Consider the following 144,179-nt stretch of genomic DNA (forward strand, 5'->3'; position numbering starts at 1 on the left):
GATACTACCAAGTGAGTTCGATATCGTCTATGTAACTCAAAGGCAATCAAGGGACAAGCATTAGCAGATCACCTTGTTGAAAATCCGGTGGGAGGAGAATACGAACCCTTGAAAACGTATTTTCCTGATGAAGAAGTATCATTCATAGGAGCAGACATTACTGAAGCATATGATAGTTGGAGGATGTTCTTTGATGGAACCGCAAATTTCAAATGAATGGGTATTGGAGCAGTCTTGGTATCAGAAATGGGTCAGCATTATCCGGTATCTGTTAAACTCAGATTTCCCTGCACTAACAACATGGCAGAATATGAAGCCTGCATACTAGGGCTCAATATGGCAGTCGACATGAACATTCAGGAGCTGTTGGTAATCGGTGAACCAAATTTGCTTGTGCACTAGGTAAAAGGAGAGTGGGCCACTAAGAATTTCAAGATATTGTCGTATCTGCACCATGTCCAGGAGTTGAGAAAGAGGTTTACAAAGATAGAATTCTGACATGTGCCCAAAATTCAAAATGAGTTTGCCGACTTATTGGCCACTTTGTCGTCCATGATACAACATCCAGATAAGAACTACATTGATCCCATTCCGGGAGGATCCACAATCAACCATCTTACTGTGCTTATGTTGAGGAGGAAGTAGATGGAAAGCCTTGGTTCCATGACATCAAAGAATACTTATCAAAAGGAGAATACCTGGAGCATACAGATCACACTCATAAACGCACGCTCCAGAGATTGTCAAATCACTTCTTCCACAGTGGAGGAAACTTGTACAGAAGAACTCCTAATTTGGGGTTACTAAGGTATGTCGACGTGAAGGAAGTTTCTAAGTTACTTGAAGAGATACATGTCGGGACCTGTGGTCCACACATGAATGGTTTCATCTTGGCTAAGACGATACTCAGAGCCGGTTATTTTTTGAATGACCATGGAGATGGATTGCATTCAGTATGTCCGCAAATGCTTTCAATGTCAAGTGCATGCCTATATGATAAAAGTGCCACCAAATGAGCTCAATGCAACAAGCTCACCTTAGTTATTCGACGCCTGGGGAATAGATGTTATTGGTCCGATTGAGCCCACTGCTTCAAACGGACATAGGTTTGTTCTGGTAGTCATTGATTACTTCACAAAATGGGTAGAAGTTGCATCTTACAAAGATGTAACCAAGAAAGTCATTGCAAATTTTGTCAAGTATCGAATTGTCTGCCGATTTAGAGTTCCCGAGTCCATTATTACTGATAATGCCGCCAATCTCAATAGCGATCTGATGAAGGCTATGTGTGAAACTTTCAAAATCAAGCATAAGAATTCCACAGCCTACAGACCTCAGATGAATGGAGCCGTAGAAGCCGCCAACAAAAACATCAAGAAGATACTAAGGAAAATGGTAGAGAACCATAAACAGTGGCATGAGAAGTTACCCTTTGCTTTATTAGGGTACCGCACTACGGTTCACACATCAACTGGGGCAACTCCCTACATGTTGGTTTATGGCACCGAGGCAGTTATCCCAGTCGATATGGAGATTCCTTCTTTAAGAATCATACAGGAAGCCGAACTTAGCGATGCAGAGTGGATAAAGAGTCACTATGAACAGTTGGTCCTTATCGATGGAAAGAGGATGAATGCAGTATGTCACGGCCAACTTTATCAGAACAGAATGTCCAAAGCTTTCAACAAAAGGGTCAAACCAAGACAGTTCGCACTAGGGCAACTGGTATTGAAGAAGATCTTCCCACATCAAGATGAAGCCAAAGGAAAATTCTCTCCTAACTGGAAAGGTCCATACATGGTCCATAGGGTGCTAATAGGAGGAGCACTCATACTTGCAAAAATGGACGGAGAAGCTGGCCAAAACCGCTCGACTCAAACGCAATCAAGAGATCCATGCTTAGATTATGTACATTTCCTCACTTGATGTAATTGAACTACGCTTGACCTGATTACCGTTTAAGAGTGGATACATAGGCAGCCTTATGGGTTCGGTCATATCATAATAAAGTTTTCATGTCCTCAAGAGCAGAAACTGGGGTTGAATTTTGAGGAGCAAGTCCAACCAGAGCCATCGCATGCCAGGAAGATAGTAATCAGTTATGAACTGGGGCAGAATTTTGAGAAGGATTCAGTAGGGTCTATCATCCGCAAATGGTCAAAGATCATCTATCAAACTGGGGCAGAATTTTGAGGAGGACCCTCAAAATTCCAATATAAGAGAGTTGCAATGCCTTCGAGATGTGTTACAGTCACTGGTTCATTAAAAATTACTTTATATATTAATACGTTTCTAAAACAACTCTATTTTTTCAAATATTGCATATTATCGAAAACTCTACTACCATAATAGTCAGGTGTCACCCGGGGAAACTCAAAGGGCTTTCAGAACGGAGTAGGGCAAGGCCGGCAGATGAAGCAAGAACCAACCTCTCCTCACAGAACTTAAAATTTTTGTTTAAACGTAGGCACATTTGACATAACGATAGAACTCGCAAAACATGTATACACAAAGATGATTCACTATCAATCAGGCCATCAGACATCGAAAACATCTCCACCTAAGACATACACTACTCTTATTTGCTACTCGCTCTTTGAATGGGACTAATCCATGTCCCCCTATTTGTATAGGACTAATCCCTATCCCTCATACCTTCATGAGGCTAATATATGCGTCCCTACTTGCATGAGTCTAACCCCTGACTCCATGTTTGCATGAGGCTAATCCATGCCTCCATACTTGCATGAGGCTAATCCCTGACTCCATAAGGCTAATCCTTGCATCCATATTTGCATGAGGCTAATCCTTGCCTCCATACTTGTATGAGGATAATCCATGCCTCCCTACTTGCATGAGTCTGACTCCCTACGTGCATGAGGCTAATCCCTGCCTCCCCATTTGCATGAGGCTAATCCCTGCCTCCATACTTGTATGAGGCTAATCCTTGCCTCTTTACTTGCATGAGTCTAATCCTTGACTCCCTATTTGCATGAGGCTAATACTTGCCTACCTACTTGCATGAGTCTAATCCCGGACTCCACATTTGTATGAGGCTAGTCCTTGGCTTCATACCTACATGAGGCTAAAACCTGCCTCTGCATGAGTCTAATCCTTGACTCTCTACGTGCATAAGGCTAATCCCTGCCTCCCTATTTGCATGAGGCTAATCCTTGCCTCTTTATTTGCATAAGTCTAATCCCTGACTCCATGTTTGCATGAGTCTAATCCCTGACTCCTTATTTGCATGAGGCTAATCCTTGCCTCCCCATACTTGCATGAGGCTAATCCTTGCCTCCCTATTTGCATGAGTCTAATCCTTGAATCCCTATTTGCATGAGTCTAATCCTTGGCTCCCTATTTGCATGAGGCTAATCCTTGCCTCCCTACTTGCATGAGTTTAATCCCTAACTCCATATTTACATGAGGCTAATCATTGCCTCCATACTTGCATAGGGCTAATCCTTGCCTCCCCACTTGCATGAGTCTAATCCTTGACTACACACCTGCATGAGTCTAATCCTTGACTCCATGAGGTTAATCCTTGCATCCACACTTTCATGAGGCTAATTCTTGCCTCCACATACGCATGGGACTAAGCATTATCCCTTTTGCACAAATATTGCTCTATTTTACTATCTATCTGCTTTCCTATCGGGCTAAGCTCTGCCCTCCATTTTACTAAACCTTGCCTCTTAACATCATATTATTGCATATCATGGGCTGAAATATCTCCAATCTATCCGAAGGCGTCATAGTCTAAAGGCACCATCCTTATAGCCGGAAGACACCATGCTATGGCCTGAGGATCTCTCGAACTTGCATATTATTATTCAAAGGCTTCATGGTTCGGAGGCACCATTTTCATGGCCCGAGAACACCATTTCATGGCATGTAAATCCCTCATTAAAAAATTCATGGCCAGGACATCATGGTCCAAGGACGACATTTTTAACCGTCCAAAGACAACCTTCATGGTCCAAAGGGAATCTGTATCATATTTATATTTTCGCAAATACGTTTGTAGCATCTTTTATCTACAGGTAACCAGTAAGAAACCGCTATCCTAGCAGGAGCAATCTCGCTCTGATTCCCTCAACTGTCCCGATATTTAACCGCTCATCGCAACCGCTTGCGCATCTTATGTCCGTTTTTGCAATAATTGCATCGGCATACTTCGCGGATGGATCCAGAACTACACATGGCCTGATTTCTATAAATCCAAGGATATGTAGGCAACTTGAAAAATGGAGTCCGGCCTTCATCTTTCAAAATATCCCATCTGGTCAAAATTGGCCATCATTTCTTTACCCAAAAACTATTCCATTCTTCCCGGGTAAAGAGGGGCAGCTGTTGATACCCAATTTTTTCTTATATATTTTAAACATGCATAAATACCTTCAAAATAGCATATACATGCATATATAAGCATGCACAAGGCTTTTATAATTTTTCCCATAATTTTAACGATTTAAATTGATTTATTTCCTTCTCTTTTATTCATAAAATCCCCAATAATTATATCCTAAATTATTGTTATGAGGATTTAGTCATTGTATTCCGATATTTATGCCAAAATATGGTTAATATATTTTTCATGCATTTTTATAATTGCATTTCGTATTTTTTAAGATAAATTACATATAATGGCAATATTAGCCCATTTAATGTATAATTACGTTTTGTACGCGTAAAATTGGTCCTTATATTTTTAAAATGATAAATATATATTTTAAATTATTTTGGTACATAAAATTATTTTTCAAAATTGTTTATTATTTATCATAAATTAATATAGGGAAAGGAAATTAATATAGGAAAAATTGTCTATTTAAACCATAGCCAGATTTGGCTTCCAATTGTAGCCTAAATCGAACCCAATACCTAGCCCAATTTTAAGCTAAATTACCCGGCCCAGACCCTATACACACTTACCCGACCCAGAACCCGTTAGATCATGGTCGTTGATCTAAAAGATCAACGGCCCGTATTGTTTCTTTCCTTTTTTAATCCTAAACGACCCATAACCCTAATCATTCTCTACACACTGCCGCCCTCAAATCCTCTCATCTCCTCTTTTCTCTCAACCTAACCCTAGCCTCCTTTCAATCGCATCCCTTCTCCGGTCTTCTCCGGTGACCACCCTTCGACCCCTAAGCCTCTAATAGCTCCTCCATTGCCATGCTCATCTTCTCTGACGCCTTTAAGGGCCTTGGGCCACGCCGACTAGGTTTTGCTGTTTTGGCTGTTCATGGCTACTCCGGTGTGATTTCGAGCAAAATCATACCATATTTGTTACGATCTTTGAGTTTCTAAACAGGTTCTTCCATCTCTACTTGGGTTTCTTCTGAAACCCTAATTTTGTTTACATCTCCTAGATCTGTGCTATTTTTAAATGATTCGAGTCTGTTCCTTTTATGTTTTACACTGTTCTTGAACCCCTTTTGCAAAAATCGTTGATTTAAAGTTGTTTTCACTTTCTTCTAAAGTTAGGGTTTTTTGGAACTCCTTCTACACTTTGTTTAAACCAATTTTTTATGTTTAAACTTCTATCCTTTGCATATCTCGACTGATTCTATGTTCTTACTGCTTTATCAACTCGCTTATGTTAAAATCCCTAATTTTTCTAGATCTTCTTTGTTTGGTTCTTTGTGTTAGCATGACTACTCGATTCTTGTTAAGTTTCTGTGGTTACCTTGCTTCTAATATGTTCTTATTGAGTTCCTAGCCTAACTTATACCACCTTTATGTGATTATGTTCATCTTGATTGTTCAAGACTTTCCTCTTTCTATCGATATTATAGACCATGCCTATTTACTACGTCTATTTGTTTTTACTCTATTTATATGTTGAGTATGGAATCATAACTTCCTCTTGATTGATTCTGAATTTCTTATTTTACGGTTTGATTGAAAGATCTTCTTTTAAACCCTAAATTTCTACCTCGTCTGTTTAAATTAGCTGATTCTCCTACCTTATTTGCTATGGTACTTTATTCTTACTGACATATTTCCTTAATAAGAGCCTTCTAAACTTGGCCCTAATTGTCTATCCTATACTCACTGAATTTGAATCTTTCTTTATTAGTTGTATAATAATCTCTTTCCTTATTTATCACTTGTTCTTACCGTTTGAGTAAATTCCCTTTACTTAAGGGGAGTACTTACCTTGATTTCCTGACTGACTGATTCTAAGTTCCTTAATTACTAATGGACTTGGATTTTTTACCTTATTTGTTACATGCTTTCGAGCTATAAATACCTCAGTCTTTCATTAACACAGCACACGAACACTCTTGGTTCAAAAACTATCTCTCACACTTAAAAACTTTCTACTCTCTTTTGTGCTACTTGGTACTGCTCTATGTTAGCCGGCTGCAAGCCAAGGCTAACTATTGTGTCCGACTATTCTTTCACTTTGCTTACTGTCCTCTTTACTGGTATGTTTAAATTTCAATTCAAAGTTCCAAAAACATTATGATTTTCTTATTGCTTTAGTTTATCATGTTTCTAGTTTGCTTCTATTTGTGGTTTTGTTTTGAAACTTGTAATTAATGTTTACATTATTATGTACTCCCCTTCCTTTAGATCAGCATGTTACCCCTCTGTGTTGTTTCTGAATATGTCTGCACCAATTATCTCTATGTGTTTACCACCATGTGTTCCATGTATTCCCAAACCCCTTGACCCATGTTTGTGATTACTTAACCTGCCTTGGTGTTGTGACTCCTGGTTGTGTATGAACCTGTCCTAAGGTGTTACGTTTGGACTTCTGTTCATTTCTTCAATATCTTTTCAAACAGTCTCTGAGTTTTACTAAATTACTTTCAAACATACCTTCTTTTATGTAGTTTTTCACTAAAATCACTTTTACTCTACTCTTAGTCAATAAGTTCTGCCCCCTCCAGTATGTGCACTGCCTTGGGATCCTCTTGAGAACCCTCTGAACTCTGGCATACTGACGCTAGCCTTTCCACACTGCACTTGTTCAATCTTTGATTACTAAGTCAAGGTGTAAGAACTTCCCAGGATCCTTGAGATCCTTAAAGAACTCTGATGCACCTAGATTCTGACATTGTCTATGGAATTGAGGCATTTGAGGCCATTGGAGGCTTTGGACATCTGGGCCTAATCGAAGGTTCCCTATAAAATAGCTTCTTATTTTCTTATTTACTTATGTAATTCATTCATTGGTCTGTAATAACTTGTAAACAAATATTGGGGTATTTAGTGAAAGGGATGGGGTAGATACATGTTTTATGGGGTAATGCGGGTAGAAATCGTGTTCATAGGACTTTACATTTAATCTGATTACTTTATCAAGTAGAAATCATGCTTATAGGGCTTTACATTTTGTCATCTCACCATGCTAGAAACCATGCCTATATGTTCCAAATAATCAAGCCTTCAATGTCTTAAAGTAGGCTTAACTAATAGATGTCATGCCTATAGGACCTAGTCCAGATTCTGTTATGGCAAGTGTTTATGTATGTTTTCATGTCTGCATGTCTTAAAATCAAATTAACGAAGTTAGATATCATGCCTATAGGGAACCCTATTTGAAATTCTGCATGTCAATCTAAACTAGTCTGAATAATTTAACCTGGTCCGCGCCTAGTTCACTTCTGAACATGTTTAATTAAGTAACTCTTCCTGAAACAAGTTCTTTAAAACTGTCTTAATCTACCAATAGACAGCATGCCCATAGGATTTTCAAAAGTCTGTTTTAAAATTTTCCCTGTCTTAATATACAATGCAGTCATTAGTATTCCGCGTATAGGCAAGCTTGTAAGGCATTTTCAAAACTGCATTTTCTGAAAATTGTTTTTGTGACTTAATGTCTTTCTAATCTTAATAGGCTTTTTAAAGACTAATAGGCAATTGTCAGTGTCCTTACTTCTGGGTCTAAAAATAAAATGCTTTTCTTCCGCATATTCACCTAGACATCATGTATAATAAAAGCCCTTAATTGTGCTTGAGTCGTGTTGTTTATGTGCCTTGTTTGAGGAGGAAACTTTGAGCCTTTAATTGCTCCCTTTTATGTGCTGGAAGTCCTATGTGTTTTGCTTGTCACCTTAGAATTTTCACCTTTAAAGCCTTATGGGTCCATTTAGAACCACCTATAGGTAGAGGTCCTAACTCCCTCCAGGAGCATTAAGAAGGGATGGGTAGCAGCACACAATAAAAATCGCTGACCAAACACTCGCTTTGCATGACCACTAAGGGGATGGGAAGGGTAGATATGGGATATGATGACTACGTGCTAATGTCACACGTAGCCCCTCATTGAGGAGTGTATACAGGACATTGTGTGGGGTGATCCTATAGGCTAACCAACCTAGGATCCCTCCTTTACCAAAATTCCCTTTTTATCCAAATCTTTATCGTATTACTTGAGTTATCCAACGTGCTTTACTTGCAACCTATTTGATTCAACTCTTTACTTGTAATGGACTAATTTGTGAATATAAGTTCAGCTGAGACCCACAGTTATGGACCAAGAGGGGTGCCTAACACCTTCCCCTCGAGGTTACTTCGAGACTTTACCCTAATCTTTGGTAATGCAGACCAACCCAAGAGTTAATCACTCTAAGTGACCTAACGCACCATAACTCGTTAGGTGGCGACTCACCAAACACCTAATTCCCAAAAGGAAATGAGTTATCATACCCCATAGAATGCCGAAACCCGGACCTCGCTCCACGAAGAGGGAAAAAAGGGGGCGCGACAGACATAAGGCTGGAAGTTGCCCTGCTAAAATGATAATGCAACAAAAGGATAGGAAAGCACCTCAAAAGAAAGGCCCTATCAGGGGGAAACAAAGCAGACAGGAATGGCAAGTTAAAGCAGCAGTATCTACAGAGGTCGTTACTCCACCTATCATCTAGCATACAGAGGCAACTACACCACCAATGATTCCACAACAGAAGGAGATCCATACGGCACCCTCACATGTGCAACTAAGAGGGAAGCAAGTGGTAGTGTACCAAAATGTTGACACTATTCCAATACAATGTGAAGACTCAGATGAGGAGTATGATTGCAATCCTTATACCAATCTAAGTCTTAAAATTGGTGAGCCTTCAAGTAGAAGAGTACAAGGAATGAGGAAAGTTAATAAAAGGAGGTTTCAGAGGGATGTTCCCATTGCAAAATCTCCAACATGATCTTCAACTCTTGGAATATCAGAGGGCTAAACAAGCCCTTCAAGCAAAAGGAACTAAAAATCTTTTCTCTTGAAAATAAAGTTGATATGATAGGTTGTCTAGAAACAAAAGTTAAACCAAATAATGTTAAGAAAGTTATCAGCAGACTTGGTACTGAATGGCAGTTCTGTACAGATTATTCTCAAGCCCTAAATGGTAGAATATGGGTATGATGGAAACAGAGGGAGGTATCAGTCACTATCCTGGAGTCCATAGCACAACTAGTCCACTGCCAAGTTGAAGATAGAAGTTCTCAGTCTAAATGCACGATCTCATTTGTCTATGGTTTCAATTCAATTGCTTCCAGAAAGACTTTATGGGACACTCTGAGGCTCATTGGTAGAAATATGGATAATCCGTGGGTTGTTCTTAGTGATTTCAATACTGTATTGTATGTCGATGATAGAATTAATGGGATACCTATGCACCTCACTAAAACTGTTGATTTTCAGAGTTGTGTTACAGATGTTAGGCTGGGTCAAATAACTAGAAGAGGATGGCAATATTCCTGGAGTAACAAAAGAGATGTACCTGACAGGATCTATAGTCATATAGATTGGGCCTTTGGAAATGACAAATGGTTTCAATATTATGGGAGCCTGGAAGCAATTTACCACAATCCTAGATGCTCTGATCATACCATATTACAATAAAAACTGGGGTCTCTAGACATAAGTTTAAAAAGTTATTTAGATTACTAAATGTTCTACTTAGCAAAGATGTATTTAAAGAGGTTGTGAAGGAGTGTTGGCTACAACGAATCACTGGCTGTAGCATGTATGTTATCTGGAGGAAGCTAAAATCATTAGAGCCTATAGCTAACAACATGAATAAAGAGTTGTCTACTATAGAAGAGAAGATTATGGTATTGCAACAAAGAACTTATAGTATCCAGGAGGACCTATCTCAAGATCTATTCAATGATCAATGAGGAAAGAGAGGTAGCCGTACAATTGGAAAAATAGGAGCTGATACAAGAGAAGATTCTAAGGTAGAAATCTAGAGCTACATGGATTGCTTATGGAGACTCAAACACTAAATATTTCCATGCCTACCTCAAATCAAGACAAGTGAGAAATAGGATATCATCAATATACAATGAACAAGGCATACAGTTATCTGAACCAACTATGGTGCAATAGGAATTTATATATTTCTTCAAGCACTTACTTGGAGAGACAGACCAGGTCATACCTATTATTAATCTGAATATTGTCAGAGATGGACCTTGTCGTCACTGGCACAACAGTAGGAATTGTTACAACCAGTTACTAGGGAAGAAGTCCTATAAGCACTCAAAGAACTTCCAAATGACAAAGCTCCAGGTATAGATGGCTACCCTACAGAATTCTTCAAAGAGTACTGGGAGATTGTAGGTGAGGATATTATAAATGCAATACTGTAGTTCTTTGAAAATGGCAAGCTCCTAAAAGAAGTAAATTGTACCACCATCACCCTAGTTCCTAAGGTTGCTAATCCTACTTATGTAAAGGATTACAGTCATATTGCATGTTGCTCCACTATATACAAACTGATAGCGAAGGTGCTGACTGGTAGATTGAAAAAGGTAGTTGATTATTTGGTGGGACCAACCCAATCTACATTTATTGAGGGGAGGAATATACTTGATAATGTTATTGTGGCTCATGAATTAGTGAAGGGATATTCACATAAAGGTATGTGCCCAGATGTATGGTTAAAGTAGATATAAGGAAAGCCTATGACTCAGTGAATTGGGGCTTTTTGAAGATGGTGTTACTGGAGTATGGCATTCCATTGAGAGTGGTGGAACTTATTATGACATGTGTCTCTACAGTTAGTTACTCCTTGTTGATAAATGGTGGTCTGACTCCAATAGTCCAAGCTAAGAAGGGCTTAAGGCAATGAGACTCTATGTCTCCATACTTGTTTGTTTTAGTTATGGAGTACTTAAACAAGTTTCTTAAATAACTCACACATAATCCAGATTTCAATTACCATCCCAGGTGTGCACGCAAAGAGTTAGTACACATATATTTTGTTGATGACTTGCTAATGTGTTGTAGAGGAGACAGAGTCTCCATATAATTGATGTTGCTAGCTTTCCAGCACTTCTCTACTGTTTCTGGGCTAAGAGCAAATTAGGAGAAAAGTTCCTTCAATATTGTTGGTGTATCCCCGGAATTCAAAACTCAGATCATACAAGACATGCACTTTTCCATAGGGGAGATCCCATTCAAGTATCTAGGATTTCCATTGTCATCTAGAAAACTGTCAATGGCTCAATGTCTTCCATTGGTTGAAAAGATCATTGATAGAATAAAGTGTTGGACTACAAAGTTCCTATCCTACAGTGGAAGAGTCCAACTTATAAAAAGTGTTCTTTTCGAAATGCAGACTTATTGGGCACAAGTATTCCTGCTTCCAAAAAAGATTCTCACAATGGTAACAACTGTGCTTAGGAATGTTCTTTGGACATGAAGCAATGAATTTTCTAGAAAAGAATTAGTAGCCTGGAGTACTCTATGTATGCCTAAAGCTGCAGGAGGATTGAGTATCTTAGATTTCTTTACATGGAACAAAGCTGAAATATGCAAGCTCCTTTGGGCAATCGATAAAAAGAAGTACAAACTCTAGGTGCAATGGATTCATGCAATCTATATAAAGGGCAAAAACTTGAAAAGTACGGCCACACAAGCACAAACATGGTGGGTAGTCAGGAAAATATTTGGATCAAGAGATTGGCTGACAAATGCTGGAAATAATATGGTGGTTATTGAGGAGTTTGAAGACAAGGGGAAGTTCAGCATAAAAAAGGTCTACCAGTTCTCTATCCCTTAGTTCCAGAAGGTATCTTGGCGAGGTTTGGTGCTGAACAAACACATCCTACCTAGGCACCATTTTATCCTTTGGCTAGCTGTCCATAAGAGGTTATCAACAGTTGACAGATTGATGAAATGGGATATAAGAGTTCCGCAAGAATGTGTCTTATGTAATTCTAATAAAGTGGAATCACTAGATCATCTCTTCTTTGCTTGCCCCTACTCTAGCTCAATATGGAGAACACCACTGCGTTGGATAGGAGAACATAGACAAGTCAAAAGTTTACCTACATCTGGGAGGAGAGCGACAGAAAGAGGTGCTTGTTCCCCTATCTACAGTGCAGGTTCTAAGACTAGGCGAAGATCGGAGACAAAACATGAATCATCAATTCCTTTGGCCATTCGTTTTGAGCCTCCAATTCTTTTCGAAATGCTAACGAGGTTCAATGCCGCCGACGACCTCTGCCTGCTCTACTATGGTGAATTGTGTGAACCGTCTCATCTAAAAAACTTAGATATCAGAGAGGGAACACTTTGATTTAGTTAGCTATGTATTAACAGCTAGTACGTCATTGTTGAGTTAGAATACAGGGAGGATGAAGTTGCATGGACAACAAAGAAAACCAGCAGTAAGAGACCAAGAGCAGGCATCATTGGGTTCCTGTTTACAGCAATGGTTTATCATATATTGTCATAAAGAAATGGGAAAAGGTTCAGACAACAAAAAAAGGGGCGGAGAGAAGATGATTCGAGAAATCATGCAGCAATTGCACATATATGGTCAAAATATTTGTAGATGGAAGAGACAATTAGATTGTTTGAATAGTTACCCTACATAGATTCGAGTTGTTATAGTGTTGTATAGGTTTAGTGATCTAAAATTAGTTCAATAGTTGTCATAGTCCTGATTCACTTGAGAATTGACTCATGAGTCAAACTGAGTCATATGTACATACTGATACTTAGTTAAGTGAAAATTTTCCTTTTAACTAAAACAAATTGTCCCATCTGCCTTTTTAAATTTTAAAAATTAGTCCTCAGTTGTTGGTTGTCAACTAACAAATTTTTCAACATATCATTGATGCTTTCTACCTGTTGTGGTGGCCTTTGGGGCTGATTGTAGTTTTCTTGGGGTCTGTATTGATTTTGACTAGCATGGTTTCCACCCCATGAGAAATCTGGGTTATTCCTCCTGTTATGATTATAAGTATTCCCATATTGTGTACTTTGGTTCATTGGACCTCTACTCTGATGCCCCACATAATAAATAGATTTTGGATTCACCGGACATTGATCACTCTTATGACTGTCTCCACAAATTTCACAACATATGGCCCTCCTCTGAACATGTTGCATCTGATGCCCATGACTCATTGCCATCTAAGCCACTTGGTTGGTAAGGTTAGAAATTTCTGCATGCATGGCTGACATCTTATCTTGCTTAAGTGTACCTGCTACTTTCTATTTTATCATCCTTCTTGGTTCACCCTCACCTTGATAGTTATGATCGTTTGTAGTAAAGTTGTTCAACAAAGTTTGAATTTCACTGTATGGCTTTTGCATGCAACTTCCCCCACAAGCTGAGTCTAGATTCAATTTGGAGGTCTCATCGAACCAATCAACAAAAGTATGTCCCAACACCTCATCTGTCTGACAATAGTGTGGGCAGTCTCTAAGTAGTTTCTTATATCTTTCCCAACCCTAACGAAGAGTCTCACCATCTCGTTGTTGAAACCCAAAAAACTACCTCCTCAACGACTTTGTCTTCTTAGTGGGAAAACGTGATTAAGAATATTCGTGCGAGATCATCCCAAGTGTGGATCGAGTTTGCGGGCTCCTTCTACATCCATTCTTTGGCTTCCCCCAGCAGTGAAAAGGGAAATAATGTTAGTCTGATGTAGTCCTTGGAAACATTCGAATAATTATAAGTATCCCGTAAGTTCTAGAAAGTTCTAAATGTGTCGTTGTGGATCCCTATGGACTAAATCAGCTGCACCATCTACTTTTTGAGCTCAAAGTGACCCTTGATATTAGGCTCCACAATACCCTAAGTCATATTAGCAAGATTAGGTCTTGCGACCTCTATCACTAATCGCTCTTCATTTTCTGCCATCTCGATATCTTATGATTGGACTACGATGCCCAACTCTGCAATTCTTTCTCTTGCTTTCGCCTCCCTACTAAACCTGTGGAAGAGTCTATCGGGTTTAGGATCAAAAGGCGGAAGATTATTTAAATTGTTACTTCTTCTTAGCATTCAGTTTAATACCAGTAGAGTCAGAAACTGCAAAACAAATCAAATCTCGAACAAAAACAAACAAAAGCTTATTTCAGACAAGTAGCTAATTTCTAAATCCCCGAAAATGGCGCCAAAAACTTGTTGGGTCCAAATGCACACGCAAGTATATGCGTTCGATTAGTAGTAAAGTGAATAAAAAGTATCTTTTCCACGAGGATTTATATCAACTATTGTCCAATCTAAACTATTAATAAATTTATTGCTCAAGTGGTGGTGGAGATAATGATGGTGATTTTTGTTAACTAAATTACTACAAAACTAATAAGAAAATAAGATCGCAAGTATAGCAAACAAATACTTAGCAAGAGTTCAATGAGATGGGAATATTCCGGGATTATGGAATTAATGTCTCTCCTATTGAGTTCTTCCGGTTAATTTAATCACTTAATTTATCTAACTTATTGATTAACAGGGTTTATTATGCTCGCGAAGTTCTTTCAATGCTTAGCTCGCCTATTCGAGCCAACCTAATATGTCTATAGAGTTAGAATTAACAATAATGCATGTAGATTTCCTGTGAAAATTGAATAACCAAGTAAGGCAACTAGAATATGTCTATCCTAATCGCAAATCTATTCTCTGATGTGTCACGCCCCAACCTCGGGAAGAGCAACCGGCGCTCAATCGAGTAAACCTCAACTAAGCAAGCCTTATTCATTCATTTCTACCCAACTCAATACGGTTAAGGGGACCATGCTTTCGTTTATTTAGATAATAGTAAAATCGAATATTCGCATTATTAATCCATTTTCATGTCACAAACCTAAAACCATGATTAATTTTCAAGATTTCATATAGTTATAGTTTAGGATAACTAGAGTACAAAGTTACAACATAGTTCATTGACCTATCCAACACCCGTACATTACCCACACAAACGTCTACGGAGCCTCTAAGGATACAAAGGATAATAATGACAATGCCAGCGACAAAGCCCCAGCTATACCTCAAAAGTGGATATCTATAACAAAAGATGTACAACATAACCCCTTGAAGGAGAAAGGGGCTAACCAAGGCTTTGGGAGGAGGATGATCCACTACGCGCGATCGGCATTATCCGCTACGGATCCACCTACATTTATTTAAAAATGTAGCGCCCCCAGCAAAAGGGACGTTAGTACCATGGAATAGTACTAGTATGTATAACTAAACACCATCCAGTTAGAAAGAACAACCATACAAGAGTACAAAGAAATCATAAGAAACACAAAGCTTCAAATAAGCACCACGTCAACAATATAAGAGGTTCACATAGTTTTAACATGATTTATAAAATTTGTAGATTGGGGCATTCCATATCGTTGCATCATCATCCACATTACCACCGCTTCCTTGAGTAGAGTCTGATCACGGCCCGATCGGCTAAGCCGTCTTACCAAGACGTTACCCTTATTTCATTCTCACTTTCCAGTTTCAATTATCAACACATTACCACCATGTGTGTATAACATGGCATCCGATCACGACCCGATCGGCTAAGCCATCTTACCAAGACGTTACCATTTTCCGTTAATCATCTCACTTCAATCTTTGGTTTCACATGTATTCGTTCCTCGGCACTTGGGACCACAATTACCACATTCTGTAACCCACATTTTACATTATTCCCATTTTCAATATTGACCTTGCCATTTAAGATCATAGGCACATACAAAAGCAATTTAAGTTATAAGCATAGAGAGGAATTCATCTAGTTCGTCATATTAATCACAATGTAACCTTGACTTAACATTTAGGCATCTAGCACATAGCTCATGTTTTCCACACATCCTCAATTTATAAAGAATAACACATTAAACACATGGAGAAGCACCTTCCACATACATTTTCACAACATCAATTCATTTGACATAACAAATAACACATCAATCAAATTTCAGACATGCAACATATGCACGGGCACCATGGAGGCTCAATTTCTAAAAGGAGGGGGTTTTAGCCATACATACCTCAATAGACTTTTCTTTAAATCCTTATAATAGATTCCGAAATTCCTAGAAACTTCGATCTATTTTATGAAAATTACAAGTTGAACCAAGAATTAGAGGCATGAATAAGATTCTAACTCATTTAAGTAAATTATCAAGCACCAAGTGTGAACAATGATTTTAGGACCCTTTTGTGAGAAATTTTCATCATCCTATACCACAATTGTTATCTCTTTTGGTTCACAACCACCCATACCCCATTATCTTTTATGCATGCAAGATTATTAGCCCTTATACCCATGAACCCCCTTATTAATCACTTATTTTAATGGAAATTTCGAAATTTTAGATGAGGGTACAAGCTCTTACCACTTAGGGTGAAGACCTAGCAATTTCACTTAACAATCTTCAAGGACTTGGGGCAAGGATGGAGTGGGGACTTGATGAAGATCACTTCCTCTCTCTCTAGAACTTCCTCTCTCACTCTATATGCCATGAAATAACAGAAAAATGGTCTAATGGGGTGTTTTTAATGGTATGGGGTCGGGTTATAAAAGTTAGAAAATAGGAGCCCCGACACGATTTGTGATCACATATGCGATCGCATAATGGACATGCGGCCCACAAAATGGACCGCAAAAATGGTCCCAAAATCTGGACAAACTGTCTGGGTATGCGATAGAAATGCGGTCCGCATACTTGTTCTATGGTAGCATAATGCTCCGCAGAACTGCCCTTCACAAAAATTCCAAGGGGATTATGCGATGACTATGTAGCCCGCATATTGATTATGCGATCGCATAATTGGCAGCATAGTTGACATCAAATTAACAAACACACTGACTGGCTCTACGGTGACTATGTGGTCTGCATACCTATTATGCGACCGCATAATGGACCGCAGAAAAGAACTTTCCTGGCAAATATAATTCTTAATTTTTTAATGCACCGATCAATCCAAAAGGTCCGAATCGCAGCTCACAAGCTCGCCGCAAAGAATTTTTATGAATTTCTAATACATGATCCTATCTCAGCATCACGAGATTCGGGTTTTTGAGTAGAAATTTCCATGGGGCCTTACATCCGCCCCCACTTAAGATCATTCATCCTTGAATGAGGATCAAGGTTCACTTATTAGCAATCTCTATGCAACCTCAACTTTTCACAACATGAAACATATCCACAGCCCTAAAAAAATATGGCTAACTCCCTAAATTTCTAAAACTTTCATCAGAGTTTCCTTTATATCTAGGCCTATCCACCTGTCAGAGAGCCCCAGAAACATATCCTAACAGCAGGTACACATTCCACAGACATAACATAACTTGTACAACACTAACCATGGCCGCATAGGCAACATATAACCAAAATAAAATAGTTTTACATAGATCAAATCAAAAGATAAGAGTTCATAGGGACCAAATGCATAAAAGCTGTTACATGGCTATATAAACAAATGTGGGTACTTCTTTATCATTCCTTCCTCTGCTTCCCAAGTGGCTTCCTAAACCTGCTGGTTCTGCCATAACACTTTTACGGAGGCAATTTCCTTATTTCTCAATTTCCGGACTTGCCTGTCAAGAATGGCAACTAGAATTTCTTCATATGATAGTTCTTCATTAACCTCGATAGTTTCAACTGGCACAATAGTGGACAGATCTCCCACTACCTTCTTCAACATAGAAACATGGAAGACCGAATGTACCAATGACATCTCGGGTGGCAGCTCGAGCTTGTATGCCACCTGACCAATCCTCTGAATAATTCTGTACGGTCCGACATACCTTGGACTTAATTTCCCTTTCTTTCCAAATCGCATGATACCCTTCATTGGGGAAACCTTCAGAAATATCTAATCATCTTCTTTGAACTCCAAATCTCTGCGACGAACATCCCAGTAAGACTTTTGGCGACTTCGAGCAGTTTTTAACCTCTTTTTAACAATCTTGACTTTCTCCATAGCCTGATGCATGAGGTTCGGCCCTATCAATTTAGCTTCTCCAACCTCAAACCACCCAATGGGAAATCTACATCTCCTACTATACAACGCCTCAAATGGTGCCATCTGGATACTAGCATGGAAGTTGTTGTTGTAAGAAAATTCTATGAGTGGCAAATGGTCATCCCAACTACCTTTGAAATCAAGAGTACAAGCACGCAACATGTCCTCAAGCGTTTGAATAGTCCGCTTTGCTTGCCTGTCTGTCTGAGGATGGAAAGCTGTGCTAGGATTTACCTACGTACCCAAACCTTGCTGAAATTTCTTCCAAAAGTTGGCAGTAAACTGAGTCCCTCGATCTGAAATGATTGAGATTAGAGTGCCATGCAACCTGACTATTTCTTTGATATACAACTGAGCATACTGTTCCACTGTGTCGGTAGATTTAACTGGCAAGAAGTGCGCTGATTTCGTGAGTCGATCCATAATCACCTAAATTTAGTCGAACTTACGTGGAGTGCGTGGTAACCCTACCACAAAATCCATGTTAATCCTCTCCTATTTCCACATTGGAATTTCTATGCTTTGGGTCAATCCACCGGGCCTTTGATGTTCGGCCTTCACTTGCTGATAGTTTGGACATTTTGCCACGAAGTCCGCCACATCCTTTATCATGTTACTCCACCAATAAACTTCCTTGAGATCATGATAGATTTTTGTAGAACCTGGGTGCACGGAATACCGAGAAGTGTGAGCTTCTGCCATGATCCTTTTCCGAAGACCGTCAATATCCGGAACACATAGGCGGCCTTGGTACCGTATGGTACCATCATCCATGACAAGGGGAAAAATTGTGGTCTTGTGTTTATGAATCCCCTCTTTCAGTTGTGCTAACAATGGACCGTTTAATGGCTTCTCTTTCACTTCCGCCACAAGCGATGATTCAGCCCTATTCTGCACAATTACTCCTCCTTCATTAGAGTCTGCAAGGCGAACTCCCAAACTAACCAACTGGTGACCTCCCTGGCCAACGGCCTCTGATATGCCTCCAAATAAGCCAAGCTCCCCATAGATTTTTGACTAAGAGCATCCGCTACAACATTACCCTTTCCTGGGTGATAGAGAATATCAATGTCATAGTCCTTGAGTAATTCTAGCCATCTTCTTTGTCTCAGATTCAACTCATTCTGTTTGGAAATATATTGAAAGCTCTTGTGGCCCGTAAATACATCCACATGCACCCCATACAAATAATATTGCCAAATATTTAGTGCAAACACAACTGCCGCAAGCTCTAAGTCATGGGTTGGATAGTTCCTTTCATGATTCTTGAGTTGCCTAGAAGCATAGGCTATAACCTTGTCGCGTTGCATTAACACACACCCAAACCCGATCGTTGAAGCATCGCAATACACCACAAATCCTTTGGTACCCTCTGGCAGCTGCTGGGCTAGCTGGCTGAGCTGTGCCCCTACCCACTCCCTAGCAGGATGTATGACAATGCCTCTGAATGTGGCCCATCATCCGGCATCCATAGCATACGGGTAACTCCAAGTAGCAAATCCCTGAGTGCATCTTCCCGCACTTGGGGCACGGGGACCTCTTCTGCTGCTGGGATCTCTCTCCTAACTGACCCCACTGATGGGATCCTCTATTGCCCTAATTGGGCCTGAAACGACTCCACTGATGTTGTTGGATGGGTCCTGATGGCGGCGCGCTAGCTGAAGACTGTGCAACAGACTGGGATAGCCCTGATGATCCTCCCCTGAAAGTTGATCTTCCCCCACCGAGTGACTCACACATGTTGCCCGTAGACCAGGTCTTTCTGTTACCCTCTCTCTCCATTATGTTATTCAGTTTACGGCTCTTTGTGGCCTGAGAAAATGCTACCATCTTCCCATAATTCATGTCAGAATTCCATGTAGTCGTAGAAGCCTCATTTATAGTCAAAGGATTTAGGGCCTGAACAAACCGACGCACCCTGGTCTCCACTATGGGCAATATATGAATGGCATACTTGGACAAGCGAGCAAACTCCATGTGGTACTCCCACACACTTCTGCTACCTTGCTTCAGATTCTCATACTCTACCGCACGGGCTGCCCTTGTCTCAGCATGCAGGAAATGATCTATAAAGGCATTAGTAAACTCGCTCCACCTCGTCGGAGGGCTCCCCTCTTCGCGGGAATCTTCCCATAACTCAAACCATGCATAGGCCACCCCTTTCAGACGATAGGCAACCAACTCTACTCCCTCTGTCTCAGTTGCACGCATAACCCTGAGGGTCTTGTGCATCTCATTAATGAAATCCTGAGGGTCTTCTTCTGGATTGGCACCCGTAAACACTTGAGGGTCTAACTAAAGAAATCTATTCACCCTGGAACTGGTGGAATCCCCTTGCTGGCTAGATAAACTGGGTGCAATATTTGACCTATGGGCCTGAGAGGCCACTAGCTAAGTCAACATCTGAATAGCTCCCCTCAGATCCCCATCAGAAATACCGGACCCGGAAGCTAGGGCTGAAGGCGGAATAGGAGTATCAATGAGAGGGATAGTAGTACCCTTCAGAGGTTTAGGAACTCGAGTAGTCTGCTCTGGAATAGAAGATCCAGGCAGGGTGATAGCAGGGTGACTACCCTCACCCGCAGTATCAAGCAATGAATTATCAGCCACTCCTAAGGTGGAATTGGCTTCTTGGCCAATTTTCGCTTTCTTCTTAGGTGTCATTTACTAAAAGATAGAACAATGCACTAATTAGAGAGGGTATAGTTTCAGAACAAGTGGTCGCACAATCCAGAATATCAAAGAAGGGTGTTATTCTTAAATGTCCAAGTAGCCTCCAACTTATAGATGTGGTCGACTACACACCCATAAGAAGGACTCTACTAGACACGGCTCCGACACATTTTAGGACATTTCAAAACCTTAGAATCTGATACCAAGTTTGTCACGCCCCAACCTCGGGAGCCGCGACCGGTGCTCAATCGAGTAAACCCCAACTGAGCAAGCCTTATTCATGCATTTCTACCCAACTCAATACGGTTAAAGGGACCATGCTTTTGTTTATTTAGATAATAGTAAAATCGAACATTCGCATTATTAATCCATTTTCATGTCACAAACATAAAACCATGATTAAGTTTTAAGATTTCATACAGTTATAGTTTAGCAGAAATAGAGTACAAAGTTACAACATAGTTCATTGACCCATCCAACACCCGTACATTACCCACACAAACGTCTATGGGGCCTCTAAGGATACAAAGGACAATAATGACAATGCCAGCAACAAGGCCCCGGCTATACCTTAAAAGTGGATATCTATAACAAAAGATGTACAAAATAACCCTTTGAAGGAGAAAGGGGCTTACCAAGGCTTTGGGAGGAGGATACTCCACTATGTGCGATCGGCACTATCCGCTACGGATCCACTTACATTCATTTAAAAAAGTAGCGCCCCCGGCAAAAGGGACGTTAGTATGAGAATTCGAACACTAGATGTCTTGACCCTTCCTTCGTAGTATGCTTCACATTGCTGCCTCATTAAAATGAGAGCTTTGGGAGATGAGATATGCTATCCAGCGAAAGATTATTTAGCCATCCACAAGTTGCTTTTCGCACAAACTAATCTATACAGAACTATTGATACTCATGTTAAAGTGAAGGCAATAGAGCTTATAGTTGTTGATTCACCAGTGAAGGCAAATGATTATCTATAAATAGCATCTCATATAGAGCATCATTACTGATGATTGTTCCTTCGTAGTATGTTTTACATTGCTTCATCATTAAAAACCTTGCTAGAAAACCCAATTGGGACAAAAACTGGACGAAGGAAAAAAGAGTGCAGCGCATACTTTCAATACCAGCAAGGATCTTTAGCAATAATACCTTTTGAGGTGAGTCATGTTCCAATTGCTTGGCCATTTAACTCCATCTTGATTTTCCAATTCATACAAAACTTTGGCGATTGAAACTCGGTAAGGTTCTTCCCATGTTGATCCTAGCTTCTCGGCATTAAGTTCCCGAGTAGTTTGAGTTACCTTTTCAAAATCAAATCCCCAACTTTGAAATATCATAGATTTGCTCTGCGTTTGTAATATCTTTCCATCCTTTGCTTTTGTGACACCATCCTCACATATGCCATAGCACGGTGCTCTTCAACCAAATCTAGTTTAACCATCAACGCTTCATAGTTTGTATCTTCGTTTGCTTGGGAAAACCTTATGGTCAGTTCCCCCACTTCCACCGGCATCAAAGCCTTTGAAACGTATACCAGTGAAAAAGGTGTTTCACATGTGCTCGACTTCGTCGTGGTTCGATATGCCCATAACACACCTGGTAGCTCATCTGGTCACTTGCCTTTAGCATCTTCTAACTTAATCTCAAGGTTTTGACTAATTACCATATTGGTTGACTCCGCATGTCCATTAGCACTCGGGTGGTATGGAATGTAATTCGTTTGATCTTCCATTCTTCCAAAAACTTTATGACTTTGGACCCTATGAACTGTGGCTCGTTGTAACAAACAATTTCTTTTTATATTCCAAATCGGCAGGCGATGTGGTCCCACATAAAATCGATCACTTCTCATTATCCGATATTTTGGTAAGCACCTGCTTCAACACATTTAGTAAAATAATTAGTTAACCAAAAAAATTTTACCTTACCGGGTCCTTGTGGCAAGGGACCAACTATATCCTTTTCCCATTTCATGAATGGCCACAGTGACACCACTGAATGCGAAATCTCTATCGATTTATGCACTAACTGTGCATGGTGTTGACATTTATCGCACTTTTGTACAAATGTCTTTGCATCTTAATCTATTCGGGGCTAATAGTAGCCAGCTTTAACTAACTTGAGAACCAACGAGTCTGCACTGGAATAGTTCCCGTTGATTCCTTCATGACTCTGCACCAAAATAGTTCTCGTAGACTCCTTTATAAACTTCCATCATTACATAGTCAGCCTCTGATGTCCCTAAATACCGAGCAAATGGTCCTTGGAACGATCTCCTGTATAACTATCTGTCAACAAGACAGTAACGAGTCGTCTGGTTCATAGTGCCCGGATGCTTTTGGGTCTTCAACCAATTTGCCATGCCTTAGGTATTCAATGAACTCATTCCTATAATTCTAGATTAAATTAGTTGAATTAACTTCACAGTAGTCGTCCACATCTAACACTAAATGCAGCAATTGAACTATTGCATTGGAATCAGATCCTTTCATTTCTGTGGACAAACCCAAATTGGCTAATGTGTCTGCCTCCACATATTCCTCCCATGGAATGGATGATTGACCACTCTTTGAACCAGAAAAGTAATACTTGAACCTTATTCAAGTATTGTTGCATGTGCTCCTCCTTGGTGTCGAAAATTTCGGATACTTAGTTCACCACCAAATGGGAATTGCACTTTATTTCGATGACCTCAAAACCTAGTCCTTGAGCTAGTTCAAGTCCTTCAACCAAATCCTCATACTTAGGGTTTTTCCCAAAGGAGTGATTAAAACTACCCCGAGACCGGACCATTTTACATTGAAAGCTCCATCCATAAATAAGGTCTAAACTCCCGATATAGTTCCTGATACTAGCACTAATTCTTTAGCAGCTAAAGGCATTAATCCTTAACTAAAATCGACCACACAATCGACCAAAACTTGTGACTTGATTGCAGTCATGGGCTTGTATTCAATATCGAATTCACTAACTTCGACTGCCCATTTAGTCAAACGACCCGATAACTCAGGCTTATGAAGGACATTCCTTAAGGGAAAGGTTGTCACAATGGCTAATGGATGACATTGAAAATAAGGCCTAAGCTTTCGAGGGGAAACTACGAGAGCTAAGGCCAACTTTTCAAGGTGTGGATACGTGTCTCCGCTCTCGACAATATTTTACTAACATAATAAATGGAAAATTGCGTGCCTTCTTCTTCCAAAACCAAAAAAACGGTTACCGCTACTTCTGAGACTACTAGATAAATCATCAGTTGCTAACGTTTTTCTGGTTTTGACAATAATGGAGGGGTAGACAAGTACCTTTTTAGATCTTTCGGTGCATGTTGACATTCCATAGTCCACACGAAGTCATTTTTATTTTTCAAAAGTGAAAAGAAATGATGACACTTTTTAGAAAACCTCGAGATGAACTTGCTTAGAGCCACTAATCTGCTGGTCAATCTCTATACTTCCTTCACACTTGTTAACTAGTCTGGTATATCCTCGATGGCTTTGATTTTTCGAGGCTTATTCTATCCCTCTTTAAGATACCAGAAACCCTAAGAACTTACCGGAACCAACTCTGAAGGCGCACTTCTCTGGGTTGAGATTCATATTGTATTTTCTCAAATGTCGAATGTCTCTTGGAGATGTTTCAGATGATCTTCTGCATTAAGAGACTTAACTAACATGTTCAATAGAAACTTCCATTGTTTTACCTATCTATTTTTCAAACATTTACAAGCCTCTAGTAAGTGGTGTCACACCTCCTTTTTGCGCGCCCGCCCCGAAGGGTTAAATGCGCGAGAGGAGTTTTCCCAATTTAAGTGACAATATTCGAAATGGGATTATTTATTTAATTCAGAGTCACCACTTGGGAAAGGTTTGGCTTTTGGTGTCCCAAGTCACCGGTTTATCTTGAATCCCAAATCGAGGAAGTTTTCAACTTTTCCAAATGAAGTCTGCGAACCAGAAATTCTAAGTAAGGAATTCTGTTGACCCGAGGGAAGGCGTTAGGCACCCTCGAATCCCGTGGTTCTAGCACGGTCGCTTAAATTGTTATAATGGCTAAATATCTGATTTAAATACATATTGTGACTTATGTGCTTTTATTAAGTTTAAACTGCTTTTATTATTGTCATTTTTATTTTTATAGAATTGCAACGTCGTAAAAATGCATCTCGAACCACGTCACAATCAATGCACCCGTGGTCGTCGACACATTTAGACTCCGTTGAGATTTGGATTTGGGTCACATCAATGTGCACCCGAATTTAAGAATGTAATTTAATTAAGTCGCGCCTAAAGTAACTAACGTACTGTTATTTTGGGAAGGCCGTAAAATTCGCTAAACGGCCTGTCCCAAATTCTAAGTATTTTAGTATATACATTTAGAGGGCCCCGCAGCTTGTTTATTTTTGTTTGTCGAGGCTCGTCTCAATTTTATTTAAAGGATAAACCTATAGTGACTATATTTTCTATTACGTTTGTCTCTAAAAAATAAAAGAAAGAAGATACCCAAATTTACTTGTTTAAGCAACTACATACTAAATCTTTAATATGTTTGCCGAATCCGAATTTTTGTTTTATTACGTGATTGGTTGTTTATGAGAGTTACCTCATGACTTGTCTTCAACGAGTGAATACGCTTGTTAATTTGCTAAGGGAGATGGCAAACAAACTAATAACATATACTAAACTTACATTAAACGGCCTTCAAATTTGAATTTTAAAACTAGCTTATTTGTGCTTTGATTAATGGAATCGACTGTTTTATTAGGAAAACTACTACTAATTAAACTCAAAAATGCCTATTAGTTTTCCTCAAAAGTCGTCGCATTATTTCGAAATAGTGAATCTATATCGAAGCCCATATCGAGCCTATATCGGAACAAGTAATCTAACAAGAGAGTTGGCATACATGGCCGAACTGTTAACGTAACCACATGAGAATTTGTTTGGGATACATTCGTCCTGAAGTCAAACGGAATCAAATACAACAGATTTGACAGTTCAGAGGTCTAGACAAAACACATACAGATGCTTGCCATGATTCTATGTTATAATGTCATAACTAAATCAAGACCCAATGGTTATATGCATTAAAATACGTCTGATCTAACAAACAATGCTATCTAATAGTTCATCTCAATCAGAATGTATGTTAATTCATACAGAGCAATTGCAGTTTGAAGTTAAACAAATGCAGGCCAACTTATCATTCAAACTATGGCTATATTTTGAACACAAGCATTGTGAAGTAAACAACATTCATTTCTTTATTTCTGCTTCAAAACTTCAAGCTTTCAACAACACATGGTTTCAGAAGTGTGTACCTGGAAGTGTTTACAGTTGAAGAAGAAGGGAAGTCAGCAGAGTAACAATGGCAACAAATGCAGCAGCAGTAACAGCAGATAACAACAGGACAAATCCCAGAACGCGGTGCAGCTATAGACGATAGAACAAGTAGTAACAACACAACAGCAACACACAGTGCAGTTGAAACAATGCCTCAAGACAAAACCAAGTCCAGGAGAACAAACAATGCAACCCAAACAATAGACTTAGTCGAGACTTTGAAGAAATCAGGATTGATTGAATAGGTTGAACAAATGAAACCCAAACAACAGTAGGAAGAAACAGTTTCTGATTTTTTTTGTATGTTTTTCTCTGTTGTGTATGTATCTGTATATACCTATTCTGTGTTATCTCTCTATATCTATGCCTTCTAAAAAAAATCAATCTCCTGATACAGTCTAAATTTTTAGTCTAGAATCTGTCTGTCCTTTTCTTTTCCAAAAATTTCTCCTCCTCTTTTTAATGGAACTTCTGCCTGTTCTTATAGCCTAACATCAGCTTTCACAGCTTGTTAAACAACTCAGAACCTATTCCTTTTCAGCTGTTTTTCCCACTCAAACATTTAAAATTAGGAAACCCCCCATGATATTCCCTGATAGTTCTTTTAATTGGTTTATTAAACTAAAAGCAGACATGGGCAGCAAGAATATAATCTGACAGCATATGCTGTCAAACTATTTTAATCTTAACAAAGGCCTTTATGCACATGTTGTGCACAAGTGCACATGCCCCCCAATTCAGACTGCAGTTACAGACCAGACCCTTAAATTTCTGATTCAAATACAATAATTATAAGTAGTTATACTCAATTCCTAATTTGATTTAAGTAGGACTTCAGCAGAAAAACCAATCAAATTATTATCATTCAAAGCTTTGAACTTATTGACGATGTGTATCGACTCGACTATACTAATGGTAACACATACAGTCGAAGCTAATGATCAGAAATCTAACAGTATCAGCAAAGGGTTCAGATTGCACTGTTAATACAAAAATGAACCTGGGAACTAATTAATCGACTCATTCCAAATTCGGCTGATTGTACAGCTTACACATACACATATTATCAGTAAATGAAAGAAAGACTCGATCAAACAGAGAGGTCCAGGCAAGGTGAACAGGACACAGTCGACCAACAATTCAGAAATAAAATCAACTAACATTTTGCGGCAATAAACAAACATTCAATTATAACAAGACTCATGAACTGATAGAAAAGAAAAACAAAAATACCTGAAATCTTGAAAAATCAGCAAACCCTAGCTCGGATTCGAATTGATCTTTCTTAGGGTTGAACGGACTTTAATCGAAGTGTTCTCAAACTGAGAACACTTCGATTAAGGTCCACGAGACCCTAATCACTTTGGCTCAAACGGACACAGACCAGGCCTGGGGTTTCTGGGTTCCTAGATGGTAGATTTGGGATTTGGGTTTCCATGGTTAGATTCGGACCAAACCAAGCATGGTTTGGTCACGAGAAAGGTTCGGGGACTGTCTGGTGTGAAGCTGGGGTACATCGGTGTAAGTCGAGGTTCTGCTCGAATCTTCAAATGAAGATTCGAGACGATGGGGGAAGGTTCGAGATCAATGGTTTGCAGATCCATGTTCAGGGTGTCAAGGTGGTCCTAGGGTGTTAAGGTGGGGGTCACCGGCGTTCATGCCGCCGGGATTAATGGTGAGGGAAAAGGGGGCGGCTAGGGTTCAAAGGGGTTGGTCTGTGAAGGGGACGACCTAAGGCAGGGGGGTTTTGGTTTAGGCGCGGGGTGAAGGGGGAAGGGTTTATATATACGGGGTAGATGGTTGGGTCTTGGCCGTTAGATCACTCGAGATCAACTGCATGGATCTAAAGATTAATCCAAACGGTGTTGTTTGGTTTAGTACTAGGGTCGGGTTGGTCCGGATGGAGTGGGTCGGTTTTGTTTGTGGATATGGGGGATGTAATCTCGGCCGTTGATCATTCTGAGATCAACGGCCCAGATCAAGCATGACCCAAACGATGTCGTTGGGATACCCCTGGGCCGAACTGATCTGGACCGGATGATTTGGGTTTGGGCTCGTTGTTTTGCTTTGGGCCTGGACCAATCCGAAAAATCCTTCTTCTTTTATTTTCCTAATTTTAAAATACAAAACCTAATTAAATAAAATTAAACACCAATAATTAACACTTAATGTAATTATTACACACATATTAAAATATTTAAAGTAGGTAAAATCAACCAAGGCAACAATCAGGATAAAAAATGCATATTTTATGATTTTCCATTTAATAACCGGATCACGGTTCAAACTACACATGACACACACATTTTTTTGTATTTTGTTTTTTAAAAAAAATAAAATGGGAAAATCAATAGATAATTAACAAAATGCCACGTAAAAATCCAAAAATTGTACAGCAAGACCAATTGCTATTTTGTTTCTTTTGGAGTGAATGTGGCGAAAACAAAAATCACGTGCTCACAAGTGGTGCTGGTATTTTTAAGCCCAAACGGCATCACATTATAGCAATATGTGCCAAAATTTGTGATGAAAGAAGTCTTCTCTTGATCTTCCGAGTCCATCTTAATTTGATTATACCCTGAATAAGCATCATGAAAACTCATTAACTCATGTCCGGATGTAGCATCAATCATTTGATCAATATTTGGTAATGAGAAAGGGTCCTTAGGGCATGCCTTATTAAAATCTTTATCATCTACACATATTCTAAATTTGTTATTATTGTTAGGCACTACTACTATATTAGCTAGCCAATCCGCATAATTTATCTCTCGAATTGAACCTATATTAAGTAATCGGGTTACTTCTTCCTTAACAAACCTATTTCCGACATTTGCTATCGGACTTTTCTTCTATCTTACCGGAGGAAAGTTAGGATCCAGACTCAGTTTGTGGACCTCCACCTCCAATACAATTACTGTCATATCTGAATGCGACCATGCAAAATAATCAATGTTAGATTTAAGAAAATCCATACTTTTTAAGTTGAGCTCGGCCTCAACCCTGTTCCTAAATGGAATATTCTTTCCAAAAATTCTTCGAACAAGGCCACTTGTTCGAGCTCTTCTACGGTCGACTTGGTCACATCTATCTCCTCCTATACCAGAACAGACCTTAGTACTTGTTCTGATGACTCATAATCTTTATCATCTTCAATTAAGATGGAAAAGGGCATCGGTTCCTGTAATTACTATTTGCTCGTTTCTTTGCCCTTGCTATTGGAAATAGTTACTACATTCATCTCCCTTGTAGTCGGTTGATTTCCTTTGATCTACGTGATCCCTTCTGGTGTTGGAAATTTTAACAATTGATGTTAGGTTGAGGGCACAACCTTCATTTCATGTATCCATGGCCTTCCAAGGATTAAATTATATCCCATATTGCCATCTACCACTTTGAACCAAGTAGTCTTCGTTACTCCTTCAACATGTGTGGGCAGCAAAATTTCTCCTGAGGTTGTGATACTTGTAAAGTTGAACCCAGCCAAAAGTTTTATTGCTGGAACTATGTTTCTGGTCAGCTTTTCTTACTCCAAAACTCTCCATTGTATGATGTTGGCTGAGCTTCCTAGATATACCAACACATTTAATTTTAAAATCTAGAATATTAAGAGAAATTACCAAATCATCATTGTGTGGTAGAAGAAGTCCATCAACATCCTCTTCTGTGAAGATGATGTCATTTTCTAAGATCTCTTGAATTCTCTTACCATGAGTCACTGATATTTTCGTCTTCTTTGTTGCTGAAAATGTCACCCCATTTACTTCATCTCCTCCGAAGATCATGTTGATTGTCATCTGAGGTGACTTTGCTGCCGGCTTTGATGGTTCTGCATTATCCCAATTTTTCCTATAGTTGTTCTTGGCGGGGTTGCTTAAAAACTCTCTGAGGTGACCATTCTTCAATAATGTTTCCATCTTTTCTAGAAGATATCAACAGTTCCTAGTCCTACGGCCGTGAGTTTCAGGGAATTCACACTATAGATTAGGATCCCTTTGGCTAGAATCCGATCGAATATGTTTCAGGAACCTAGCTTCTTTAGTATTTCTCATGGGCAACACTAATTCCACCAGGCTGATATTAAAATTATAATCGGATAACCTAGGATATGTTAAATCTCGGGACCCCGACGTCTCTTTCTCCTGCAACAATCTGCTACCCCGACCACGATCTGCCCTTCTACCGAAAGCTAACCTATTCGATGATTGGAATCCTTTATTACCATGCCCAGCGTCCCTCTCGTAAAGTTGAAAACGACTTTTAGAGGACCTCCGATCTGCATCAAACCCATTTTAAATTTCTCTTGATTCTGGTCACGATTTCGTCCTTTGGAAGACACCAAGGAGCCAAGTTGATCATCTTCTATTCTAATCTTTGACTCGTAGAGGTTGTGAACATCTGTCCATATGGTTGCCTAAAATTCTAGCAAGCTTTCCTTCAGCTTTCGGGAGGCATTAGAACTCAACGGGTTGAGACCCTTTGTAAATCCCTCCGTTGCCCACTCATCCAGTACAGCTGGTAACAACATCTTTTCCTTCTGAAACTGGCCTACGAACTCTCGTAAGAGTTTGGATTCCTAGCCCTCGGGATATTCTGAATATATCCACCTTCCTTTCCTAGACCTTTCTTGCTCCAGCATTAGCTTTCATAAATGAATCTGCAAGTATTTCAAAAGAATCAATGGAATGTTCAAGTAAGACAGAATACCAATTTATGGCACCCTTCATCAGGGTTTCGCCAAACTTTTTCAATAAAACATATTCGATCTCTTGTTGGGCCAGGTCGTTTCCCTTTATTGACATAGTGTAGGTTGTGATGTGTTCCTGTGGATCCGAAGTCCCATCATATTTTGGTATAGATGGCATCTTAAACCTCTTTGGGATCAACTCCGGAGCCGCATTTGATTTAAACGGCAATTGCATATACTTCTTTGAATCTGATCACTTTAATACCGACGGTGCTCCCGTGATCTGTTCCATCCGAGCATGGAACTCCTTAGCATTTTGGTCCATTCGTTCATTCATTTCTCTCATAAATCTCATAAGCTCAATTTAGAAAGGGTCATTTTATTGTTTTTCCCAGATCCACTACTGGTACCTCCTTCCTCGTCAAAACTGATCTCATCACTTAAAGCATCATTATCGGTTCTTTGAATCATTTGATTTGCGAGAATGCTGGGAGGAATCGTAGCCCTTCCATTAGCATTATTGAAAGCACCCGATAATGCCTGCTTTAATTCTGTCATTACCTGATCTTGTCTTGAGAGGTGATCCATAATCATTTTTGTTGTTCTCTCAAGATTTTAACCGTTTCAACAACGCATTCATCATCCACATCATCAGGAGTTGGGTCCCTCATACGTCGAGGATACTAGCCTTCGCGAACTAGGGTTGCTTCATCTCTTTTGTTGCGGGTTTCGCTGGTTGAATCATCACGCTGGAACACATCTTCCCATTCATTGTGCGATCCAACATTGTAGACATCGTTGACATTATTAGCTACCATATCTGATTTTTCTTTTACTAAGGAAGGAATCAAAATTTGTTAGTTACAAATGAATGGATCAAAGTAATTACACAATTGACTATGCCCCACAGTGGGCACCAAACATTTACCCGTAAAACAATATAGTTGAATTTACAATGTATTTTACAGAAAAGTGAATCGATTTGATCCAAAAAATTAAATAAATAAGAATAAAAATAAGATTATGAAATGAACTTAAAGGAAATACAAGTCTAGCTATGAACTTAGCCTCTCCGTTGGTAGAAGTGAGAATAATATTCAAGAATTAAAATTGAGAATAGTGTTATAAATAAGAGCAGAATGTGGCTTTTGTGTACATAACGTTTTGTGTATACAATAGATGTTAATTCTCATTTTTATAGCTTTATTTAGGGAGACATGATCCCCAAATTAAGCTCCTCTTGAATGAGAATAAAACTGTCATTGATGACTGCATAACAGTTGGCTATAAATGCGGATATTCTCTGTAACGTTCACTAATTGAATGCCACCTGATATCAATACTTTGAACCTTTGTCGTCGGTTGTTGGGATTTAAGCTTGGTGTAGCTTAATTTTAAGCTTGGTGTAGCTTAATTTTAAGCTTTGTGTAGCTTAAAGAGGGTGAATGGGAAATTGAAGGAATAAAATATTTGAGTTTTCCTCCTTGGTAAAGGGACATTGTCCCATATTGGAGGAAGAAAAGACTTTTGATGGGTATATATACAATTTCTCTTCTTCTAGCTCTTAAAGAGATAAGAAGAAGGCAAGTCTCGTGCCATCGTTGTCGTCGCTCGCTCTACTCGGCTTCGGCTTCGGATTTGGATTTGGATTTGGTCAAAGTTCGATTGATTGATTAATCTTTTTGGACAAAATTCCTTTTAATTATTTAATTAATTAACAAAAACTCAATCTGAAATAACCCATGACCCGCGACTCGGTCCGGTACGGTCCGTTTTCTTTCCCGGATTATTTTAAATCTGTTTTATAATTTTCCTGCAATATTCCCACCTGTTACAGCTATGGCTGTTCTGAAAGGTTGCAAACCTTTTCAGAAATAGTGCCAAATGGGCTATAAATATGCCTTGAATCCCAGAATGTTTACTCACTAAATTTTCTGGTTAACTTCTTCTTCTTCTGCACAATATTTTTCAGTGTGTTTTACGACCATTGAGTGGTTCATCGTTCACCAAAGTTTTTGGTACCAATACGCTGGTGAGTTAAATCGTTCTATCCTAGAAGGATATATTCCAGCACCTCGGGTACTTGAGGGGAATAATTTCCTTAAGGACACACTATGTATTCAGTGGGCTCGATTTGTTCCTATATTATTTTTCAGGATTTATTTTGTCGTTCTTGTTCTACTAACTTTCTATTTCTATTTTTCCAGAAAGTTTACTATTTTATTGTTTATTACAGCAATACAGATTGGATAACAATCTTAAGAAAATTATTTTATTATATTCTGTATTCTGTTTGTGGAGATTAAAACCCGTATGGTTTTCTACTCCTTTTGAATTTTACTATTATTATTTTAAGATATAAAAACTTCATTAGAGTATTGAAATTTAGAAAACGATTTGAAGAACATAAAAACTTCATCGTTTTCTATGAAACAGTAAATAAAAACTTCAGTTTTTATTTATTATACGTATTGTTTATTGTTAATTACAGTATTATTGATTGTTCTGGTTGTGCCATTAATTGAACTCTTCTGTTGATGACAGTGAGAAATGGAAATTGATAACGGAAATCCTTCTACGACTGTTGCTGCAACGATGATAGCCTCGTCAAGCCGCACTACTATTCCACCGGCCGAGAAATCGGGGAAAGTTTTGGGAGCCAACTTCAAAGGGTGTTCTTCTGGCTTACCACACTTGGTATGCGAAAATTCACCTGTGAAGAACCTCAAGTGCCTGTTGCGGACATGCTGGACAATGAGAAATTCATGATTGTTGAGGCGTGGAAACAGGCAGATTTTCTTTGCAAAGGCTATATCTTAAGCGCTTTAGAAGATAACTTGTACAATATGTGCAGTGCGATGAATACTTTGAAAGAATTATAGGATGCACTTGAGAAGAAGTACAAGACTGAAGATGCATGCTTGAAGAAGTTCGTAGTTGCCAAGTTTCTAGACTATAAAATGATAGACAGCAAAACTATTAGAACCCAAATTTAGGAGCTTCAACTTATTTTTCAGGACCTTATTGCTGAAGGTATGGTCGTGAATGAAGCATTTCAAGTGGCTGCAATGATTGAAAAATTGTCTCCTTCGTGGAGAGATTTCAAGAACTATCTTAAGCACAAGCACAAAGAAATGAAGTTGGAAGATCTTGTGATTCGTCTCAAGATTGAGGAAGACAACAAAACAGCCGAGAAGAAGTCTCGTGGAAATTCAACAATCATGGGAGCTAATATCGTTGAGGAGACTGCTCCAAAAAGTAAGAAGAGGAAGAGGTCTTATGGACAGACTAAGGAGCAGAACAAAAAGAAATTCAAGGGCAGCTGCTACAATTGTGGAAAAGTTGGTCACAAAGCCCCTGATTGTCGTCTCCCAAAAAAGGATAAGAAGAAGGGACAGGCCAACATAGTAGAGAAGAATGATGACATTGATGATCTGTGTGCAATGTTTTCAGAATGCAACCTAGTTTGAAATCCGAATGAGTGGTGGATTGACTCTGCAGCCACTCGACATTTTTATGCTATCAGAGAATCATTTGCGACTTACTCTACTGTTGGTCCCGAAGAAGAGCTTTCCAAGGGAAATAATGCAACAGCCAAGATTGAAAGTTATGGGAAGATATTCCTGAAGATGACTTCCGGCAAGATGTTAATGCTCCACAATGTTCTTCATGTTCCTACAATTAACAAGAATTTAGTTTCTACTTCTTTACTTGTGAAGAATAGATTCAAATGTGTATTTGTTTCTGATGAAGTTGGTGTAAGTAAGAATGAAGTGTATGTTGGAAAAGGATACCTCACGGAGGCCTTTTCAAACTCAATGTAATGGTTGTTGACAGTATGAATAAAATTTTAGCTTCTTCTTATTTATTGGAGTCAAATGATTTATGGCATATTCATTTAGGATATGTCAATTATAAAACCTTGTGGAAGTTAATTAATTTAGAAGTATTACCTAAATTCGAGTGTAATAAATCGAAATGTCAAATATGTGTTGAATCCAAGTTTGTAAAACATTCTTATAAGTCTGTTGAAAGTAATTCAAATCATTTAGACTTAATTCATACTAACATTTGCGATATGAAGTTGACACCATCTCGAGGTGGGAAAAAGTATTTTATTACTTTTATTGAAAATTGCACTCGATATTGTTATGTTTATTTGCTTAAAAGTAAGGATGAAGCAATTGAAGCATATAAGCAATACAAGAATGAAGTGGAGAATCAATTGAATAAAAAGGTCAAAATGATTAGAAGTAATATGGGTGGAGAGTATGAATCTCCGTTTGCAGAAATATGTCCAGAATATGGAATTATCCATCAAACTACTGCACCTTACATACCTCAATCCAATGGAATTGTGGAAAGGAAAAATCGGACATTAAAGGAAATGACGAATTCGTTATTAATAAGTTCTGCATTACCGCAGAGTTTGTGGGGGGAAGCTATCCTTACAGCTAACCGAATACTTAATAGAGTACCCCACAGAAAAACGTAATTTATTCCATATGAAAAATGGAAAGGAAGAAAACTCAACTTGAAATATTTCAAAGTGTGGGGGTGTCTAGCAAATGTACAAGTTCTTTTACCTAAAAGGGTTAAAATCGGACCAAAAATGGTAGACTGCGTATTTATTGGATATGCTACAAACAGTAAAGCTTGTCGGTTTTTGGTTCATAAATTCGATAATCCCAATATTCATGTTAATACGATAATGGAATCAGATAATGCTGAATTCTTTGAAAGCATTTATCCATATAAAACTGAATGTGAGTCGTTAAGTGAAAGACCTAAATGACTTCGGGAAGAACCAAAGGAAAATACTCCAAGTGTAGAAGATCCTAGCCATAGCAAATGTCAAAGAACATCTACTTCCTTTGGACCAGATTTTGTGACATTCTTGCTTGAAAATGAGCCTCATACTTTTAAAGCAGCTATGTCATCTTCTGATTCAACGTTTTGGAAAGAAGTAGTCAATAGTGAGATTCAATCAATTTTGGATAATCATACATGGGAATTGGTTGATCTTCCTCCAGGAAATAAGCCTTTAGGTTCGAAATGGATCTTTAAACGAAAAATGAAAGCTGATGGCACTATTGACAAATATAAGGCAAGACTTGTTGTCAAAGGCTTTAGACAAAAGGAAGGCCTTAATTACTTTGACACTTACTCGCTAGTAATGAGGATAACATCTATTACGACGTTAGTGGCACTAGTGGTCGTGTATGGTCTTGAAATCCATCAAATGGATTTTAAAACAGCTTTCTTAAATGGAGAATTGGAGGAAGAGATTTACATAGAAAAACCTGAGGGTTTTGTGGTTTCTGGTAAAGAAAAGAAAGTGTGCAAACTTGCTAAGTCGCTTTAGGATTTAAACAAGCACCCAGACAATAGCATGCCAAATTTGACCAAACAATGTTGGAAAGTGGGTTTAAAATCAACGAGTGTGACAAATGTGTTTATATTAAAAACACTCCAGGTCATGAAGTCATTATTTGTTTACAAGTTGATGACATGTTGATAATGAGCAAAAGTATGGCAGATATAAATGCTACGAAGCGCATGTTGACTAGCAAATTCGACATGAAAGACTTAGAAGCTGATGACGTGATCTTAGGAATCAGAATTCATAAGACTCCACAAGGTCTAGCATTATCATAGTCTCACTACGTTGAAAAAGTACTTGACAAGTTCAAGTATTTGGATTTCAAGATTGCCAAGACTCCAATTGACGTGAGTTATACACTTCAAAAGAATGAAGGTGAAAGTGACTCACAATTGGACAATGCAAGAGTATTGGGAAGTTTGATATATATTATGAATTTTATGCGACCAGATATAGCATATGTACCCGATAATTAATCAATTACCCGCATAATTTAAAAATTAACACAAATTACTTAAAATATTACACATTTTCCACATACCGTATACACTTTACTAGCATGGTCATGTAGTATCTTGTATGACACTAGTCCATAAATACCGGGTATTTTAGCTCGGGCCGTATTTTACTCCAAAATGCCAAACTTTGACAAAATTCGTTTTCTTCGATATTACTTACCCTCTTACCTTCACGAATTTACTCATGACTTATAATCCTTATAATCCCCAAATAATTTTTTCCTTGGACTGATGTCAATTACCTTACGACAAATTCAACGTATAATACTGTAGGGTGCAACATCGTCGTAACTTATTACTACGAAGCGTAATATCACCGTAATGTAATACTACAGGGTGCAACACTGTCATAACTTATTACTGCGAAGCGTAACATCACCGTAATGTAATACTGTTGGGTACAACACTGTCATAACTTAATACTGCAGGACGTAACATCAATCGTAATATATTACTGCAAAGGGTAACATCATCGTAATATATTGCTACAGAGCATAACATCGATGTAATACTGTAGGGCGTAACAATGTGCTATTAGCAAACTGAGTCGATTTACAAGTAATCCCAATCAAATACATTGGATGGCAATAAAATGAGTTTTGGGGTATCTGAAACATACCCAAAATTATGCTTTGCATTATAACAAATATCCCTCCATGATTGAGGGATATAGTGATGCAAATTGTATCACTGAAGTTAAATCCATGAGTGGATATATTTTCACAATTGGGGGCGGAGCAGTGTCTTGGAAATCATCCAAACAAACGTGCATCGCCAATTCTACAATGGAATCTAAATTCATAGCTTTAGATAAGGCCGGTGAAGAAGCTGAATGGCTCCGAAATTTCTTGAAAGATATTCCATTTTGGCCCAAACTATTGGCACCTATTTGTATGTATTGTGATAGTCAAGCGGCAATAGGCAGGGCAGGGAGCATTATGTATAAGGAAAAATCTCGTCATATACGACGGAGACACAATACCGTTAGACAACTACTCTCTAGTGGTGTTATCATGATTGACTATGTAAAGTCAAGAGATAATGTGTCGGATCCACTTACAAAAGGCTTATCTAGAGAGGCAGTTGAAAGATCATCAAATGGAATGGGGTTAAGGTCTAGGACAAGTCATCATGGCAGTAACTCTACCTAGTAGACTGGAGATCCTGCGAGTTAGGTTCAAAGAGATCAAACAAAGTTATGAATGATGGTTCAACATTGTCAAATAACTCAACCCATTCTCGTGATGATGACAATGTTCAGAAATCGAGGTAAAGCATTAAGGCTTTTTGATGGGTCAATAAAACTTAAAGCTTTTTAATGATTTGCTAAGTCTGGCGGGATATCACCAGATAGTGTGTCTATAGGATTACACATTTAGAAATCACCTATGTGAGTGTGAAGTGCAAGCCGCTTCAAGGGGAATGAAAGTAAAGGCTCATTCTCTAAGCACTCATGAAACCAGACGGTGTTCATTGATTGTGTGACTTATGTTGTCTAGGTATACAACAAAGCTCGACGGTTCAAAGATATCAAATCTACTGATTGACCAAGTATATCTGATATAAGTTCACTACGAAAATTTCAAAGGGAAACCTACTTATTCAGATGCAATTAATTCTTGCATGTAAAATGCGCACGTGTCCGTGCATTCCTTTATTTTATAGCCATTTCTCATTCATGTGGGAGATTGTTGGGCTTTAAGTTTGGTGTAGCTTAATTTTAAGCTTAGTGTAGCTTAAAGAGGGTGAATGAGAAATGGAGGGAAAATGAAATATTTGAGTTTCCCTCCTTGGCAAACGGACATTATCCAATATTGGAGGAAGAAAAGAATTTCGATGGGTATATATACAATTGCTCTCTTCTATCTCTTAAAGAGTTAAGAAGAAGGCAAGCCTCGCGTCGTAGTCGTCGTCGCTCGCTCAGCTCGGGTTCGGCTTCGGCTTCGGATTCGGTTTCGGATTCGGATTCGGATTTGGTCAAAGATCAATTAATTGATTGATTAATCTTTTTGGACAAAATTCCTTTCAATTATTTAATTAATTAACGAAAATTCAATCTGAAATAACACATGCCTTCTTCGGAGTAAAGAACCTAGGAGTACTTGTTGTATTTTCAATAAACAAATTGAGGTTAATATGATCAATCTCATTATTAATAAATATTAAAAGGTGAGTTTCTTAATATATATATATAATCAAAAAAAAATCAATTAAAGTGGATCAGGGGTATAAATCATTCTCAAAGAAACTGTGCGTAAAAACAATTTTTATGCCAATTGAGAAACAGACATCTTTAAATTAAAGTTTAAAGTGACTCAGAAAATTGGTTAAACTAAATTAATAACAATACTAAATATAATTCTAGTAATTTGTTATTCATTAATTATGACTCTATCAACTACTATAATAGCAAGTGCCTGATTCTAACAATCTCACAATATGTAGATAAATCATATCTGTATTTGAATAATTGCTGAGTTAGATTCCTCATCACTACTAATTAAAACATTTAAATTCTTTTTTTTTCTCACCTATATAAACACATCAAGAAATCAGTAGTATACCAAGCATAAACCATTTTCTTCCTTTTCCTCTATTATTATTCCTTCAAATTATTTTAATAATGTTGATGAATAACTCATTCATCATTTTGATAGCTATAATTTTGACACTATTTTTAGATAAATTTCACAAGCCAATTAAAGCTTTTTCAAACCCTAGTTATGTTTATACAGATGGAACTCATTTTGCATTAGAAGGAAAGCCATTTTATTTAAATGGTTTTAATTCTTATTGGCTAATGTATATGGCTTCTGATCCATCAACAAGAAATAAGGTTACAACAACATTTCAACAAGCTTCTAAATATGGTATGAATGTTGCTAGAACTTGGGCTTTTACTGATGGCGGTTCTAGACCCTTACAGTCTTCGCCTGGTGTTTACAACGAGCAAATGTTTGAGGTTAGTATTTGATTTTCGGAAAATGACACTGTATAGCCGCTATTAACTCACTCTCTATCTCTCTCTATACATACATACATATATATATATATATATATATATATGAAAATACCTCGACAAAGAGGGATCTCCGAGATCCGAGGGAGATATGTCTTTTGTAGGTGATGGAAAAGTGTAGTTAATTCACTATAAATAGACTGAACACCGTAGTAGGAGCTACATCTCTCAAGGATTGACTCAAAGGTAGCCATACTTATCTTACGATATAAGTGGACTACCTGCGATATCGAAAACCATGAGAGATAAAGTAGAACCGGTCAGCCTTGGCATCATGACGTCGAATCATCTTTCGATGAAACGAAGGTATGATGCGAGGAAATGTGTGTGTACATATATATATATGATGCGGCTACCGAATATAAATAGTTTCGGCCACGTGCTAAAATTGATTTTTGCCATTTGATTTTCTTTTTGTTCTTTTGCTTTCTTTTCAATTGCGCTAAGTATTTGATTTTGGGGAATGATACTGTGTAGTCGCTCTCAACATAGTAATCGAATAATATGTATTTTTTTGTGTGTGTGCGTATGTGTGTGCATATATATATATATGTGCGCGCGCGCGTTATACAAAAAAATATATAATTTTTATATACTTTTATTGTTACTGGTGTAAATAGTTTCGGCGGCGTACTTTTTGTCCTTTGATTTTCTCTTCGTTTTTTGGCTTTCTTTTCACGTGCGCTAAGTTTAAAACCAAATCCGACGAAAAAGAATGGAAAGAAATTATTTGAGATTTTTATTTTATATTTTTTAACCAAGAGAAATTCATGAATCGTGAATTCGTGATATATAAAAATTGAATCTGAAAAAGAATCAGAAGAGATTCGCTTGAAGGATTTTTATGCTCAAAATTGAATTTAATATGCAGGCAGACCTTCTTTCGGGATTTTTTTTCCTTATAGAATTGGTTTTTAAAGATTTAGAACTTTTTTTTTAATCCTTTGCCATATTCAACTTTTTTTTAATTCATTTATCTTTAAAAAATGAGTGATTTAACGGTGAAAAAGAAGTGTGTAATTATATCATTAGATAATGCTTTCCTGATTTTGATTATTGTTATATGCTTTTAATCGCATATTTTAATTTTATTCTGAAAACTCATATCTAATAGAATCTCATTTATTCAGCAGAAATTAGAAACTCTCTCCTAAATCTGATTCTACTTCTATCATTTTATTCATTATGATAATCAAAATTAAAGGAATCAAAGCAATTTATTAATTTTATTCTCATCCCAATTATTTCCTTTATGAGCTTCATTATTACTAGAATTACTACGCGCTTCTATTGAAAATTAAATAAATAATAAAGTAGAGATCTCAAGTTAAGTATTGGATATAATCCTACACTAAAAGTAAAAAAGTCTTTTAAGATGAAATGTGAAGTTGCTCTCTCGACAAAATTGGAATAAGTTGAACCAAAAAATCTCGATTCAAGATAAATTCACGATTAAGTGGTATTTCTATAGAAGATATTTCTAGTGTTTCGAAATTAATTAATCGGTAAAAATATATGCATTTGATGTTGCGCTTTCTTTTACTCGATTTTTGTGTTATATTTCCTTTTTTGATATATTTTTTTTATTTATTTTATTTATTTTTGTTTATCAGGGATTGGATTTTGTGATATCAGAAGCCCAAAAATATGGAATTCACTTGATTCTTGGATTAGTTAACAACTACACCCTTGCACGCACACTCACTATATCTATATACGTATAAGGATGTGGTCTCACACATTAATAAAACTATTGAAGTCTCGTAAAAGCAGGTCGGCTCCAATGATAGATTTGTCTTCAAAAAAATCTCGATCTCGGTAGAAACGAACGTATGATATTATTGTACTTCTGACATATTCAGAAAATCAAATTTTTATTAAATATTAAGAGAAACTTTCAAATTATTATTATTATTATTTGGTAAATAAGAATTTTATTACCAAGTAACGATATTTACAACTCATCTAACTATTACAAAATTTGTCTAGCATATCACCAACTGGACATGAAGCCCCAGTAAGGTAATATCTAGCATTCACTTCTCCTAAAACTCCATCAACTTCCACTACTGTTCTGTTCTAGCTAATTTCCGGATACCAGTTCAAAGTAGTTATCACCTTATCTAGATAAGGGAACCTTGCTGCCCTTATGTGCACTTCCTGGATAATAAGCTTGATTAACGATATTATTATTATTATTATTATTATTATTATTATTATTATTATTATTATTATTATTATTATTATTATTATTATTATTAGCATAACCCCTATGCAAAAATGACATGTATAAACCGAGAAATGGTCCCATTTTTAATTATGATCTCAATATCTATCTTTTATGGAATAAAATGTAGTAATTAATATGGTTCTTATTGCTATTTACTATGATTTATTTTTATACTTTTTTTTCTTAATGATATATCTATATATTTTTACTTATATTGTTTTTGCAGGTTGTGCTTACAAGAGTGAACACAATAACCAAAGTGGCATATAAAGATGATCCAACAATTCTTGCATGGGAACTAATGAATGAGGCTCGTTGCCCATCTGACCTCTCTGGAAAAACTATTCAGGTCTTTTCTCCTTCTTAACATGGCAAAAAATTTGAACTAAAATATAAATAGATATTAATATTGATCAGAAGTGGAATCAAGATTTGAAGTGTATGAGTTCGAGATTCCGTTTAAGTTATTGGGTCCTAAATTAAAATTTCGGCCCGTGATGGTTAATTAAGTTGGTTGGTTGATTGATTTCCCATATGAGGGACATAGAATCGATTTTCCTCACCAGTTGCCTACTCAGTCAGAGCTCGTTGCATCGGGCTTGTCCAGAGCGGTTACATCTTGTGTGTGATTTGCGAGCTATTACACAGTGAGCAGGGTACCCTGTGTGCACCCGAAGGATAACAACTGCAGATTTCCCTGGGAATTTTCCAAAAACTAAAATGAATGCACCTTTGATCACCGGTAATTGTACGTCATTACTTATTTGAGATGTTTTTTTCCTTCCAAAGTGAAATAATCACTCTTCTAGCTTATTGCGCTCAATCTACATCCTACATAACTCGATGTTGCTTTTCTTCTTAGACACAGAAGATTTTTGCTCTCGTTTTGCGGGTTTTCCACTTCGTATTGTCTATTAATTTTACTATTTTCTATGAAGTATTAAATAACATTCTTTTTTTCTCGGAATTATATTTTTGCAGAACTGGATCACAGAAATGGCAGCATATCTTAAATCAATAGATAAAAATCATCTCTTAGAGATTGGTCTTGAAGGATTTTATGGGGATAACAAGAAGCAGTACAACCCTAATAATCTGGAACCTGGGACTAATTTCATCTCCAACAATCAAATTTGGGAAATTGATTTTACCACAATCCATATCTATCCTGATCAATGGTAATCTCTAATCCCCTTTTTTCATGCATATATATTATAAATTACAATATATGACCGGTGTAAATTCATATAATCGAGGTTGAAATGTAATTATTATTGTCAATTTTTAAAAAATATTATTTTTGCTTTTGTCAATCGAACATATTAACAATTTGGCTAAGGTTATTTATATATGGATTTAACGAATATTTACGCTATCAGTATGATTTAACTTATTGTAGCAAGGACATGATTTATATTTCTAGGTTATTATTGATCCTCTATTTGTGGATTGTATCCTTTAGTTTTCTTTTATTGTATAAAGTCAATTTATAAAAGTTAAACTCTTTAAATTTTTGTATCTTATTTAAACGGAGAAGGCTCCTGAGTTGTACTCCATTTTTCTCAAACATTTTTATTTTATCTCCTTTTTTTTTGGGGAAACTCAATGAGATCAATTTAAATTTTAAAAGTCAAATCATGAATAAAAAATATGATTCATTTTTAAATTCAACATCCATTGATTTTGACTTTCGAGACTACATAAAAGACCAGTTGTTGAGCAATTTATCTTTTCAAAGGTATAACTACACACTATCAATGCGTCCACTATTATTTTGTTAGAAATACATACTCATCCTATCAGTGTGTTAAATTCGAAAAATGTATATTTTTAGCTGCTCGAAAAAATATTAGCTAATAATATATATATTTTTTGTAAACAATTTTAGCTAGCGAATTTAATTAGTTTCAGTCGACTTACCAACTTTTTATTCGCTTAAATTCTTGTTATCATAGGACATGTCCAAACTCGAAAAAAACAAAAATTAGCTGGTGAATTTATAATGTATGTATAATTCATGTATAATATATGTATAATTATTTAAAGTTAGTGTATAATTAGCTATAAAAAAATAAACAATAAATTCGACCAGCTATTTGAATAAAAATCCCTAACCTTTTGGATTGTTGGCTACCTGGGGCATTTGCATCTAACCCGCTTTTTGTGTCGCGTTTTAACTTGTGCCCGCTTTGCAAAAAAAAATTGCAAACGTACCCGTTTTTTCGCATAACTTCAGCATGCGGGGCTGAAATAGCAAAGGTAATCACGCAAAACTTCAGCATTCTAGTAGTCGGGCCTGAAGTTCAGCTCTAAAGCTGAAGTTTTTATTTGTAACTGGCAAACTTCAGCTCTAGATCTGAAGTTTTTGTTTTTGTAACTGGCGAGCTGAAGTTTTTGTTTTGTAACTGGCGAACTTCAGCTCTAGAGCTGAAGTTTTTATTTTTGTAATGATAATGCAATGTGGAGAGAAAATCAAGAATGTGAAAAATAAATCATTTATCTACTTGCACCCGTATTTAGGGATTTGTAAGTTTCTGCAGCAGCCATGTTCCTCTCAAGGCAGATCAAAATGTTGTATTAACTATTTTATTATTTTCTTATAATATTAAATTACAGAATATATATTTGCTTGCACTTGCTCATCAGGATTAGACACAGTAGAAACAAAGCTAGAAGTACCCAACACTTTCGTCGATATAAAGTTGTCAAACTGTCACACTGCATTAATAATGGTATTGTTATCGGTAGAAGGAAAGTCAAAATCTTGAAAAAAACTAAAGAAATTTGAAGGATAATCCTTCGGAGTGGGAAATGGGAACGGAATTTAAAAAGAAGAAAAAGAAGGAGAAGAAGAAGAAGAAGAAGAAAAGGAAGGAGGAGAAAGGGGCTGAAGTTATTTAAAAAATGGGTACAAGTTAAAAGTTTTAAAAAATATATATAGATTAAATGGGAGCGACCAAATAGGGAGCCCCGTGCAATTTTTACTGTCATTTCCACTTCATCCAACCTGTCAGTTTTGTATTTTGCTCGAGTTTGTACCCTTAACCGGGCTTTGTCAATTTTGGACCGGTTCAGTTACTAACCTTTTGGACTGCAGGCTACAACCAGGTACAAGCCCAGAGGACCAAGATAAATGGGCTTCACAATGGATCCAAGCCCATATAGATGATTCCAAATTATTAAAAAAGCCTCTACTTATTGCAGAATTTGGCAAATCTTCAAGTACCCCAGGGTATAATGTTACAATGAGAGACAATTATTTTGGGAAAATATATGGAACAATTTTTAATTGTGCCAAATATGGAGGCCCATGTGGTGGTGGGCTTTTTTGGCAACTTTTGGCCCAAGATATGGATAATTTTGGTGATAGTTATGCTGTGGTCTTGCAACTCAGCCCATCAACTGATAGAGTTATAGCTTTACAATCTCTAAGGCTCTCTAAACTATTAGAATATAAAAATAGATTTTAATTGTAATAATGTTTTTATTTCATTTCAAGTATTATTGTAATTTATATAGCTTTGACCATCTTGATCAAAGATAGCTTTATAATCTCTATATTATTTTAGACTTAAAAAAAATTATCTCGTGCTAATATGTGACTTTTAGATGTGTGAATGACATGTTATGTTTGACATATATTCTTTCTGTTTTATTTTATATGATAGTATTTGAACGAGGAAAATGTTTAAAAAAGATAGAATTATGGTACAAACAAAAGTAACTTTAGAATTTTAGTCTTGAACAAGTTATAAGAAGCAAGGTATCAAGGGTAAAGTGAGAAGTTTAAAATTAAAAAAAAACTCACAGAAAGGTTTCAAGTTTTATAGAACAGACTAAAAGAAAAAAAAATACTATATGAAAAGAAATATAAGTACAGTAGTATGTCTTTTTTTTTGTTTACAGAAGTAGTATCAAAGTATGTGACTAACATACAATGTTGAGTTGAAACAATGGCGACACACACACACATGTAACATATACGATTAAATGGTGTGGTTGGGTGGTTGAAATTCATCCACCTTTAATCAGGTGTCTCGAGTTCAGATTCTGGGAATAAAGAATTTCTTGCTAGGGAGCAATTTCACCCTATAATAACCTATTCGATGCGAATCTGAATTAGTTGACTAGTGAATATTGGCACCAGTGTTTTGGGGTCCAATCATATACATATATGTGCACAAAAGGCCAGTATAGACAAAGTTGGATATAGCTAACACTGTAGTGAGCAGGGACGGAAGTAGGCTTTAAGCTTACCAGTTCGGCAGAATCTAATAGTTGTGGCAAAAATATTGCTATGTTTGAGAAATTCGTTAAATATGTATAAAATTTTGATTCAGGATCCTATTACTATTACTTAGAGGTCTCTGTCGTAAAATCCAGAATTCATAAAATTTAAATTCTTGATCCGTTTCTAGTAATGAGCCTCCTCACATCTTCCTTGCTTGATGTCAAAAGTTTGTTGCTTTTCTTTCGTATCACTATTCTACAGTTGCTCCGTGAACTCTTGTCAGTCTTAAAATGTCGAGTAAATAAAGATTATCTTTACTTATATTCATTTTGAGTTTGTCTGAATTGATGTTAATTAATTTAGTATTTAAGAATATCAATTACTTCCTCCGGTCTACTTTAATTATTTTTTTTTTTTTTGTGCTTCACAATATTTAGTTTTTCAGATGTCAAGCAGTAATTAATTTTGTTTTCCAAAGTTACCCTTGGAGTAAAGAGCCTAGGAGTATTTATTATATTTCCAATGAACAAATTAACGTTAATATGGTCAATTTTATTATTAGTTAATGTTAAAAGATAGATTTCTTAATATGTGTGAAAACAGCCAAAAAAATCAATTAAAGTGGACCGAAGGAAGGATAAATTATGAACTAAACTTTAATAGTCGAATAAAGGGTCAAGCTGCATAAACTTAAATAGGTGTCTAGACTATATATAGTTTCTTAACCATAAATCAAGGCAGTTCCTATAGAATTGCACTTTGACATGATTACCACCTTGTTAATTAATGATTCAACCTAATGCTTGATAAATTACTTATTCTGCAAACTTGGATAAAAATTACGTAAAAAGTTTACTTATATATAATAGCATGTGACTTGTTATTGAGCACATGTGACAAATATTGGAAAAAGCAATATAGTAAATCGAACTTTTCAATAACTCCTATTAAATTAATTAGTTCGCATAATTTGATCATTTATTCTCGGAAGATGCATGTGAGAATTGACATGAACTATATCCACATTATTTTGCAAATTATATATGGTTAAAAAGTTTTTATATCAAAATTACAAAATATAGACATCTTTCTCACTCTTTTTTTTTTTTCTTTCCTTCTGCTTCTAACAAATCGAACTGTGGTGATGAAGAAAGTGATAAGAAGATCCAGAAGAGTAATTAGGGTGACAAAAGTAGGGAAAACAAGGATTGTGGTGGAGTGGTAAGTAATCCTTCATCATTAACTAGAGGTCTCGGCTTCGAGTCTGGGTATGGAATCGTCTTTGTTGGGGGCTTTACCCTCCTAAGGGTAATCGATGTGAACCATAGGGTTTAGAAGCAGCTGCTTTTAGTCATTCCCAACGTTTAGATTGAGTAGACATCAATCGATGTGAACCATAGGGTTTAGAAGCAACTGCTTTTAGTCATTCCCAACGTTTAGATTGAGTAGACATCAAAGGGGAGAGAAGACGATAGTCTGCACCAGCCAAGCGTTGTATAACATACATTGAAATGCTGTATTTACCCACTAACCGATACAAGACAAGAGTCGATCGACAGTATTTTTGTACTTGATTTTTTCATTTGCTTTTCACTAGTAGGACAATGTGATACTTAGGTACCTCATCAGGAGGGCAAATAAAACTTTCAAAGGTTACCAATATTAGCAGCAACTTGTGACTAGAAGGGTCAGTTGCTTCCCTTGTGACTAGAAGGGTCTTTCTCACTGGGCGAGTAGATCCTCATCATTCTATGCAAATGTGACCTTAACGGCCTCATTTCAAGCAATTATTCGCTTCAAGATGTACGACAAGACCTTCATTCTCTCTCTCTCTCAGAGCACAACTGTATAACATAGACTTGAACACGAGTCTAAAATATATGCATATCTATCCCTCACATGTATGCACCCACGTCCGGGGGGGGGGGGGGTTGATGAACAATGATCCATAGAGACAAAAAATACATGACCAAAACAACAGAGATTGGAGAGTCAGTCGGCCACTGTCTATTTCCTTTAACTGTGAAATATGCTAAGATACATTACACCTAATTGATCTCATTTACATCTATCCAAATTATTATGAAAACTGATACAAGCTTGAAGAACTCTAGAAATGAAGTTACCATTACAACAAACGAACATGGACTGGAAATAGTGCAACAAAATCTAAGCTGGGATTGGTAACGGCCCGCCACCGCGGAAATCCTTTGAAGCCAGCAGCTTTTCAGGAAGAAGTTCTCATTTACAAATGTCACCAAGAATTTTCAGAACGGTACTAGAAGAAAGTTGGTGTTACTTGTTACTCCCGGGGACGGGCAAGCCAGAGAGAGCTAAGTGCTCGAAGTCGAGAGAAATAATCACTAATGGCAAGAAGAGCACGAGCTGATTGGCGAGTTGTCAATACGCGATGCATTTGCTGCAGTGTCTGTTGTCGTAGGTTATCAGCCTGACATTTAAAACTTTACAGGTCAGTCTTTTGTATGCGAGGGAAAACTTCCAACATGTACTCAAAACAACAACTACGGATCAATACCAACCAAGTTGGGGCAGCTATATGAATTTTCACCGATCAAGTCGCTCCATTTAAGCTCATCTCAAACCAATACTTTACAAAAATAAAAATAAAAATAAAAAGCAATAGAATTTCAGTATATTTTCTAACGGCACCAACATGTACTCAAACATGCAGATAAACATTTGCATAAATGGCAGCTTATGCATGCAATTTACCATCCAACCCAACTAAACTGCTGCATTTCAAAACATAAATGTTATGGAGAGCATCTCTAAGGCAATGCAAGGTTATACAACATAAAACAGATCTTCTTTTCTTTCTGGAATTTGTCACCTACCTAGCAAAGTTTGCAAACCTCACTTGGTCTTAACCTTTTCAACCATAACTATTAGCACCATGCTAATAATAGTGCAGTTTTCCAATTGGTATGCCCAGTGCTGAGTTGTCTCTGATTTGTCACTATAAAATCAAGAGTAGAAAAGGGCGAGAAGTTCTGAAACTTTATACTAAGGAAAACACGGTCGATCAAATATGATGCCCGAAAACCCCTCATACATCCTCTCTATCTTCGGCACATGCAAAAAAAAAACACAAGGACCAAAAATCTTCAGCAACTTGGGAGCATCTTTTAGGTAAGAAACACAGCCAAGCAACTATAAGAGAGAGAGAACTACAGTTGCTTTAACTCCATTCTTTGTTTCCTACTTATTCTCATCAGGAAAACAATATCAAAACATAGAAGAAAAAAAGGAAAAAAAAAATGATGGAAACGAATAAGTAGATCAATATTGTTTTTACACAAAACGAAGCTAGGATGAAAGTTTTACCCTCAATAAAGTCCCAAGGCACTATGTGCCATTCAGTAAGCTATTAATGATCTCAAAGAAGTGCAAATAACAAGGTCTGACGGCAAATACTTCAGACCACTACTTTAAAATACCAACACAAGACACCTCTACCTCAACTAGGTACCTATTTTGAACTCATCCACGAGTATACTTATGCAACCTCTAAAGATTATTTGTTGCATAAATGATACAAGAGAAGTCACAAGGCATGAAATGGAGATAATTGACATCGCCATGAGAAGAACTGAAGAAAGACACGCTAAAAAGGAGAACTTTCCACCAGATAGAGCATGTATCTCTCAAATAATACATGTAATCCTGAATCTTGTATCCCCATATCTGGCATACAACTATATCACTTGATTTTTAGTAACTCGTATGATGACTGGGAAATAAAGGTCCTAACAAGCACCTAGAAATTTCCTCCATTAACACAAGGTAGTGATAGGTGGATAACGAGGCATGACAAAAAGGTCTCAAGTTGTTATTATCATGATAAGGTCCAGATGGTTCTATATGCTAATGGAACTACACCGAATCTTCTCGACTGAGAGAAGATAATTAATGCAATTAAAAGGTACAATAAATGCAACCATCATCTCTACAAGGTAGAGTTAAGGTCTGCATACACACTACCATGTTATGTTGTTGTTGTTGCTGTTAATAAATGCAACCATCATCAAAGTTAAGATCGTCACAATATAATACAAAATAATACCCATGCTCGGCTATGATAATTAATGTACTATCTAAATCAAGCGGTGCAATAAATGCACCACACTCAATCCTTTATTACCTTCACATATATTGTCGTATTTTTGTATTCCACATCTAAGAATAGGTGTATCTTGCAACTCAATTATATCAAGTTAGTTACCAATTTAAAAACACAAATCCTCCCTCCGTTCCCTTTTACTAGCTCCTTATACCAAAAATAAATCTTCCTTTTACTTGTCCGTTTTAGCAAATCAAGAGAGTTTTTCTTACAATATTACCCTTGTTTTTAAGAACCCTCACTTCCTAAGTTTATTGAAGTTACAACTTTAATAACCATTTTACAAGGATAATTTAGTAAAACAAATCCCTAATAAATGATTTCTTAAGAGAAGTGCCAAGTAAATAGAGAACTAGTAAAAGGGAACGAAGGGAGTAATTTACTCGTTTCTTTCTCCTCCCTCAAGATTTACACATAGTATCAAAGACTCTACGGCCTTATTTGAGATGTATCAGAGCCTCTATAAAGACATAAATTGCTTCTGCGCTCCAAGGGCAGCCTTACGTCACCTTTTGGTCTACGTTGTTCATTTTGTAAATATACGGTGATAGCTCAGACAACAACACAACCGTTTTTTGAAATGGTTATTTTGGTGGGCATCTCTCTTCCTTGTTTTGGCCACCATTCAGGCAACTTCGGTCCCTCAATTTTTGTCGTCCAGCAACACATTTTCTATCAGCATTTTGTCAGCTACTACACTAGGCAGGCTCATGTCACCATCTAGTGAGATGTCTTCAGTCATTGCCACCTAAACATCCAGCGACATGTTGCCGTCTGATAGCACATTTTTAATCAGCAATTCAACAGCGCCATGTAGAGATCAAACAACAAGTCTTCAGTCAGCACCTCGTCGTTGTCCAATAACATTTTTCCAAGCAGCACGCGTCAGTGCCACGTCACCATCAGTAACATGTTTTCAGTTAATAGTCAGTTATCACCACTTCACCATCCAGCAACATATTTCCAGTCAGCGTTTCATTAGCGCAGTATTGTTTTCTAGTGACAAGTGTCTCTAATTAATATCATGTCAATGCCACATCTCCCTCTACCAACAGTTTTCGATTAGGGTCAGGTCATTGTACATTGACACATTTGCAGTTAGAGCGACGTCGTTGTCCACGGACACATTACTCTCCACTCAGCACCCAATCTATGCTACATGTTTCAAATTCAGCTCCTTGTCGCATCCAACGACCATGTTTCAAATTCAGCTCCTTGTCGCATCCGGCAACCTGTTATTATTCAACCAAAACCAGGTCGTCGTTGAGCAACATTTCATAATACATTCAGCACCAGGTGCCATACCGTGAGACGCTGTCATCCATTCATCAGTGCCATGTCATCAAACAATATCTTTACTGCATGCCCAACATGAATTCCCAGTTTTTGATTTGCAAAGTGTCCTCACCATCTTGAGTTTAACAGGGCATGTTAAAGGACAAGAATTCCCAGTTTTTATTTGCAAGTAATGGTTGGTGTCGTAATGATAAATACGGTCATGTCAGGCAATACATGCACTACTATCATAACAAATGTAGTCAACTAGTCTATGCTACATGTTTCAAATTCAGCTCCTTGTCGCATCCAACGACCATGTTTCAAATTCAGCTCCTTGTCGCATCCGACAACCTGTTATTATTCAACCAAAACCAGGTCGTCGTCAAGCAACATTCATAATACATTCAGCACCAGGTGCCATCCAATGAGACGCTGTCATCCATTCATCAGTGCCATCTCATCAAACAATAATCTTTCCTGCATGCCCAACATGAATTCCCAGTTTTTGATTTGCAAAGTGTCCTCACCATCTTGAGTTTAACAGGGCATGTTAAAGGACAAGAATTCCCAGTTTTTATTTGCAAGTAATGGTTGGTGTCGTAATGATAAATACGGTCATGTGATGTCAGGCAATACATGCACTACTATCATAATAAATGTAGTCAACTAGTATAATAAATGCACGATACTTAATCCTTTAATAATTTCACATATATTTCTGTATTTTCTAAAGTATTTTTATACATACAAAGTTGTATCGTGTAACGCATTTATATTACCCCATATATCCCATTTCATATGGCTCTCTTTCTTTTGTTAATGTATTCCAAAAGAATGACAGGTTTAAATTTAAAAACTTTTTTAACTTTAAATTTATCATTTTATCCTTAATTGGCATGCTATGATTGGAAGGTAGTAGGTGCATCATTCATTAAATGTAAATCCGCTCTGGTCATAAAGACCGATAATCGGGGGTATACTCAGTCAGTTGTCATTAATATCATTTTGGTATAAAAGCTTTTTTATTTAAGAAAACAGCCAAACCGATAATCAGACCGAAATTACTTCAGTTCATTAATTAAGTTTTCCTCTCTCATTTGATTCTATTGAATAAAATTAGAAAATAAATAGGAAAGGAAATGTCAAATGATTTAGCAAGTGTGCCTATCAATTAGATAAGTTAGTGAAAACACATAGCTCATTTTGATATATTTTTTCTAGATTAAATAGTTTGCCTTTATAATATTTTCATTTTTATGCGTGTAATCTTTATCTGTGTATTATATTTCAGAAACTCCCTGAAGACAGTTAACCAGTGCGAGGCTATTGTTTGTTCATGCATTTGCTGCTGCTAGTATATGTGTACATCTTGAAGATATTTACGGGTATATATCAAGTTTTTCTCGAAGTCTCCAGGTGCTCGTGCACCCTCGCCGGACAACGTAGGTCCGCCTTAGAGTTTTGGTATGTGCCAAACGCCTCGTTTTTCTTAAACTCCGTGCCCAATCAAACACCGCCATATAAAATGAAATGGTGAGAGTAAGTTAGTTACTAAATTATGAAAAACATAACTAGTTCTCACCATCTCCTCCCAAGATTACAAAAAAATGAATTCTCTTTGTTACAATGTCAACAAGCAGAGATGTCAAATTTATGCTTTTTCCCGCATTCAACAACAATGACAAAACAGAATACGACACTTTGGTGATAGATCATGTCCAAGAGGGATGTTGGTTGGCAGGAATCCTTTGGGGTGGAATAGACAAGTATGATGCAGTAAAAGGTTTATTTTAATGGACTTCAAATATGAATCTCTCTTGAGGAACCCGGAAATTCTCCCCGTCTCATTTTATAATACACGAGTCATCTTATGTGACACGCTTTCCTTTTTATTATGTCCCAAAAAGAATGGTACCTTTCTATATTTAGAAACAATTTTAACTTTAATTTTCTCATTTTACCCTTAGAGATCATTTGGTTTGAATACAGGTTATACTGGGATAAGTTATCCTGGTATTGTTTTTTATCCACTGTTGGCTAACCAAACAAAGTATTAAGGTGGTATTAGATTTTTATCTCAACACTATTTCTACTTATACCTCATACCAAGCGACCCCTTAATGATTATATTATACCCACGCAAATGTCTATGGCATGTTTTTTACCAGAAGTTTCAATATTTTTCTGTCTTTCTTAAACTCTGTATCCGATCAAACACTAACAACAAACCCAGTGCAATTCCACAGGTGGGTTCTGGGGAGTGTAGTGTATACGCAGAACTTATCCTAACCTTGTGAAGATATTCAATCAAACAGCATCACAAAAAAAAAAAAAAAAAATAGGATGGAGCCGAGGAAATATGACACTTTTCAATACATATCAATGACAAATCTGAGGCTTTTAGGAGAGCATCAGATAACCAAGTCTATTTTTTCCAATAAATACACACAAGTAAAGCATTAAGCACCTGGCGAATGAAGCCCTCAAGTGTTCCCAGCTTCCCCATTGCCATCGCCATTTGACCCATGTAATTGGCAACATTCCCCGAGGAGCCTGAAGGTCCAAGAGACCCTGCCAAGGTCTCAGCCAATGACTGCTGTAATGCCTCCATTCCCTGGGATAAAGCATCTTCAGCCTGTTGCGATGACTCTTGCAAGTTGTTGATTGCTAACAGTTGTTGTTCAGTTAAAGGCTCTAACTGATTAATGAGAAGCTGCAACAATGGAAAAGGAAATTAAAAGGGTTTTTTTTTTTTCATTTTAGTGCCGTGGCCGAAAATAATTACAGGTGGCAGCCCAAATATACAAAACATATAATTTTATATGTATATTTATGTATAGTTATGTATATTTATACTTAATATACAAAACATATATATTTGCCGGCTATTATTTTTTAGGCGGCCCAAAAATGTAATTATCCCAATTAAAAACTAGCAGGAGGTATTGAGTTAATGAGAGCAAAGGAAGCACAAAATAACCTGCCTTTTAAACACCTCTAACCCTTGGAAAGAGAAATAAAGGGAGCAAGCAAAGATTTTAGACATCTAAAGCTAAGAGTAATAAAAATGAATTGTAACCAAAATGAGAGAGAAAATAACAGTGGAGGAAGAGGTATAACTACAGCAAAGATTATTATGAGAACATAGAAATTCAGGAGTTATCCCGTCTAAAACCAAGAACTTCTGTCTAGATAAGTATAGACAAGTCCTTCATCAAGAATGTGGCTCTAACTAAGGTCAGAAGTCTGACTTGTCCTTTATTATTATTACTCCCTCCGTCCCAAAAAGAATGATACTTATTGGATCTCGAGAGTCAAACTTCTTAATTTTGACCGCATCGGACATAGAATCTTGAAGTTTTTCGAAATAAAATTTACATATTTGGAAACTACAAGTACTATGTCACAATAATTAACAATTCAAAATATCTAAAAGGCGTATAAAAAAGTCGTGGTCAAAGAACAACTCGTTAGACTCTCGAAATACGAAAAGTGTTGTCCTTTTTGAGACAGAAGGAGTATTATTTTATGAGAAAGATAGAAAGATTTATCCTTTATTATTCATAGTGAAGGTACACAATAGTAAGATTTTCATATGAAAGATTAAGCTGACTTACCACGTTGAATTCTAAAAGAAATCACCTCAATATTGGTGAACTCCTTTTTGAATGTGGATAACCACCAATTGTCCTGAACATCTAAACCCATTCCCTTTTTTTTTTCTTTCCTTAATTCCATTGGGGAGGCCGGGGTTGGGATTTCTCAAGCAGTGCTGTCACTTCTTGGAATGGAAGAAAAAGGCTCTCACCTTGAGAAGTTCTGATGAACGGAATCCACCCAACCACAAGAAGCATCTTTCTGCAGGAGTTTTCCACATGCCTGACAATATATGAAAAACATCAGCCTTTGCAGCATCACCTTTAATCCTGAATATGTCATCATAGTGCGCCAAGATGCCATCCACGATTATACGCAGTTCGCCATCACCAGCATGAGAACTTACAGCTCCCCTAAGCTCAGTAATACGCCGGTTGTGCTCTTCCAGCCACCGTGCATATTCTACATCAAACGCCAAAGCTCCTAAAATAGCAAATGTTAATATTACTTACTAGCTACATACAAAATCAATTATAGTCCAAATATATTGATCAAAAGAAAAGAACCAAAAGGGCATTTCATTAATCACAGAGTAGTTTGGGTCTGTTAATATGATCCCACCCCGCACAATTTCATTCCAATATTGGAAAAATAATGTCTTTCAAAGAAAATTAGGGTACTATAAAACAGAAGACTCCTTTTTTCACACTTATCCCTACAGCTACACAGAAGTCTCTACCAAACTAACAAGGTTCCTGGCAAATATTGGATTTAATGCAAGTATAACAGCAACTACACCTTAATCCCAACTAGTTATATCGACTATATAGATCCTGTGCTTCCACTGGGTTCTTCTCTTAGTTATGTCCACATCAATTCTAAGGTATGTCATCCCTTTTACCATCTTCAATTATTATAGTGTTGCACCTGCGGACCGGTGCATTTGAAGGTTTATGTTGGCCAAAGAATCTCAGGCTTGGAAGTAGCAACTGTTTGAAAAGTTGGAGTTTTTTCACCGTTTTGCAAAGCAAATAAGCTTACCATTTCCAGTCTTTGACTGTGATTGATCTCCTGAACTTGAAATAAATATGCCCTGCAGATGAAGAACAAAGCTTATCAAAAATGTTTATCATCTCAAATGATACTAGCCAACAACTACATAGGTTACTAGCAGTTCTAGAGCAAGACGAAGTTACTAGCAGTTCTAGAGCAAGACGAAATAAATGAGGAAAAATAATTGCGTTGAACAAACCTGTTGCCGAGCTCGTTGAAGCTCCTGCTCTAGCTGTGTCAGCTTCATTCTACTACTCTCTAACTGTTGAACATATGCCTAGACCACCAAAAAACCAAACATAACAAATACTGTCTTTCTTTTCTTTTGGTAATTAAAGAGCTTTATTTACCAAGGAAAAATATGTACAAGAAACATAACAAATACTTGGTGTAAGTGAAAGTAAAAGTATATGCCCTGCAACTTTAAACCCCATAAGAATGACAGCGGAGTGAAGTTAGACAGAATTTTGGTGACAGTTCAGATGTATAGGCTCAACCATGCAAGAGAATGGCATGATGGATAAAGATGTGAAATGGATAAGGTAGGAAGATGCATAACAAAGTGAAAGACAAAGTACTACAGAATGTTTGTAAGACCAGCAATGCTATATCACAATGAAAGCTGCACCTTTAAGGTCCGATATATCCACAAGATCAGTTACAAAAAAGAGAATGTTAAGACGGCAGTACAATGACCACATCCAAACAGAAGGTACAAGTACAACAAATACTGGATAATAAGAGAAAAGGCACCTAAGATAGCTTGATTGTGTTCTACACAGATGCAAATACCGTTCCACTAGTGCAATGATTACAAGGTGCTAAAAACGAACAAAATTGACCTAAAATCATATGAAGCAAAGTTGTCTCAAAAGATCTTCAGTCTTTTGATATCAATGTAGACTTGGTCAAAAACAAAACAAAATATAAGCAAAGTGTGATGCCCCATCCCATTATTTACTTGTATGCATCACTTGTTAGTACTATTACTAGGAAGGATATGCATACTTATGAGATGGTATGATTATGGATGTGTTTCACCGCAAGGGAATGATGAAAATCCGTTCAGACTCACGTTGCTAATGTTTTGGTTGAGAACGAAATGAATTGGGGTAAATTTTTGGTGTGGAAATGAAAACTGAACAACAGCGCTATTTCGAAGCAATTTTTGCTGTTTTATTACACCAGTGTAGATCCGAAGTGACTAAAACACTAAAATGTTATTCATTTTGTACTGCAGCATGTAACACCCCAAAATTACTAAACTAATATTTGCATTTTCAATTGACCATATCTTTATAGTGAGGATAAATTGTACTTCACACTTTTTGAACTTGAATTTTCACGTTATTGGAAAGTTGCTTATTTGGCTAGCGATAAGAATCCCTATTTTATATCAGGTATTGGGTATTAAGTTATAGAAATTATCTTATTAGATTCAAGTTATTAAGTATTTTGTGGTACAGATATTGGGACGTCATGGTGTAGTTATGCAGAATACTCTTACTATTATTTTCTTAAATTAATTACGAAATAGAATGGCTTACTCAGTTTGCTAGCATTAGTGTTAGTATGATATCCTTTTATTCATAAATTGCTATTACTACCTAGAGTTTAACTAGCATTAGGAAAGTTGTTTATTCTTGTTCAATATCCGTACCACAAAATACTTTATGAATTGACTCTAATAAGATTATTTCTATAACTTATTGCCCAATACCCGATATAAAATAGGGAATCTTATCGCTAATCAAATAAGCAACTTTCCAATAACGTGAAAATTCAAGTTCAAGAAGTCTGAAGTAAAATTTATCCTCACTATAAAGATATGGTCAATTGAAAATGCAAATATTACTTTAGTAATTTTGGGTTGTTAGACGGCAAGACCCATAATTGTTTTCTCAGATACTTTGGTGCTTTTTGAAATGCGAATAAATATACTTCTAATAGAAAAGAAGAAAACTTTGGAGTAACTTATTTGCAGGTCAAATCTTAATTACAAAAGGATGAGAGCAATGCAACTGTAAGAGGATTCACCTTTTTCCTTAGACGACTCTTTCGTGCAGCTTCACGATTCTGAGCAAGCCTGCGAAGCGTCTGCACAAGAAAAGTTCAACATCAGTAGGATACTTTTTCTTTTCCAATCATGTTTTTTTTATCAAACTATAAATGCACATAATGAATGGTTCGAACCTTTTGATCTCTTGGTTTGTCACTTCCATCAGAAGTCACGCTGGCCACTGGTTGAGAGTTCATAAACTGCACCAAGAATGATGAATATCAATTTCATTAAGAATTTTAAGTACAAACTAGCATGGTACAGCAAGATTCTGGAAAGTTATGGAGTAATTTGCTAGCTTGAAATCAAATTTGTGTATTCTTTTCCAATATCTGTGAACTTAAAATTAGAATCAGGGTTGCTCTTTTTTTCTCAAAACAGGAATAGAAATAATGTTTCAAGTCATTTTAGAGCATAGGGAGATGAGATAATAGAATATAACAGAAGAAAAAATCCATATTAACTTGATTTACTTGTCAAGAAAAAAGCATAAAAATTATTTACATTTCTTTGAAAAAGATAGCTACTTGATTTTCCAAATGGGAACTAAACTTTGAATGAAGATAACCAAAATTCATCAACCAAAATACCATGCAGTTAAGAGATTATGTTAAGTCCAGAAAAGCTATAGCTGAAATTTGAAAACAATAAATAAAATAAGAAAGTAAAGACAGATTTCAGAATTAACTGGTTTACCCTCAAGTTTTTATCATCTGTATCAGCATCTGTTGACGTGCTAGGACTGATCTCTGCCATCATGAAGTGTTACCAACTTTGCAGATGATCACTGGGAACTTAGATTAACTCTCTCTGTAAAAGCACAGAATTAGAACACGGCGCCAATGCATATAGATGAAATTAAGTTGACAACTGTACACAGATATTGTGCAATCATATCAAAATGCAGAAGGAACTCCACCTATTCAGTGAGCTTTGCAAAGTGTACTAGTAGCGACTCCAGATAAGAGAAAATTAAGGACGAGTATTGAAATGTAGCAATTCGCTGAATATTTAACTTTAACAAAGAGAAAGCACATCTATCTCCTACTTAATACTAAGCTTCAGCCCCACTAACATTGGCCATTAGATTTCATGCATCAAAAGTTAAATCACAGGTTACTTTCTCTTCTGTATTTTTTTTTCCTTTTTCTTTTTTAATTTTTTCACATTGCCAACTGTAGCTTGAGGGCTTGAGCAGCAGTACACAATCTAAAATAGAAACGACGACCTTTAGGCTATAGTCGAAGTTGGTTATATGAATCCTCTATGTCTATTCTCCTATAGTGCGCCCAAGGGTGTAGTCTGCGGTTAATGCAGTGGGTCCCACTAAGAGTTAATTTCTTCTCATCTATCTAAACATTGATGGTCAATCATAAGATACTTGTGCTGATGGGAGGTTGCAATACCCGGTGGAATAGTCCAAGTGTGCAATATGGCCCAGATAATACCGTTATTAAAAAAATTGTCTATTCTCCGACAGTTTAGACCGATTTCATTCCAATACTCAATAGTTTTTCTTTCCAGACAAATCAGGAAATCCTTCTTTTTTAAAGTAGCAGAGCTACAGTTTCACATCAAGAAAATAAATTAAATTGCTCAACAGTTATCAAATCCTAGACACACTTAACATCTAAGCTTATATGATCAAGAATCATTTGCATCTCATATATAATATAGGGCTTTTAACACATTTGGTCAGTCCGCCAAAAATAATTACAACTGCTAGACAAATATACAAAAAAATATACTCCCTCCGTTTCAATTTATGTGAACATATTTCTTATTTAGTCCATGCCAAAAAGAATGATCATATTCCATATTTGAAAATAATTTATTTTTATGTTATAATTTATAGCCATACAAAATATATGAGCATTATTTTACACCACAAGTTCAAAAGTTTTTCTTTTTTTTTAACTCCGTGTCCAGTCAAATAGTTCATATAAATAGTACTGATTATATATAAAATATGTATACGATATATTATTATATAAACAATATACATTCACCCGCTATTATTTTGAGTAATATATACTAATATAAAAATATATTAATTCATCAGCTATTATTTTGAGGGGCGGCTTAGTTTCCCCAATAATAAAACCCAAATCAAATCTTCTCCCCCCACCCCACATCCAACAAATAAATTCAAATTTGCTAATCAAATCCTCAGAAAAAACAATATTTTCACCTTCCTCCTCAAAAAAAAAACACAGACAGCCTTCTAGCTAGTACATGGTAACTGAAGAGAAACAGAATTAAGCGACTTACAGATTAATAAACGAATGACTTCAACAAAAAACCAAAGTTGGAGGAAAAAGATTCGGTGTTTTACTTCTGTTCTTGTTTTTGAACGCCTTATTCTGTTGCTTCTTCTTCTTCTTCTTCTTCTTCTTCTTCTTCTTCTTCTTCTTCTTCTTCTTCAGAGTTCAGTAAATGAGTGAAATCAATTGAAGTTCTTTATTCAGCAAAACAACAAACAAAAATGGGGATATTGATGAGTTGGTGTGACGTTCACTCCTTTGTCAGCTCTCTCTCTCTCTCTCTCTTACAAAGCCAATTTTGACTTCTTTTGGTCTGAGTGATTCTTCTATCTTTCTTGTTTCCTTTTTTTAACTTTTTATAACACCTTTAACTGGCATTTAAACATAAATTTAGTTGAAATTTAAAAAATAAAATTAAAATTGTGTTGAAAAATAGTTTTTGACATGCATTTTATTTGAAAAAAAATAAAGTTTTGTTAGAGGAAGAAAAAATTTCATCCAATAATTGGCTCAAACCAGTTTTTGGAACTTAAAAAAGAACTTATTCAAATTTTTTTCAAAAACTAATCAAATTTTATGAATAAATAATATTTTAATTTTTCCTTGAAAAAGATAACTGAAATCTATGTTCAAACGTGAGGGGGAACCTTGGGAAAATTTGTCTGAGCGACCTATAGGTCATGGGTTCGAGCCGCGAAATCGGTTATTAATGTTTGAATCAGGGTAGGGTATTTATATCACACCTCCCAGAGGCGGAGCTAGCTTTATATGTGCGGGTTCGACCGAACCCAGTCATTTTCGCTTAAACACTATATTTATACTAAGAAATTCATTAAATATGTACAAATATTTAATTGTGAACACAGTAACAAAGACGATCTATCGGTTCCGAGATAAATTCAGAATCCATAAACTTTAAATTCTGGCTCCGCCTCTGATACCTCCTTAGGGTGCGACCCTTCTCCAAACCCTGCGTAAATGCGGATATTTTATGCACCATTTTTACGTTCAAACGGGAGCTTAGTTTACGCGAATCTTGATTTTATCAAGTGATGATAATTTTTTCCATCAAAATTTAGATAAATAAAAAGAAATAATTTAATAGTTTTATCTCCACTAAAATTTGAACATGAAACATATAGTTCTTCATCCACTTTAACTTTTTTTAAAATTTTTCTATTTTGGGGTTTATATTTGTCTTTTAGCTAATAAATTTGAACCTTCCTAGTTAGTCCCTCATTTTGTCTCTTTGAGAAGTTAACAGGGAATTACTGTGGGGACGTGCATCGCATACAATGTTAAGAAAAACACAATTTAATTATTTGTTTTAGATTTTAAAGTTTGCTATAAGTAATTCTATGATAATAATATTTTAAGAACCGCAAATATGTAGAATAAATTAATAAAACTTAATACTTCTTTTTTCTTTTCGATAAATTTCCTCTGTTAAGTTTTCAATGCAACTCTAAAACAGCTAGGTTGTCGAAGATACGTCTAAAGAAGGTAAGGCAAAGTTGGAAGGTAATTCCAAAATATTAAAAAAAATAGCCTTTATTTTTAAAAAGTGTTAGATTAAATTCGATAAAATCCATGCCTATAAAATGAAGAAAGAAGGCAAAATAAAAATATTAAATGTCTATCAAAATAATTGAAGTTTCAACTTTCAACTAATATTATGAATCTACCCGATTCAATTACATACATCGAAGGCAATTGAAAAGTATTCTTTTATGGATTAATAAAAAATGTAAAAAGAAAACTTAATGTCGTTTTTATTTTATTAGTTTCTTCCTTTTTACGTTTGACAGCATGAAAAACATTTCCAAAGAAATTTCTTATCGTTACTCTACAAAAGAAAAGTTGGAAATACTTTTCACTTGTGTTTTGTTAACAAGTCGCAAATCCCTAAAAATTTAATGCGTCCCGGATTATTTGTTTTGCGATCAATTCAATCGTAAATTGTTTGAGATCATGTGTTTTTCGACCGATTGTTTTCAATCGAAAATCTGTCTAAATGGCTCGATTTCCGATGAATTTACGACCGTTTTGACAGTCGGAATTTAGCCATTTTCTAATAGTGACGCCACGATTTGACTAGTTTAGAATTTCAGAAAAACATAAGATTATCCACAATTGGATTGTGATGACCCAAAAGGTCAAAAGGTCATCACTTATTTTTAAACTAGATTCCGTGCTTCCGAGGCCTTGAAAACCTCATTTATCATTGCCTCGATTTGCGTGCACCATTCAGGTGCGTAGCCAGAAAGCTTAAATATGAAATTCTGTGAAAAATGATAAAATTTGGTTATAAAATGAGTTAAATTGACTTCGGTCAACGTTTTGGGTAAACGGACCCGGACCCGTAATTTGACGGTCCCGGACCCGTAATTCGACGGTCCCGGAGGGTCCGTAGGAAAATATGGGACTTGGGCGTATGCCCGAAATCGAATTTCGAAGTCCCAATCCCGAGAAATGAATTTTTAAAGGAAATTGTTTTCTGAAAATTTTTAAGGAAATTTGAAATGAGATTTGATTAGAACATGTTAGTATCGGGCCCGTATTTTAGTTCTGGTGCCCGGTACATGTCTTATATATGATTTAAGATGTTTCTGTGAAATTTGATGAAAAACGGATATCATTTAACGTGATTCGGACCTAAATTGCTAAAGTTAATGCTTTATGAAGTTTGAGAAAATTCTTTGATTTTGAGGTTTAGTTCAATGTTCGTGATGTTATTTTGGCGATTTGATCACACGGATAAGTTTGTATGATGTTTTTGAGTTAGTACATATGGTTGGTTTGGAGCCCCGAGGACTTGGGTGAGTTTTGGATAGGTGTCAGAGTGTTTTAAACTTAGAAAAATCTGGATTTTCTGCTGCATCTGGTGTTCAAAGATTTAGTGCTATGCAATCGCATAGTAAGTCCCGCGATCGCATAGTGAAAAACTTCAAGGTCCTGTTTTGTTATATGTGATCTCATACATCTCTCTGCGATCGCGTAGGGTTAAGTCTGAGAGGTCATTCTTTTGCTCTATGCAATCGCACTGCGTACTCCGCGATCGCGATGTGTTAGCCCCCAGCCTTTATTTCCTTCTATGCGATCGCATGATATAGTCTGCGATCGCAACATTCATCCTCAGTTATTCTATGCGATCGCATCCTTTGCTCCGCGATCGCGTAGGCCAAATTCGCCCAGTTATTTTAAATGTTCAAAAACAATAGCCATTCGGGATTTTCACAAAATTTCATAACTCCTTCTTCTCCACACCTCTTGGGGCGATTTTTGAAGAGTTTCTTCACTATAACTTCATAGGTATGTAATCTTAAGCTTGTTTTCTTCCATTTCTATCATCACCCATTAGATTTCTAGGCCTAAAACATGTGATTAAGGGTAGAAAATTAGGAATTTGGGTAGAATTAGGGCTTTTTGATTAATTATGATTTAGACCTCATTTTGGGGTCGGATTTGAAAACAAATTATATATTCGGGCTCATGGGTGAATGGGTGATCGGGTTTTGGTCCGAACCTCGTGTTTTGACCAAGCGGGCCCGGGGTCGATTTTTGGATTTTTGGGAAGAATGATTGGAAGCTATAATTAAGCATTGAAATTTGATTGTTTAGCATTTATTGATGTTATTACGTCGATTATGTATAGATTTGATTGGGTTGGAGCCAAATTTGAAATGAAAAGCGGTGTTTGAGGCTGGAGTTGGCCGTGGAAGTTTGAGGTAAGTGTCCGGTCTAACCTTAGCTTGGGGGATTAGGAGTTGAGTCATATTTGATATTTGCTTCTTGTTGAGTACGACGTATAGGCATGGTGACGAGTATCTATACGTTGGTGCCGAGCATGACCGTGACTCTTAAATTGATACTTGTTGTATTCTTGAATGTTATTATGGTTAAAATAGTGAGTAAATCCTTGATATTGAGCAAAGACTTAGTTTGTTTATCGTAGAACCTACTTATGATTGAGAAATGGGGGTAATTGAGACGAGTAGGAGTTGAATTATGATTGGTTATAGCTGATTTTCCCTTGCCGGGACGTATATACTGGTACTGTTGAGTTCATTTGCCGGGATAGTGTAGTCTATTGTTGATCCTTTGCCGGGACGGTTAATTATGATTATTGTTGACTGTATAGTTGGAACGGGTTGTGTGCTGCAACATTATTATATATATATATATGGATCGGGTTGCACGCCGCAACAGATATTATATTGGATCGGGTTTCACACCGCAACAGATATATTAGATCGGGTTTCACGTTGCAACAGATATTATATTGGATCGGGTTGCACGCCGCAATAGATATTATATTGGATCGGGTTGCATGCCGCAACAGTTATATATATGTGGATCGGGTTGCATGCCGCAACAATGTTAAATGACAAGGGATCGGGTTGCGCGCCGCAACAGTATTATTATTGTATTGTTGTAGATATTGAGTTGTCCTTTCATATTTTATTAAGTTTCTGTTAGTCTTGATATGTTTCCCCGAAGCATGTACCCCCTCCCATTTTAAACTGCCCATTCCTGTTTATTTTCCGCCATATATTATATAACTGCACAGATTTATCTGGAGTCTGGTCCTAGCCTCGTCACTACCTCGTCGGGGTTAGGCCAGGCACTTACCAGCACATAGAGTCGGTTGTGCTGATATTACACTCTGCACTCTGTGCAGATACTGGAGCAGTACTCGGTCAACAACAATAGCTCGGGAGCCAGCCTTCAGTCCACCGAGATTCTGAGGTAGCCATGCAGGCGTCCGCAGGCCCGGCGTCTCTTCTATCAGTTTTTGTATTCTGTTATCATTTTTACTCGAGACAGACTATGTTCTTTCTTTCAAACACTTATATGTAGTAATCATAGATGGTCCGTGAATGTTATGATGCCAGTTTCTGGGTAGAGACATGTGTTAATTTCCGTATTATTTTGGTTCATTTTGTCTAAATCTTCCGCTTAATCTCATATTCTACTGTTATTTAAATGTTTATCATCTGTCAAATTGCAAGTGGTTAAAAGGATTAAAACAAAAGAGTTAAAGATTTCTAATTTCGTGGCTTGCCTAGCTTCTACAAGTAGGCGCCATCGCGACTCCCGTGGGTGAGAAATCCGGGTCGTGACAAGTTGGTATTAGAGTTCTAGGTAACATAGGTCTCATAATTCATGGACAAGCTCAGTAGAGTCTGAGGAATCGGTATGGAAACGTCTGCATTTATCCCCCAGAGGCTACAGAGTTAGGAAAACATCACAGTTGTTCTTTCTTGTTGTGCGGTCTTGTTTAGCAATGCTAAATTGAATTTCTACTTTGTTCTTTCGCAGATGGCGAGAACACGCGCTTCCTCATCTACCACTCAGCAGCCCGAGCCTCCAACAGCAACTCTCACGAGGGACAGAGGGCGAGGCCAAGGCAGTGCTATAGGTCGAGGTAGGAGCAGAGCTTAGCCCCGAGCAGCAGCCCAGTAGCGGAGCCTCAGGTTGACTTTGATGATGAGGTCCCGGCCCCAGCAACTCCAATGGGCCCAGCTCAAGTCCCAAAGGGGTTTATTACTACCCCAGTTCTTCAGGATGCTCTGATCCAATTAGTGGGCCTCATGGAGAGTGTCACCCGGGCAGGCTTGCTCCTGTAGCACCAGCCGTCTCTCAGGCTGGAGGAGGAGCCCAGACTCCTGCTACTCGCACTCCGGAGCAGGTAGCTCCCCAAATTCAGACTCCAACGGTTCAGCCAGTTGGAGCAGTTCAGCCGGGTGTGGTAGCTCAGACCGGTGATGGAGCAGCTATGTATGCTGATGCTTTGCGGAGGCTGGATAGGTTCACCAAGCTCTTTACTTCTACTTTTAGCGGTGCATCTATTGAGGATCCCCAAGATTATCTAGACAGTTTCCACGAGGTTCTCAGGAACATGGGTATTGTTAAGACCAATGGGGTCGATTTTGCTACATTTCGCCTGTCTGGATCCGCCAAGACTTGATAGAGGGATTACTGCTTAGCTAGACCAGCCGGATCACCATCTTTGACTTGGGAGCAGTTCACACAACTATTTCTGGAGAAGTTTCTCCCCTTTACTCAGAGAGAGGCTTATCGGAGGCAGTTTGAGCACCTCCAGCAGAGTTCCATGACGGTTACCCAGTATGAGACCAGGTTCATCGACATAGCTTGACATGCTCTTATCATACTTCCTACCGAGAGAGAGAGGGTGAGGAGGTTTATTGACGGTCTTATTCAGCCAATTCGTCTTCAGATGGCCAAGGAGGCTGGGAGCGAGATCACTTTTCAGGATGCAGCCAATGTGGCTCGCAGATTTGAGATAGTTCTATCGCAGGGAGGTGGTCATGGGTTGGATAAGAGGCCCCGACATTCAGGTAGATTCAGTGGTGTCTCGTCTGAAGGCAGAGATTCATATGGTAGAGGCCATCCTCATAGGCCCTTTCAGTTAGATCTTCAAGTCTCTCACGGTGTTTCAGGTAGCCGTGGTCCGTAGATGCAGTATTCTGAACAACAGTCCTACAGTGCACCACCAGCTCCCATCATTGCACCGCCACTCCAGAGTTTTCGGGGTGGTCATTCGGGTTGCCAGGGTCAGTCTCAGTTTCCTCAGCCACAGCACTCAGGTGGATGTTTTGAGTGTGGTGAGTATGGTCATATTAGGAGGACTTGTTCGAGGTTGGTGGGTACTCAGTCGCAGCAGCAGGGTTCCCGTGCTATGATTCAGGCACCAGATGTTCCATAGATCGCGTAGCCAACTAGAGGTGGGGGTAGGGGTGCTAGAGGTAGAGGTAGAGGATTTAGAGGTGGAGCTCAAACCGCTAGAGGTGGAGGCCAGCCAGCTGCAGGCCGTCCCAGAGATGTAGCCTAAGGTGGTGGGGACTAACACTGATGTTATGCTCTTCCAGCTAGGCCCGAGGCTGAGGCTTCAGATGCGGTGATCACAGGTACTGTTCTGGTTTGTGATAGAGATGTTTCAGTGTTATTTGATCCAGGGTCTACATACTCGTATGTGTCATCTTATTTTGCACCGTATCTGGTCATGCCTAATGATTCACTGAGTCCCTATTTATGTGTCTGCACCGGTGGGTGAATCTATTATGGTTGATCGAGTCTTTTTTATTATGGTGATTGGGTATCTTGAGACTCGTGTAGATTTATTGCTTTTAGACATGGTCGATTTTGATGTTATATTGGGGATGGATTGGTTATCACCTTACCACGCTGTTTTGGACTGTCATGCCAAGACGGTGACCTTAGCTTTACCGTGTATGCCTCGTTTAGAGTAGAGATGGACTCCTGGTCATTCTACCCATAGTGTTATCTTGTATGTGAAGGCTCGGCGTATGGTCGATAAGGGTTGTTTGGCCTATTTGGCATATGTTCGCGATTCCAGTGTTGAGGTTCCATCTATTGATTTTGTGCTCATTGTTCGTGAGTTCCCTGAGGTATTCCCTTCAGACCTGTCGGGTATGCCGCCCGACAGGGATATTGACTTTTGCATTGATTTAGCTCTGGGCACTCAGCCCATTTCTATCCCGCCGTATCGTATGGCCTCATCTGAGTTGAAGGAGTTAAAGGAGCAACTGCAAGACTTGCTTGAGAAGGGTTTCATTAGACCTAGTGTTTCGCCTTGGGGTGTGTCGGTGTTGTTTGTTAAAAAGAAGGATGGGTCAATGGGAATGTGTATTGATTACGGGCAATTGAACAAGGTTACAATCAAGAATAAGCATCTACTGCCGAGGATTGATGATTTGTTCGATCAGCTTCATGGTGCCAAGGTATTTTCAAAGATTGACTATTGATCTGGATACCATCAGTTGAGGATTAGGGCATCTGATGTCCCTAAGACAGCTTTCCGCACTCGGTACGAGCATTATGATTTCTTGGTTATGTCATTTGGGTTGACCAATGCCCCAGCAACTTTTATGGACTTGATAAACCGAGTGTTCAGGCCTTATTTGGAATCGTTCGTGATAGTCTTCATTGATGATATTTTGATATATTCCTGCAGCCAAGAGGAACACGAGCAGCATCTTACAGTGGTTCTTCAGACTCTGAAGGATAGTCAGTTATATGCTAAGTTCTCGAAGTGTGAGTTCTGGTTGAGTTCAGTTGCATTCCTGGGTCATGTTGTATCAGCAGAGGGTATTCAGGTTGATCGAAGAAGATTGAGGCAGTCAAGAACTAGCATAGACCAGCATCAGCTACAGAGATTCGGAGTTTCTTGGGATTGGCAGGCTACTATCATCGGTTCGTGGAGGGTTTTTCATCCATTGCAGCCCCGATAACCAGGTTGACCCAGAAGGGTGCCCAGTTCAGGTGGTCGGATGAGTGTGAGGCGAGCTTTCAGAAGCTCAAGACAGCTCTGACTACGGCACCGGTGTTGGTTTTGCCTACAGGATCTAGGCCTTATATAGTTTATTGTGATGCATCTCGTGTTGGGCTTGGTGCAGTGTTGATACAGGATGGCAAGGTTATTGCCTATGCTTCGCGGTAGTGGAAGATTCATGAGAAAAACTATCCGGTTCATGATTTAGAGTTGGCAGCCATTGTTCACGCATTGAAGATTTGGAGGCATTATCTGTATGGCGTGGCATGTGAGGTGTTCACGGATCACAAGAGTCTTCAGTATTTGTTCAAGCAAAAGGAGTTGAATTTGAGGCAGACGAGGTGGTTGGATTTGTTGAAGCATTATGATATCACTATCTTATATCATCTGGGGAAGGTCAACGTGGTGGCCGATGCTTTGAGTAGGAAGTCAGCTAGTATGGGCAGTTTTGCTTATATTCCGGTCGATGAGAGGCCGCTTGCTTAGGATGTTCAGGCTTTGGCCAATCGGTTTGTGAGGTTGGATATCTTTGAGCCTAGTCGTGTTCTAGCTTGCACGGTCGCTCGTTCTTCTTTATTGGAGCATATCAGTAATCGGCAGTATGATGATCCCCATTTGTGTGTCCTTAGAGACACGGTGCAGCGTGGAGGTGCCAAGTAGGTTACCTTAGATGATGATGGAGTTTTGAGATTGCAGGGTCGAGTTTGTGTGCCTAATGTGTATGTTCTTCGAGAGTTGATCTTAGAGGAGGCTCATAGCTCCCGGTACTCTATTCATCTGGGCGCCACGAAGATGTATCAGAATTTGTGGCAGCATTATTGGTGGCGTAGAATGAAGAAGGATATCGTTGCATATGTAGCTTGTGTTTGAATTGTTAGCAGGTTAAGTATGAGCATCAGAGGCCTGATGGTTTGTTTCAGAGGACTGAGCTTCCCGAGTGGAAGTGGGAGCGGATCACTATGGACTTCGTTGTTGGACTCCCACAGACTCGGAGGAAGTTCGACGCAGTATGGGACATTGTTGATAGGCTGACCACGTCAGCACATTTCATTCTTGTGGCAGTCTCCTATTCATCCGAGAGGTTAGCTGAGATCTATATCCGGGAGATTATTTGTTTTCATGGTGTGCCCGTGTCTATAATTTCGGACCGAGGTACGCAATTTACCTCGCGTTTCTGGAGAGCAATTCAGTGAGAGTTGGGCACCCAGGTTGAGTTGAGTACATTATTTCATCCTCAGACGGACGGGTAGTCCGAACGGACTATTCAGATTTTGGAGGATATGCTTCGAGCTTGTGTCATTGACTTTGGAGGCTCGTAGGATCAGTTCTTGCCTTTACCAGAGTTTGCCTACAACAAAAGCTACCAGTCGAGTATACAGATGGCTCCTTATGAGGCTTTATATGGTAGGCGGTGTCGGTCTCCGGTTGGATGGTTTGAGCCAGGAGAGGCTCGGTTGTTGGGTACGGATCTGGTTCAGAAGGCCTTGGACAAGGTCAGGATTATTCAGGATAGGCTTCGTACAGCTCAGTCCAGGAAAAAGAGTTATACAGACCGCAAGGTTCGAGATGTGGCTTTTATGGTCGGTGAGCGGGTATTGCTCCGAGTGTCGCCTATGAAGGGCGTGATGAGATTTGGGAAGAAGGGCAAGCTTAGCGTTAGGTTCATTGGTACGTTTGAGATTCTTGATCGAGTGGTAGAGGCGTCTTATAGACTTGCATTGTTGCCGAGCTTATCAGCTGTGCATCTAGTGTTTCATGTGTCCATGCTTCGGAAGTATCACGACGATCCATCCCACGTGTTAGATTTCAGCATTGTCCAGTTGGACAAGGACTTGTCTTTTGAGGAGGAGCCGGTAGCTATTCTAGACCGGCAGGTTCATCAGTTGAGATCGAAGAGTTTTCCTTCTGTTCGTGTTCAGTGGAGAGTTCAGCCTCCTAAGACATCGAACTGGGAGTCCGAGTTCGATATGCGGAGCTATTATCCTCATCTTTTTCCCGACTCAGGTACTTTCTTCTTCTGTCCGTTCAAGGACGAACGGTTGTTTTAGAGGTGGAGAATGTGATGACCCCAAAGGTCATTACTTGTTTTTAAACTAGATTATGTGCTTCCGAGGCCTTGAAAACCTCATTTATCATCACCTCGATTTGCGCGCGCAGTCCGGGCAAGTAGACAGAAAGCTTAAATATGAAATTCTGTGAAAATAAGTTAATTTGACTTCGGCCAACGTTTTGGATAAATGGACCCAGACCCGTGATTCGACAGTCCTGGAGGGTCCGTAGGAAAATATAGGACTTGGGCGTATGCCCGGAATCGAATTCCGAGGTCCAAACCTCGAGAAATGAATTTTTAAAGGAAATTGTTTTCTGAATTTTTTTAAGGAAATTTAAAATGAAATTTGATTAGATCATGTTAGTATCAGGCCCGTATTTTGGTTCTGGCGCCCGGTACAGGTCTTATATATGATTTAAGATGTTTCTGTGAAAATTTGATGAAAAACGGATATCATTTGACATGATTCGTGCCTAAATTGCTAAAGTTAATGCTTTATGAAGTTTGAGAAAATTCTTTGATTTTGAGGTTTAATTTGATGTTCGTGATGTTATTTTGGCGATTTTGATAAGTTCGTATGATGTTTTTGAGTTAGTACGTATGGTTGGTTTGGAGCCCCGAGGGCTCGGGTGAGTTTTAGATAGGTGTCGGAGTGTTTTAAACTTAGAAAAATCTGGATTTTCTGATGCATCTGGTGTTCAGAGATTTAGTGTTATGCGATCGCATAGTAAGTCCCGCGATCGCATAGTGAAAAACTTCAGGGTCTTGTTTTGTTATATGCGATCGCATACATCTCTCCGTGATCGCGTAGGGTTAAGTCTGAGAGGTCCTTCTTTGCTCTATGCGATCGCACTGCCTACTCCGCGATCGCGATGTGTTAGCCCCCAGCCTTAATTTCCTTCTATGCGATCGCATGGTATAGTCTACGATCGCAATGCTTAGCCTCAGTTATTATATGCGATCGCATCCTTTGGTCCGCGATTGCGTAGGCCAAATTCGCCCAGTTATTTTAAATGTTCAGAAACAGTAGCCATTCAGGATTTTCACAAAATTTCATAACTCCTTCTTCTCCACACCTCTTGGGGCGATTTTTGAAGTGTTTCTTCATTATAACTTCATAGGTATGTAATCCTAAGCTTGTTTTCTTCCATTTGTATCATCACCCATTAGATTTCTAGGCCTAAAACATGTGATTAAGGGTAGAAAATTAGGAATTTGGGTAGAATTAGGGCTTTTTGATTAATTGTGATTTAGACCTCGTTTTGGGGTCAGATTTGAAAACAAATTATATATTCGGGCTCGTAAGTGAATGGGTGATCGGATTTGGTCCGAACCTCGTGTTTTGACCAAGCGGGTCCGGGGTCAATTTTTGAATATTTGGAAAGAATGATTGGAAGCTATAATTAAGCATTGAAATTGGATTGTTTAGCATTTATTGATGTTATTAAGTCGATTATGTATAGATTCGAATGGGTTGGAGCCAAATTTGAAAGGAAAAGCGGTGCTTGAGGCTGGAGTTGGCCGTGGAAGTTTGAGGTAAGTGTCTGGTCTAACCTTAGCTTGAGGGATTAGGAGTTGAGTCCTATTTGCTATTTGCTTCTTGTTGAGTAAGACGTATAGGCATGGTGACGAGTATCTATACGTTGGTGTCGAGCATGACCGTGAGTCTTAAATTGATACTTGTTGTATTCTTGAGTGTTACTATGATTGAAATAGTGAGTAAATCCTTGATATTGAGCTAAGACTTAGTTTGTTTAACGTAGAACCTACTTATGATTGAGAAATGCTGGTAATTGACACGAGTTGGAGTTGAATTAAGATTGGTTATAGTTGATTCTCCCTTGCCAGGACGTATATACTGGAATTGTTAGGTTCCCTTGCCGGGATAGTGTAGTCTATTGTTGTTCCCTTACCGAGACAATTAATTACCACAACAGATACTATATTGGATCGGGTTGCACGCCGCAACAGATATTATATTGGATCGGGTTTCAAGCCGCAACAGATATTATATTGGATCGGGTTGCATGCCGCAACAGATATTATATTGGATCGGGTTGCACGCCACAACAATGTTAAATGATAAGGGATCGGGTTGCGCGCCGCAACAAGTATTGCTATTGTATTGTTGTAGATATTGAGCTGTCCTTTCATATTTTATTAAGTTTCTGTTGGTCTTGATATGTTTCCCCGAAGCATGTACCCCCTCCCATTTTAAACTGCTTATTCCTATTTCTTTTCCGCCATTTATTATATACCTGCACAGGTTTATCTGGAGTCTGGTCCTAGCCTCGTCACTACCTCGCCGAGGTTAGGCCAGGCAATTACCAACACATGGGGTCGGTTGTGCTGATACTATACTCTGCACTCTGTGCAGATACCAAAGCAGTACTCGGTCAATAGCAGTAGCTCGGGAGTCAGCCTTCAGTCCACCGAGATTCCTAGGTAGCCCTGCAGGCATCCGCAGGCCCAACGTCTCTTCTATCGGTTTTTATGTTCTGTTATCATTTGTACTCGAGACAGACTATGTTCTTTCTTTCAAACACTTATATGTAGTAATCATAAATGGTCTGTGAATGTTGTGACGCCAGTTTCTGGGTAGAGGCATGTGTTGATTTCCATATTATTTTGGTTCATTTTGTCTAAGTCTTCCGCTTAATCTCATATTCCGCTGTTATTTAAATGTTTATCATATGTCAAATTGCAAGTGGTTAAAAGGATTAAAACAAAAGAGTTAAAAGAGTTAGTTGTTGGGGCATTGGTCAACCCAAATGACATAACCAAGAACTCATAATGTCGGTACCGAGTGCGGAAAGCTGTCGTAAGGATATCATGCCCGAATCCTCAACTGATGGTAGCCAGATCTCAAGTCAATCTTTGAAAATACCTTGGCACCCTGAAGCTGGTCAAACAAGTCATCAATCCTCGGCAATGGATACTTATTCTTGATTGTAACCTTATTCAACTGCTGGTAATCAATACACATTATCATCGAACTATCCTTTTTCTTAACAAACAACACCGGCGAGCCCCAAGGCGAAATACTGGGTCTAATGAAACCCTTCTCAAGCAAGTCCTGTAACTATTCCTTCAACTATTTCAACTCAGGCGGGGCCATACGATACGGCGGAATAGAAATGGGTTGAGTGCCCGGAGCCAAATTAATACAAAAGTCAATATCCCTATCGGGCGGCATACCCGGCAGGTCTAAAGGGAATACCTCAGGGAACTCACGAACAACGGGCACAGAATCAATAGATGGAACCTCAGCACTGGAATTGCGAACATATGCCAAATAGGCCAAACACCCCTTCTAGACCATACATTGAGCCTTCACATACGAGATAACACTGCGAGTAGAATGACCAAGAGTCCATCTCCACTCTAAACGAGCCATACCCGGTAAAGCTAAGGCCACGGTCTTGGTATGATAGTCCAAGATAGGTGATAACCAGTCCATCCCCAATATAACATCAAAATCAACCATGTCCAGAAGCAACAAATCTACTCGAGTCTCAAGACCCCCAATCATAACTACACAAGAGCGATGGACTCGATCTACCACAATAGAATCACCCACCGGTGTAGACACATAAACATGAACACTCAATGAATCACTAGGCATGACCAGATACGATGCAAAATAAGATGACACATACGAGTATGTAAACCCTGGATCAAATAACACGGAGGCATCTTTATCACAAACCAGAACCGTACCTGTAATAACTATATCTGAAGCCTCAACCTCGAGCATGGCTGGAAGAGCATAACATCGAGGCTGGGCCCCACCACCCTGAACCACATCTCTGGGACAGCCTGCTGCTAGCTGGCCTCCACATCTAGCGGTCTGAGCTCCACCTTTAAATCCTTTACCTCCACCTCTAGCACCTCTACCCACACCTCTAGCTGGCTGGGCGGGTTGTGGAACACCTGGTACCTGAACCATAGCACGGGGATCCTGCTACGGTGACGGAGTACCCACCAACCTCGGACAAGTCCTACTGATATGACCATACTCACCACACTCAAAACATCCACTTGAGTGTTGTGGTTGAGGAAACTGAGACTGACCCTGGCGACCCGAATGACAACCCCGAAAACTCTGGAGCAGCGGTGCACTGATAGGAGCTGGTGGTGCACTGTAGGACTGTTGATCAGAATACTGCATTTGCGGACCACGGCTACCTGAAGCACCGTGAGAGACCTGAAGAGCTGACTAAAAGGGCCTAGGAAGATGGCCTCTACCATATGAATCTCTGCCTCCAAACGAGGCACTATTGAATCTACCTGAATGTCGGGGCCTCTTATCCGACCCATGACCACCTCCCTGCGACAAAACTATCTCAACTCTGCAGGCCACATTGGCCGCCTCCTAAAAAGTGATCTCGCTCCCAGCCTCCTTGTCCATCTGAAGACGCATCGGCTGAATAAGACCGTCAATAAACCTCCTTGTCACACCTCCTTTTTCCGCCCCGCGAGGGGTGAAGGGAGTTTTTTCCAATTAAAGGACAATCGAAACGGGATTGGTTTGTTTATTTCAAAGTCACCACTTGGGAGATTTGGTGTCCCAAGTCACCAATTTTAATCTCGAATCGAGGAAAAGAATGACTCCGTATTACAGTCTGCGTACCAGAAATCCGGATAAGGAATTCTGTTAACCCGGGAGAAGGTGTTAGGCATTCCCGAGTTCCGTGGTTCTAGCACGGTCGCTCAACTGTTATATTCGGCTTGATTATCTGATTTTATACAAATATGAACTTATGTGCAAATTTTATCTTTTAACCGCTTTATTATTATTGTTTTTAAAAGAAATGTGAACATCGCTTAAAACACGTCTCTGGACTGCGTCACATGAAATGCACCCACAATCCGAAACACGTTTTATTTGATGTTTTGGGATTTGGATTCGGGTCGCATGAAATGCACACCCAGGCTTAAGAAAGTAAAATATTAAACACGCGCCTAAAGAGACTATCGCGTTATTATTTTAGAAAGACCGTGAAATTCGCTAAACGGTCCTTCCGAATTCTAATTAAACCATACATTTTGTGAGGCCCCCGCAATCTATACGTTTTATTTGGCGAGACTCGTCTCATTTTTATTTTAAAGGATAAACCTACAATGACTATATTTTCTATTAAATTCGTCTCTAAAAATAAAAGAAATCTCTTAATTATTTACATGCTGAAAAACGTCAACTTATTAGTTATTAGTTTACGGCTAATGCGAATGGAAAATTGCGATCGAGTTTGTACAAAGAAAAACTACTTTCATTCTATATTCTATTATTCAATAATACGAGAACATGAGATTGACATACCATAATATCAAAACGAATTAACTAGTATTTGATTAATTTAAACTAACATTATTAGATGAAGAAATTATACATATGCAACCCCATTACTCATTAATAAATCGACTACATTTTTATACAAAGAAAGGAAAATTATATTCAAACACAAATCTGAACAGGAGGGATTCAACATGAACAAAAGCCTGATTAATATTTCATTTCTCTTCCAACCGAGAGTGTACAAATGTGTACCTGGAAATGGCAGTACAAGAACAAAAGAAGGAGAAGTCAGCAGCAATAATACCACAGCAACAGCATATTCGGCAACACCGCAAAACCAGTAACAACCAGTAGAACAACCCGGCAACAGATTGAAAACTCAGCAATACTAAAGTGCAATCACAATCAAAGCAGAGGAGAGAAAAGATACAAGATGCAGTAATTTCGGATTTTTGAATAACACTCGAGAAAAGCAAACGGAAATTATTCGAGTGAAAGTTCAAATTGTATTTCTCTTTTACTCTCAAAATGCTTCAAGTCTGTCCGCTCTTAAGTGTAAAAATCTGTCAATAATCTCCACTCTTTTCCTCTCAATGTTCAAGTCCTAAAAACTCTCCATATTTCAAGTCAAGAATGACTCTATATATAGCAAGACAAGTCTTCAATTCCCAATCCCAAATTAATCCCCCAATGGCATGCTTTGTCCCACTACTTAATGTTTTCTTTATTTTAAATATTGTCCTCCATGCCTACATTAAATAAATACCACATTCTCAACCCATTACAATATGTCCCCCATGCCCCCATTAAACAAGTACAAGATTCCTCCCCATTATGTTTTGTCTTGTCCCCCATTATGTTAAACAAGTACATCAAAAACTCCACCCCATTATATTTTGTCCCCCATGCCTACATAAACAATTATAATAATGTTCAATTACCAAACTACCCCTCCGACCTTATTGCAATTACCATTTTACCCCTGAACGGATTGCAATTTACCAAATTACCCCATCAGCTCTAAACACTCAATTAATCATAACTTGACCAAAATATAGTCAAGATGACCAATTTCTCAACAATCTTCAACAACAAATTATACGAACACGATGAACAACACAACTCCAAATTAATGGGAATAAATCAACCATATCAGGAACCAATCCTGGTTAATTTAGACCATCAATGGATGAACAAAGATACAACAATAAACAACAAAATACATGATTCAAACTAAACAAATCAAAACAAACATAAACTCACATTAAATCACTGGGTTTAAACATGATCTTCAAACCAAGACGAACATGAATTAAACCTATTTTTAAGCAACAAACATGATGGATTCACATGACTCAAACGACACTAATAATTTCTGGAAAATACATAACAACATGAAACAAATTGAAGAAATAACCAATTAAATTTCAATTTGAATCTAACAAACATTAAACTAACAAATATTCACTTAAACAATAATACAAACATGAAATAAACATGAAAAACAACTAATTAACTTCCATTCGAAATCTGAAAATTAATTTAACAAAACATATGAACATGAACAAAACCAAAAATCAAATATCTAACCATAGACATGAACAAAACAAACATTTGCCGATTTTAGATTCGAAAATATCAAAACAAAATACGGACAAAATAAAACTCAAAAACTACTAACCGAATCGAACGACACACAACGACCAACTAACGACGAACTCGAACAGTGATCGACGACATCGACCAAGCTCGTCCATGTGCGCGAGGAAGAAGTGAAGAGGACGAAGGCAACTGGGGGGGGTGCGTCGGGTTCGCCTGCAGCTGAAAGCAGAAGAAATAGCTACGGAACAACTCGGCCATGGCGAGCTCAAGCTTTGAAGAAGATGAAGTGTAAGCAGCAGCGCGGCAGCAACCAATGGCGAAGAACACCGCAGCAGCAACCCGCAGCACGTTTGGAACGGGAAGACGAAGCAGCAGCTGCTGAAACAATGGCGTTTGTCGGAGCAGTAGCAGCGATGAGCTCCGATAAAGCTGGAACGAGGTCGGGGGCAGCTGGGTCTATTTGGACGTGACTGGGTTTGGACAACGCAGCAGCGGTTGCTGCTGCTTAACGTGGAAGGAGGGATCGTTTGGGCAAGGTGGTGACGACGATGACGAACCAGCCGTGGTCGTCGAAGGAGAAGAACGCAACAACAGCTGCTCGAGTTCCGACGAGGGGGGGTGACAACAAGGACGCAGACGAAGCCATGGGAGGCAGCCATGGATGGGGTGTGAGGAAGCTTGGAGAAGAAGAAGCAAAGGAAAGGGGGGGGGAACCATTTTTTAGGTTTTTTAGGGTTTTTTCTCTTTTTCTTTTTCTTTTTGTGTTTTGAATGAAGAGGGGTGTTGGGTTAATGGGTTAATGGGGCGGACCGGGTCGACCCGGTATGAAGTGGACTGGGTCATGGGGAAGATTGGGCAATTATTTGGGCCTGAGGTTGAAATTTGAAGAAGTGGCCCAATCCGATTTTTCTTTGTATTTTTGTTCTCTTTTCTTCCTTTATTTTCTAAAACTAAATTATAAAAATACTTAAATTATTATTAAGAACTAAATTAAGTTATAAAAGCGCAAATTAACTACCAATAACAATTAACGCACAATTAAGTAATAATTAAGCATAAAATTGTATATTTGGACATTAAATGCTAAAAATGCAAAAGATGCCTATTTTTGTAATTTTCATTTTTTGTAAACAAACTTAATTACTAAAAAATTGTAGAATTAAATCCTACATGCAAAATGCGACATATTTTTGTATTTTTTATTAATTTAACAAATAAGCAAACACAGACAAATACAAATAATTATCCAAAAATATCACAAAATCTCACAAAATTGCACACCAAGGAAAATCATTTGATTTTGAATTTTTTGGGAGTAATTCTCATATAGGGCAAAAATCACGTGCTTACACTCCTCACCCTCTCTCTTTCGGTAGGAAGTATGACAAGAGTATGGCGAGCTAAGTCGATGAACCTGGTCTCATACTGGGTAACCGTCATGGAACCCTGTTGGAGGCACTCAAACTGCCTCCGATAGGCCTCTCTCTGAGTAATGGGGAAAAATTTCTCCAGAAATAGCTGTGTGAACTGCTCCCAAGTCAAAGATGGTGATCCGGCTGGTCTAGCTAAGCAATAATCCCTCCACCAAGTCTTGGCGGATCCAGACATGCGAAATGTAGCAAAATCGACCCCATTGGTCTCAACAATACCCATGATCCTGAGAACCTCGTGGTAGTTGTCTAGATAATCCTGGGGATCCTCAGTAGATGCACCGCTGAAAGTAGAAGTGAAGAGCTTGGTGAACCTATCCAGCCTCCACAAAGCATCGACAGACATAACTGCTCCATCACCGGTCTGAGCTACCACACCTGTCTGAATTGCTCCAACTGGCTGAACCGCTGGAGTCTGAATTTGGGGAGCTACCTGCTCCGGAGTGCGAGTAGTAGGAGTTTGGGCTCCTACTCCAGCCTGAGAGACGGCTGGTGCTACAGGAAGCAAGCCTGCCCAGGTGACACTCTCCATGAGGCCCACTAATTGGACCAGAGCATCCTGAAAAACTGGGGTAGCAATAAACTCCTCTGGTACCTGAGCTGGGCCCACGGGAACTGCTGGGGCTGGAACCTCCTCATCAAAATCAACCTGAGGCTCCGCCACTGGTGTTGCTGCTCGGGGCTGAGCTCTGCCCCTACCTCGGCCTCTAGCACGGCCTAGGCCTCACCCTCTGCCCCTCATGGGAGCTGCTGCTGGGGGCTCGGGCTGCTGAGCGGTAGATGAGGAAGCATGTGTTCTCGCCATCTGAGAAAGAACATAGTAGAAATTCAATTAGCATTGAGAAACAAAACCGCACGACAAGAAAGAACAAATATGAAGCTTTTCCTAACTCTGTAGCCTTTGGGGGATAAATACAGACGTCTCCGTACCGATCCCTCATACTCTACTGAGCTTGTCCGTGAACTGTGAGACCTATGTAACCTAGAGCTCTGATACCAACTTGTCACGACCCGAATTTCCTACCCACAGGAGTCGTGATGGCGCCTACTCGTAGAAGCTAGGCAAGCCACGAAATTAGAAATTTTAACTCTTTTGTTTTAATCCTTTTAAACACTTGCAATTTTGACAGATGATAAACATTTAAATAACAACGGAATATGAGATTAAGCGGAAGACTTAGACAAAATAAACCAAAATAATACGAAAATCAACACATGCATCTACCCAGAAACTGGCGTCACAACATTCACGGACCATCTATGATTACTACATATAAGTGTTTGAAAGAAAAAACATAGTCTGTCTCAAGTACAAATGATAACAGAACATAAAAACTGATAGAAGAGACGTCGGGCCTGCGGACGCCTGCAGGGCTACCTCGGAATCTCGGTGGATTGCAGGTTGGTTCCCGAGCTACTGCTGCTGACCGAATACTTCTCCGGTATCTGCAATGAGTGTAGAGCGTAGTATCAGCACAATCGACCCCATGTGCTGGTAAGTGTCTGGCCTAACCCCGGCGAGGTAGTGACGAGGCTAGGACCAGACTCCAGATAAACCTGTGCAGTTATATAATATATATGGCGGAAAATAAACAGGAATGAGCAGTTTAAAATGGGAGGGGGTACATGCTTCGGGGAAACATATCAAGACCAACTGAAACCTAATAAAATATGAAAGGACAACTCAATATCTACAACAATACAATAATAATATTGTTGCGGCGCGCAACCCGATCCCTTATCATTTAACATTGTTGCGGCGTGCAACCCGATCCACATATATATAACTGTTGCGGCGTGCAACCCGATCCAATATAATATCTGTTGCGGTGTGCAACCCGATCCAATATAATATCTATTGCGGCGTGCAACCCGATCAAATATAATATCTTTTGCGGCGTGCAACCCGATCCATATATATATATAATAATGTTGCAGCGCGCAACCCGTTCCAACTATACAATCAACAATAATCATAATTAACCATTCCGGCAAGGGATCAACAATAGACTACATTATCCCGGCAAGGGAACTCAACAGTACCAGTATATACGTCCCTGCAAGGGAGAATCAGTTATAACCAATCTTAACTCAACTCCTACTAATCTCAATTACCACCATTTCTCAATCATAAGTAGGTTCCACAATAAACAAACTAAGTTTTTTCTCAATATCAAGGATTTACTCACTATTTCAACCATAGTAACATTCAAGAATACAACAAGTATCAATTTAAGACTCACGGTCATGCTCGACACCAACGTATAGATACTCGTCACTATGCCTATACGCCGTACTCAACAAGAAGCAAATAGCAAATAAGACTCAACTCCTAATCCCTCAAGCTAAGGTTAGACCGGACACTTACCTCAAACTTCCACGACCAACTCAAGCCTCAAACACCGTTTTTCCTTTCAAATTTGGCTCCAACCCAATCGAATCTATACATAATCGACTTAATAACATCAATAAATGCTAGACTATCCAATTTCAATGCTTAATTATAGCTTTCCAATCATTCTTCCCAAAAATCCAAAAATCGACCCCGGGCCCGCTTGGTCAAAACACGAGGTTCGGACCAAAACTCGATCACCCATTTATCCACGACCTCAATATATAATTTGTTTTCAAATTCAACCCCAAAACGAGGTCTAAATCACAATTAGTCAAAAAGCTCTAATTCTACCCAAATCCCTAATTTTCTACCCTTAATCACATATTTTAGCCCTAAAAATCTAATGGGTGATGATAGAAATGGAAGAAAACAAGCTTAGGATTACATACCTATGAAGTTATGGTGAAGAAACTCTTCAAAAATCGCCCCAAGAGGTGTGGAGAAAAAGGAGTTATGAAATTTTTGTGAAAATCCCGAATGGCTACTGTTTCTGAACATTTAAAATAACTGGGCGAATTTGGCCTACGCGATCGCGGACCAAAGAATACGATCGCATTGAATAACTGAGGCTATGCATTGTGATCGCAGACTATACCATGCGATCGCATAGAAGGAAATGAAGGCTGGGGGCTAACACATCGCGATCGCGGAGTAGGCAGTGCGATCACATAGAGCAAAAGAAGGACCTCTCAGACTTAACCCTACGCGATCGCATATAACAAAACAGGACCCTGAAGTTTTTCACTATGCGATCGCGGGACTTACTATGCTATCGCATAACGCTAAATCTCTGAACACCAGATGCAGCAGAAAATCTAGATTTTCTAAGTTTAAAATACTCCGACACTTATCCAAAACTCACCCGAGACCTCGGGGCTCCAAACCAAATATACGTACTAACTCAAAAACATCATACGAACTTATCCGAGCGATCAAATCGCCAAAATAACCTCAATAACAACGAATTAAACCTTAAAATCAAAGGATTTTCTCAAACTTCATAAAGCATTAACTTTAGCAATTTAGGTCCGAATCACGTCAAATGATATCCGTTTTTCATCAAATTTCACAAAAACATCTTAAATTATATATAAGATCTGTACCGGGCGCCGGAATCAAATTACGGGCCCGATACTAACATGTTCTAATCAAATTCCATTTCAAATTTCTTTAAAAAATTTCAGAAAATAATTTCCTTTAAAAATTCATTTCTCGGGCTTGGGACCTCGGAATTCGATTTCGGGCATACGCCCAAGTTCCATATTTTCCTACGGACCCTCTGAGACCATCGAATCACAGGTCCGGGTTCATTTACCCAAAATGTTGACCGAAGTCAAATTAACTCATTTTATTACCAAATTTTATCATTTTTCACAGAATTTCATATTTAAGCTTTCCGGCTACGCACCCGGACTGCGTGCGCAAATCAAGGTGATGATAAATGAAGTTTTCAAGGCCTCAGAAGCACGGAATCTAGTTTAAAAATAAGTGATGACCTTTTGGATCATCACAGTACTTCTGTTGGGATAATAATAGAATATATTTTTTATAATTTAAATTAAGATATTACAAAAAAAAAATTAGTTATTACTCTATATAATATTACTCCATAGATGTGAGGTTATAATATTTGAGTTTCTGCCAATAGTTATTCATTTATGTATATAAAATTTATAAAATTTTATGGGATTACAATAGTATCTCACATCGTGCGGGTACTAATACTAGTAACTAAAAATAGTATACTCGCTTCGAAATGCACTCTGAGCCTTCCCTATTCAAAAAACAACTTTTCTTTTTCTGTACAATGAAAATTTACTATCAAATTTATTTAACTAAGGAAAAGAAAGAGACACACACAAAAAAAAAAAAAAAAAAAAACCTGCTTTTTTCTCCTACAATCTCTCGCAATCAATCTTTAAGAAATGACCTCCTGTTTCAAACATTGGAATCATCCCTTTCTTCGCCTTTAATCTTCCTCTTGCACTCGGAGAGGGGGAAAAAAAAAAGAATTATGCAATTTATGATGAATATTCTCTCTTTAACAAATTATTATTTCTTTTCTTGACCCCTCCAAATCCTCATTTTCTTTCATGTTTTTCATCATCATGCCACTCTCAATCCCCATCGTTTTGCCACCTTTTTCACTCATTTGGTTCTAATATATATATATATTCCATCATTCTAATTTCCTTCTCCTTCAATCCTTCCATTTGAAATAAAAGCGCAATTATTATTGTTGTTGTTGCAGATAAATTTTTTTCTATTTCAGATTGAGGCGTAATTATTGTTGTTATTGTTGAATCTTGCAGCTGTTTGAGGTTGAGACGTAATTATTGTTGTCGTTGTTGCTAAATGTCTCTCGTTCTTGTGTTTTTTATTTGAATCTTCCATTTGACATTGAAGCGCATTTATTGTTGTCGTGGTTGGATTTTTCTCTATTTGGAATCAAGTAGTAGCTGTTGTCGTTATTACTGAATTTTGTAGCTGTTTGGGATTGAGGTGTAATTGTTGTTGTCGTTGTTGTTGCTGAATCTCTCTCATTATTGTGCTATCTCTTCATCTCCATTTCTCTACACTTTGTCCCCTAATACAATGGGGAATTGTTGCTCTAGTGGGGAAGAAACAAATGAAATTACAAACAATGAAAATGGACAAACCAACAATCCCAAAAATGAAGAAAATTCATCATCTACACATAATCTTGATTCCACAACACCAACAAAAACAACCCCTCCACCTCCAACAACAACAACAACATCCCCTAGCCCATCATCAAAACCATCAAAACCATCACCAATAGGGCCAGTTTTAGGCAGACCAATGGAAGATGTTAGAACAACATATACAATAGGAAAAGAACTTGGTAGGGGCCAATTTGGTGTAACACATTTATGTACACATAAACAAACAGGAGAACAATTTGCATGCAAAACAATAGCAAAAAGAAAATTAGTGAACAAAGAAGATATTGAAGATGTTAGAAGAGAAGTACAAATAATGCATCATTTGACAGGACAACCTAATATTGTTGAATTAAAAGGAGCTTATGAAGACAAACATTCTGTGCATTTGGTCATGGAGTTGTGTGCTGGAGGCGAACTTTTCGATCGAATTATCGCTAAGGGACATTATACTGAACGTGCAGCAGCTTCATTGCTGAGAACAATTGTGCAAATTGTTCATACTTGTCATTCTATGGGAGTTATTCATAGAGATCTTAAGCCTGAGAATTTTCTACTTCTTAATAAGGATGAGAATGCACCTCTTAAAGCTACTGATTTTGGTCTTTCAGTATTCTACAAGCAAGGTATTAAAATCTATAATTAAACTTTTACCTTTCAATATAATGATAGTGCACGGGCCAGTTTGCGTATTTTGATATTTTATTTACTTCGACTATTTCATCAGGCTTGTTATCTCCTACTAATATATGTATCTAATAACTCTGTCTAAAGTAGGATTTTGGATTTAAATTTGATTGGTCAATTATTAAGTTTTTACCATGGAACACAGTGGTGGAGTCACCTTATGCTAAGAGGACACCCCTTCGCCGGGAAATTACATTGTGTATTTAGATCAAAAAATTATTTCATGTATATACACTATATATTGACTTCCCTTAGCTTCTTTTTGTGTTTAACTTCTTTATATTTTGACATCCCGTAGTAAAATTTCTAGCTTGAATACCCTTTCACCGGAAAATTACGTTGTGCACCTAGGTCAAAAAATTATTTCATGTATATACACTATATGTTGACTTCCCTTAGCTTCTTCGTGTATTTTAACTTCTTTATATTTTGACACCACGGCCCGTAGTAAAATTTCTGGCTTGGATACCCCTTCACCGGAAAATTACATTATCATTATGTACCTAGGTCAAAATTATTTTAATGTATATACACTATATTTTGACTTCTCTTAGCCTCTTCGTGTGTTTAACTTCTTTATATTTTGATACTCATTAATAAAATTTCTGGCTCCAGCACTAATTGAACACAATACACTTTTAAAAATTTTGGTGATTGTCATATATTTGTTTTTTCTGCAGGAGATGTATTTAAAGACATTGTGGGTAGTGCATATTACATTGCACCTGAAGTCTTGAAAAGAAGATATGGACCAGAAGTTGATATATGGAGTATTGGAGTTATGTTATATATTCTTCTTTGTGGTGTTCCTCCTTTCTGGGCAGGTAAATCACATACATAAGACTTAGGGTGTGTTTGGTATCAAGGAAAATATTTTCCAATATGAACTCATTTTCCTCCAATTGGAGGAAAATGTTTTCCTTATCAATAGAAACGAAAATATTTTTCAAAACTCCTTCTCAACTTTACCCGCCTTCACCAACCACCCGACCCCCTCTCCGAAAAAAGACTTTCTTTTTTCTTCATATTTCAGTTTTTTCCGTTACCACCCACCCTACTATCCCTCCACCCCCCCTAAAAACCCCCCCCCCAAAAAAAAAATTATTATTTTTTACCTTAATTTTTTTTTTGTTTTTTTGCAATTTTAAATTTCTGTTTTTTTGTTTTTCTGCATCACCCACCCCAATCCCCCACCCGCACCAAAAAAATTTGTAATTTAAATTTCTATTTTTTTTGTTTTACCGCCCCCCTCCAGCCCTTGCCCTCCCCCATGCACACCCCCCCCCCCCAAAATCCCCCGGAAAAAATATTTTTTAAATATATTTTTCAGTTTTGATTTTTTTATTTATCTGTTTAAATGTTCAAAATTTTACAAGTTCCAAAAATTATAAGTTCGGAGGTTTATGTGTTTAGAAGTTTACGGGTTTAGAAATTATAAAGTTTACGGGTTCAAAATTCCGCGGTTTTGAAAGTTTAGCGGTTCGAAAGTTTATGAAATTTGTGGGTTCGGAGGGTTGTTGGTTTGAAAGTTTATGACTTCATGTTTGTTATATCTAAATTATTTATGAATACTCTTGAGAAGTCATTTTTCTTAATTTGTATACCAAACACCGCAAAATAAATAAGATTACTACTTATTTTCCGAAAAAATATTTTCTTGGAAAATCACCCTAAAGATCAAATTGTTCGCATCTAAATATCTCATGTTTATGCTAAACCAATAAATATATGATATGTGTCTTTTATACGTATATTTATTAGTTAATCATGATTAAGTGATATATATGATCGCTTTAATTTATAACTTCCAAGATGAACTTTCATGGTTCGGGTGTGGCCAAGTACCTCCCCATTTACCTTTTTCATCATTTCTTTTGCACTGAAATAATAAAATACAGGCGAAAATAACCTCTTGCAAAAATTAAGGTGAGACTAAGTAATGGACCCAATGTGATCCGAGCCTTTCTCTAACCTGTGCAACTAGGTCTTTAGGGGGCCGTTTGGTATGATGGATAATAATCCTAAGATAAAAATTTAGTACCACCTTATCCATTTTTTTGTTACTAATTTTGGGATAAGTTATCCCAGAATTAAAAATAGTACCGAGATAATTTATACCTGCCAAAGAGTGGAATAGTAATCCCAAGATAAGTTATCCCGGGATAAAACAGTAAATTAACAATCTCATGATCACTACAACATACCAAACAATCAATTAAGAAATAATATTAGGATAACCAATTAATCCTAGTATAGCTTGTCTTCAAACGAAACGACCAGTACATTATTGAGCTGCAAGTTTTAATAATAAAGATACATAAAACTCTAGTTATTGTATGTAAAATAACAAATCTTATTGTGTCACTCTTGGCATAGGTTAAAGTCATTGAACAATTAAATCTCTTTTATTTTTTCAGAAAATGAAAATGGAATATTCAATGCAATATTGAGGGGACATATTGATTTTTCAAGTGATCCATGGCCTTCAATTTCCAGTGGAGCCAAAGACCTTGTCAGGAAGATGTTGACCATAGATCCCAAGCAGAGATTAACAGCTATGCAAGTCCTCAGTAAGTTATTTGTACAACAATAAGTGATCTGATCGTGTAAATATTTGTTTGAAACATCAGTTCATACAATTTAAACTAAAAAAAGGACAGCCCCGCGCACAATCCTGCATTCATGTAGGATCCAAGAAAGAGCCGTACCCCAAAAATTGTGATGTAGACAGCCTACTCTAATGCAAGCATTAGTGATTGCTACCACGGCTCGACCCCGCGACATATATGTCACACAGAGACAACTTTACCTTTTCTCTAATGCTCCCCTTGATACAATTTAAAATCTTCCGAGTATTACATAATCAAAGAACTTATGTCCTATGCACGGGCGATAAAGAAGATTATTTACACAATTAAGTTATTTATAAGGTAATTACAGGTAAATCTTTATGATAAGCATTAATTGGAGGCCTGTTTATATAGCTCACATGTACTCTAACTAATTAAATTGTTGTGTATTAAGATCATTCATGGATCAAGGAGGATGGAGAAGCACCAGATACACCACTGGACAATGCTGTTTTACATAGGCTCAAACAATTCAGAGCTATGAACAAGTTTAAGAAAGTTGCTCTTCGGGTAAATTTTACACGTTCAGTATAATTTAACTTGTTACAGTAAATTGTTTGTCTTATATTCCAGGTTACTAGTCCACTTCTTACGGACATTTATCTTAATTATCTTTTAGGTGACCTAATAACGTAAAAGTTCTTTTATCTTGTCAGTATATAGAAGTTAAACTCTTGTTAGTATGAGAGCGTATAACGACACGTGGCGATCAAATTTTTGTTGTTAATATTGACTTTTGAGAAATCTTCTTATGGATTTAAAAGTATATTTTATGTTAACTAAGTAATTAATACATTTAAAGGAATACAAAATTAATTTAGGGGAAGATATTTTCAGGTTATTGCAGGGTGTCTATCAGAGGAAGAAATTATGGGATTGAAGCAAATGTTCAAAAGTATGGACGCTGATAACAGTGGATCAATAACAATTGAGGAATTAAAGCAAGGATTAGCCAAACAAGGAACTAAACTATCAGATTATGAGATTAAACAGTTAATGGAAGCTGTAAGTTCTGCAACTTCTTTTTTTTCTTTTAAATAATATGGTGTCCAGTCTAGTTTACATGCACCTCGACTGATTCTGTGGAGTACTTGCTATCTCCCGCGAGCAATTCTACAAACTTAATTTTCAATCAATTTTTCTCATTCTATCTCGAAGTATCCATTCACTCAAAATTGCTCAGCTTCTATTTCTACTTTCCATTAGCGAATACAAGCTTTTTCGAGTTTTTAATAGCCTCTTCCCCTTCCCCTTCCCCCTCCCCGCTGTTCTTCTGAATTTCGATTGCTTATTTTCACAAGCACAAATTCCGCTTTTTTCGGAAAAATATTCTTTCACAAAATAAGCCATCTTTTAGATCCAAATTAAGCCTTCATAATTCGGAATTTTTCGAAAATTCAAGGCTTATTCAATTTTTATTTGAGGTAAAGGAAATTTTTCTTTGTATAGGAATGAATATAAATGATACATATACCCAACCTCTATTATCTTCAATAGTAATTTTATCAAATGTGTACAAGGACATAATATTTTACTTTTTGCTCCCACTGAAAGGCATAGTAGGTAAAAAGACTATTGATTGAATTATTTCCTCCTCGAGTAGGTTGTTTTTGAAAGTTTATTTTTAATGCTAATTATCTTTTTTATATATTGGGAATATTTAGGCTGATGCTGATGGAAATGGGACCATAGATTATGAAGAATTCATCACAGCAACAATGCACATGAACAGAATGGATAAAGAAGAACATCTTTACACTGCATTCCAATATTTTGATAAGGATCACAGCGGGTAAGTTCCATAATATGATATTTATCTGGAAAAATAAAAGAAAAATAAAAGGAAAAACCTAAATAAAAGAGAAAAAAAATGAAAACCTGATAATTAAGTTGGGGAAAATAAAATAAGTGACTATTATTCCTCCTTTTCTTTTCTATTCTATTTTACATTTTTTCCGCTTACTTTTTCATTTGAATTTCAAAATTCGGTTCATTCCTGACTACATGTTATTTGGACACTTCTTAAATTTTATTTTTTCATCGAAAAGCGCCCAATTTAGTAAAGGGGCAAATTCGTGAATTTAATTCCTTCTGGTATTATGTTATTATAGAATCGGAAAACAATATACTTAAATACTATCCAAACTAAAGTAGAGAGCAATTAAATTAACTTCCTCTTCTTTCTCTTTAGTTGTATTGAAAAAATTAAACTACTTCAAATCCCGTAAGTGCTGCAAATTTTTGCACAATACGAGTATAACTTCAATGGCGGACCCAAAAGTAGGTATCTGTGAAAATGCCCCTTTTTTCGTCGTATAACGTCCAATCTAGTAAAGGGGCAAATTCGTGGATTTAATTCCTTCTTTTTTTATAGAATCAGAAAACAATATACTTGAATAATATCCAAACTAAGTAGGGAGTAATTTTATATTGAACATCCTCTTCTTTCTTTTTATTTTCCCTAGATTATGTTTTAATGTTGCTGAGGATAGTATTCCACCTTAGTTAATATGTGCTTGTCATTTTTCTTCAGATATATATCAAGAGAAGAGCTAGAGCAAGCTCTGCGAGAATTTGGTATGAATGACGAAAATGATTTGAGGGAAATCATTGATGAAGTTGACACTGATCATGTAAGTCAAAACAACTAAATATACACATGCCAATACACATTCATTCTTTTTTTTCTTTGAGTTTGACTATATTTTCCTGAACCGAGGGCCTATCGGAAACAACCTCTACCTTCACAAGGTAGGGATAAGGTTGCGATACACTATCCTTCCCAGACCCACTTGTGGAATTACGCTTGGTTTGTTGTTGCTGTTGTAATAAATAATAAGTTCATCAATCAATATTTTTTGGTTTTGCAGGATGGTCGGATAAATTACGATGAGTTTGTAGCAATGATGAAGAAAGGAAATCCTGAAGCAGCAACAATGAACCCAAAGAAAAGAAGGGATTCATTTGTTGCATAAATTTTCATCATCAATTAATGAAAAATGTCTCAAAAGAATGAAAGACAATTATGTTAATTGTCCTTGTTGTAGAGAAGACCAAACTATTACATAGTAAAAATTTCAAGAACCATTCATGAGACATTGTATATTAAATATGATATTAAGAAGAAACACACACATACACACATTTACAAAGAATAGATTGTAAAAGTCATGGCTATGTTGAGATTTGAGGGTTAATAGGATCTTCTAATGCCAAACGCAGTTTGGTTAAAGCTTTGATCTGAAAAGAATGGAGGTCTTTCAGAGTATATATGTATCGATACTTCTGCAATTTAGAAAGTAGGTTTAAAAGTTCATTTTAATCCGTTACCTCTCAGATATTTTTCGTGTAAACATCATATTCATTCACTCCAATTGTGTTTGTTAGTACTTCGTTTTATACCTCAACTCTAGAGATGTAATATGTGCAAATAAATTAACACACGGAAGAAGAAATATACTTTTTTGTGTCCGAGCCAGCTTGTCCACATCTCGACGAGTATATGGTATCTCCCATCAGCATAGAAACATGCTTAACTCTGTCCATCAAAGCTTAAACAAATGAGAAGAAAGTACCTAGCATTTTCTTTTCCTCTCCGCCGCTGGAAATTGAATCTTGGTCTCCTATAGTTTTCTCCTATTTCATTGATGCTCGGCCGCACTCTTGGCTGCCAGAAGAAGAAATATATATTTGAGACAATTTCTCGTCTGTTTTTCATTGCAAATGAACAAAACAATTCATTAAACTTATAGCCTACTTTGATTCAAGACAACACAACAAGGTAACAAAACTAGAAAACTATAGTTGACCACTGCTGCTAAAATACAACTTATTATCCCCATTCCCCCTGCTGCTAGGGATCCCCAGCTCATCCACTGTGATTCTTTGAACTTGCGATTATAGGTTGGAAGTGAAAGACAACGCATCACTAAGCCAACCCTTTTTTTCCCCTTTTTTTGTGATTTTTGGATCAGTTTGCGTGCATCTCGATGGATTCACTGGATACCTGCAACCTCCGACCACCACAAGTACCGAGTATGGCCTAGTGGTCAATAAAGTGCGTTAAGAGCCATGAGGTCTCAAGTTCAAATATAGTAGAGGCAAAAACACTAGGTGATTTCTTCCCATTTATCCAAGCGTAGATAGAGTTACCTGGTTACTGGTTACCTGCTGCTATAACCTGTTGCTAGTGGGAGGCAGCAGGTATCTCGTGAAATTAGTCGAGGTACGTGCAAGTTGGTCCAGACACCACGATTATCATAAAAAAATTAAAAAAAAAAAAGGGTGGGTGGGGGTGGGGGTTACTTTATATTCCTTAAGCTCTGCTCAGTCCCTTAAGAAATCCTATTCCTTTTTTTGATGAAGTAAGAGATATTATAAAAAGTATCAAGAAGATGCAAAAGAGCACTGTCCAGGTGCTAATACAAAAGATGATATGTTAGCTCTGTACAGATGGTCCTATGCTAGTGTTAGGGAGCTAACAAAATCCAAAAATAATTCGGGGGAGCTAATAGGGGAGAGGTTACTCCAGCTTTATAAAAAAACTATACAATTAGCTTTCAAGGAGTAATTAGGAGTTGCTAAACCCTCAAAACATCTTCTATTCCTTTCTGTCCAAATAACCCAAAAAATACATCCAGGAATCATTTTCCAGATCTTGCTGATGGATTTACCAACTTTCCATCGACTCCAGCTACTATAAGCATCTTTAGTACTCTCTGGCATCACCCAGTTGAATCCTAAAACTGAAAGGAACATATTCCAAATATCCGTAGCAACTGGACAATGCAAAAATAGATGTCTGTTTGTTTTAAAATCCTGCTGGCACATGTAGCATCTATTAACTATGGGAATACTCCTTTTGCAAAGATTATCTTGAGTGAGGCACGCTTCCTTCAATGCAGTCCAGCTATGACATATAACTTTGGGGGGTAATTTTGTTTTCCAGATGAGCTTCCAAGGCCAATTGTCCACCATTTCATTTTGGCTAATATTATGTAGGTATCCTGCTTTCACTGTGTATATTCCTTTAGTACTTGCTCCCCATATGAGTTTATCTGGAAGCTGCTCATTGACCATGCATTTCTCCAATTGGGTGAATTACTTAGCCTTCTTAAGAAATCCTATTCCTTTCATCCCATATAATCCTAACAAGTCATAAACTGGCTAGTTTCTCTATTGCTTCAAACTCAGCCTCAAACTTCCTCATATTCCGAATTGCCAACCATTCAAAGTTCAAAATTTTTTTTTTCTGAATTATCATCAATTTCGGCATACAGGACATATCTAACCAGTTGTTGACAGAGTTATCTAGATGGGTGTTCAAAATCTAGAGGTAATGAATAATGTGAGCTTTAGTGTAAGCTCAAAATTCCACTCCACTTTCACGCAGATATTCAAGGAAGCTAAAGAATAACTTCAATTTTGTTCAATAAGAACCTCACCTGTGAAATCCATCCCCTTGAAGTTGATTTACTTTGATTATCATTCGATGACATGCAAATTCATCGTTGATGCCATGTGATCCTCGCAAAATTGGACTTGCTGGCTGCAAATTCATTCCATTGAAGTTGATTTACATTGATTATCATTCGATGACGTGCAATTTCATTGTTGATGCCATATGATCCTCCACTTTCAACATTGGTTGCTGGGTACAAATTCATCCCATTGAAGATGATCAGACTGCTTCAATTATCAGGGGCTTCAATTATCAGGGGATGACTAATTAGCAACTTCTTGATTGGCACGATATAACCTGAATTGTCATCATTTCTGGACTTAGCTAGACAGGTGATAATGTGAGGGCAATGCATAATACAAAAATATAAGAACTTCTGATTCACCAGTCTTTGCTCACTTCTCTAGATATGTAAAACAGTGATGCAAATTACGATAAGCAATGAATAAAAATATCAAGTATGGCACAATCCTTGTTGTAATTGCAAATGCATAACAGCAATTCACATGCACAATTCAATTAGCCAGCTCGCAGAACTTCTAGAAAAGGACATTTTTAGTTGTTTTTTTGTGCCTAAAGCAATTGTTATTATTTAGCAGGATTTTAAAAGTTACAGAATTTATTTCCCAGTTAATTCTAAATCATAATTTTGAGTATTTAAGTTTGAGTATTTCCCAGACAAGAGGGGTTGCTCTGATGGTAAGCAACCCCCACTTCCAACCGAGAGGTTGTGAGTTCGAGTCTCCCCAAGAGCAAGGTGGGAAGTTCTTGGAGGGAAGGATGTCGGGGGTCTATTTGGAATCAGTCTCTCTACCCTAGGGTAGGGGTAAGGTCTGCGTACACACTACCCTCCCCAGACCCCACCAAGTGGGATTATACTGGGTTGTTGTTGTTGTAAGTTTGAGATAAGGAATTTCAATATTTTCTCTAACCTAGGGAAAAAAATATATAATTCTGAGTTGCAACCCAAACTGAGGACAATGCCTAAGGTGTTGAGGAAGTAATGGACTTTCTTCCTCTATTCCATTGTCCGTTGACCTTGTCAACAACCTTGCCATCTTCAAAGCACCTTTGACTTAAATAACCTGCAATCATATCAATCATAAAACCTCCTTCGCCCAACGAATTTTAGCTATGAAATATGAATCCTAAACTGTTCAAACCTGCTCCAATCACCCTGCCACCAGTAGACTACAGATACCAGAAAGCATATCAAGGAAAGCGCATGTCATAAGTGTGACAATAGGGGAGGGAGACTATATCAACCCAACCCCTTGTTTTGAGTATTTGTGTTCCAGTTCATGTTTGAAACTTTACATGAGTTGGTATTTTGTTTTGGGCCTTGTTGGTATAGTTCGGGTTGAGATCCAAGGGGCTTGTGGTGGTATCGGACTACTTGAACCATTTCAGTTGTTGCTGAAATTTTTGGTGTCTGGTGCATTGCTATCAATCAAAGAGGTAAGTTGAGTCGACTAGACGAGGAGGCTTTGCTCTCTGCAATCACGACCAACTCACCATGAACACAGTAGTCAACCATATTGACTCTCCACAAACGTGGAGCCATGACCGCGATCATGATGAATTAGCGGGGAGTTGAATGAAGGGTTAAATGATCTTCGTGATCGCGAAGGGTAGACCACGAACGCGATGATCTAGGCTAAGCCTGGACAGCGATTGTGATAGGTGGTTCGCAATTGCAATTAGGGAAATTGCCTGAGCATAAATATCCGCTATAATGAAATCAGATTGGATTTTCTTCCATTTTTGGCACAGAGGAACTCGTGGGTGATTCCTTTCCCGACTGAAATCGACCCAAATCACAGAGGTCACAATTCCTTTAAACTATCTGATGATTAAACTTGAACCTGGTTGAATTCTAACCATAAAAACATGAGATTCAAGAGGGGAATTGGGGTTTTTAGACACTAGATACACTCCTATACTATGTACTAACCTATGTTGCTCGGACTCTCCGAAAATGTCGCCGGGTGCGTGTCGGATACTCCAAAAGTAGTGTATTTTTGGAGAATCCGACACGAGTACGGCAACATTTTGGAGAGTCCACGCAACATTGGTACTAACTAAAGCAAAAGTAAAAACTAAAGCACAAAGAAAAACACTACATTAGCAGTTTGAAAGACATTGAAATAAGCTTAAATAAAAAATAAAAAATAAATAAAAAAAGACTCAAACATGTGCAGAAGCAGAGTAACTAAAACAAAGAAAGAAAACTCAAAGATGTGCAGAAACAGCATAGTGCAGGTAGGGAATCAGGATAGTAAAAATTGCAGAATACATCAGCAAAAGGCAAAACTTAAGCACATGAAAAGTAACTGAGTCTGCTTTTGGCAGAACTCCCGGGGAAGTAGCAGAATCCAGATTCCAGAAGGACTGATTATGGGAATAAATTCTGTGAAAAGCAGAACAGTTTTGTGAAATGCACAATTGATTGAGTCCAGGTTTATCCAATATAAAGGCATAGGATTTGACTTGTTTCCATTCATTTGTTTCAGAATCGGCTTAGACAAGCACAAAAGAGCTCGACCCGGTCAAGAATGAATATTCAAAGACAACAGAGCAATTTTCGGCCATTACATTAGCACAATGATTCACTCAAGATTCATTCACAACAAAAGCACTACACCAGCAAGAAGTTCGAAACACACACACCCAAATTCATGCCCCAAGTATGTCGATTTCATAACTCAGCTCATGTAGTGCAACAATATCTCAACAAAGAAGTAACAATCTCAATCATTCAAGTGTAAAAACTCTTAGATAGTCTAAATTGAAACCCTTCAAAACTCATAGAATTTATACAAGATTTACCACAAGAAACTCAGCCAACTTAGGTGAGAAACATACCTGGTAATTCAACAAGAATGAGAGAATTAAGGTTATGGTTCGAGGACTCTTGCTGTGAAGGGAACGTTAATGTAAAGGGGAAGAAGGCGAAACATTGAAATTCGATGATGGAGGGAAAGAAAGAGTGTTGTGAGATTATATTATTGAGCTGCCAGAAGCATGTGAGATTATATTACTGAGCAGAATCTAACTGAAGCTTGGGGATACTCTTGTGAAGCTTCATCAACAATTCACTACAGGGAATGCTAAATCCTTCTGAGGTTTTCTGTGAAAATTTTGGCAACAGTTCCTCCACATTAATATCTTCAGAAAAATTACAAAGACATTCCAAGATAGTTGAAGTAATTCTCGAGTCTAGCTCAATACCCTTAGCAGCCATTTTGTGAAGCAAATCAACAATTTCTCCTGTTTGACCATTCAAACTAAAACCCTTGAGTAAACAATCATACACAGTAATGTCTGCCAAGCCAGAAGCATCCATTATCTCAAATAACTTTTTCGCCTCCTCCAATTGTCCTAGCTTCGAAAACCTATTTATTAATATGGAGAAAGTGAATACATCGGGATTCAAACCCCTCCTATTCATACCAATAAGCAACTCCTTGGCTGATTGCAAATTTCCTGCTTCGAGAGTCGAACGAATGATAATATTGTACGAGACTATATCAGGTTCACAATTTGCATCTAACATTTCTTTAAACAACCCCGTCGCTTGCTCCAAGCTACCCTCTTTGCACAAGGCATCCATCAATGAGTTGTAGTCAAAAGCAGTCGGATGATATCCATTCTTTCTAAATCTAAGAAACAAACCTTTTGCTATATTGAGCACATTTAGCTTGCAAAATCCATCAATTATAGTGTTATAGGTTATTGAATCGGGAATAAAATTCAATTGATTTAGCTGCTTCCAGAGTTCCAAAGCTCTGACAACATTGTTTGCCTCTAAGTAAGCTCCAATAAGTACAGTAAAGGTTCCGATATCAGCTAGGCTCTTGTTCTCAACCATCTTGTTATGAATTTTTGCAGCCTTATCAAGCTGGCCGTCTCGGCAAAGTCCGCGTATCAATACGTTCATTGTAATAACATTCGGTTGAACATAAGTCTCGTCACCCAACATCGATTCGAAAAGTGTCACTGCATCATCCACTTTCCCACTTTCAGAAAGTCCTTTTAGTAGTGTATTGTAAGTGACCAAGTCGGGTGTCTTGCCTTTTGCTATCATCACCTTTAAAATGTGAAAAGCATCGGCCAATGACCCTTCCTTGCATAGTGCACTAAGAAGAATATTGTAAGTTATATTTCCGGGCTCTTCACCCCTATCAAGAATCAAATTGAACAATTCCATTGCTTTTTTAGCCCTCCCGTTAGTGCAGAGGGCACCAATCATACCCGCAAACATAAAACTGTCGGGCTGGATTCCCCTGTTCAACATATCATCATACAACATTGTACTTTCTTTCAATTTGCCCTGCTTACAAAATCCATTAATTAAGCACGAATAAGTGACTACAATCGGAGAAATTCCTTTCTCCAACATCTTATTCAAAAGTTCTTTCCCTCTACTAACATACCCTTTGTTGCAAAGCCCATTTATAAGTGTAGTATACACGACAACATCAGCTTCCAGACCCTTCGTTCTCATCTCTTCCAACAACTCCATCGCATCGTCCAACCTACCCTCGGAACAAAGACCCTCCATCAAAATGCTATACGTATACGAGTTCGGACCACAACTCACCACATTTTCCATACTAAACCTCAAATCCAGAGCCTCCTCTATTTTCTTCTCTTTGCAAAGTCCTCTCATGAGGGTGTTTAAACTAACCACATCGGGTGTTACCTCTTTCTTATCCAAACTACAAGCAAACTCAATAGCCTTAACAACCATACCATTTTCACATAAACCCTTCAATATAACATTTACAATATACACATTAACCTTATAACCATTCTTGAAAATCAACGCCAATACACCAATTGCCAATCTTGGGTTTTGAACATACACAAAACATTCAATCAAAGCAGCTAATGATAAAAACCAAGGCAAGACTTGAACTTTTCTCATTTTATGGTACACCCTTAAAGCAAGATTGTAATCCTTATTCTTTGCAAAAGTTACAACAAGAAAATTACAAGTTGACTCTGATGGGATTTGACCCAAATCAAGATTTTGGTTAAAAAGTGAAAATGCATTAATTAATTGGTTTTTTTTAGGGTTTTCACAAAGGGACCTTAATTGGGTATCCAATTTTTGTGTATGTGATGAGTAAAGTGTAGCTGCTGCTGAAAAGTGTTTGATAAAAATTCGATTTTGGGTATTAAAGGGTTCTTGAAAATAAATGCAGAGATTTGTTATTTGCTTTCTAGTCATCATTCTGAACTGACCATAGAGATATGCAGCTGAGGTGACGATTAAGACCAAGAAAGGTGGCAATTACGTTGTGTAAATTGGATTTATGAGAGAAGGTGTGAAGGGTAATACTTTAAACCTAGAACGAGGGTCGAAAATCACCTGTGACGCCACCGCTTATGGCTTCTGCAGCGGTCAGAAAGGCTTGAGTGATAGCTTGAGGTTGAAACAGAACTTTTGTAAGCAGCAAATTTTGTAAAGTAGAAAACATTTTGTAAGAAGCAATTTTAATGAATTTCAGCAGGAATTTAAATTAGTTGAATTAATAAATTTCAATTTTTTTGATTGCTAAAGTAGAGGAAAAGGAAAAAAGTGTATGTAATAAGTGAATTTGATTATGTGTATTTAACTTAGGATTAATTACCGGACAATTATAAATTTGTACAGTTTAATTTTTCTAACTTCAAATTTTCTGTATCAAGTTAAAGTTAGAAATAATTGGTCAAATTGTGAAAAGAACATAGATTTTGAACTCCACCGTACAGAATCCTCATATACTTTAACAACTATTGCCTTTAAGCAGGCATGTGAACATAAAACGTGTCAGATTTTGAAAAAAATACGTTTGTTAAGTCAAGCTGAGAAAATATATTTGAAATTAAAATTATTTTTGGATATATATATTTCACTTGAAAAAAATAGTACAGTTTTTAAAGAGAAAATATTGAGTACTTGAAAAAAAAAAATTCAAGCTTGAAACTCATACTTAAACATTAAGTCTAATGAATAATAAAACAATGTTTTGAAGATGAGTTTTGGAGAAAAGAAAAAAAAAATTGTGGACAAATGAATTAACTATTATATAAAAACTCAAACTACAATACTCCTTAAAAAAACACAACAACAACTTTTATGTACGAGTTCCAAATAAGTTGGAGTCAACGATATAAATTCTCAATCCTTTCATTTAGTTGACTATACTTTTTTTATTTTTATAAATTCAATGTACGCTGGGTTTTGTTGTAGAATAGGATGAATATTTAGAGCTGGCAATATGGCAACTATATCTGAAGCTTCAGTGTGAGTATTCCCCGTGATACAAACGTAATTCATTGCAGGGGAGTGTGCAGGATTTTTCGTAAGTGGTGTCGATATGTAGAAGAAATTAACAAATGAATAATCCCATATTTAAGATATGCTCGGCTGCTTTTTTCATATTTAAGATTTAAAGATTATTCAAATAATCCCGTTCTATAATGATTTAAATTACTTATTGTCAATAATTATGTACCAGTTCAATGGGTTTAATTTTACCATTTCGGATAAAGGTTCAACCCTTGTTGGCTTCAATATTTTTCAAGAAAAAAGACCGAATTTATAAAAATAAATGTATCCTATAGGACTAGATCCCACGTTCTCTCTAATAAATTTGAAGCGTCGAACCAACAAGGCAAAGCCATTTTTGAGGTTAAGCCATGTCATTCCTTTGCATTTGGCTCAAATATTTGCATTTTATATTATTCACAAATATATATTTAGTAATTTTTCCGACAAAGCTGTGTCGGAGCTTAAAATTTGCTGTATAAAAAAGTCATCTTCAACTAGTCATCGAAATAGAGTGCAAGGAATAAGCAAGCTTTTTAATTAACAATGTTGTTATTATTAACCTTTGATGGATGATTGCAAATGTCTATTGTTTAAAGTTGGAGGTCCATCTATGAAGCATGTGTTTAGCCAAAAATGAAAGTAATTTAGATATTTTTGATAGCTTAATGACTTATTATGTACTACTGATCACGCCCAACTTTAGTCCTAGAAAGGATAAGCGGTCGTTGTAAATATAATCTGGTCTAGGAGTTTAGAGTCGAATCCCACATAAAATTAAGGTTTATCTACAAGTGTTCATTATCACTAAGAAGACAAGTTCGAACAATCCCTAAGTTATAAATATAAAGATTCTTTTGCCTAACTAATTAACTAACAAATTAAAGAAGTGAACTAACAACTAATTACTAAGGGTTGGAGACTCATTAAGGAAGCCTAAAGTTATGATTTCCCCAATTATCGGAATATTTCCCACTATGACTTCTATAATTTCGCTTAATTATTCTCTACCGATCGTGAGTACTTTGGCTATCATAATTCTCTCTTGGGCAACTACCACAATTTACTAGATGTATTCTCTAGAACTACACTAGCTGGCACTAATTCACCACTCATTACGATCACACTAAGGTTTTGTTATCTCTAATCCCACCTTTAAACCCTTTGTATTGATATCTCACATATTTTAGGAGTGATGTTGTTAAACAACTACCTAAACGCGTATTCTCTCTCAAGCAATACACACTAAATAGGCACAGTCAATTGATGGTCATTCAATCAACAACAAAAAAACACGTAGTTGAACGAGTAGAAAAATCCAATGGCTCAATTATATAAAAACATAACAAGAATTCATCCTCCAAAAGGTTCCATCAAAACCATAGATAACAAATTAGCTATTCATAATAGTATGCAAAACTATAATATTAGAATTCATAACAAATAATGGAAATAAAGGAAGAACGGGGGAAAAACGTAAAGTTGAATCCTTCTTCTTCTTGCTCCTAGCATAGTTTTTGCCTCCCTAATGTCTTTTCTCTTCCAAAGTAGTGTCTTTTCCCAAAATCATGTTTTAGGATGTATTTATAGCGACTAGGGTTTGTATGGGACGGATTTTCCTTCTCCTATTACGGATTGGAAAATCTAATTTTTTCTGCTCCGGTCCTAGTCTAGCGAAGTGAACCTCGCTTTGCTGTATGGGAATTTTCTGGTTTCTTCTGCTCCGGTCCCAATTTGGCGAAGTGAACCTCGCTTTGTTGTCCGGGTTTTTTCTCTTTAGCTCTTTATCACCAATTTTTTTCTATTTGATCCTTTTTCCACATAAGTTTGTTCTTCCACATAAAAAACACGTAATGAGCATATTTTCACTTCAAAAGCGGTTTGAACTCCCGCCACTCACACAAGAAATAATACATAAACACATTCAAAACATGCGCTTTTCATCATTTATCACTACCCTCACTTAAACTCTAGCTCGTCTTCGAGCAACTTAAAATTAAGCGCATAGGCAAGAAATATCTTTCAAACATACCAAGCATCACACAAATGACAATAGTTTATATCAACGCTTAGAACCCAGCATATGCACTCTTCATACTGTCTCTCAAGTTTTACACTCATGCCAAGATCATTTAAAATATTCATGTGACTCTTTCTAACATCCTCGCCTCAAAGCTTGACTCTAATACATTCCATATTATGACTTGCTCTTTGTGCCAACTCAAAAATCATAGTCTCTACCAATCCTTTGCAAATCATGTGCCTCATAATTAGGGATTTTGACCGCTTATTTGCTCTCTTTTACTTATGTTTTAGCTCAAAAATGCTTAAAGATATTTCTGAAAACTAATGAAATGTACTTGCTTGCAGAAATATTGAAAAATGAGCCAAAAAAGCCAAAATTAACTCATAAAGGAGTCAAAAGTGAAAAAGAACCAAAACAGGACAAAAAGGCCAGCAGTGCGGACCGCACAATTCTAGTGCGGCTGTAGCAGAGGAGATTTAGAGAGTAGTTTTTGGGCCATCTAAAGTCATGCGGACCGCACCAAAATTGTGCAGCTGCGGGATGTCAAGTGCGATCGCTCTCATTATTATGCGGTCCACAGAAGTGAAGAATCAGAGAGCTGGATTCAAGTCCAAAGTCAAGGAGTGCGGACCACATCATTTTTGTGTGGCCGCACAATCTGAATTGCGGCCGCACTCATTTTATGTGGACCATAGAAGTCCCAAAGTGTCAAGCCCAAGTTCCAGGAATGCTGACCGCACTATAATTGTGCGGCCGCAGAAGCTCATCGTGCGGACCACACTCAAAATTATGCGGCCGCACAACCTTCGCAGGGGCAGTTTTGTTAGAGATTTTCAACGTAGTATAAATAGAACTTTTTGTCATTTTTAGGTTAAGTTTTGTATTGGGAGAGCATCTGAGCCATTTTCTTTACTGTTTTGAGTAATTTTGTACTAGATTAACTTCTAAATATTAGATTTTCTTTCTCTAATCAATTATTATGCATTCTATCTTAATTTCTTGCTGTATTTCTTCATTTTTCATGAGTAGCTAAATTTCTAGCTAGGGTTGTGGCCCAACCCTAGTGTGGATACTTAATGGGTGTTTGATTTAGGGCTTGTTTGTGATTGGGTTAGTGATATTTAGCCTTGTTTATTCTTGTATTCAAGAATTAATGGTTGCAAACATTGATTCATGCCTATTTGACTTAGACTCTACTTGAGAAAGAGAGACTAAGTCTAGAAAAACTTGGCTAACAAAAAATTGGGGTGAACTCAAGAAATTGATAGCCCTAATTAATCTATAGATAGTAAGACCCGACTTGAGCATATATCACTTGATTTGTGCAATATCTATTTGGACTTGAGAAAGCCAGATTGGGCAAAATCACTCAAACTACCGAGAGGTATAGAGTGAGTAATTGCGTGTGATTGCTATATTACTACCCCGACTAATCAAACTTTAACTAGAGTTTACAACCCATTAGGTAACCGCCTAGGTGGAAGTCACGAGCCTAAATCCTTTATCATTTGAAAATCAACCAAAACCAAAAACATTGTCTTCTAGTTTATTATTTGCAATCAATAACTTAAAGTGGAAATAGAAACAACAAACAAGAATGTGGAAGTGCAATTTGAGGCACATTATACAATTACACTAGGTGTATACCTAATCGCATTTCTAACTCCCTGAGAATTCAACCCCGACTCGCGTTGGATTTTATTATTATTTCAACCGCCTCACTACCTATATTTGTGGTGTGAGTTTGGGCGACACCAGTGCCCTCACCAACAACCAAAGAGAGAAAGTAGTTCACACACTCAATATACATTCAAGTGTAGTTTAAGAACTCAAATATAAAAAGAACTCGCTTACTCTCACAGAGAAACTCTTATGTCACCCAAGTTCGTATCATAGGCTTGCCTATAGTGTAAGTCTCTGCTAATTTAAGCTTGCAAAGTCCAGGATCAAGTAGGACTTTATAGGTTGTAATGTAGCCTAAAGGACGGGTAAAATATATTTGAGAAAATAGTGACTAACTCTCCTAAGCACTTTAATACACTAAATTTCACTTTTAAATACCTTCTTGCCATAAACACTTCATTATCTTGCCATGAAATCATACACATTTCGGCCCTTCTTCATTAAGCATATCAACATATAGATACTTACTAGCCAAGACAGGGATATGGGAGGTGTTATTAGTTTTTTTTCCTCTTCTTCTTCTCCCTTTTCTTTTTTTGTCTTTTTCACACTCTCCTTATTGGTATTTTCGGCTAGTACCTTTTTTTGTTTGTACACAAGTGCATCTTTTCGGCCTTTATATGGTTCCACTCAAAAGCTACTCAATCTCTTTCTTAACTCTTCTAGCTACTTAAGTGCTTTCGGAGGTAAATGTCAACAAGATTTGATTAAGAATAAAGGGGATTCGGCTTGTAATATGGTTGCCAAAGAAAAGGTATACTGGCTCAAAAGGGCTGACTATGGATAATATTAGTACTGGTAGGCAAATAGGCTAAATTGTCAATCAAAGAAAGCCTATATCACTTTCCAAACTTGCAAGACTTAATCATTTCGATTCAATTCACACACGAAAAAAATTCTAGACTAGCAAGGATGGCACAGAGTACACCAAAATATCACCTCGGCATCAAAATAAAGTCACATATATTTTCAAGGCATATAATTTCAAAGATCAAGAAGATAGTACTCAATTCATATGCTCCGGACTTAAGCCCCAATATAAAACATGTCAAAAGCACAAATTACTCAAACTTCTTCCCATTCCATTACAATACAAAAAGAAAAAAAAAATCTTTTTGTGTTTTTATTCTTTCATTGGACTTTAAACCCTCAAGAAAACTGTATAGGAAGTCCATCGTCAGGAAAAGTCCAAATTTATTTTGGAAAATTCTACCTACAAGAAAAAACTACTACCCGATTCAAAGAGTTATCCCTTGAAATAAATGTGGCCATAAAAAAATCAAGAGCGATTATTTCTACCCTTTTATTTTTATTTTTTTCAACATAAGTACAATAATACAACTAAAATAGCACAGGAATACCCAACCAGTCTCTTCCCTCCACATTTAAAATAATACATTACCCTAATGTACACCCATAACTGCAAGAGGGTAAAAGAAACTCCTGGTAGGCCAAAGGGCAATGCATTAGCAACTCATGGGGTACTCAGACTTCTCCCAGACTTGGTTTTTTATGTGGGCACACCCACTTAGTTCTAACCATCTCACTTGCTTTTGCTTTCTTCTAATGGCCTTGCTTCCCATGTTCCTAGAGAAATTAAAAAAATCGACACTACAAGACTTATACAATAATAAAAAATAAAAATAAAAAGAAGTAAATCTGGGTTGCCTCCCAACAAGTGCTTTATTTAGCATCGCGGCACGACGCGAATTACTTTTTGCCTCCACCTCGACCTTATGAATTGGGCCCCAAGTTCTGCTTCAAGCTTATAATTATGCTCCTAGGTGGTACAAATTTTTATAAGCCAAAAATTAAATAATTCTTTTTGCACTTTTTGGCTTCCAGCTGAGGAGTGTCATCTTAACTAAACAGCTTCAAAAATTTTAGAATATAAGGCTTATCTACCTCTTCATTGACTTCTTTTTATGCTTGTAAGGATCCATTCCCATTTCACCATAAGAACACAAGGTAGAAAAGTGTTTGAAATGAGGTCTAACGCGCTCAAATACATGAACTTCAATATTATCGACATCCTCAACAAAGATCACACTATAAATAACTAAATTTATATTCTCAATGTCCTTGGCTAACTCTAGTATCATGTCTTCAACATCGGCACCCTCGAATTGTAATTGGTTGGTTTGGTCATATTCTACTCTCAACTCCTCCATTATAATGTTAATTTATGCCGCTAATTCACGCTCTTCTTGGTTGCTATACGCAATGTCACCTTTACAAGGTTCAACTAATTGACTTAGTTGAGCCTTCAAGTTGCGCATATTTGCCTCTTGTCTTTTTATCTACAGTGATTTCTCATCGTATTGTTACATAAGGCACTTTAGCATATCATTGATATCCTTTGGGTCGGCTTCCCTGGGTTCTTTATTCCTATTAACTCCACTAGATAAAGTAGAAGCATCATAGTAAGGGGTTGGGGGAGGATAAGAAATATAAGCACAACCACGAAAGTGTCATCTTGACCAACACACATATCACACATGTTTCACACATAAGATTGAGTTGGTACACATAACTCGCTCTCGAAAATATATTGATAATTTTTCCATAGGTGGTTTCCTCCACAATACACACAAGGAAGATCAGCAGTAGAATTACCAATATCAAAACTCCCATAATTCCACGATGCCATGTTTCTCAAATTAACAAATAAAACTAAAATAAAAAAATATCAAATACTAGAAAAACAAAATAAAAGTTCATACTTGAAACCTAGCAATATATATACCTACAGCTACACCGTTACTTCACCGAAAATGGCGCTTAAATTTGATCAGCTCAACTCTAGTCCTAAAAAGAATAGGCTGTCACTACAAATATAATCTGGTCTAAGAGTCCGGAGTCGAATTCCATAGAGAATTAAGGTTTAGCTACAACTGTTCACTATCAAGAAGACAAGTTCGAACAATCCCTAAGTTATAAATATAAAGACTCTTTTGCCTAACTAATTAACTAACAAATTAAAAAAGTGAATTAACAACTAAAGTTATTGAGGGTTGGAGACTAGATTAAGGAGGTTTAGAGTTATGATTTTTCCAATTTTCGGAATCCTTCCCGCTATGTCTTCTATAATTTCGCCTAATTATTCTCTACCGATCGTGAGTACTTTGGTTGTTGTAATTCTCTCTCGAGCAACTACCACAATTTACTAGATGTATTCTCTCGAACTACACTAGCTGGCACTAATTCACCGCTCACTACGATCGCACCAAGGTTTCGTTATTTCTAATCCCGCCTTTAAACCCTCCATATTGATCTCTCACATACGTTAGGAGTGATGTTGTTCAACAACTACCAAATGTGTACTCTCTCTCAAGTAATACAGAGTAAATATGCACAGTCAATTGATGGTCATTCAATCAACAACAAAAAAATACAGAGTTGAACAAGTAGAGAAATTCAAAGACTCAATTATATAAAAATATAACAAGACCGATAATGGAAATAAAGGAAGAAAGATGAAAAAACGTGAAGTTGAATCCTTCTCCTTCTTGATCCTAGCGTGTTCTTGCCTCCCCAAAGTCTTCTCTCCTTCCAGAGCATTGTCTCTCCCCAAAATCACGTTTTAATATGTATTTATATCGACTAGGGTTTGTATGGGGTGGATTTTCCTTTTCCTATTTCGGACTGGGAAAGATGATTTTTTCTGCTCCGGTCCTAGTCTGGCAAAGTGAACCTTGCTTCGCTATCTGGGAATATTGTGGTTTTTTCTACTCGGTCCCCGGTTTGGCAAAGTGAATCTCGTTTCGCTGTCCGCGACTTTTCTCTTTAGCTATTTTTTCACCAATTTTTTTTCTATTTGATCCTTTTCCACATAAGTTTGTTCCAACACATAAAAAACATGTAATGGGCATATTTTCACTTCAAAAGGGGTGTGAACTACCGCCACTCACACAATAAATAATACATTAACACACTCTAAACATGCACTTTTCATCGTTTATCAACTACTCCTTAATTTTACAATTTATGCTTTTGAAAGGGATATAATGGGTACAATGATGCCCAATACTAGTCCCTCTATATAATGACACTTAGTAGTCTTTGGTAAATATTCTAGGCAAAATACATAGTTTACCCATCCACCTTGCACGCAAATCCCTGTTTCACACTTGTTGACCACGGGTTTAACTTTACACACCAAACCTTTCAAATATGTGTCAATTACATACTACTTTTAACCAGCCTCTCGGACGTGTGAAACACGAACAATGCAACACGTGAAAAGTTATTTTTTGCCTCACCTGACAAATTACAATGGCTAATTACTGGAATTGGGGCCATTTTCTTAACCCTAACACCTACGTCTTCATCTTCTTCTTATAAAAGCAACCATTTTCATCTTCTTAATATTAAAAGCAACCATTTTGAGAAATATCCAACCCCATCTTCACCTTCCACGTCTAATATTTTCAAGCTAATTATATTTGTTAAATTAAAGTGCAATTCATAAGGTAAGATAATTATTCTTCTATCAATTCCCGTATTAAGGTTCATATCGAATGGAGAATTTGGGTCCATTTTGTCGATGTGTAGATACAGCTAAACTAGTAATTTCATGGAGCACAAACAACCCTGATCGTCGATTCTACGGCTATAAAAATTATGTGGTCAGCTTAGATTATTATAATCGCTATTTCAAGATTTTATAAGCTTTATTTCAATTTATTTTTGGATTTGCAGAAAGATAAGAAAACTGGTGTAAGTATTTCACACGGTTTGATCCCCTGACTCATGAACACTTGAAGCTAGTGATTTTGGGTCTGCTTAAGAAGAAGAAGCAGCTTGAAGGGCATCTGCAACAATCCAGAAAACGGAGGAATTGGGGGAGATTTTTTTTTTCCTGATTTTAGGATTAATCATCCTTAAGGCCATTGTATTTGGTAGTTCTGAGCACTGCTATATAGTGTAGTGATATTTCACTGTATTGGGTGTTTATGTATTTGGCTTATTGAAGTTGTTGTTGTATATGAAGGTTATCCCATATTTTATTAGAGAAGTATTCAAACTCTTGTGTTATGTTCCTATTTAGCTCGTTGAACTTGTTGGTCTTATTTTGTTTTATGTTCCTATTTATCTTTGGTAACCAAATATGGGTACTGCAACTTTTTTATAACCAAAGTATACCTGTATAAAAAAGAAGGCCTAAATATACTTCATTCCATAAAATAGGTGTTTATTAGTAGGCACCAAAATGAATTAGCAACACTTTACAAAATATAGTACTTGGTTGTCCATAGCAATACTTTACAAAATATAGCACTTGGTTGTTCATAGCAATACTTTACAAAATATAATACTTTGTTGTCCATAGCAACACTTAACAAAACATAAACCTTAAACTAAAACCAAAGTCTTCATTTTTTTTTCTGCTTCTTTGTTGGTTGAGATGATGAACTAGCTTGACTAAGATTATGTTGTGATGTTGTAGCTCTTTGAAGTTGTCTTGTGCTTATGACTTTTTTGCCCATCCACCTCAAGCCGGCACTTCTTGGTTGGTAAGCACATTCCTCCCCTGAAGTTGTAGACCTCTTAGTCTTAGTTCCGGTGCTAATGACTCTTGAATTTTGTACTCCATTATGCCAAAGTACAGTATATTTAGTTATAATATTACATTCAATAGAAGGAAGATATACTAATTATAGCTTTAGTTAGTTCACTTACACTAAAAAAAAGTGAACCCATTGCTTGCTTGAAACAACCCAAGTCCACTGCCTCTAACTCATCCAACCCCTCTACCTGTTGCAGAAACTCCTATGCCTCTTGCTGATTGTGAACTAAATGTTCTAGTAGTATTAGTTCCTCTTCCACTTCCTCTTCCTCTACCCCTTCCAGCAGCAGATGAAGGTGTAGCAATTGGTACAGTATTTCCAGCAACATCATGTCCAGCAGCAGAGCTTTTTTACTGGGGCATCCCCTCTTGTTATGTTCACACACACCACAAAGGGAACAAGTCATCTCCATATTTCTCCTTGAAAGCTTCCCATATTTTGGATGTCCAGTTTCTTCTCTTTTTCTATTTTTTTTGTCTGCCAGGCATCCTTCTAATAGGGGGAGGTTCAATAAGGGTGGCCTGAAGATGACCACTGTTTCATATAAGGCACAAGCTGGATAAATATTGAATAAACCTTCAAGTAAGTGGACTTACGATACCAATGCGCGATGTGGTGAATATGTTCCATGTCCTTGAAATGCATGTTAGCAATTGTATAACAACATGGGATACCTTTTAACTACCAAGCTCTGCAACTACAGGTCATATTTACTAAGGATACCACATGTTTGTACTTAGGATCTTCAATCTCATAGCATGGTTAACCATTCCATCTTGGAGTACACTTCATAGACTTTGCTAAATTATCCTGGTAAACCTTCATTGCAATTGGAGTGATATCACATATCCATGTCTCATAGAACTCCCTTGTCTTACCTATACTATTCATCAGCTTAATTTTGATTTCCTCTAACATTGTGATGATTGTCTTGTGTCTCTTACCCATAATACAGGAATTGAAAGTCTCACACATATTGTTGTCAATAATATCACACTTCTTATCACAATTAAAATAAGCTCTGCACCAGGTTTCTTTTCTGTAGTGGAGTAATCTTTCACATATGCCATCCCCAAGCTTGTCTAGCATATCAAGTTGGTAATTTAATTCTTGCAACACTAGAAGCTCTTGCACATCTCCAGAAAGTATTTCTCCTCTCCAATCATCTCCACTCTTTTGACCAGTTTGCAAGAATGTGCCTGGCACATATCCTGTGTTCACACTCAAGAAACAAATTCCTTACAACATTAATTAAACCCTGAAACATTCAAAAAAAAAATAATAGTTACTGAAGCAGAACAATTACTGCAAAGCATTGAAGGAAAATAATTACTGAAGCAGAACAATTACTACAAAATAATGAAGGAAAATAGTTACTGAAGCAGAACAGTGAAGGAAAATATTACCTTCTACATATCAGGCTTAATTGTAAGGTCTTTACCATCTTCTAAGCCCAATTTTCACTCACACACTTCAAAAACCATGTCCAAATGAAGGTGTTCTCCACCTCTACAACTGCCCATGCAATTGGAAACATCTGATTGTTTCCTTCTTTGGAGACAACTACAAGAAGTTGTCCCTTGCAAACTCCTTTCAATAAACATCGATCAAGACCAATAATTCTTCTGCATCCTTCAAGCCAGCCCCTTTTCATGGCATGTAAACAAATATAGATTTTAGAAAATACTAGTTTTCCATCACCTTGATCTTATGCTTTCACCACATATGTACTTCCATGATTGGTCTGTAAAATTATATCACTATAGTCATAGAGGTTTTTGAACTCTTGGCGCACATCACCAATGATTTCTTTAAGTATCTTATCTCTAGCCCTGTGGGCAGTTGATCTCCCTACATAGAGTTCCAGTTCTTGCTTTATCAATTTTCTAAACTCCCAAACTTTCATACCTGGTTGTGATATAATTCTGCTCTTGTATATTTTTGCAAGATATCTTGAATTACACAACTTGTTCTTGTTGGTTGTATAATACTTGTGCACTGGATTATATTTTTTTACCTTAAAATTATTGGATATGCCATCTTTACTAGCTGCTAGAAGCCATCCACATTTAGGTACCATGCATTTTACCTTTATCCTACGTGGCTCATTTATGTACTTCTCAATCTGCACCCTTTTTTGAATTGCATATTTGGTGACTGCTTCTCTAAACTCATCAACATTTGCAAATATCAATCCTAACTCCCAAGTTATTTTCTTGGCAGTAGTATTAAAGATCAATCTCTTTTTTTTCCTTTCTATTTTCCTATTATGTTCTTTACCTTCCACATCTGAAGTAAAGCTTTCAGCATCTAAAGAACCAAAGTATGGCTCATTAGTCTCAATTAGACCTTTATACATATTTTGCTTACTACCTGTATGCAGCTCATCAAACCTAATGTCTACACCTGTTTTATCTATGTTTATATCACCCATCCCTTTAGGCTTTTAACTTCTTTTTCTCCTGCTTCTCTTCACATGCTCTATACGTTCACCAAACTCCCCATGGATATCAGATTAGAGATCATTGTCATCAGGAACATTCAAGTCGACTTCATCAGAACTATCAAAATTCCAGTCTATGTCTACTTCTCTTTCATTCCCAGCAACATCAGAAGTAGTAGCATCAGAAGCAACAACATCAGAAGCATTTCTATTAGAAGCAACAGAACTATTTGAAGTCCAGTGTATGTCATCAGAATCTTCATTATCTACCTTTTCAACCTCTATAGTCCCTTTTTCCAAAAGCCTTACTACTACTCACACCTTCCCCTTTTTCAATAGAGTCGTGTACTAATAAAGGGGTACCATGAGTCACATATATTTCTAGTGTATTTCCATCCTCTAACTGATTGCAATTGTCTAAAATGTCCTTATCAGTCCATACATTTACCAGTTTGTCAATCCTATCTATCAGGCATATATACAACTCATCCACGTTAGTTAGTCCCATCTCCTTAGTGTAATCCATAAACTCAAAGAACGAAATACTATCTACATCCACGTCTAAAGTCAAGGATTGGCTGCACCCATATATCTACTAAAAGGACCAATAATTAACTCACCCCCTGTGATACCACTTTAAAGTAACAATTTAAAAAGACATTGCCCCCCGAAACAAGCAAAGAACATGTTTCAATTTCACATGCAAACAAAGAATAAAGAAATCAAAATGGACAAAAAAGAAAGATATAACACAATAAAGAAAGAAAAAGACAACACAAGCTCAAAAGCACCAGGTTTCAGTAGACAATGACAAGACATTCCTCATAAAGATGTCTTAAAGCCCTAAAAATACTCCCGACGAAATACTCAAATAAACCCTAACTATTTCGACCCACCCATCTAAATCAAAATGATTGAACAACATAAAATGAGAATACTTACCTAAAAATGACGAAAGTAACAACAACAACCAGCAGATGTGTTCTCGTCGGAGTCGCCTTCAAAGGTTAGGGCTGAAGAACATTTTGGTAAAAATAGAAATATGTTTGTTAATCTGGTCGAGGGGTGGTTTTTAATCTACCGGGTCGGATCTTTTTTGGGTCGGGATTAAAAAAAGGTTGGGTTATCCATTTTTAATTGAAGTATCGTTTGTTCTTTTAATTTAAATAAGTGTGTGTATGTACAATATTGAATATTAACTAGGCTGGTCAAAAATTGTATGTAATTGGCACACATTTGAAAGGTTTAATGTGTAAAGTTAAACTCGTGGTCAACATGTGTGCAACAGGGATTTGGGTGCTGATCATGCCCAACTATGCCTTATAAAAAAGACAAGCGGTCGTTGCAAATATAATCAGGGTATTTAGCCCAGAGTCGAATCCACGGGGAATTAACCTACCAATTAGTTTTGTTAGACCCACTAAATTCTTCGTAATCAACTTCCCAGATATTTTGAATAACAATTGGTGATATTTTTACTAGCTATAACTGAATAAAGTTAAGTAAACTAACAGCTAACTATGACTGAGTTGTAAACAAATAAGAGAATAATCTAAGGTTATGATTTCCCCTGTTGATTGAATCCCGACCTGTTATGTTTCGCACAGACTTGCCTAATCGTCTCTATTGATTACAGTTTTGGCATTTCCCCATGTTAAAGAATATAAAGCCGAGTAAGGTAAGGGGACTTCCCTGTGCTTAATCTTGATTAGAGATTGTTCTAGGATCGAGGTGACACGCTCGTCCTAGTGCCCGGAGCCAGCCCATGATCTTTTTCTCCGACCTAGCATGTTGAGTAGTCAAATTGTCAACTCTAGTACCTAGGTCAGTGACCGAAGTGCGGAGGCCAGCCATTTCTTGCTCCAGGGCTGTCATGCAGGCACTTCGAAGGGCCTGTGATGGGCCCGCCTCATCAACACTCGGCTGTGGTGGGGCGGCAACATCCTCACCAATATCATAATTATCATCAACCACCACTACCGGTTCTCTCCCAATTGTGATTTTGCTAGCCCGGAATAGGGCTTTTAATTCCAAATTCCCATCTACTCTAGGATTTTCAGGAACTCGTGCAGCATGGAAGAGCTTGGTAACCAGATAGGGGAAGTAAAACCCTTTGAGTAATTCTGGGGAGCAAATGAACATCTCATCATGAAGGAGCTTGGCCACATCAAAATCATGGTGGGTCATAAAACAGTAGATAGTCGCTGCTATTGGCCCATTGACATCAGTAGTATTGCTGGAGGGCAGCAAATGGATGCTGATAATCGTGAGCCAACACTTAGCTTACCAATTGAGAGACTGGGAGTTCAGTGTAATTAGGTGTTTTATCCATATTGGCTCCCTGTCAGCCACACATATTGCTTCAAGAATCGGTGGCCACCAGACAGTAGGGCGGTGATAAGCCTAGTAATGATCTCTCTCCCTAGTGAATACCGACAGCCGGTACACTCGGCGGATAGCCTCAAGGGACGTATTCACCCGAGTGTTTCGTACTGTGACCATCCGTTACGCCCCGCAACATTACGTCAATATTATGTCATGCAGTATTATATTACGACGATGTTATGCTTTGTAGTAATATGTTACGATGGTATTACCCTCTGCAGTAATATATTACGATTGATGTTACGTCCTACAGTATTAAGTTACGACAGTGTTGTACCCGACGGTATTATATTAAGATTGATGTTACGTCCTGCAGTAATAAGTTATGACAGTGTTGCACCCTGTAGTATTACATTACGGTGATGTTACGCTTCGCAGTAATAAGTTACGACGATGTTGCATCCTGCAGTATTTTACGTAGAATTTGTCGTAAGGTAATTGACATCAGTCCAAGGAAAAGATTATTTGGGGATTATATGGATTATGCTATTTCACAAGTGATTAATAAATCCATGAAGGTGAAAGAGGGAGCAAGTCTAAGAAAACGAATTTTGTCAAAGTTTGGCATTTTGGGATAAAATACGGCCCGAGCTAAAATACCCGGTATTTATGGACTAGTGTCATACAAGGTACTACATGGCCATGATAGTAAGGTGTACAAGGTATGTTAAAAAAAGTAGTATTTAAGTAATTTGTGATAATTTTTAAATTATGCGGGTAATAGATTAATTACCGGGTAATGAAACATTACCCAGTTAACTAATAAGTGGATAAATTTAATCAATTACCCCAAAGAGTAATGTGACAGCCCTCCCTTAGGATAAGGTGAGTTATTAATTAACTTTACATGTGTCAAAAGCTTAAATTTCAAAATTTTATCCTTTGGTGAGCTTTATCAAATCAAAGAAAGCAATACAATTCATTAAAAATCAAGACTTATGTTCTGTCTTGAACCAAAAACCAAGAACTTTGAGAATTATTTCATGTCTTTGGCTTGATGCCAAGAATCCTTGGAATAGAAAACGTTTTCATCCAAAATCTTTAGCCAATCTTTTAATTAAAATTTCAAAGTTCAACAAATAGATTAAACCCATTTTTGTCCTAGTTCAAAAACATTCAAAGCAGAACAAATTCACCAAGGAACTTAAGTGTAATTTCGTTCGTATTTCGCAGAAGCAGATTCGTTCAAATAATTTTAGGGATAGGTATGTTAAGGCCCTCCCTTCTTTCTTTTGGCATGGTCTAAATTATACTGAAGAAACGAGCAAATACACGGTTTCTATAAATTACTCTATTCATAGAAATAGTAGGGGTGTCTATATTCTTGATTCCCCACGAGAATTATCATTATCTTTTGTTCATGGGTCTTAGAATAATACACAGTTGGAAAAATTTATCTGGAAGGAATATTGCAATTATTACGTATTTTTCATGCATTTCATACATGTGCATTGATCCATGACTAGATGGCGTTATATACGTGTCTATATGTAAATATATGTATATAGGATATGGGAAAAGGTTACGGCGTTATATACGCATCACCACCTGATCAGTTGGTATATGATGATGATGTTGCCCACAGTGGCTGAAATATGATTCAAACGACATTATATACTATGTATGTATATATATGTATATGGGATAGGGGAAAGGTTATAGCGTTATATATGCACCACCACCTGATCAGCTGGTATACGATGATGATTTTGCCCACAGTGGCCGATATGATATGATGGGATGCCCTTAGAGGCTGATGATGTTATGAAACATGTACCTATGCACGACATGACATTCATACGCATATGCATGACGCTAAAAGTAATTTATGATTTACAAAGTTATTTAGACTTACAGGTTGAGTCATGTACTCTATATGTCTTCCATGTCTCTTATGTATTTATTTATGTGCCTTACATACTCGGTACATTATTCGTACTGACGTCCCTTTTGACTGGGGATGCTGTGTTTCGTGCCCGCAGGTCCCGATAGATAGGTCGAGAGCCCTCCAAGTAGGCTACCAGCTCAGTGGAAGATGTTGGTGCGCTCCATTTGCTTCTGAGTTGCTCGTTTGGTTAGTATGATTTAGACGTGTATTATTCGGTATGGCGGGACTCTGTCCCGACCTTTATGATATTTATTTATTCTTAGAGGCTTGTAGACATATGTCGTTTACATAAAAGATTGTACGGCCTTGTCGGCCTATGTTTCGAGTTTATAAAGGATCATGTTGGCCTATTAGGCCTGTATGTCATGTGTATATGATGATGTAATAAGAAAGATACGTTACGTTGGTACTCGGCTGAGTAAAGTACTGGGTGCCCGTCGCGGCCCAACATTTTGGGTCATGACAAAAGTGGTATCAAAGCAGTTCTGTCCTAGGGAGTCTACAAGCCTTGTCTAGTAGAGTCTTGTTTATGGGTGTGTCGTGCACCACACTTATTAGCAGGAGACTAGGGGGCATTTAAGACTATCACTCTTTATTCTTACTCTAGATCGTGTGGTAGAATTCACTTATAAGAATTCAAGTCCCGAGCTTCTATTTTTATTCGTAATAAGATGATGCCTACGTTCAAAAAGATGATCGATAAGAGATATAGCCGTGGAAGTGTTGAATTATAGGAACTCAACTTTGTATCATGCTTATGATAAGTAAATATGAGGTCTTCAGTAGATCATGTGTCTATCTACCTTTATGGTGAAAGACAGTGAGAGATTAAGAAGATAAATACAGGTTTCAACAAGCAAAAGAATTAAGATGAAGAAGGGTACAAGGCACCCAATTAATGAAGGATAATGGCGTTTATAATTGAGGAAGAGGAACATAAGATTTTTAAGTTATATTCAATAGTAATAGAGGTATATACAATTGGTCGCACCCATTCTAGATATGCCCTATGGGGATTAACAGAGGTAGTATAAGAAGATATGATGGATGAATTATTTGCGTCAATTGACATTTCGGAAGGATATTGCAAATATGCTAATAGATCTCTTTATGAGACACCAGATTGTGCACTCTGAAATAGTGCAGCCAGATAGGAGTACTACAAAAACATGCACTATAAGCCTTGAAGGGATAAATATTACCTTAGTGTGGGTCGTGTCCCTAGTAAAGCGAGAACGTTAAGCAACTTGAAGAGCTATTGGATGGAGCAAAGGAAATCTAAAAGCGAAATAATGTTGTATTGAAGTTTTCACAAGAAAAGGAATATGCAAAAATATTAGCAGAGTAATGCGAAGATAGATAAGGAAGCATTATGAATAAGGTGTGATACATGGATGAAAATGGTAGAGTGTTATAGAACCTATAGTCAAATGAAGGAAGAGACGAAAGGTGATGGGCCTTAAGACAACAAAAGAGTATAGGCCATAAGGTTATATCCTCATTTCGAGAAATAAGTTCGTGACTCCAACGCGACTACCAGAGGGGAGAGTTAATCCGTAGAGTAACAAAAAGTATGAATTGGTAAACAAGATAAAGTAAATATGAATTAGGGACTAAATGATTGGAAAGTACTCGGCATCATGAGAATTTCAAATTTTGTTCCGGCGGTAATAGAATGGACCACAGAAGAAGATTCACGATGAATTCATAGAATAGTCATTCAGGGAGACGTTTCCCATGAGCAAGCAATATGGGCAAAGTTAAGCTTAAGAGACTGTATATGCTAGTTACGCTAAGTGCCACCCTCGTGAGTAAGGGAATTTTTCATCTTTGGTACAGAAGAATTGTCGCAAATCGAGTACGGATCATTGATGTTGAGAAACGATGCCAAAGATGCAGAGGTAAAACATTTATAGGTAGATCGTCGTGGCTTCAGCTTTTAGTACACCCCTAAAAGGGGGAATATAGAGTAATGTGGTATTAAATCAGAATTAAGTGGTTCTAGTAACTTTGGAATGGTAAAGGAAGAATGCGATTAATGAAAGAGAAATGAGATGGCACTTATCCAAATCTTATAGATATGCTACGATTCAAGAATATTGTGCAAGCACGATGTCAAGGAGAGGAAGTAAAGGCTCCTGCCCGAGCTGTTATTAATAAATAAGGAGCCAGTGCGAGACATAAGTTAAAACAAAGTAAATAACCCAAGAAAGATTACGAGGAATATTGATATGAGAATGGGCAAAAGAGTAGTTAGTAATTGGTCAGGAAGATCCCAGTTATAGCTAAATAGGAGGTTACAGACGAGCCATCAAATCGTGTAAGATAAACATAGTAGAACCCAACATGGAGAATTCAGCCTCGGAGAATATCATTATAATACTTGAGAAATATTCAAATAGGAGTTGGGGTAGTTAAAGGTACCGTATGAGTGTTACGGAAGTAAAAGACAGTTCCACTAGGAAGACAGTCAAAACTTCAGTTCAAAAGCAGTCGTACGAGCAGATGAGTATGGAGATAAGTAACTAAGGATAATTACAAGTGAGCACGAATATCAAAAATTCTATCGGGAATACGGTATAATAAGCTCGCATCTTTACAAGAGTCAGAGGGTCTTCCCTAAGTACTACGACGAAAGACTAGCTGAGGAAATAAGGAAGAAGGATTCAACCTCAGTACAACAACCTAAAGAGGAAATGGTCGTGTGACAACAGTCTCAAAACAACATTGTATGCACTCACTAAGAAAGTGGCACCTACAGTGGCTAATGAACATGGAGTAAAATCAGAAGTGATATTCAGGATCATATGAGTTGTATGGAATTTCAATATATATGGGCACTAAAATAAGCTAAGTACGGACACAACAAGGGGCAGAAAGATCAGGAAAAGTAATAGCTTACGTTTAAAGAAAGCTAAGATGGAAAAAGGGTAATTACTCGATCAATGATCCAGAGTTGGTTGCGTTAAGAACTCACTTAAGGGTTTCGAGTTTTATATATGTAGCATATACAGTCGTAAAAGGTTCTGGTATACGTTAAAAGAAAAAAATTGAGCCCAGGACATAAACGAAGGATTAAATTGTTAAAGGATTGTATCATGTATATTCCTTAGCGCCCATGAAAGGCTAAATAGAATAAATAATACCATGAACCACAGATCGGAAGATAGCTCAAGCCTACGTAAAGGCCGATCAGAAGAAGGAGGAAAATAAAGAGTTACATCACCCAAGTAAATCAGAAATTTGATTATTAGACCCAGAAAAATAGAAACATCATGATCGAGAACATTGCAGGATCTCCCTTAAAATCAGAGGTATGAAAGATATAGAAGATGTGATGTGAGGCTTTAAGGAAAGTAAGGTAAAGGTGAACAAGGTACGAGACACTCAAAAGCAGAAGGTTGAGGATATTCCATACTCCAGATAAAAGGGCTAGAAGCACGAGGATTCAATATCCAAGAATGATAGTGGCATTGTCAATGGCATATCTTCTAGTCAATAATTTTTAGGTATCGAGAGGTCTAGTTAAGAAAGTAAAGAAGAGTTTGAGACGATGTGATGTCGTGCTTGATGTTCTAAAATAACACAAGAAAATGCAAGCAAGTTGAAGGAATGTCGCGAGTATTATAAATGGATATTTATAGGTCGCAAGTTTAAGTATGGTATAACGACAAAGCTTTAAGAAAACATGAGTAAGAAAGAGGAAAGGCAAGTGAAAAGATGACAAGAATGGATAAGTCCTCAGGATTAAGTCCATGAAAATAAGAGAGATAATGGTTTCTCTATGTTATAGTAAGCTCAGTATAGCCTGAATGGACTCAAAGGAGTTACTCTTCATAAGTAGCATATAGAAGAGATGGAATGCTGCCCTAATAGTAGAATAAGTGTGTAATTGTGATAGATAAAGAATGACGTTTGGGCCTTCGATTGAGTAATAATTTGAAGAAGATTTCATGGATTGTGGAGATTAATATACCCACATAAGTGAATCACATTGGGATGCTATAAAATACGGTCATTGAAGTATAGTATCACCCCTAAGTGGATCAGAAAAATCACTTCAAATATTCCTCGATGGAACGTAAGCCCTAGTGGCAAGGTATGACATAAGAAGTTTCAAGTTATCAGTGGTATATTGTAGATTAATATTGAGGTGAATCAATAATGGATGGACAAAAGTCACAAAGTATGAGATGAGATTAAGCCGTCATTCTTAAGACGAACGATAATGAAAGAGCATTGAAGAATTGAGATTTATACCTAAAGGATAGGCAACAAAAGTAACTGGGGGCTTGGTAAGCATACCTCAGTAAAGGTAGATTGAAGTAAAAATTATGGTATAGTATAACCCATGTAAATGCAGTAAAGTCATATGAATGAATAATCAGATCTATGAAATATGATATGGCCATATTCGCAAGTTCTACAAAGTATTGAGCAAAGGACTTCAGTATACCTATAGAGACCCAGAGAGGCATCCTATTAAGCCTTGTATATACAAAATAAGGTCTAGAGATTGATAAAAAGATAAAAGGTGTAAGCACGTGATTTTTGCCCTATATGAGAATTACTCCCAAAAAATTCAAAAATAAAATAATTTTTCTTGGTGTGCCATTGAAATCTATTTTGTGATATTTTGAATAATTATTTGTATTTGTTTGTGCATGTTTATTTGCTAAATTAATAAAAAATACAAAAATATGTCGCCTTTCGCATGTAGGATTTAATTCTACAATTGTTAGTAATTAAATTTGTTTTACAAAAATTAAAAATTACAAAAATAGGCATCGTTTGCATTTTTAGCATTTAATATCCAAATATACAATTTTATGCTTAATTATTACTTAATTGTGCGTTAATTGTTATTGGGAGTTAATTTGCGCTTTTATAACTTAATTTAGTTCTTAATAATAGTTTAAGTATTTTTATAATTTAGTTTTAGAGAAATGAAAGAAGAAAAGAAAGCAAAAATATAAAGAAAGTCGGAATTAGGCCTCTTCTTCAATTTCAAGCCACAGGCCCAAAAATTGGCCCAATCTTCCCTACGACCCAGTCCATTTTGAATTGGGTCGACCCAGTCCATAACCCAAAAGACTCAAACCCCCTTTGTCTTTCATTTTTTACAAAACAAAAACAAAACAAAAAAAATAAGAGAAGAAAACCCTAAAAATCTAAACCATCCCCCCCCTCTCCTATCTTCTTCTTCTTCCTCAAGCTCACATCTCTTCCAACCATGGCTGCCCCTCTCCCATTCCCTTAATCCCCACATCACACTCACACACACACTTACCAAACACCTCCAAGCTGACCTCCCATGAACGACCTCAAGAACCTAAGCGACCAAAGCTTCATCAAGCTGCTTTATCTTCCAGTCCAAACGTGTTGCGGACTGCTGCTGCCATGGTCGCCATTAACGCTGCTTCAAGCTCGAGTTTTCTGCTTGCTGCGTCGACCACCTTCCTTCTCCTCGACGAACAGTTGCTACTGCCCGTCGAACCCACGCGGACACCACCCAAACCAGTCCGGCAGTCCCCCGAGCTACTGCTGTCCGCCATAGCCTTCCTCCTCGACGAGCAGCTGCTCGACGTCCAGTCGTCCCCAGCTGTCGCGTCTCCGCTGTCCGTCAACCTCTCATATGGGTTTGTACTGAAACCTCGTCGTCCATGGATGCTGTGGCTGCTTCATCTTCTCCGAACAAACAACCAAACGTTGCTTCTGTTTCGCGTAAATTATTGCTACTGTTTCGACGTTACTCAATAAAGTCGAGTTCAAGCTTTTGTTCGAGCTTTGGTTGATATTTGTCAAAACAGTCCATACATGGTTCGAGTTCGTCGTTGTTCATCTCCGGTTAGTTGTTCTAAGTTTTATTTTTGTTCATATTTTTGTTTGATATTTTCCGGATCCAAAATCGTTAAATGATTTAATCCTTGTCTTGTTCGTTGATTCATCGTTGAAATAATTTTCTAGTGTGTTCATGTTGTTTTGTTAAATTAATTTTCAGATTTCAAAATAGAAGTTTAATTAGTTGTTTTCATATTCATTTCATGTTTGTATTATTGTTTAAGTGAATATTTGTTAGTTTGATGTTTGTTAGATTCAAATTGAAATTTAATTAACTATTTCTTCAATTTGTTTCATGAGTTTATGTATTGTTAGAAATTATTAATATTGTTAAGTTCAAGCTTAAGTTCATAATTGTTTATTCGTCGATCTTGTTATTTGTCTAAAAAGAATTTAGTTGTGTTAAAGGAAATATATTGATTTAATCGTTTAATCCGTCATGTTTGTTGTGTTAAAATAGATTCATTCATGTTCATACTTTGTTTGGATGATCTTGGATCCGAATTTTGTATAGTTGGATTTCTTGTTTATCATTTATGATTATTTCGTGAATTTGTTTCATAATCTTGTTTAAGTTTGATATAGGAATTGTTGGTTGTAATGTTGTTATGGTTGATTTTAAGTTCAATATTATTGAATTTAATCTAAATGTACTTGTTTGATTGTTGTTGTTGTTTATATCCGAAAATAGATTTGTTGCTAAAATATTGTTCAATCAAATTTTAGTTGTTCTTTGTTGTTCAATTTGTGTTCATGTGATTTGTTGTTGAAATGTTGTTAAAATCGTGTTCATGTGATATTGTTGTTATGATGTTCATCCGTGTTCATATTGTTGTTTGAACATTGTTAGAAATTGATCATATTGTCTATATTTTGGTTAAGTTTGATTAATTGATGTGTTATAGCTGATGGGTAGTTTGGTAATTTATAGTACCTTCGGGGGTAAAATAGTAATTTGCAATAGGGTCAGAGAGGTAGTTTAGGAATTGTACATTTTGTAATTGTTTATATGAAGCATGGGGACAAAATAAAATGGGGTGGGTTGTGATATGGTTATTTAATGTAAAGGGGGGACAAGATTTAATTTAAAGGGGGAATCTTGCATTATTTTATGTTAGGCATGGGGGACAAATATAATGGGGTGGTGTGATATATTTATTTAATGTAATGGGGATGAGTGGGAAGATAATGGGTTTGGTAGAGAAAATGGGTTGATTTTAATTAATTAAAAGATTTATGGGATGAGATATATATATAGAAGTCTTGAATACAGATAAAGAGGAACAGGGAGAACAGATAAGAGAAAAATACACAGATACGAGAGAGAGAAACAAATCTGAAAATAAGAGAGAGAAAAGGGCTGAACATTTAAGAGATAAAAAATTCCGAAAAATATTTAAGCTTTCAAATAAAAAAAAACCTAAAAAAAAAACATTCTGCTTTCTTTGTTTGAAATCAGAATTAATTGTTGTTTCATCAAAGCTGGAAGCTTTTTTTTTTTTTTTGGGATTACTACTCCACCGGTCTGTTACTGGGTTGTTACTGTTGCTGGGCTATTGTTGCTGTGTTGTACTGATTTTACTGCTGCTGCTGATTCTCATATTCATTTTCTTTTGCTTCCAATATCAGGTACACAACTGAAAAGCTGGTTATTGTAATCCGAAATATGAAGCGTGAATACATATGAAGAATGAAAATTTGAAGTTTTAATTTCATTTTTTTTTCTTTATTCCTTTTGTTGATTGTATTTAAGCTATTTCATGAATTACTAAATAATAACTGGAATAAGAAAATAATATCATAAGTTAGTCTGTAATAAATCGGTTCGGCAAAATAGGTTAATTCACTAGTTATGAAGGCTTCAAGATTATAGGTTGATCATGAACAAGTAGCTAAATTTAGCTAAGACATGATTTTAAATTAAACATCGTAAATTAGGCATTAAGGCATGACTTGAGCTTAAGCAATATTAGAAGAACGTTTAAGTCTAATAAACTTTCTAATAAGCTTTAGTAATTATGGTTAAATTTAGTTTCAAATGATTGTGAATAATTAATCTCAATAATATTTTTTTAAAAAAATAACAATGCTGAGTTTTAATCTAGCTATATTTGTTTATTTTGAATATTAGTTGTTGAATTTTTATTTAATTTATAATTTTCGAAATTAAGAATAAAATTCCTTTTTCATCAATATTTGTATTAACCAAGCAATTAGCGTGTCATGTTTTCTTAAATAATAATAATAATAAAAACGTAATTAATTAGGATTTTCTTTATTCATTTTAGAGACTAATTTTAAATAGCAAAATGTAGTCGCTTTAAGATTTATCCATTTAGGAAAATAAATGAGATGAGCCTCGCTTAATAAAATGTATAGATTGCGGGGCCCTCAATAAATGTACATTTAATTGCTTAGAATTAAGGAGGAGTCGTTTTAGCAAATTTCACGGCCCTACCCCAAAGTAATAAATCGCTAATTGCTTTAGGCGCGATATAATAATAATACATTCTTAAACACGGGTATGCATTTATGCGACCCAAATCCAAATCCCAAAACATTGAATAAAAATATGTTCCGGATCGTGGATGCATTTTATGTGACCCAATCCAAAGACATATTTTTAAACGATGTTCACATTCTTTAAAAAATATAATAATGTAAGCGGTAAAAAGATAAAACTTGCACATGAGTCCATATTTGTATAAAATCAGATAATCAAGCCAGATATAATAGTTGAGCGACCGTGCTAGAACCACGGAACTCGGGAATGCCTAACACCTTCTCCCGGGTTAACAGAATTCCTTATCCGGATTTCTGGTGCGCAGACTGTAATACAGAGTCATTCTTTTCCTCGATTCGGGATTAAAATAGGTGACTTGGGACACCCTAAATCTCCCAAGTGGCGACTCTGAAATAAAGAAATAAATCCCGTTTCGACTGTCCTTTAATTGGAAAAAACTCTCACGCACCCTCGCGGGGGCGGAAAAAGGAGGTGTGACAGTTCTGGCGACTCTGCTGGGGAATTTTATTAAACCCAGAACCACTGGTTCAGGGTTAGAAATTCGAGCTTAGATAAATTGTTATATTTGGTTTTATCTGATTTTTACATATTTGAGCCTAATGTGCTAAATGCTGCTTTTACCGCTTTGATATTATCTGAACTGTATATAAACTGTGCCGAAAACTTTCTCTTCTTACCCCCGGGGAGAAGCTCGCTGGTCGAGGCTCCCTATTCTGTTAGTGTCAATACCTGAAATAAGAAAGAGGACGGATAAGTTACGAAGCCGGATGACCTTTTGATTCCCGGTAAGTTGCCCCCTCCTCGACTCGAGTTGTCCGCTCGGGTACACAGTCTAGAACATATACCCAGGTTATAAACCTAGTTTAACGAAACCTCATACCGGATCCCTAGTAGGAATGCTTATTTGCATCACGTTGCATTTGACTTAGGGGACTCAACACAGGGGTTGGGTCCGTCTAGGACTAGCAACCTGAAATGAAAAGACCATTCTGATGCATCCTACTTGCTCTGTACATATATTTGTTTCGAACTTGCATGTTGACCGGTTTCTGAATCTCGGGAATGTTAGAAAATTGAATGAAAAAAAAAGAGAAATATCAGTTAGGGCGTTAATTGATTATCTTAGAAATAAAAAAAATCAATGACCAATTACTAGCGAAACTCTGCCGGAATTTTGAAAAAAAGGAAAATGTTTTATTTTACTAAAAAAAAAATCAAAGAAAATAGAAAAAGAGCCTTTTATTTTTGGAAAGTTGGTTGTTGATAAAGAAAAGGATAAGAAAAGTTTTTGTTCTAGTTTGAAAAACATAAGTTGTTTCATTATTTGTTGAAAAAGGAAAGGAAAAAAAGGGTCTTTTATTTTAGTTTGGAAAATAGGTTGTTTTATTATCTGTGAAAATAAAAAAAAGTCTATTATTTTTAGCTTGGAAAAATAGGCTATTCTATTTGTTGAAAAGAAAAAAAAGAGTCTTGTTTCTAAAAATAGTTTTATTCGCTTATGAAATGCCAAAAATAAAAATGGAAAAGAGTCATGTTTTAAAATAGTTCGGTTAATTTGCCCGAACTACGCGGGTTTGATTCTCACCGGATGTGAGATACGTAGGCAACCCTCATCGGGTCCAACCCCCCTTTTGCTAAAAAAGCCAAAAACAAATAAAAAAAACAAAAAAAAAACATGTCAAGATTTTTTATTTTGTCATAAATAAGTCTAGTGGTGTTCAACCTCCCCTTTTGCTAAAAATAGCCAATAAAAAACATGTCAAATTTTAATTTTGTCATAAAGAAGTCGGGTGATGCTGTTTTATCAAGACATAGCTGAATGTTCCCGAAAGGGACGCCGGAAGGCTGACTTTGCATAAACAGCCATCTTTTGGGTCATGTTTAGGATTTTTGGTCTAGTTGACCCGCACAGCCTTAAAAATCTTCGTCCCCGAGGTGCTGAAGGGCCGTGTTTACAACACCCGGTTTTTATTGTAATTTGAAAAAAAAAAAAAACAACAAAGAGTCAGCGGTTAGGTGAATACCATTTGAATTTTTGGTCAAAATAAAGCCGAGCCAGCTTCGGCCGCGTCTTAAAATCATTCTTGCCGAAATAGCCTTAGAGTATCTTTCAATCGTCAAAAGGTTATTTTCGTAAAAGAACGGACAAGTTTGTAAAGTGTCAAAATAATCCTCCCCGGCCTCAAATTTCATGTGAGATTTGGAAGGGGGCACATTTGCAAAAATAGCCGTTTGGTTGCATTTGTCAAACGGGGAAAGGAAGCTGGCCTTTTTGTTTTGAGGTTATAAATCTTTTGGCTAGAATATATGGGTTGTTTGATTTTTGAGTTTGTTGGTCATCTTTCAACCTTTGAAACCCAGTTTATTTTATTATAAAAATTGAAAAAAAAAATGTGTCTCATTGTTGTTACCTTTCATTTGGTCCGAACTACGCAAGGTCTGATTCATGCGGGGTCATGATACGTAGGCAATCTCCATAAGATTCGACCACCACTGAAAAAGAAAAAAAAAGGGAAGAAAGAAAAATAAAGGAAAGCGCAAGTGCATTGCATCTCTGATAGAATGGTTTAACTGCTTAGGTGCATTGCATCTCTAATATATGATTATCTGTCAAATGCCCTGACACTAACGTGATGGCTTCCCTTTGCTGTGTTCATATATAGAAAAGTGGTTGGTTGTGGTAACTCCTCCCTGCAAAGCAAATGACACAGAACCTCAGAACAGGGTGGGTCGGTACTGATGACCGACAACAATTGGTCGAACAGAACAACGAGTTGGTAGAAGAAGTGAAAATGCTGAGACAACATGTGGCAGACATGTATCAGGCATGGATAACTGGGAAAGCACCACCCCCACCACCGCCAAGCTTTTCAAACTCTGGCATTACCCATCCCCCATACTCTCCATCCCAACCCACTTATGACAGCTTTCCTAGCTACCCGAGTAGCTCCATCACTCGTCCACGCTACTCCCCTCCCCAATGCTACTTCTCTCCACGAGATTCCCAAAGACGGGCTTCACTTTCCAAATACCCAGCTCCACAGAAGGCCTATCCTCCCTCACAAGCCTACCGGAAGCCCCCTGGATCAGGTTTCCGGCCCAATCAAGCATTTAGGAACGAAAGGTTGCTAAAACGAGGAAAGGCTCTCACCCCTATCGGAGTATCTTATGCAAGTCTGTTTGAAAGGCTAAAGCATGCTGGCTCGATTGAGCCACTCCCCGCATGTACTCCAAATCCACTTGCAAGGAGCTTTGATCCGGCAGCGCGATGCGCCTACCACTCCAATGTCATAGGGCACAACATTGAGAGCTGTCATAGTTGGAGAAGGGAAGTAGAGAAAATGATCCAAGAAGGGCGGGTTGTGATTAATAACAGTAACATGGTGCACTCGAGCCCCCTTGAGAACTTGCCAACGGATGTTGATGATATTGAAGCTGGTAATGGTCTTGGCAGTATCGATGCAAAGCTCAGTGGCTAAGATGCCAGTCTTGATAAAGTGTAAGGACGCTCTATTCCTTGGTTAACAAGAGAGAAGCTTGTGGTGGCTTATTTTGTTGACATTTATGTTGTTCGGATTATTAGGGTTATAAGTCGGATATTGTCTTGTCCAGTTTGTTTTAGGATTTTGTTCTGGATTGTTTTGTTTGTTTTGTTATTTAAACCATTTCACCGGTAGTCTAATACAAAATTTGGTCTTTCTTTATTTCCAGTCATCTCTTTGTTTGGTCCTTTTATCATTTTTGTTCAGTGCCGATTCTAGTGACATGACATGCGCACACAGTTTGGTCCTAACCTTAAAAGTTAATCGTAAAACCCTGGAAAGGCGATCAGACCATTTAAAGGAAATAAGAACGGTTTGGGATTATTTGAAGCCCGAGTCATGTGGAACTGGGGCAAGTTAAACACAAAGAAAACCTTTAAAATCAAGATTCTCCAAATTGGCGTGAGGGTCATTCATGATAATGAGAGTGTCGCCCAACGATGTTTTAGAAATAACAAAGGGAAAAGCAAATGTTTAACATAATTGTCAAGCCCAACACCGTCGGAAGAGACTATAAATCTATTGTTTGTTGTGTTGTTTGCATTTGGCATGTTTTGAAGACTGGAATGACGAAGGCATTTTGTTCTGCTACCTAAACACTTTATCCTTCGTTACCCCTTTTGAGCCTTACTTATTTTTCTTTCATACCCCTCGTTCGGAATCAGTAAAAACGACTAAAAAACGCGAGCATGGCATGAAAACATGAAAAAAAAAAAAAAAAAAAGAAGAAAAGAAAACAACAAAACGAAAAAGAAAAGAAAAGAAAAATGATAACAAAAAAAAACAAAAGAAAGTCAAATGAAAAAAGAGGAATTGGGAACTACGTTTGACCTGATTCCTCAAAGAGGATACGTAGGCGCTTCACGGCTCGATCATTGTTTTGAAAAATGAAAAAATCATAAATTAAAATGTCCCCAAGCAAGAAACTAGGGCAAAGGTTGTGTTTGTTGTAAATAAATCTAATTCCGAAGGTTGTAACTAATAACCCAAAATTAATGCATTTTTGAGCCTTTAATACCCTTTTTTTTCTAGCCCTATCCAAAAACCCACATTACGGCCCAAAGAAAGACCTTCTGATCAGTCTTTAAAAGATGCCAAGTCAGACAAATGAAGAGTCTTACCGGCGAACATAACATTCTGTTCCACAGCAGAAAGGACTCTAATCTCCAACAGAGAGAGTCATACTGGCAACACTCCAAATCCCCAACTGGAAAGTGATACAAATGAGAGAGTCTTATCAGTGAAAATCTTCACGGACACCATAAGGCGATGAAAGCTGAGAGAAAAACCAAAATGAGAGAGACTTGATAGTGAAAACCCTTCGGGCACTACAAGTCGAATAAGATTAAGAATCAGATGGGGAATTGCCAATTGAAGGTCTTGAAAGATGATTGATGGCAGAGGATAGGCCACATGTGCATGTCATGACCATTAGAGTCGGTGTCTGCGTTTGATAGGTTTTTATTTATAGTTTCTTTTGTTAAAGAGTCATCCTTTTCCTTTGTCTTTATTCTGTTCCTTTTCATCTTTTCCTTTCATAGAAATTTCCCCAGTAGAGTCTGTTTGGTCAAAACCAGTGGGAAATGACTTCAAAATAGGCCATTAGCTTTCCAAGATAAGATTTGACTAGTACATCCAAGTAGTATAGTCAGGAAGGAACAAGCGCGAGGCCAGTGTCAAGAAAGATATCCCCAACAAAAGGGTCAACGAGTGTCAAGAGGGATACCCTTGCCGAAATCAAAGGTTATAAACCTCAATGCCAAGGCCTGTGGACAAATTAAGGAGAGCAATGAGCATGATTTGGGAAATTCATGCGAGACTAAAAGGTCGGGGAAAGACCAGTTTCTGAGCTATGCCACAAAAGAGGAAGGATATCCCCAGCAGAAAAGGATTATCCCCAGCAAATAATATCATCCCCAACAAGTTTTGGAACGCAGAGCAAGGAAGGAGAAAGGGAAAGTCATCCCCAGTAGGAGTATCACAACCAACCACTGCATTTTAAACTAACAAACTTTGTTTAATTTGAAACAGGTAAAGGAAATGGCATTGATGACAGAAATGCATGCCATAAGGGAGACTGTTTTGGAAAATTTTCTGGAAGTCAGGTACCCATTCGAGGAAGAATAAAGATAACACCAGTCTCAAGGGAAGTGGTATTTGAACCAGTGTTGCCCCAACATAATAAATTTCAATGGAGGAAGTATTCCCCAGCAGACAGAATAAAGGGATGACACTTGTGCTCAGAAAAGCAAAAAGCCATTAACATCCCCAGCAGCTTCCAGAAGAATGAAGCATCGATTTGAAGGGATAAAATTCCCCAGCAGCGTTATCCTCAACAACGTTATCCCAAAAAGATAACACTTATATCCCCAGCAGTGTTGAAAAAAAAAATTTGAATTTGAAGGAGGGGAAGTAAGGAGACTTCCCCAGTAGTATTATCCCCAGCAATCAGGCGTCCACCTGGAAAACAAGGAAGAGCAGTTGGAGTATTAGCAATCAGGCTTCCAACTGGAGAACAAGGAAGAGCAGTTGAAGTATCAGCAATCAGGAGCCCACCTGGAGAATAAGGGAATACAATCGAAGTATCAGCAATTAGGAGCCCACCTGGAGAATAAGGGAATACAATTCAAATCTTAAGTAATCAGGAGCCCCCCTGAAAAACAGAATGGCGTTTTATTTTTGACATTATTGGTTGAAGTCAGGATCCCCCCTGAAGAACAGAATGGTGATTTGTTGGTTGAAGTTGGGAGCCCGCCCATATAACAGAGGAATACATTCAGTCTTTTCATTTCAAAAAAAAAAACGAAAAAAAGGGAAGTAGTTTGTAGAGGAATGAAACATCCTACTCCAAAGGAAGTAATTTTGGAAGGAGTAAGATAACATATTTACTCAACAGAGTTATCCACAGCAGTGTTATCCCCAGTGGATCATCGAGATGTAGAAGCATCCTCGACAGAGTTTCGGACAACCTAGAGTGGGTAAGGAAGAAAAGGAAAATTCATCCCCAGCAAAATAATCCCCAGCAGTTTCGAGGGAAGACAACACAGGTAAGTAAATAATTCAGGAAGAAGGAAATGGTTCACCCATAGAAGAGGCATTTCCTCCTAAGTTTAGTTTCACCCATAGGAGATGCATTTCCTCCTAAGTTTAATTTTTACCCATAGGAGATGCATTTCCTCCAAAGTTTAGTCTTACCCATAGGAGAGGCATTTCCTCCTAAGTTGTTGTTTAACCCATAGGAGATGCATTTCCTCCTAAGTTTATGTTGTTTAACCCATAGGAGATGCATTTCCTCCTAAGTTTATTTAGTTTCACCCATAGGAGACACATTTCCTCATAAGTTTAGTTTCACCCATAGGAGACGCATTTCCTCCTAAGTTTAGTATCACCCATAGGAGACGCATTTCCTCCTAAGTTTGTTTTTACCCATAGGAGAGGCATTTCCTCCTAAGTTGATTGTTGAAATCAGGAGCCCGCCTGAAGAGAGAAATGGCGATTATTTTCAAAGTTGTTGTTGAAGTCAGGAGCCCGCCTGAAGAGAGGAGAGGCGTTTTTAAAAAAAAGTTGTTGAAATTTTGCCAATCTAAAGAAAGGAATGGCGATGTATGGTTTGAAGTCAGGAGCCTTCCTGAAGAGACGAATGACGATTATTTTCAAAGTTGTTGTTGAAGTCAGGAGCCCGCCTGAAGAGAGGAAAGGCGTTTTTAAAAAAAGTTGTTGAAATCTTGCCAACCTAAAGAAAGGAATGGCGATGTATTGGTTGAAGTCAGGAGCCCGCATGAAGAGACGAATGGGGATTATTTTCAAAGTTGTTGTTGAAGTCAGGAGCCCGCCTGAAGAGAGGAAAGGCATTTTTTGTTGAAATCTTGCCAACCTAAAGAAAGGAATGGCGATGTATTGGTTGAAGTCAGGAGCCCGCCTGAAGAGAGGAATGGCGATTATTTTCAAAGTTGTTGTCGAAGTTGGGAGCCCGCCCAGACAACAGAGGCATACATTTCAGTCTTTACATTTCAGTTGTTGAAGTTGGGAGCCCGCCCAGATAACAGAGGCATACTTTCAGTCTTTACATTTCAAGCATTGAAGTTGGGAGCCCGCCCAGATAACAGAGGCATACATTTCAGTATTTAATTTCAAGTATTGAAGTTGGGAGCCCGCCCATAGAACAGAGGCATACATTTTAAGATCAAGTCAGAGGACAATAAAACAGAGGGTTACAATAGGAATCCCCAGCAGGAAACAACAAAATTCCCCGGCACCGGGAAACATAAGGTTGCAACAAGAGGTCACAGTACAAACTCAAGTACATGTGTCAAAAGAAGAAAAGCACCGGAAGAAATGCAAGCAGACAAGGAAGCAAGGAAACAAAAACAAATTGTACTCTAGCCTAGCTTCTTGTTTTCTTTTAAGCATGGTGTAACAAGGAGATAGGTAAGCAGTGGTAATAGCATGCAACAACAGTAACAATGCAGTCCCACGGTAGTCCCAGCTACCAAAATTTCCCGAACTACATTGACCTGATTCCTGTTTAGCCCAGGATATGTAGGAAACCTTTGAAGCAAAGGTTCGGTCAAATCTTTTTCAAAAAAATGCTTCAACGGAGTACTCGGATGGGCAAAAATCGCTCACTTTATCTTTGCACGAAAACCCTTCGTGTCTTCGGGCAAAGAGGGGCAGCTGTAAGCACGTGATTTTTGCCCTATATGAGAATTACTCCCAAAAAATTCAAAAATAAAATAATTTTTCTTGGTGTGCCATTGAAATCTATTTTGTGATATTTTGAATAATTATTTGTATTTGTTTGTGCATGTTTATTTGCTAAATTAATAAAAAATACAAAAATATGTCGCCTTTCGCATGTAGGATTTAATTCTACAATTGTTAGTAATTAAATTTGTTTTACAAAAATTAAAAATTACAAAAATAGGCATCGTTTGCATTTTTAGCATTTAATATCCAAATATATAATTTTATGCTTAATTATTACTTAATTGTGCGTTAATTGTTATTGGGAGTTAATTTGCGCTTTTATAACTTAATTTAGTTCTTAATAATAGTTTAAGTATTTTTATAATTTAGTTTTAGAGAAATAAAAGAAGAAAAGAAAACAAAAATATAAAGAAAGTCGGAATTAGGCCTCTTCTTCAATTTTAAGCCACATGCCCAAAAATTGGCCCAATCTTCCTTACGACCCAGTCCATTTCGAACTGGGTCGACCCAGTCCATAACCCAAAAGACTCAAACCCCCTTTGTCTTTCATTTTTTACAAAACAAAAACAAAACAAAAAAAATAAGAGAAGAAAACCCTAAAAATCTAAACCATCCCCCCCCTCTCCTATCTTCTTCTTCTTCCTCAAGCTCACATCTCTTCCAACCATGGCTGCCCCTCTCCCATTCCCTTAATCCCCACATCACACTCACACACACACTTACCAAACACCTCCAAGCTGACCTCCCATGAACAACCTCAAGAACCTAAGCGACCAAAGCTTCATCAAGCTGCTTTATCTTCCAGTCCAAACGTGTTGCGGACTGCTGCTGCCATGGTCGCCATTAACGCTGCTTCAAGCTCGAGTTTTCTGCTTGCTGCGTCGACCACCTTCCTTCTCCTCGACGAACAGTTGCTACTGCCCGTCGAACCCACGCGGACACCACCCAAACCAGTCCGGCAGTCCCCCGAGCTACTGCTGTCCGCCATAGCCTTCCTCCTCGACGAGCAGCTGCTCGACGTCCAGTCGTCCCCAGCTGTCGCGTCTCCGCTGTCCGTCAACCTCTCATATGGGTTTGTACTGAAACCTCGTCGTCCATGGATGTTGTGGCTGCTTCATCTTCTCCGAACAAACAACCAAACGTTGCTTCTGTTTCGCGTAAATTATTGCTACTGTTTCGACGTTACTCAATAAAGTCGAGTTCAAGCTCTTGTTCGAGCTTTGGTTGATATTTGTCAAAACAGTCCATACATGGTTCGAGTTCGTCGTTGTTCATCTCCGGTTAGTTGTTCTAAGTTTTATTTTTGTTCATATTTTTGTTTGATATTTTCCGGATCCAAAATCGTTAAATGATTTAATCCTTGTCTTGTTCGTTGATTCATCGTTGAAATAATTTTCTAGTGTGTTCATGTTGTTTTGTTAAATTAATTTTCAGATTTCAAAATAGAAGTTTAATTAGTTGTTTTCATATTCATTTCATGTTTGTATTATTGTTTAAGTGAATATTTGTTAGTTTGATGTTTGTTAGATTCAAATTGAAATTTAATTAACTATTTCTTCAATTTGTTTCATGAGTTTATGTATTGTTAGAAATTATTAATATTGTTAAGTTCAAGCTTAAGTTCATAATTGTTTATTCGTCGATCTTGTTATTTGTCTAAAAAGAATTTAGTTGTGTTAAAGGAAATATATTGATTTAATCGTTTAATCCGTCATGTTTGTTGTGTTAAAATAGATTCATTCATGTTCATACTTTGTTTGGATGATCTTGGATCCGAATTTTGTATAGTTGGATTTCTTGTTTATCATTTATGATTATTTCGTGAATTTGTTTCATAATCTTGTTTAAGTTTGATATAGGAATTGTTGGTTGTAATGTTGTTATGGTTGATTTTAAGTTCAATATTATTGAATTTAATCTAAATGTACTTGTTTGATTGTTGTTGTTGTTTAAATCCGAAAATAGATTTGTTGCTAAAATATTGTTCAATCAAATTTTAGTTGTTCTTTGTTGTTCAATTTGTGTTCATGTGATTTGTTGTTGAAATGTTGTTAAAATCGTGTTCATGTGATATTGTTGTTATGATGTTCATCCGTGTTCATATTGTTGTTTGAACATTGTTAGAAATTGATCATATTGTCTATATTTTGGTTAAGTTTGATTAATTGATGTGTTATAGCTGATGGGTAGTTTGGTAATTTATAGTACCTTCGGGGGTAAAATAGTAATTTGCAATAGGGTCAGAGGGGTAGTTTAGGAATTGTACATTTTGTAATTGTTTATATGAAGCATGGGGACAAAATAAAATGGGGTGGGTTGTGATATGGTTATTTAATGTAAAGGGGGGACAAGATTTAATTTAAAGGGGGAATCTTGCATTATTTTATGTTAGGCATGGGGGACAAATATAATGGGGTGGTGTGATATATTTATTTAATGTAATGGGGATGAGTGGGAAGATAATGGGTTTGGTAGAGAAAATGGGTTGATTTTAATTAATTAAAAGATTTATGGGATGAGATATATATATAGAAGTCTTGAATACAGATAAAGAGGAACAGGGAGAACAGATAAGAGAAAAATACACAGATACGAGAGAGAGAAACAAATCTGAAAATAAGAGAGAGAAAAGGGCTGAACATTTAAAAGATAAAAAATTCCGAAAAATATTTAAGCTTTCAAATAAAAAAAACCTAAAAAAAACATTCTGCTTTCTTTGTTTGAAATCAGAATTAATTGTTGTTTCATCAAAGCTGGAAGCTATTTTTTTTTTTTTGGGATTACTACTCCACCGGTCTGTTACTGGGTTGTTACTGTTGCTGGGCTATTGTTGCTGTGTTGTACTGATTTTACTGCTGCTGCTGATTCTCATATTCATTTTCTTTTGCTTCCAATATCAGGTACACAACTGAAAAGCTGGTTATTGTAATCCGAAATATGAAGCGTGAATACATATGAAGAATGAAAATTTGAAGTTTTAATTTCATTTTTTTTTCTTTATTCCTTTTGTTGATTGTATTTAAGCTATTTCATGAATTACTAAATAATAACTGGAATAAGAAAATAATATCATAAGTTAGTCTGTAATAAATCGGTTCGGCAAAATAGGTTAATTCACTAGTTATGAAGGCTTCAAGATTATAGTTTGATCATGAACAAGTAGCTAAATTTAGCTAAGACATGATTTTAAATTAAACATCGTAAATTAGGCATTAAGGCATGACTTGAGCTTAAGCAATATTAGAAGAACGTTTAAGTCTAATAAACTTTCTAATAAGCTTTAGTAATTATGGTTAAATTTAGTTTCAAATGATTGTGAATAATTAATCTCAATAATATTTTTTTAAAAAAATAACAATGCTGAGTTTTAATCTAGCTATATTTGTTTATTTTGAATATTAGTTGTTGAATTTTTATTTAATTTATAATTTTCGAAATTAAGAATAAAATTCCTTTTTCATCAATATTTGTATTAACCAAGCAATTAGCGTGTCATGTTTTCTTAAATAATAATAATAAAAAAACGTAATTAATTAGGATTTTCTTTATTCATTTTAGAGACTAATTTTAAATAGCAAAATGTAGTCGCTTTAAGATTTATCCATTTAGGAAAATAAATGAGATGAGCCTCGCTTAATAAAATGTATAGATTGCGGGGCCCTCAATAAATGTACATTTAATTGCTTAGAATTAAGGAGGAGTCGTTTTAGCAAATTTCACGGCCCTACCCCAAAGTAATAAATCGCTAATTGCTTTAGGCGCGATATAATAATAATACATTCTTAAACACGGGTATGCATTTATGCGACCCAAATCCAAATCCCAAAACATTGAATAAAAATATGTTCCGGATCGTGGATGCATTTTATGTGACCCAATCCAAAGACATATTTTTAAACGATGTTCACATTCTTTAAAAAATATAATAATGTAAGCGGTAAAAAGATAAAACTTGCACATGAGTCCATATTTGTATAAAATCAGATAATCAAGCCAGATATAACAGTTGAGCGACCATGCTAGAACCACGGAACTCGGAAATGCCTAACACCTTCTCCCGGGTTAACAGAATTCCTTATCCGGATTTCTGGTGCGCAGACTGTAATACAGAGTCATTCTTTTCCTCGATTCGGGATTAAAATAGGTGACTTGGGACACCCTAAATCTCCCAAGTGGCGACTCTGAAATAAAGAAATAAATCTCGTTTCGACTTTCCTTTAATTGAAAAAAACTCTCACGCACCCTCGCGGGGGCGGAAAAAGGAGGTGTGACAAAAGGAAAAAGGAAAGATGAATTGCATAAGTGCACTTACAAAGCCAGGGTCATACAGGCTGCATGACAAGAGGCAACAGAAGTTGCAAGATTAGGAAGATTTCGACCACATGTCATGATATGAGCAAAAAGACTAAAGAGGGAATACCCTAGACTTTAGATTTAGTCACAGAGCAACTGCTTAAATGGCAAGAAGAGTATTAAGGTATTCACAAGAGCTATAAGTTACGAAAATGATAAGAGCATCAGTCAACATTCGAGGACGAATGTTCCAAAGGGGGAAATGATGTTACGCCCAACAATATTACGTTAATATTACGTCCTACAGTATTATATTACGACAATGTTATGCTCTGCAGTAATATGTTTCGATGGTATTACCCTCTGTAGTAATATGTTACGATGTGTTGTACCTGACAGTATTACATTACGGTGATATTACGCATTGTAGTAATAAGTTACGACAGTGTTGCACCCTATAGTATTACATTATGGTGATGTTACGCTTCGTAGTAATAAGTTAGGACAATGTTGTATCCTATAGTATTTTACGTGGAATTTGTTGTAAGGTAATTGACATCAGTCCAAGGAAAAGATTATTTGGAGATTATATGGATTATGCTATTTCACAAGTGATTAATAAATTCATGAAGGTGAAAGGGGGAGCAAGTCTAAGAAAACAAATTTTGTCAAAGTTTGGTATTTTGGGATAAAATACGGCCCGAGCTAAAATACCCGGTATTTATGGACTAGTGTCATACAAGGTATTACATGGCCATGATAGTAAGGTGTACAAGGTATGTTAAAAGAAAGTAGTACTTAAGTAATTTGTGATAATTTATAAATTATGCGGGTAATAGATTAATTATTGGGTAACGAAACATTACTCGATTAACTAATAAGTGGATAAATTTAATCAATTACCCTAAAGAGTAACGTGGCAGCCCTCCCTTAGGATAAGGTGTGTCATTAATTAACTTTACATGTGTCAAAGGCTTAAATTTCATAATTTTATCCTTTGGTGAGCTTTATCAAATCAAAGAAAGCAATACAATTCATTAAAAATCAAGACTTATGTTTTGTCTTGAACCACAAACCAAGAACTTTGAGAATCATTTCATGTCTTTGGCTTGAAGCCAAGAATCCTTGGAACAAAAAACGTTTTCATCCAAAATATTTAGCCAACCTTTTAATTAAAATTTCAAAGTTCAACAAATAGATTAAACCCATTTCTGTCCTAGTTCAAAAACATTCAAAGTAGAACAAATTCGCCAAGGAACTCAAGTGTAATTTCGTTCGTATTTCGCAGAAGCAGATTCGTTCAAATAATTTCAGGGACAGGTATGTTAAGGCCCTCCCTTCTTTCTTTTGGCATGGTCCAAATTATACTGAAGAAACGAGCAAATACACAGTTTTTATAAATTACTCTATTCATAGAAATAGCAGGGCTGTCTATATTCTTGATTTCCCACGAGAATTATCATTATCTTCTGTTCACGGGTCTCATAATAATACGCAGTTGGAAAATTTTATCCGAAAGAAATATTGAGATTATTACGTGTTTTTCATACATTTCATACATGTGCATTGACCCATGACCAGATGGCATTATAGACGCATATATTATATGTATATGGGATATGGAAAAAGGTTGCAGCGTTATATTCGCACCACCACCTGATCAGCAGGTATATGTTGATAATTTTGCCCATAGTGGCCGAGATGATATGATTGGATAACTTCAGAGGCTTGATGATGTTATGTACACGATATGGGAAAGGTTATGACGTTATATACGCACCACCACCTGATCAGCTGGTATATTATGATGATTTTGCCCTCAATGGCCGATATGATATGATGGGATGCCCTCAAAGGCTGATAATGTTATGAAACATGTACCTATGGACGACATGACATTCATACGCCTATGCATTATGCTAAAAGTAATTTATGATTTACAAAGTTATTCAGACTTACAGGCTGAGTCATGTACTCTATATGTCTTCCATGTCTTTTATGTATTTATTTATGTGCCTTACATACTCGGTACATTATTCGTACTGACGTCCCTTTTTGCCTGGGGATGCTGCATTGCATGCCCGCAGGTACCGATAGACAGGTCGAGAGCCCTCCAAGTAGGCTATCAGCTCAGCAAAAGATGTTGGTGCACTCCATTTGCTTCGAAGTTTCTCATTTGGTTAGTATGATTTAGACGTGTATTGTTTGGTATGGCGGGACTCTGTCCCGACCTTTATAACATTTATGTATTCTTAGAGGCTTGTAGACAAATGTCGTGTACATAAAAGATTGTACGGCCTTGCCGGCCTATGTTTCTGTCACGACCCTAACCCTGAACCCGGTCGTGATGGCGCCTCTCATGAAGATAAGGCCAGCCAATTAAACCCAATTCACTTTTTAAAACAGCTGAACAAATATAAAAGTAGTCTAATCATGAATTAATGATAATGAATAGCGGATATACAACCCAACACAGCCCTAACCGGGGTGTCACAAGTCACGAGCATCTACTAGGGTATAAATACAACTGAAAGCCTGGAGTGTACAAATGCAGTCTACTGAAATGAAGAGAGAGAAAAGCAGTGTTGCGAACGCCGGCAACTACCTTGCTAAACTCTGATGACTTTGCCTCCGAACAGCCAAAACCCGCTACCGGGTGTATAAATACCTGAATCTGCACACAAAGTGCAGGGAGTAAAGTGAGTACTCCAACTCAGTGAGTAACAAATGTAAATAAAGACTGAAGGCAAGAAATCACGTAAAGCATACCAAGATGTTGGATAGAAGCAGTTCAAAATCAGTAAGAAAGTAGTGAAGCTGTAAAAACCTCTTAAAATATCTTAGCTCAGTTTAAACTTCTTTGAAAATGGCTTTTTCAACGGTTACGCAAATGAATGCAAAATAGTTAGTGTAGAGAAGCACATAAATTCGCCCCTCGGGCACAAAAACCATAGTTTAACACGTAAAATGACAAGTAAATATGAAAGATAAACAAATAAAGTTCGCCACTCGGGCACAATGTCAACAACTCTGTCCCTCGGGCAATATCTCAGAACAATACCAGCCCCTCGAGCAATCACATAGAACGGTACCAGCCCCTCGGGCAATCACATAGAACAATACCAGTCCCTCGGGCTATCACATAGAACAATATCAGCCCCTCGGGCTATCTCTCACATCACAATGGGTACCCGCGCTCACTGGGGGTGTACAGACTCCGGGAGGGGGCCCTTATAGCCCAAGCACAATATCAAGCCATCTCGTGGCATCAAATCTAGGCCCTCGACCTCATATTAGTCAAGCCACATCGTGGCGTATATATCTCAGGCCTTCGGGCTCATAAACAATATCAACAAGCCACCTCGTGGCGTACATATCTCAGGCCCTCGGCCTCAATCAGTATCAGTGTTTCCTCACAACTAGGCCCTCGGCCTTACTCAGTCAAAAATACTCACAAGACCCTCGGGCAATAGTAAAATAGTATTTCTCAGCCCAAAACATCATTTAAAATATCATTTAAGTCTCAAAATTGAGTAAAATTTGCTGAGTAGTAAAACAGTGAAAAATAAAGGGACTGAGTTCAAGTAATAAGTCAAACAGTGAGGAAATGGTAATAAAAATCCCCGAAGGTTTCAAATAGTTGGTACGAAGCCCAAATATGGCAATCAGCCCAAAGCATATGAAAGTAAACAAGTTTCAGTCAAATACGCGATAAAATCATCAATCGGGATGGACCAAGTCACAATCCCCAATAGTGCACGACCCCACGCTCATCTTTAAGCGTGTGTCTCACCTCAATATAGCACTACAATGTGCAATCCAGGGTTTCAAATCCTCAGAGCATCATTTACAATCATTACTCACCTCGAACCGGCTAAATCTCTAGCTCGCGACGCCTTTGCCCCTCAAATCGGCCTCCACGCGCGTCGAATCTATCTAAAATCATAACGTGGACGCCAAAATATGCTAAGGGAATAAAGCCCAATCGAAAAAATCAAAATATGACACAATTCTCGAGATTACCAAAACCCGAGCCCCGGGCCTACGTCTCGGAATCGGGTAAAATTTACATTTTCAAAATCATCATACCCTCACGAGTCTAATCATACCAAAATTATCCAATTCCGATACCATTTGATCCTTCAAATCATCATTTTATATTTTTGGAAGATTCCTTAAATTTTCTTCCCAAATCACGAATTATATGATGAATTCAATGATAGATTTATGCACTCTAGCCAAATCTGAGTTAGAATTACTTACCCCGATGAATTTCTTGAAAAACCTTCGAAAAATCGTCAAAATCCGAGCTCTCTAGGTCAAAATATTAAGTAAAACCCAAAACCTCGTATTTATAGAGTACCCCACGGATTTCCACCTCTGCAGACCGTACAAAACGACCGCGGTCCGCACAAAACAAGTGTGGTCCGCACAAAAACGACCGCGGCCGCACAGGCTTTCCTCTGCAGTGACAGGCTTTAGTATTTTGGCCATAACTTTCTCTACAGATATCCAAATGCCTATTATAATATTTTTCTGAAAACTAGATTCAAAGATCTAAAAAATTTCATATTTTAATCATATCAAAATTCCTTGTGGATCAAAAGATATGAGCTTCCGAAGTAAAACCAGTGACATGTTCCCCACCGCGGCCGCACCGCATTTTGTGCGGTCCGCACAGCACCTACCGCGGTCGTACTTCATTTTGTCCGGTTCGCACAGCACATACCGCAGATGCACTTCATTTTGTGTGGACCGCGTGGGTGGGTTCCAAGGCCTACAACCCTTCTAGACCTATACAACTATGGTTTTCGGCCTAAAACATCCCGGAACCTATCCGGAACTTCAAACCAATTGTACCAACACATCCTCTGACATCGTTCAAACTTGTTCAAAACCTTGGAACACTCACAACAACATCAAATCACCAATTTAACATAGGATTTAAGCGTAAGAACTCCAAGAACTCTTAAATTATGCTTTCGATCAAAAAGTCTACCAAATCTCGACCGAATGACCTGAAATTTTGCACACACATCCCAAATGACACAACGAAGCAACTGCAACTCTCAGAATTTCATTCCGACCTCTATATCAAAATCTCACATATCAACCGGAAAACGCCGAAATCTCAATTTCGCCAATTCAAGCCTAAACCTTCCACGGACTTCCAACATGCATTCCTCCTAAGTGCCAAATCACCTAAAGGAGATAACCAAACCATAAAAATTCCAATCCGAGATCACATACAAATAAGTCAAATCTTGGTCAAAACTTTCAAATTTTTAGCTTTCAACTGAGATTGTTCTTCCAAATTCATTCTGATTAACCTGAAACCCAACACCAACGATTTACATAAGTCATAATACACCACACGGGGCAAGTCATGCCCGAGAATTGGCGAGCAAAGTGCAAAAGCTCAAAACGACATGTCGGGTCATTACATCATCCCCTACTTAAACATACGTTCATCCTCGAACGTGCCCAGAGTTGTTCCAAAAGCCAACCAATCGCTGAATAATCTTACCATGCATATACCCGGGGGTGATCCCGCGTCACCCTATCTCATATAGGTCCGATAACATAATGCAAATAAAATTTCACAATCCAACCTAGCCCATAAACCTTAGAACCCCATTTCCACTTCCGAAATCATCTACAAGATCAGAATCTCACATCTATATTTAGAATAAGCCCGAACCAGCTGTAATAACCCATACCTGCAACCTCAGGTGCAATTACATGATAAACTACGTAACTCAAACGCTCGTAGCGATAACTTCTATTCTCAGCAGTTGCCCACAACAACCGAATACTGGTAGAATACCTCTTATCAACTAAAGTCTCATTCCAACACTTTCATATACTGCCAACGATAAATGAAACACGCAATAAACCATAACCATTTCTCAGATCAACCATTCATGAAGCCACTTCTCCTTTGGCAAATATCATAGCAAATTTCCGAGCCGAACCTCGATATTATCCTTCCAACATGCTGAAACCAAATCTGTTCATATTTATTAATGATACCAACTATCTCCCCTAATCCAACACATTACTTGGGTGACATGACACATCAATACAGGCTTAAGCCACAACTTGCACAATACATGCACCAATACGCAACAGTCCGAACATACTCAAATCAAGAAAATGATTCAGGTGAAAGAGTTGTACCTCAAGCTCACCAGTACCACCACAACACAAGGCTGAGAACCCGTCTCACATCATAGGAACAGAACACACGAATCTAACCTGCAAGATCATACCTCCACATATCCAAACACTGCTCCACATGAAACACCTCAAGTCACTATGCTCGAAATCGACAACCACGCACAATTTGATATCTGGAACCAAAGCAAATCATCATACCCATGGTGAAGCAAATAACATATACCACACAAACCTGAAGGACATAACCGATACGCCATTCACCGAGCAACACCCAACTACTCTTCCCGCTCGACTTCCACTATGAAATCCCAATAGACCCACACCATACGTGCCCATAACCAACAAATCCTAACATCTCGCAACACAGAAAGGTAACTCATAGATCTCCCCAGATTACTAATAAGCTCAATAACAATCGAATCAACACATCCCTCAACAATACAATACAATACAATTTGGTGCCAACAAAGCCGACCTAAGTTAGGACACACATCCACATTAGCCTGCCAACGAACTCCTTATCAAGGAAATCCTGAGGTTGTTCCTTCAATTCCTCTAACTCTACTGGTGCCATACGATATGGTGTCTGGCATCAAATTAATACCGAAATCAATAACCTCGCCCGGCCATAAGAAATATCCGAAAAGTCCCTCACCATCGGAACTGAATCAACGGTAGAAGCCTCTACACTGACATCCCTTACGAAAGCCCAAATAAGAAATACAATCCTTCCCAGCCGTCCGCTGGGTATTCGAAATATAAAACCACTCCACTAGGGCATAATTCTACAGACCTCACCACTCAATCCGTGGCATTTCCGGCATAGCTAACAGTCCCGCCTTAGCGCAATAGCCTAGAATGACACAACACGGAGACAACCAGTCTGAACCCAATATCTCATCCAAAATCTAACATTCCAAGCACAAAAGATCTGCTCAGGTCTCCAAAGCCCGATAGTCACTAAACAATGTTGATACACACGACTCACAACCACAACATAGCCTGAATGTGAGAACTTCCCTGTCTCCAAATCCATATGGGACATGAATCAACATACTTGATCCCAATTCCATCGTCTGAATGCATACCACACCTCAAATACCCAATCATTCCATGCAATATACTCTAAAATTCTCCTGTGTCACCAAACAAACTCGAATATCAGCAGTCGCTCTAATAAGAAAGCGTTGCAATTCTACTGAAGTACCATCAACTTAATAACATTGCCTTTTCTGAAACATATACCCTCGTCAAATCACTCCCATTTAGCAATACTATTTCCTTAATCATCTGGAGATCATCCCCCTAATCATCTGAAGCTCATTTCTCTAATCATCTGAAAATGCCAGTGTTGCCTAAGAATTTTATGACTTTCCGTTCAAAACTGAACCGTAACCGTACACATGCAAATCTCAATCCTCCACAACATACCGCATATACCATACCATCCTAGGATAACATGAGAACTTCATCTCCCTTTCGAGCCACAAAAATCTATGTATTCAACTA

The 144,179-nt window shown here is 37.5% G+C and overlaps 5 protein-coding genes across 8 annotated transcripts; 2 read left to right on the forward strand and 3 right to left on the reverse strand.

The window, feature by feature from the left end:
- Window positions 1–39,648: 39,648 nt before the first annotated feature.
- Window positions 39,649–45,561, forward strand: LOC107793110 (mannan endo-1,4-beta-mannosidase 4-like). Its single transcript, XM_016615395.2, has 5 exons — window positions 39,649–39,804; window positions 41,475–41,579; window positions 42,318–42,440; window positions 43,073–43,269; window positions 45,189–45,561. Exons 1-5 carry the CDS (start codon window positions 39,649–39,651, stop codon window positions 45,559–45,561), a joined length of 954 nt encoding a protein of 317 aa, XP_016470881.2.
- A 2,745-nt stretch (window positions 45,562–48,306) lies between these two features.
- LOC107793111 (transcription factor TGA2.2-like) lies at window positions 48,307–61,046 on the reverse strand. 4 transcript variants are annotated; one of them, XM_075244156.1, is made up of 10 exons: window positions 60,722–61,046; window positions 59,147–59,260; window positions 58,585–58,650; window positions 58,429–58,488; window positions 56,591–56,668; window positions 56,380–56,431; window positions 55,550–55,821; window positions 54,209–54,454; window positions 48,863–48,930; window positions 48,307–48,771 (listed from the first exon to the last, which is right to left on the reverse strand). In XM_075244156.1, exons 2-9 carry the CDS (start codon window positions 59,207–59,209, stop codon window positions 48,895–48,897), a joined length of 873 nt encoding a protein of 290 aa, XP_075100257.1. In that variant the 5' UTR covers window positions 59,210–59,260; window positions 60,722–61,046; the 3' UTR covers window positions 48,307–48,771; window positions 48,863–48,894. The 4 variants fall into 4 exon arrangements, 3 of the variants coding, with proteins under 3 accessions (XP_075100257.1, XP_075100256.1, XP_075100255.1); XR_012705046.1 differs by lacking the exon at window positions 48,863–48,930 and adding an exon at window positions 49,178–49,406 and having other exon boundaries at window positions 48,635–48,771; window positions 60,722–61,045; XM_075244155.1 differs by lacking the exon at window positions 48,863–48,930 and having other exon boundaries at window positions 60,786–61,043.
- A 22,724-nt stretch (window positions 61,047–83,770) lies between these two features.
- On the forward strand, window positions 83,771–91,130 carry LOC107763763 (calcium-dependent protein kinase 2-like). Its single transcript, XM_016582260.2, has 8 exons — window positions 83,771–85,117; window positions 85,859–86,002; window positions 87,596–87,748; window positions 88,203–88,318; window positions 88,646–88,813; window positions 89,473–89,600; window positions 90,342–90,441; window positions 90,679–91,130. Exons 1-8 carry the CDS (start codon window positions 84,403–84,405, stop codon window positions 90,781–90,783), a joined length of 1,629 nt encoding a protein of 542 aa, XP_016437746.1. The 5' UTR covers window positions 83,771–84,402; the 3' UTR covers window positions 90,784–91,130.
- Window positions 91,131–91,148: 18 nt separating this feature from the next.
- LOC107763762 (uncharacterized) lies at window positions 91,149–98,757 on the reverse strand. The gene is made up of 3 exons (XM_016582259.2): window positions 96,135–98,757; window positions 93,253–93,566; window positions 91,149–91,475 (listed from the first exon to the last, which is right to left on the reverse strand). The coding sequence occupies exon 1, from the start codon at window positions 98,506–98,508 to the stop codon at window positions 96,307–96,309; it is 2,202 nt and encodes a 733-aa protein (XP_016437745.1). The 5' UTR covers window positions 98,509–98,757; the 3' UTR covers window positions 91,149–91,475; window positions 93,253–93,566; window positions 96,135–96,306.
- Window positions 98,758–109,629: 10,872 nt separating this feature from the next.
- LOC142176306 (uncharacterized) lies at window positions 109,630–110,521 on the reverse strand. The gene is made up of 2 exons (XM_075243435.1): window positions 110,332–110,521; window positions 109,630–110,078 (listed from the first exon to the last, which is right to left on the reverse strand). Exons 1-2 carry the CDS (start codon window positions 110,519–110,521, stop codon window positions 109,630–109,632), a joined length of 639 nt encoding a protein of 212 aa, XP_075099536.1.
- Between the last annotated feature and the right edge of the window lie 33,658 nt (window positions 110,522–144,179).

Source organism: Nicotiana tabacum, chromosome 22, assembly GCF_000715075.1.
Source record: "Nicotiana tabacum cultivar K326 chromosome 22, ASM71507v2, whole genome shotgun sequence".
NCBI lineage: Eukaryota > Viridiplantae > Streptophyta > Magnoliopsida > Solanales > Solanaceae > Nicotiana > Nicotiana tabacum.

Coding starts and splice junctions, on each gene's coding strand:
- LOC107793110 (XM_016615395.2), top strand. CDS start 39,649: ATGGCTTCTGATCCATCAACAAGAAATAAGGTTACAACAACATTTCAA. Junction 39,805..41,474: donor ACAACGAGCAAATGTTTGAG/GTTAGTATTTGA, acceptor TTTGTTTATCAG/GGATTGGATTTTGTGATATC. Junction 42,441..43,072: donor TCTCTGGAAAAACTATTCAG/GTCTTTTCTCCT, acceptor ATATTTTTGCAG/AACTGGATCACAGAAATGGC.
- LOC107793111 (XM_075244155.1), bottom strand. CDS start 59,209: ATGATGGCAGAGATCAGTCCTAGCACGTCAACAGATGCTGATACAGAT. Junction 56,669..58,428: donor AGAGTCGTCTAAGGAAAAAG/GTGAATCCTCTT, acceptor TTGGTGGTCTAG/GCATATGTTCAACAGTTAGA. Junction 54,455..55,549: donor GTTCATCAGAACTTCTCAAG/GTGAGAGCCTTT, acceptor CCATTGTTGCAG/CTTCTCATTAATCAGTTAGA.
- LOC107763763 (XM_016582260.2), top strand. CDS start 84,403: ATGGGGAATTGTTGCTCTAGTGGGGAAGAAACAAATGAAATTACAAAC. Junction 88,319..88,645: donor TTAAGAAAGTTGCTCTTCGG/GTAAATTTTACA, acceptor AGATATTTTCAG/GTTATTGCAGGGTGTCTATC. Junction 90,442..90,678: donor ATGAAGTTGACACTGATCAT/GTAAGTCAAAAC, acceptor TTGGTTTTGCAG/GATGGTCGGATAAATTACGA.
- LOC107763762 (XM_016582259.2), bottom strand. CDS start 98,508: ATGATGACTAGAAAGCAAATAACAAATCTCTGCATTTATTTTCAAGAA.
- LOC142176306 (XM_075243435.1), bottom strand. CDS start 110,521: ATGAAAAGGGGCTGGCTTGAAGGATGCAGAAGAATTATTGGTCTTGAT. Junction 110,079..110,331: donor ATGGTTTTTGAAGTGTGTGA/GTGAAAATTGGG, acceptor GTGTGAACACAG/GATATGTGCCAGGCACATTC.